The sequence below is a fragment of the Ctenopharyngodon idella genome, chromosome 18 (genome assembly GCF_019924925.1).
Source record: "Ctenopharyngodon idella isolate HZGC_01 chromosome 18, HZGC01, whole genome shotgun sequence".
In the NCBI taxonomy this organism is placed as follows: Eukaryota; Metazoa; Chordata; class Actinopteri; order Cypriniformes; family Xenocyprididae; genus Ctenopharyngodon; species Ctenopharyngodon idella.
In genome coordinates, this window is record NC_067237.1 from 34695445 (window position 1) to 34821765 (window position 126321).

At 39.4% G+C, this 126321-nt stretch overlaps 4 protein-coding genes and 3 long non-coding RNA genes across 7 annotated transcripts; 1 reads left to right on the top strand and 6 right to left on the bottom strand.

Moving 5' to 3' along the window:
- Positions 1-27150: 27150 nt before the first annotated feature.
- LOC127500361 (uncharacterized) lies at positions 27151-30590 on the bottom strand. The gene is made up of 4 exons (XR_007926320.1): positions 30444-30590; positions 28369-29505; positions 27760-27826; positions 27151-27215 (listed from the first exon to the last, which is right to left on the bottom strand). It is a non-coding gene; the product is annotated as an uncharacterized LOC127500361 (long non-coding RNA).
- An 18503-nt stretch (positions 30591-49093) lies between these two features.
- On the bottom strand, positions 49094-50113 carry LOC127500337 (vomeronasal type-2 receptor 26-like). Its single transcript, XM_051871443.1, has one exon. It carries the CDS (start codon positions 50008-50010, stop codon positions 49129-49131), a length of 882 nt encoding a protein of 293 aa, XP_051727403.1. The 5' UTR covers positions 50011-50113; the 3' UTR covers positions 49094-49128.
- Positions 50114-50123: 10 nt separating this feature from the next.
- LOC127500346 (extracellular calcium-sensing receptor-like) lies at positions 50124-53052 on the bottom strand (the record flags this gene model as incomplete). Its single annotated transcript, XM_051871455.1, has 1 exon — positions 50124-53052. A coding segment is annotated over one exon (921 nt), but the record flags the coding sequence as incomplete, so codon positions are not given.
- Positions 53053-70191: 17139 nt separating this feature from the next.
- On the bottom strand, positions 70192-74050 carry LOC127500355 (uncharacterized). The gene is made up of 4 exons (XR_007926314.1): positions 73269-74050; positions 72221-72336; positions 71705-71834; positions 70192-70606 (listed from the first exon to the last, which is right to left on the bottom strand). It is a non-coding gene; the product is annotated as an uncharacterized LOC127500355 (long non-coding RNA).
- A 1269-nt stretch (positions 74051-75319) lies between these two features.
- LOC127500350 (uncharacterized) lies at positions 75320-80164 on the top strand. Its single transcript, XR_007926304.1, has 8 exons — positions 75320-75527; positions 76303-76612; positions 76723-76808; positions 76896-76951; positions 77037-77264; positions 77378-77464; positions 77581-77747; positions 79619-80164. It is a non-coding gene; the product is annotated as an uncharacterized LOC127500350 (long non-coding RNA).
- Positions 80165-98289: 18125 nt separating this feature from the next.
- Positions 98290-99098, bottom strand: LOC127499617 (vomeronasal type-2 receptor 26-like). Its single transcript, XM_051870012.1, has one exon. The coding sequence runs from the start codon at positions 99082-99084 to the stop codon at positions 98290-98292; it is 795 nt and encodes a 264-aa protein (XP_051725972.1). The 5' UTR covers positions 99085-99098.
- Positions 99099-100449: 1351 nt separating this feature from the next.
- LOC127499618 (extracellular calcium-sensing receptor-like) lies at positions 100450-121165 on the bottom strand. Its single transcript, XM_051870013.1, has 3 exons — positions 120965-121165; positions 100821-101636; positions 100450-100696 (listed from the first exon to the last, which is right to left on the bottom strand). The coding sequence occupies exons 1-3, from the start codon at positions 121163-121165 to the stop codon at positions 100451-100453; spliced, it is 1263 nt and encodes a 420-aa protein (XP_051725973.1). The 3' UTR covers position 100450.
- Positions 121166-126321: the final 5156 nt, after the last annotated feature.

Below are 126321 nucleotides of genomic sequence, written 5' to 3' on the forward strand. Positions count from 1 at the left end.
AAAGTGGACTTTTTTAGGAAACAGTCCATCTCCAGCATCTATAGCCTCAAACGAACAGCTGATCAAGGACAGAAAGAGTATAGAGAAGATGCAAAACAGTTTGTAATGAGAAACTTCTACGTGGACGACGGACTCACGTCAGTGTCTTCTGAAGCAGTCAGTCTCTTGCAGCGAACTGGAGAAATGCTATTAGAATCAAACCTAAGACTGCATAAACTGGCACCAAACAAGTTTAGTTATGGAAGCATTTCCTGCAAACAACAGAGCTAACGACCTAAAGGATCTAGTACTAGGCATTGACCCTTTACCTCTTCAACGCAGTCTAGGAATAAGCTAAGCTAAGAATCTATAGTCTACAGTCCTACAGTTTCACATTTCAAGTGTCAAATGAAGTGAAGCCATTCACGCGAAGAGAAATCTTAGCTACTGTGAACAGCCTGTATGATCCGCTAGGATTTGCAGCCCCCATAACCATACAAGGAAAGGCATTAGTGTGAGAATTTTCTGTAGATCAATGTGATTGGGACATCTCACTCTCAGCAAACAGAGAAAGTCAGTGGAGAGTATGGACTTATGATTTACTTTATCTTGAAATCAATCTACTTAGTGTTCCCAGACCTTACGTGCCAGTGTCACTGACTTCTACTGATCAGAAAGAGGTATGTGTGTTTTCTGATGCTTCTATTATGGCAATAGCTGCTGTAGCATACCTCAAGACTGTAGATGATAATGGCCAGGGTCATGTAAGCTTTATTATGGGCAAATCCAAGCTGGCTCCAAAACCAGCCCATACAGTGCCACGTTTGGAGTTATGTGCAGCCGTTTTAACAGTTGAGCTTGCAGAATTGATAGCCAGTGAAATGGACATTGATCTAAATTTAGTGAAATACTACAATAATAGCAAAATTGTACTGGGATACATTAACAATGCCTCTCGAAGATTCTATGTTTATGTATCTAACAGAGTTTGGATGGATTCGAAAATCAACTAACCCAGAGCAGTGGCATTACATTGCTACCAGTCAGAATCCAGGGGACAATGCTACAAGAACAGTTTCAGCTGCTGAACTACAGAACACAAACTGGTTCTTAGGTCAAGCATTTCTGCATCAAGCCCATGTAAGTGAACAAGCTGAACATGTTTTCAATCTAATCGATCCAGACTCTGACAGTGAAATCAGGCCTGAGATAACAGCCTTGGCAACAAAGGTCAATAAATGTCAGCTGGGATCCCACAAATTCAGTAGATTTTCTAGTTGGAAATCTCCTGTGAGTGGGGTGGCTACTCTTACTCACATTGCTAAAACGAATTCCAGTAACACACAAAAAGATTCATGTGCAGGCTGGCATTGCTGCAAAATGTGTCGTACAGTGAATTTTGCACAAGCAGAAACAACCATAATCAAATGTGTCCAACAAGAGATCTTCCAGGAAGAGTTAAGGTCATTGTACAATGGTGAAAAAATCTCTTATGTCCGAAGGAGATGCAAAGACGTTTGTGAAGAAGAAGAGTGAGAGGCATTACGAGCAGACAAGCCATGATCGCTGTGTGAGAAGTCGATATTTTTCCGCCTCAGATTTAATGGAAGACAGTGGTGCATGGTCAGTTTAAGTTTAGTGAGTTTATTGCACAAGGACATTATCGTGTGAAACTGGAGACGTAGTTAAAGCAGAAGTTGGGTTGAGTGTGTCCTCAGACGGTGAATGGTGTTGGAGACTGGCTGAGAGCACGAGAGAGAGTTGCTGGAGCAGCGAGTTTCATTCAGCACACTGTTGTTGTTGTTGTTTTTTTTGTTGTTGTTGTTTTTTTTTCATCATTCTGACTGTAAGCTTTTTGAGAGTTCTGCTGTTTTTACAAGTCATCCATATAGAGATGACTTATAGAGTGAGAGACATTGATTTCTTCCTGCGAGTCACTTAAGTGCACTTGTTAGTGTGTGAGGATGCGTTTTTGAACTGAACAATAGTTTTTTTTTTTTTTTTTCTTGGGCTGCCAACTAAGAGTGTCAGTTTGAACTGTGACTGGGAGAACTGAGTCAAAAAGAAACTGAATCATTAATTGATTCATAAGAATCGTTTGAGCAAAGTCACGAAGGTTATTTGAAATGAGTTATTTGAAAAGAGTTATTTGAAATGAGTTATTGGGAGTGAGTCATTCAAAGTGAGCCATTCAAATTGAACCATAAGAGTTTATGTGATCCATCCAGTGCTGTTTGTAAATCAGTTTGTCCTGATATTGAAAATAATTTTGTGAAACTTATAATTGAGGTGTTATACAGAAGTGTTTGAAATTGTTAACCTTTTGAAGGTTTACCAAGGTTGAAAGGAAATTCCAGAGAACTTGTTTTATTTATTTATTTATTTATTCATTCATTTTATTTCATTCTATTGAAACAAAACTTTAAGACAAAAATCCAATTTCCTAAGGAAAGGAAAAATAAATTAGTAATTGTTAAAAGTAATACATTTGGCAGTTATTTTTGGAACTTACCTTGGGGTAGGGGCGTCTCACTTACACTATTAGGTTTAGGGCGGTGGGAATGTGAAATTGAGTCACCACTTTACATCACATGTATACTTCAGGAAGCCACTGTATTGACACCTACTCACCTGAAGCCTGCTCTCCCTATTCCTGTAGTATACAATACAATAGTGTACGCTAAAACATATACACACACAGTGCATATTGAGATTAAAAGCACCGGAGTGAGGACCAAGATCCTTTCACTTTTAAGTCTTCCAAGGTCACATAGTAATTTTCCTCTATGAGGCAGGACTCACAGTTTTGTTACATTTGAAAGCGATCTTTAAGAGTGTTATGTGGTAAAAATATTACTTCTTCAAAGTAAAGTGTGTAATTGATATAATATGATAATGTAAAAAAGTTTTCTATCACATGTATACGCTCGTGCAGATGGCAGCGCACACGTTCATGTATCAAATGAATTAATGTACAATTTGTAATTTCATTTCTTGTTTATTGTATTTTAGTTTTACAAAATAAGGATCACAGAAGTAAACATTCTAGAAAGGATAAACTGCTTTGTGTGTGTTTGTTAGCTAACTGTCTATTTTCTTCAGAGTGACGCAGTTACGAGGACAGCATAAATGATGTATTCTTTTCATACTTGGTTACTAATAATTTTTAATAGTGTTTGATAATAATTGTTTTCAATTATTACATTTATTGCATTTACCAGACATTTTATCATTTTATCACATTTTTATTAAAGGTGACATACATTTTTTATCAGTTCTTCAATTACTTGGAACTTGGGAATTTATATGTATATTATTATTATTATTATTATTGGGTTGCGATTATCTAGTCTCTATAATCACAGAGATTTTTATTAAAATGTCTTGTCTCTCTCTTATAGATACCAGTGTCTGTGTGCTCTGATAATTGTCCACAGGGATACAGAAAGGTTACACGAGAGGGTCAGCCTGTATGCTGCTATGACTGTGTGCTTTGTGCAGAGGGCAGCATCAGCAGTACAACTGGTATTATCAGACTGACACACACATACAGTACATACAATGACTGTTATTAGTGTCAGTTTGCATCAGTTAACCTTTTTTAAACAATTTATTACAAATCACTATTAAAACGTCTTTCAGTTGAACGAATTCTAGGTTAATGCCCTTTTCTGTGTGTTTATGCGCCCATTTTTAGATCAACCTGAATGCATGCTTTGCCCTGAAGACTTCTGGTCCAATCAACGTTGCAACCTTTGTGTTCCCAAGCAGAATGAGTTCCTATCCTACCGGAGGCTTTGGCATGGCCCTGGCAGCTATAGCCATTCTGGGTGCTGTGGCTGCGATGACAGTTGCCGTAATCTTCTTTCGCCATTGTGACACACCCCTGGTTCAAGCCAATAATTCTGGGTCTTTTCAAATTCAAACCTTTCTGGGTCAGCCATCACGCTAGGTATGCCCTCTTAGACAGACTGCTTTTGGCTTGACCTTTGCCCTCTGCTTCTCCTGTCTCCCGAGTAAGACTCTAGTGGTGCTTATGGCCTTTGAAGCCACATGCCTGGTAACAACACTGCACGTTGGTTTTGCAGAGATCACCTTTATCCCAGCCTATGTCAGTTCCCCTGGGTAATTTACTGTAGCTGTGGAGATATTTGCCATTTTAGCTTCTAGTTATGGAGTACTTTTATGCATTTTTGCACCTAAATGTTACATCATTATTTTCATGCCTGAGAGGAATTGTAAAAAGTTTCTCTTATGTCCCAAAAATGATTTACCATGTCATGATGTACTCTAAACCCTCATACAAATATGTTGTTCTGCCACTAGAGAGCACTAATGTTACAGTAAATCTCTTCACTTAGACATCAAAATGACGTGACACTTGCACCAAACTCAACACCTTATAATACCTTTCATTAAGAAATTCTTAAACATTATATAATGCTTAACAGATCATTAAATCATATATGTTCACATAGCTGGAAATATGAGATAATGTGCATTTTAATATTTACTAATGAACTTATTAAACATTACGTATTGATTTATTAACAAATCATTATTTAATGTAAATTAAAATGCTTACAAATGTCAATAAACATTTTTAATTCATATGATCATGCACTTCTTGAAAATCTACAAATGTCATTCAATTTCAGTTCATATATTACCTAAATGCCCTTTTTTTTTTTTTTTTTTTTACATTTGTACATTTACAAATGTACAAATGCAAAAAGGCGTTTGGTAACTGAGTGATCTGGATGTTCAACAGAAAATTGAACAATATAAGAATGACTGGTTCCACTTTATATTAGGTGTCTTTAACTACTATGTACTTATATCAAAAAATAAAATAAAATACAATAAAATAAAATAAAATAAAGCAATAATTGTTAGGTACAATGTACTTACTGTGTATATGGGTAAGGTGGCAAGGGTAGGTTTAAGGCTTGGTTAAGGGGTCAACGGTGTACAGGGGTCAGTTTGATTACATTGTTTTGATAAATGAACAAATATTTTCTTGAAAAATTGATTTGCTTTCTGTTGATGTATGATTCAAGGAATATCCTGTTCAAGGATATAGTATACTAAGTGTTGAGGCAATAAAAACATGTTTTGCATCCAAATTACATTTACGTGGGGTTATGTCTTTAGCAAGCATTTAGCTAAACTTAACCCTTTACACAAACTTTGTTACAGTAACCAAGTCCAGTGCCCATAAAGGTATTAAATGATTAATAGTTAACATTTACAAATGATGACTAGTTTCAACTTTAGATTGGGTACTGCAAAAACATGAACAAATATTTGATAGATTTGTAAAGATGTGTAAATAGGGTAAATTCAGGTAATTTGGAGCACTTTTTGCCATTGAGACGACTGGGAAAAAGTGTCTTACTAGATACTAAATAATTAGTAAACATTTAGAAACATCTACAAATGAAAAGTTACAACTTCAGATTAGGTACTGCAAAAACAAACAAATAATGGTTGCACTTTATTTTACATTATTTTACATCTCATATTTCTTTTTTTTACATTACTTACAGTGTACTTACCTAAGAAAATACATAATATAAGGTAACTACATGGGTTCAGGTTAGGTGTAGGGGTAGGTTCAGGGTAAGTAACTAGTTATTAGCAAGTTATTGCTATACTATAATAAGTACATAGTGTCACAATCATCAGCTGGAGTGCCCATGAGTTCCTCCAGAGGGCACTCCTTCTGACTTTGTTGTTCTCCCAATATGAACTACATTCCCCACAATCCTGTGCCTGGACTAATTATGGTTTAATTTCTACCACCTGTTGATCATCTCGGTGGTCTCTATGCTTCAGAGTCCAATGGCCCTAGAGATCCCACTGCCAGCGGCTGTACATAATGACAGTCACCATTTTGGAGTTTGTTTTTAGAGCATCTGTAAGCTGCTCCTTTGAGGGGGGGTATGTCACGATCACCAGCTGGAGTGCCCATGAGTTCTTCCAGTGGGCACTCCTTCTGACTTTGTTGTTCTCCCATTATGAACTACATTCCCCACAGTCCTGTGCCTGGACTCATTATGGTTTAATTTCTCCCACCTGCTGATCATTTATTGATTTCAGTTTGCCTATTTAAAGGTGCGTTCACACCATATCGTAATTAACTACGAGATTCTGGCTCGTAAAAAGCGTTCATGTCCTCGTAGAGCTCGTAATTACAATTTGTAAGCTTGGAGTTTTCTAAAAAGCTCCAACGTGGCCGCTGTAGATTCATTTAGGTGTTGATAGTGGTGCCATAGAAACACATAATTCCCAGTCTGAGAACGTGAACAGCTCAGAATTTAACGTCACGTATTGTCATCTCAGGATTACGGTAATTACACGGTGGAGTGAATGCAGAGTAAGCTCTTGTGTTTTAGTCATGGGTCATGAGTCGTTTGTATTTATGTCTCCATCGGGGTACCTGAATGTCTCGTCCCTTCCTTCATGATCTTTGGATTATGTTCCTGTTTCTTTGTGTGGACTATTTGCCAGTTTCCAGGTTTGGAGTGTTTGTATTTTTGCCTTTTGTTATTAAAACTGTGTGTGCATTTGGATTCTCTCTCTGCCTCGTCCCTTTCAAATATGTAACACATAGTATGTACATGGCGAACAGGACTGTAAAATAAAGTGCTACCCAAATAATTAATAAATGATTTGTAAAAAAAATAGACACCGCATCAAATGAAGACCAAATGTATGACCTTTAAAGTCTGTGGTTATGCTTTAATAAATAATATGTTAACATGTGAAGTGCCTAAAATCACTAATTAAATTATTTTTTTCACAACATTTGTAAATGTAAAAAAGTTAATTAGTTAATACATTAATTGAAGTTTAATGCAATTCATTAGCATTTTGTTTGCATTAAATAATGATCTGTTAATCATTATGTAATATTTAATAAGTTTATTTAAACATTAACAAGCATGTTGTCATATAGCTATTTGAATACATATTAACTAACGATCCATTAAAGGGAACATCGGATGCAAAATTCACTTATACATGGTGTTTAAACTTAAATGTGTCTTGGCAGTGTGTCTAAACAACCACCCTATAATGATAAAAATCCACCCAGTGCTTTTTTTTTAATCCCCACAAATCATAAGCACTTTGTCAGATCAAGCCGTTCACAGATTCTTGGCAAAGTGAAATCTTTTTGCACAGGCCCCTCCCACGACTGTCAACGGACACAGAGCCGTTAAATATGTTTTTCAACAGCTCTGTACGGACACTGCTGTTTTAGCATAGACCCACCCTGAGTGAGCTGTGAACAGTCCGCCATTATTTCGACACCAGAGCAGCTGTAGACAAGAATGTCTCCTAAGCGACTGAGGTATTTTGTTGTTAGATGTAAGAATGAACATAGCAGTCATCATTTACTCCCAATATCTGAGCCGCTGAAGACGCAGCCGCTGTTTTGGAATGCGCACCACGATCTACCTAAATGCGTTTATGTCTGCGAGAATCACTTTACACCAGACTGCTTTCTGAATGAGGGACATTACAAAGCAGGTTTTGCTAAAAAAGTTGTTCCTGAAGGATCCAGCTTCACCTCCAGCAGAAGTGAGTAGAATTTTTATTATTATTATTATTATTTATTAATCTTTGCAAATCGCCTTTCCTAATAATGTGCTAGTTAGAAAGTTCCACGATGAATGTGGCTAAAGTTAACATTATGTCGTCATTTCTATTTAGAACCTTCTCATTGTAAATCATAACTGCATGTTTATAATGAACAATGCATTAAGGTGATCATCTTATTACAAACTGTACATTTTGTGTAAAGATAACATGGTAACACTACATTAAGGTTACCTTTGTAGAGGGTTTATAAAGGTGTTGGTTAATGACTAATAAGTAATTTACAACTGTATTTTATTATTTTATTGTTTTTAACCAGTTACCTGCCAAATAGTTTTTACAGCCACAACTACATGTGATACTTGTGTTGACACAGCCCATGGAAGATAGGGGTGGGGTGAACAGTAGCTCATTATCATTTAAAGGGACATGCACTGAAATAGGTCGCTGTGAACAGAGCTGTTTTTGACAAGGTAAAAAGGGTGTTGTTTTACACAACCATAGAGAAATTTTAATTTATAGACTTTTCATGAAGACCCTAAAGATTCATACTAACTTGTGGAAAATGGGCATCCAATGTCCCCTTTAAGAGTTATATAATGTTTGTTATTAAAGATTTATTAATGAAGCTTTTAATCATTGTAAACCATCTGTCAAAATTATTTGTAGATTTTTAAAAAGTGCATGATCATATGAATTGAAAGTTTAATGGCATTGTAAGCATTTCAGTTAACATTAAATAATGATGTGTTAATCATTATGTAATGTTTAATAAGTTCATTAGTACTAAGTACTTGGCTAAACATTAACAAGCACATTATCTCATATTTCTATCTATGTGAACCTGTATTGACTAATGATCTGTTAAGCATTGTATAATGTTTGTTAATGATTGATTAATGAAAGTTCATATAAAGTGTTACCAAAAAGGGGGAAGAAAAAAAAAAAAACTAAACAAAATTTTACTCATGCATAATGTTATATTTGGCCTTTGGGTGATTAATTGAAATTTATCCGTAAGGCAGAAGTTTGAAAGGTTTTTAATGATATGTTTTACAATTGCATGCGTTCCTGCTCTCTGTGTAATAATGAAATCTCAGTTATGTTGCCAGACCTCATATGATAACACTGAAGTAGTAGACCTATGCTGTACAGCATACTTTGTATAATAAAATTCCAGTAAATTTGCTCTTTTCATGTACAGACAAAATGTCAGATTAAACATAACTTCAGTCTTTAAATCCATTATTATCCATTACATACAATGAGATAAAACAAAACAAAAAAATGATGACCTCAAATTGAGAGATTATAATGTGTTTGCCTTGGTGTTGATTTTCTGTGAGCTATGGAACCTGTACATTCATAATTCTGTCTTTATTGTCCCTTGCGCTGATCAATACAACATCACAGAGATGTCCTCTATTATCCCATCCCTGGCATGTTCAAGCATGAACAGGAGGCAGAGAACAGCATCCATTTCCACACATCACTAATGTGCTGGAAAATTACTGTAAATAGCCTGAGGGCTCTTAAGCTCAGTCCTGTGCCACTAATGGCTGGTAATAACTCACTTCTACTTCAGTCACACTGATCCTTGCATCTTTGCATCATTTTACACAAATTTATTGCTCTTGCTTTTTTTTTTTTCTTTTTTAAATTACTAATGCGCAAATCATTACTCTACTGGATTGTTAATATATCGTTTACAAATTTGCGATTTGCAAAGAATATGAAGTTTTCCTCAGTCTTCAGTCTTAAAGCCAGAACACACACACACACACACAAAAACTTTATTTATTTTTATGCCATTTCTACAAATGATGTCCCAAAAGTTTTTTTTTTTTTTTTTTTTTTTTGTCGGGTTTTACTCACATCTGGGAACAAATTTGTCCTCAAAATCAGTTATAAAGGTACCCACACATACACACACAATATAGTGTATGTATTGACCATTTCAAAGGATATTCGTTGGTTTAAAGAAGTGACGTCTTTGTTCCTTGGATGTTTCCAGTTATTTGTCAAGTGAAAAAAAAAAAAAAACATTGGTGGGAGGCGGTTGATGCACAGTCGGATTGCAACAATTTATTTAATCCTGCTTAAAAATATAAAAATTAATAAAAATATAGCTGCAAGCAACGATGCCGGGCCCAAGCCCTGGGGCCACTGTCACCCCGGTGGCTTTAGGGCAACTATGCATGATGGGCAATATGCATTTAAACTGGGTGAATGTAAAAGGAATATGTCAAAGTCGTTTGAATACGCCACATTTACTGCAGTCGGCTGGTACCCCTATGACTGTGAACCACAACAGCCACTTCCTTGAGATCATTTAAATTTAGATGAATATCATGTCATTGGATGACATAGGTTTTGTATTTCCAGTATTTATCTGAAGGTCTGTGATGGGTGTCTGAGGCTGGAATCGAACTCGGGTCTTCTTATTATATATATTATTTGGATGCTGTTCTCTGCCTCCTGTTCATGCTTGAACATGCCAGGGATGGGATAATAGAGGACATCTCTGTGATGTTGTATTGATCAGGTCTTTTTATATTTTTATTAACCTAATTATTAACCTACCCACTTAACCTATTTATAAAACTGTATAGTCAGTGCCCTACAAATGAACTGGTTCTATGCCTTTATTTTGTTAATCAAATGTGTATAGAGAAAGTCAAGGCCTAAGGGATTCCTTATCCTTTAATGCAGGCAAAAGCACACAGCAATGAAAGGGTTAAACTCTAACCATCAAGAGTAAAACTGACTCTCTCACACACACATACTGGGTTTTGTTTAATGGTACATGACCATACACAACACACAAACCTGACAATATGGTGTATTACTAAGACCTAGGTGATTAAAGTGCACCGGATCTTAAACACAATGCACAATAAATTATAATAACACAGACACTGAGTTTTCTTTTTTCTTTCTTCAGCTTTAACCATGTAATTCAAGTATGATTTTGAATATGTCATTAAATAGGCAGCATGGTGAACTCATTGAACAATCAATGAATGCTACAATGTACAATGAAACTTTATAAGGGAATGTTTACCCCCGAAAAATGACAATTCTGTCTTCATTTCTTCACCCTCATGTCATTTTAAACCTGTTTAACTTTCTATTTTCAGTGGAACACATGGAGATGTTTAACAATATTAGGCCAGCCTCAGCCTTGACACCACTGACATTCATTGCACCTTTTTTTCTGTACAGTGAATGTGAAGGGTGTCTGAGGCTGAGGCTGGCCTAACATTCTGCTAAACATCTCCATTTGTGTTCCACTGAGAATAGAAAGTCAAACAGGTTTAAAACAACATAAGGGCGAAGAAATGAAGACAGAATTGTCATTTTTTGACAAACTTTTAACAGATAAAGTTCTAGATTTCTATAGAGAAGTCTTAGTATGTACTGTTACCATACAACAAGATTTACACTACGGAATGAAAATAACAAAACCTACAAAACAAAGTAAAAATCTTAATAGTACGGTCTCAAATGAGATACATGATGCAACATCACTTATTTTTGGTCTTACTTTTCAAACTAATTCCTCGATTTCTTCTTTGAGAAATCACTGATGTTTTGTGCACTGCACCTTGCCAAAACAGGCTCCTCAGCGGTCTTACACTGCTGGCATTCAATCAGTGTGAACAGTTTTCCTTTGGTTATATGTGCCTTAAAATGTTTCATTACAGCTGTAACTTCAGCATTTGACAGCACACTTTTTGTCTTTCTGTGGGTTTTCAATTTCTCACTCTCAATCTCTGTACAGAAGAATACATAATTCAGTAAGCTCTAACTATAGGAGAGCTCATGTACTTACAATGATGGTCGTATTCTAATTTAAACCTCAGGTACCTTGAGAAACTTAAGTGTTTTTTTTCAATGGGCATCTTATGAACATCTGCAAGAAGTCAGTTTTATACTGATCAGGAAACTCAGATGTAACTCAAACCTTAATGGCATGAATCTAGAAATTAAAACTGGTTATACACCAGGGGCCGTATTCACAAAACTTTTTATCTTACCACTTAGTTCTCCTAAATGGCAGTGAAAGTTCTTAGTTAAGCGTTTTCTATTAAAACCTATTCACAAAGCTGCTGAGACAAACTTTTACTAAGGAATAGAGAGAAGTCTTAAGCTAGCGTTGCGAGCTGGCAGTGGAGACTGTGAGAGCGTGTAAGTGTTTTGCTTAATATCTGTTTCGGTTCAGTTGCTTAGTTTATTATTTGTTGCTAGTAAGGATTATTTTAGATTATGTGCTTTTTTCTATTTTCTACTTTCACTATAATTTGTATTTTAATTGTATACATTGCTATTAATAACAGCCGCATTTGCTGCGTTTGTTGGTGTTATTGCTCGTTTTTTGCACTTAAGTGCTGTGTTGTTTCCGCATTAGTTTCGATTTGAGCCACTCACAGGCTATAGGTGTTTCCTCTGCTAATTGTAAAGGTGGGCACAGCTGTTTTCACTCATGCATTGAAAAGCAGTATATTTATTTAGTGTGTGCGTGCTGCTGCAGAAGCATCAGCGGAAGCGTTCAGCCCTCGTGTTCAGCCTCCTCGTGTGAAGACCAACTCGGGTAAAGACCTGCGACTCTACCTGTGCGACTCCACCAAGCAAGGACACTGGTAAGGCACCTAAGTATCTTCCTTTCCCTTTCTTTCCCACTTCTTCTTTTTCTTCATACTCAACATTTGCTTTCAATATATATTCCTGTTGTCTCTCGCCCATGCTCCACTATCACACGTAGAAGGCAGCGCAATACTGCTAATCTGCGTCCTATCTACTCCTCTTCTCTCTCTGTTTCTGTGGGTCTATGGAATTTTCAGTCAGCAGTTAACAAAGCTGACTTCATTCCAGCCTTTGCTACTAAATCTACTCTCAATATCTTGGGCTTGAGTGAGACCTGGATTCGTCCAGAGGACTCAGCAACCCCCGCTGCTCTCTCTAACAACTTCTCTTTCTCTCATACTCCTTGCCAGTCTGGCACTGATCTTCTCATTTCTAACAATTGGAAATACTGCACTCACTCTTCTCTATGCAATAACAATTCGTTTGAGTTTCATGCTATTACAATCACAACTCCTGTCATAATTCATAGAGTAGTAATTTATCGCCCCCCCGACCAACTGGATACCTTTGTAGAGGAACTGGACATGCTGCTGTCCTCATTCCCAGAGGATGGGAGTCCACTTGTACTCTTTGGCGATTTCAACATTCATCTAGAGAAGCCTTATGCTTCAGACTTCCTCTCTTTTCTAGCCTCATTTGATCTCAAATGGCTCATCACCACAAGTACCCACAAATCTGGCAACCAACTTGACCTAAAACCTCTTTTGGTAAAACCTCTGCACATTTCCGATCATTTCTTCATTACTTTTAATCTACAACTCACTACTTGCACACCACTAATCCCTTCTCTAGACAGTATCTGTCCTCTCTCATCCAGGCGAGCACGTGCTACTCCCTCTAACCCCTGGTTATCTGATGTTCTTTGTGAACACCAGACCGAACTGAGGGCTGCAGAGAGAAAATGGCGCAAATAAAAAAAGACCTTTCTGTCCTAGGTAAGTATCAGTCTCTGCTCTCATACTTTTCTGATGATGTTCCTGCTGCTAAATCTTCATATTTCCACAACAAGATCAACAGCGCTTCAAACACATGCACACTTTTCAAAACATTCAACTCTCTCCTCTGTCCACCACCACCCACCGCCTCTTTAACTGGTGATGATTTTGCTTATTTCTTCACTGACAAAACAACAACCATCAGCAGCCAGTTCTCAGCTCCACACACACAGGAACTCGGATTATCCACATCCACACCCACAAATATTCTCTCTTCCTTCTCTCCCCTCACTGAGGCAGAAATATCCAAACTTCTCCTCTCCAGTCATCCTACTACCTGCCCTCTAGATCCCATCCCCTCACACCTTCTACAAGTCATCTCTCCTACACTTTTACCAGCACTCACACATTATCAACACATCTCTCCATGCTGGCATTTTTCCCTACTGCATTCAAGCAGGCTCGGTTAACCCCACTGCTTAAAAAAAACACATTAACCCTCTGGGGTCTGAGGCTGATTTGGGGTCCTAAAGTAGTTTTGACATGCCCTGACATTTGTGTTTTTTTCAGTTGCTTATAAACATATTAATGACAAAATTCTCATTACACTGTATTCATCACAAACTAGACTACAATAATATGTGAGCAACAAGTATGTACATGTTTGTATTTTTGAGAGAATTACATATATATGCGTGGTTTTTGAAAAAGAAAAAAAAAATAAGTCACTGAAATAAGGCCTCAAAACACATACTAAATATTTTTTCACAAGACTTTTGGGAACTGTATATTTTAGTCTAGAGTTTTTGCTTCAAATTGATGTTAAAATCATCCTGCCTACTCAGACACATAAAACAATGTATTTATTTTAAATTCCTAAGACACTTTTTGATTAGAAAGGCCGTATTCAAGGAGGTGTGAATCTTCATGAATAATGCTGTGATTCACACCTGAGGAGATTAAGACCCTACCCCTAATGAGCCACATAATGAGCCATTCAGTCAGGACTGTGACTGAGTGAACTGAGAAAGAATGCAATGACAAAAAATATATATATATATATTTGTTTGTAGTTTATTTAAAATATAGTTATAAATGAGAGTCAAAGACACATTTTGAGTACACAGTTATACCTGGAAATCCAGGTCAAAAAAAATAAATAAAAAAAAGTCAGTGATCTCATCATATGCATGCAGTCCAATGTGGGCCAATACCTGGTCACCATGATTATCAAATCTGTGAGATAAAAGAAAAAAAAAACAACCTCTGTGAGCACGCTGAAAGTAGGATCATATCAGCTATTGTATTAACGTTAATATAATGTCCACTCTTAACAGAAAACATGATTTTTGTGATCTATTATATGTTAAATTACAGCACCGGTCAAAAGATTGGACACATATTACTATTTTTATTGTTTTTGAAAGAAGTCTCATGCTCGTAAAGCCTACGCTTAAAAAACAAAACAAAAAAAAAAACAGCAATAATGTGGAATGTTATTACAATTTAAAATAATGGTTTTCTATTTTAATATATTTTAAAATATAATGTATTTCTGTGATGCAAATCTGAATTTTCATTATTCATTGTGAACAAAAGCTTCATATGGCACTAGACTATTTCACAGTAAACACTTCCTAATCTGTTCAAAACAGGCCAAAGAAATCGTGTAAACATTCATATTACCTCTATGACATTTTATGTATTATGTTTGTTATATTATAGAGCCTAAATGTCTGTATTACATTATTCACAGACACTATATTGCGATTAGAATAAAGAATTTAAGAATAAAAAAAAACTTGCCATTCACAATCATCGGCTTGATCAAGTTGATCCTCGATCGAAATGAAATTGAAAGTGATTTTTCTCTGAGGTAAATTCTTCCAGAATTATTCCTCACCGCATCTTAAAATGATGTACATGAATCTGACTAAGCTTGATGCGTAATTCCGAGCTGATGCGAGCGTCTGAATAGCGCACGCACTCCGTGGGCGTGGCCGCAATAGTGGAAAATGAGATGAATCGCAAATGACTGACATCTCTCTATTTTCAAACAGATTACATAAACAGAGAATATTTGTTTTTGATTTGACTTACATGATTTAAAACAGGCTCATGGTTTATCATACCATTGCTATGCTGATGACACACAGCTCTTCCTTTCATTTCATCCAGATGATCCCACAGTAGCTGCACAAATCTCAAGCTGTCTGGCGGACATCTCGGCATGGGTCTTCCCTGCCAATCCGACTCTACAGCACGATTCCACCAATACCAGTCATGCTGATCACGTTCTTTATTCCATTCTGTTCATGTTATTATGAAAATATTTGTGCATTCAAGTGCTCAGGTAAGATGACGTAAAATTAGAACAACCTTCTGTCTGTGCAGTCATGACTTATTTGCTTGCTTTCATAACTTTTGCTTATATTCCTGTGAACTGACTCGTTTGCTATACTGAACAGCCAATCAGAGTTCTCTCTCCGACGGCCTGGCGCCGATTCAACAAGCAGACAAGGACCAACTTCAGCCGATGGTGCGGAACAAACTGAGAAAACTTAGTCGGCCGACACACAAAAACTGCCCGACGGCCGACCGCCAGCTTGGTGTGTTCCGGGCTATAGACCACATTGCAAAGACAGCTTGGTCATGCAGATTTGTACTACACAACATCAGGAAGATCAGGCCTTTTCTAATGGAGCATGCGACACAACTTCTCGTCCAGGCCCTGGTCATTTCTAGGCTTGATTACTGCAATGCTCTTCTGGTTGGATTGCCATCATGTGCAATCAAACCTCTACAAATGATTCAGAGCGCTGCAGCATGTCTTGTCTTTAATGAGCCCTAAAGTGCCCATGTCACACCTCTCTTCATCTTTCTGCACTGACTACCACTTGCTACTCGCATCAAGTTCAAGGCATTGACGCTTGCTTACAGATCTACCACAGGCTGAGCACCCTCCTACTTCCACTCAGTCTTACGAGTCTACATCCCTACCAGAAGCCTGCAATCTCTAAATGAGCGAAGGCTCGTGGTACCATCACAGAGAGGCACAAAATCGCACTTCAGAACATTTTCGTTCACTGTTCCTTGCTGGTGGAATGATCTCCCCGCCTTTATCCGGAATGCAGAATCCCTGGCAATATTCAAAAGACAGCTGAAAAATCATCTCTTTCAAAAGAGCTTAATTTCATCATCATCATAAAAAACTAGGCTTTCACTTCCATTAATCCCTTATGCTACTCAAAGCAATGTCTGAAACTTGTATTGTGAGCACTTTTTGTGTCCATTTGCCTCTTCATGATGACTCGCTTGTTGTATTCCTCACTTGTAAGTCACTTTGGATAAAAGCGTCTGCAAAATGAATAAATTTAAATGTAAAATGTTAAGCTAAGAGTAAGGGCAGGGTTGACCTTGTTACTATGGATGATGTCAACACGCTTACTAACTATCCCACAGTGATTGGCTGATGGGGGAGGAGTCTCTGTCAGTGATTTAATCATAGAAAAATTGTAGAATGAGGTATCATGTTGCCATATTCAAATAAAGATTTTAAAATAAAAATGTTGCCATATTCAAATAAAGGTTTTAAAATGTAGGCTAAGTGTCACTAATAAAACTAGTATGTTCAGATAATTGTCAGCCTCTTACATGTCCGCTTCTCGAGAGAATGCAGAATTCAAGCGACAAATTATGTTTTATAAATGAAGTTTGGGAGGAGCACATTCAAGCGGTCTATGTAATCAGCTCGAGAGGAGGTGTATATATACACAGACGAGAGCCGACTCACCTATAGTTACTGTAGTAATTTGGAAATGTGATATTCCAAAGGAATTATTATTTTTGGTTTTGATTTAAGAGTAAAGCAACGAAATGTTTATTTAGTAGTTAATGTTCCTATGCATATGGGTGAATTAAAAGAAGAAAAAAAGAAGTCCTGCGTGACTTGCGTAAATATACCCATATACACTACAGTGATGTGAAGAGAATAAAATCCTGCTGCGTTGTTTGAAATCAGCTCTAAAGTCTCCAGTCTATTCGTTGTTCAAGGGACAAGTTATCACATAATGGCGACGAGGATTAAAGTTTTGGAGTTACTTCGCAGAGTTTTTGAGGAAACTGGATTGTTTTCGTTGTTTGTTCACACGAAGTAATCGTCGTCCAGGCTTTAACAGAAATGGCACTCGCGGTTGGAACACTCACTCCTTTCGACAGTAAGCTGCAGTCATGGGAGGAATATTGCGAGGTACTGTCTCATTTTTTTGATGCAAATGAGATTGAAGATGCTGCAAAGAAACGGGCTATTCTACTTAGTTCGGTTGGGAGTCAGACATATAGTCTTATGAGAAACTTGCTGAGCCCCGACAAACCAGGGGATAAAAGTTTCAGTGAGTTAGTGGAATTGTTGAAAAACCACTATAATCCCAAACCGAGTGAGATTGTGCAATGATTTAAATTTAATTCTCGGAACAGACAACCTAATGAGACTGTGGCCGATTATGTCGCGGTGCTTCGTGAACTCGCTCAACATTGCAATTACGGAGACAAGTTGAAAGAAATGCTCCGTGACAGACTTGTGTGTGGAATTGAGGCCGATGGAATACAGCGTCGGTTATTGGCAGAACCTGAGCTGACTTTTGAAAAAGCGCTGAAGATGGTGCAAGCCATAGAGACTGCAAATAAAGACGCGCTGGATTTACAATATCAAAACAAGGCATCCGCGGACGTGCACGCTAAACAGTCAATGCAGACTGTGCTCAAGTTTGAAACAAGGAGCAAATGGACGCATAAAGAGCCACTCCCAAACTGCTACAGATGCGGTGGTGATCACAAACAGCATGAGTGTCGTTTTCTGCAAGAGCAGTTGCCACAAGTGTAGTAAGAAAAGGCATATTAGGAAAATGTGTAGAGTTGGTTTGCCCTCCACCAAGTTTAAGCCAAAGGGGGGAGGAGGGAAATACAAGCAACGGCAGTCCAGCACAGAGAAACATGGATCAGCTCATCACATCAGTGACACACCGGAAACCACTGCCAGTGACAGACAAGAAGTCTTCACTATGTACAGTGTGGTAGAAACTAAAATTCCAAGAGTTTCTCCGATCACCTTGCTTTTAAAAGTGAATGACACTGAGGTCAATTTTGAAGTGGACACGGGCTGCAGTGTCACTATTATGTCAAACGCAGAATATGCTAAGTTATGGAATGTGGGCCAAGTCCCGGATTTGAAAGATTGTTCTCTTAACCTGAAAACTTATACTGGTGAGTCAGTAAAGATACTGGGGGCTACAGATGTGATCGTTCAACATGGAAATCAGGTGAAAGAGCTTCCTGTGGTGGTGGTGTCCTCCAAAGGATCAAATCTTCTGGGACGCGGATGGATTAAAGAGTTAGACATATGCTGGAGTGCAGTGAATCAAGTGAATGCAGAAACTATGACACTTTAGGAGGTGTTGACCAGACATGAAACAGTGTTTAAAGAGGGCTTAGGGACATGGACAGGGCCCCCAGCGAAAATTCATGTTGACAAGGATGCGGTGCCAAGGTACTATAAGCCCAGGCCGGTACCTTATGCATTGAAAAAAAAAAGTGGAAGTGGAGTTAGAGTGGTTACTCAATTACAAAATTTTGAAACCTGTCAAATTTTCAGAGTGGGCGGCACCAATCGTACCTGTCCTTAAACCAGATAATTCAGTGAGGATTTGTGGAGATTACAAGCTTACCGTTAATCAGGCATCCAAACTGGAACAGTACCCAATTCCCAAACTGGAGGACCTGTTGGAAAAGTTAGCAGGAGGTGAAAAGTACAGTAAGCTGGATCTCAGTCATGCTTATCAGCAAGTGATCTTGGATGAGGACTCTAAGAGATATGTAACACTGAACACTCACAAGGGATTATTCACAGTAAATAGACTGCCTTTTGGTGTGGCTTCCAGTCCTGCCATTTTTCAACGAATCATGGAGGGGTTACTACAGGGAATCCCTTGGGTAGCGATATACCTAGATGACATTCTCATAACAGGCAGAAATGATCAGGAACATCTGCACATGCTGAGTGAGGTTCTGAAGCGGCTTAAGGATGGTGGAATGAGGCTAAAAAGAGAAAAGTGTGCATTCATGCAGCGAGAGGCAGAGTTTTTGGGCCATAAAGTGGACTCTACAGGTCTTCGTCCACTTTCGAACAAGGTGGAAGCTCTTCAAAAAGCACCTGCTCCCCGAAATGTCACTGAATTGAAGGCATATCTGGGGTTGCTCAATTACTACCACAGGTTCCTGCCAAATTTGTCAACCTTGCTGGCCCCCTTACATAACCTCTTGAGAAAAAGTGTGAAATGGCATTGGAGTAGTGAACAACGCGAGGCGTTTGAGAAATCCAAACAACTCATTCAGTCTTCTGAGGTGCTTGTTCATTATGATACTCAAAGAGACCTCATCTTGGCCTGTGATGCGTCTCCTTATGGGGTGGGGGCCGTTTTGTCACATCGAATGGAGGATGGCAAAGAGAGACCTATCAGTTTCATGTCCAGAACTCTCACTCCATCAGAACGCAATTATTCACAGCTCAACAAAGAGGGGCTCGCTGTTATTTTTGGAATTCAGCGTTTCCACAAATATCTGTTTGGCAGAAAGTTCACAATTTGCACAGATCACAAACCGCTGTTATCCCTCTTGGGTGAAATGAAAGCTGTTCCACATTTTGTGTCACCGTGAATTCAGAGGTGGGCAGTTATGATGCAGGCTTATGAATATACTATTGTTTATAAGCCTGGAAAGGAGCACTCCAACGCTGACGCCTTGAGTAGGTGTCCTGTTCCCGACATGTCTCCAGAAACCTGTTCAGAGGATCGAATATTAATGATGGAAGACATTCCCTTGGTATCAGCCAAGAATGTTTGCACCTGGACTGGTAAGGATCCCATTCTGGCTCGTGTACGATAGGTGGCGCTGACGGGGGGGGGGCTTATCAAATGGACAGCCCTGAATTCAAACCCTATGCGGCCAGACAAACAGAACTGAGTGTACAGGATGGCTGCATCTTGTGGGGTGCCCGAGTCATCATACCTCCACAGGGTCGCAAAGATGTCTTACAGCAATTACATCAATGTCATTCTGGCATTTCTCGCATGAAACCGCTGGCGAGGAGTTATTTCTGGTGGCTGAAGCTAGATGACGACATTGAGGCTTTGGCAAAAAGTTGTTCAACATGTCAGGAACACAGAAAAGCTCCCGCCACTGCACCACTTCATCCATGGGAGTGGCCAGAGAAACCATGGGAAAGGATACACATAGATTATGCAGGTCCATTCCTTGGGCACATGTTTTTGATTCTCATTGATGCTCACTCGAAGTGGATGGATGTGTATCCTGTTTCCACTGCTTCATCCGGAACTACTATTGATTGCCTAAGAAAGAGTTTCAGCAATCATGGACTGCCAGAAATGTTAGCTTCTGACAATGCTGCCTACTTTGTGAGTACAGAGTTCAAGGACTTCATGAACAAAAATGGCATAAAACATGTCACTTCTGCTCTGTTTCATGCCTCATCCAACGGCTTGGCTGAACGAGCCGTTCAGACATTCAAAACTATGATGAAAAAGGCAGGAGAGGGAAGTGTGGCAACCAAAGTGGCACGTGTACAGTTCAGCTACAGGATCACCCCACAGTCCACTACTGGGTTGAGTCCTGCAGAAATGCTGTTGGGACGTAAACTCTTGATCTATTAGATCCAGACTTGCAACAGAAGGTACGAGAAAAACAAATCAAACAAAAGCAGTATCATGACAACAAATGGCAAGGAAGGAGTTTTCAAGTTGGTGATACAGTTTTGACACGGAACTTTAGTTATGGTCCCAAGTGGATTCCTGGGTTCATTACCAAAGTGTCGGGCCCTCTCTCGTACCAGGTCATGCTCAGAGATGGCAAAACAGTGCGTAGACATGTGGATCAAATTCTCTCTCAGGATGTGGAAAGTTCAGAGTCAAAAGAGAATGTGTGTGGGGATGTTTCCTTGGACACATCAGTGTGTAGTGGGACTGACACTGTTTGTGGAGACATTGTGACAGAGCCAGTGGTTTTGGGCTCTCAGAACCAACCAGAAACTGTTGAAAAGAAAAGTTCAGTCCCAGAGGTCCGTAGGTCCCAAAGGACTGTTAAAAGGCCCAAACACTTGGAAGACTTTGTGTTGTAAAAAAAAAAAAAAAAAAAGAAAGTTGTAACGGGAAAAGGTAAAAAAAAAAAAAGAAAAAAGTATTATGGATGATGTTGTTATCTTTAAAAGGGGGGGAAGAATGTAGTAATTTGGAAATGTGATATTCCAAAGGAATTATTATTTTTGGTTTTGATTTAAGAGTAAAGTAACGAAATGTTTATTTAGTAGTTAATGTTCCTATGCATATGGGTGAATTAAAAGAAAAAAAAAGAAGTCCTGCATGACTTGCGTAAATATATCCATATACACTACAGTGATGTAAAGAGAATAAAATCCTGCTGCGTTGTTTGAAATCAGCTCTAACATCTCCAGTCTATTCGTTGTTCAAGGAACAAGTTATCACAGTTACCTCAACAATTTTCTGCATCCCTCTGCCACCCCGTTCCTCACTCTCGACTGGAGATACGGAGAGAACTCTGGGTTTGGGCTAAATTCCAAACTCGGAGCCCTCGATCCCCTTGGACAGCATGCCAAATACGCTTATTATATTTTTTTTTTCACTCTGTTCGATGATTTGTAAGTGTGAACTCATGAAAACTGCCACAGGTAATTGGACATTATTTATTTATTTATTTATTAAAGATTTATTTTTGGTGTTTAATCATAGATTCAAATCTATAAATCAAAATATTTATTGCATTTATGAAGAAAAGGTTCAGCACCCAAGGCTCTATTGCTATTGCCTCAATAGTGTGCAATGTCTTTAGCTGTGTCCCAATTCAGGGGCTACGCACTTTTAAGTGCATGAAAGGGATGGGCCTTTGGAGTCGAGGAAGGTCTAACTGAAGTGCAGGGTTGCCAGGTCTGCGCAACAAAACCATCCCAAAGGTAGCCTAATCACGGCATAAGTGTAAAAAAGTAGCCCAATTTCAGACTTGGCAACAATGAGCCGAGCGTCGTTACATGGCTAGCGGCTGTGTGACAGATGGCTGACAGTTGACGTTTGTGAGTGGAAATGGATGCAGAAAAGTTTTGTGACTTTCTATTGGGTTTTGACATGCTTCAATGTCAGCGACGATGGGACACCGGACCATATAAACAGGTAAAATATGTATGGTTAAACTGTATCACTTTTATATTGTTAACAACTATTAGTTAACCTTGTTTATTTCTTATGTTAAATGTAACGTTAACTGTGAACATATATTTTCACTTTTACTCTGCATTTAAGTCTAAATTTAAAGTACAGTACTTTAGGATTTTATTCAACTCCACTCCATCTCAGAGACAATATTGTATTTATGAAAAACTGACGTTTTGGACATCATGGATATTACAGTTTAATTTAGATATTACATATTGGTGAAACCGGGGGATTGCTTACATTTATGTGAATTCACACAGAACTCCTGTCGTCACCGGCGCACAATGAATTACGGGATAGGGTAGACCGCGAAGTGTCTTGAGATGGACGCTTCATTCCACGGGGAAACAGAGAGGGTGCATTTGAAGATGCTTTCGAATTACATCAGCCCTCCTCGCGTTGCGATGACGCAATCGCACTTCAAAGGCGCTGGCACTGAAGCATGTCAAAACCCAATAGAAAGTCCCAAAACTTTTCTGCATCCATTTCCACTCACAAACGTCAACTGTCAGCTGTCTGTCACACAACCGCTAGCCATGTAACGACGCTCGGCTCATTGTTGCCAAGTCTGAAATTGGGCTACTTTTACACTTGTGCCGTGATTACACTACTTTTGGGATGGTTTTGTTGCGCAGACCTGGCAACCCTGCACCTCAGTTAGACCTTCCTCCACTCCAAAGGCCCACCCCTTTCATGCACTTCAAAGTGCGTAGCCCCTGAATTGGGACACAGCTTTTGGGTGGATTGCTGAGGCGGATTGGCAGTACCGGCCATTAGGATTGTTTGTGATTTGGTCTTAGTGACTTAGGAGCATTTCACAGATGTAGGAGCTTGTCTTAGTGCTAAAATGCTTTGTGAAATACTCTTAGAGCAAAAATTTAGGAGTCCTAAAATTAGGACTGATACACCCATTATTTTTAAGAGTTTCTCCTAAATTGGCAAGTTAGGAGCTACTTTTTGCCTTAAGATGTTTTGTAAATATAGCCCCTGATATCAAAAAAATAACATTTCAAACAGCATATTATTCTAGAGATGAAATATTATCAGCCCGTTAAATATCTCCTTTTTAAACTTATGTTCATCTGTCATTTATCAGTTTTTGGCAAACGTGAAAATGATCAACATATTGGTATCAGCCAGAAATTGACGCATCCCTAATGGACCTTTTCCACATTTCCAGGGTTCTCAGAAACAGAAGTCATCATAGTTGAGTAAAGTTTTATAGTAATAAATGGGAGGCAACAGCCAATATACTAAGAGCAAAAGAAAAAAAACTTTCCACAACTTTCCAAGTAGGGATAACGGCAGGCTGGAGCAATGGGCGTGGCGAAAGGTTTAGGCATGCCGAAAGGTAGGGGCATGGAGAAAGGTCTTTATGATTGGTCAACAAAGCTATCTGTCAAGGTGTGGGGGTAGGCTTAGGAGTAGTTTCTGTTGTAACGATTCACCTTTCGGCACACCCATTGCTCCAGGCTGCAGCTACAGTGTAATCCATAAATGACCCAGGCTGCAGCTGCAGGGTAATTCATAAATCATAATCCATATAGCAAGCAGTGGTCAAATACAAGTGGGCAGTCCAAACAATAACAGAGTCCAGAGAGAAATCCAGGAAACCAGGCTAAGGGAAGGAAGAGGGAAAAAAAAAGAAAACACAAGACACGAGACACGAGGGAACTAGACTACAGAGGCAAAGATGCAGTGTGACATTAACAAGATCTAGCAAAGAGTGACTGAGTTAACCTGGCTTTTTTAGGCAGAACTAATGAGGGTAATGTCACAAATGAACAACAGCTGAAAACAATAATGGCAGATGTGTCCGGGCAAAGGACGATGGGAAATGAAGTCTGTTGAAATGGTGAAAGTCCTTGGTGGAGTGCCCCCTAGTGGCTTTCATGGGCACTCCAGCTGGTGATCATGATAATACCACTGTCTCCGACTTCAGAAAAGAGGGGAAAAAATAGAGAGAGACTGGCTGCTTCCGAAACCGCCTACTCATTGAGTAGGTACTTAATTTCAATGAGTACGTACTTAACGAGCTCTAAAAGAGTAGGTACTTAACAGCCAAATCTCGTTGAGTATGAATGCAATCCGGACATAATCCGCCATGTTGACGTTATCATGTGACCTACGACGTTATCACAAGCGCAACAACTTAAAAGATATGAGTGACGGGTTTAATTCATCTATCTGTAAATATCTTGATATTGATTAAACTTGCTTATTTTGTGGTCTTGTTGAAGAAACAGCTGCCCAGTAATTTTGTAATTGTAGTACAACTAATATATTTTGGGTTAATTTAAATTTCTTATATTTTTAACTACTAATGTGAGTTTATTTTTTTGTTACGAAAACCCATATTTGCGTGAATATGTTGTTAATGTCTTAATTTTATATGTAAAAATGTTTATCCACAAGCAAAAGTGGCATACATCTCCTTTGTTTTCCTCTTTTTCTTGTTGAATTAGCTCTAGTTTCATCCCTCAGGCTTATAAATAATAAACAAATAAATAAATAAAATAAATACTTTTATGCATTATGATGTATTCAAAATATTTAACCTTATCATCATGCTTTATGTCTGTGTATATAATCTCAAACTATGATGTATACAAACTCATATTTATGTTTTTTTTTTTTTTTGGTCATTGTTATTGTTCATTGTTAGATACAACCATGGTATTTTCCCTGATCTTGTATGTAATTATAGGTCCTGCAATAAAAATAAAGATATGAGCAACAGATGCACTAACACCTCACAGCACCAGTAACTCCACAACCCTACCTAGTGCAGTTTTCCTCAGCGTTAGCAATGTCTGCACAAAGAAGACGTCAGACAGCTGCTCGAAGATCTCACCTTTGGAGAAGACTGATTTTATACTCAAAAAATGTACGTTTAAACTACTTAAAAATTAAGATTACTCAATGCAATTATTAATTGCATTGAGCCCACCCCAACAATTACGCACAATAATAATGATAAATGCTGACCAATACTTAATTATATTACTTTTCATTTTACTTCTTTAGTAAAACAAGCAAAATGTAAAGTTTTGTCATATGACAGCTATGCATGAACACACACTAGACAAATATGAATACATCTCTATTTCCAGTCAAGCAATGAATGCATGAAGTAATAAAATATATACATTTACTGATAATAGCATAATTAACAAAAAAAGTAAAAGTATTAATAAAAGTAACAATGACAATAAATAAATGCATATACAAGTAAATAACACACAAAACAAATCTTTATTCAAATTTATTGATCTAACAATCACGTATTTACAGTCCTACTGCCATCTCAACACAGCTGTGCCCATTCTGTGGCTGACCACCGTGAACACCTTCGCCTGCCTTTGCCATCCATCATGTCCCTCACTGCTGCTCTTCTCAATGGGGACTCTCCATGAGCATGACTGCCCGTAAAACATTTAAACTGATTAAAACGTTTTACAATTCATTCATGTCAGCATTCAGTTTCTTATATATATATATATTTTATTTCATATTTTTACAATTACATGCTAATTTCTGTTGTAGCTTCATTACTTTTGTGGTGTAGTGGGCTAAACCACTGAGCTGGTAAGCAGAAGGTTGCTGGTTCTATCTCTGCAGCCATCTCCACCAGTGTGTCTTTGATCAAGACACTACTCCAGGTTGCTCCAGCGGGATCATCCCTGTAATAAGAGCACTGCAAGTCTCTTTGGATAAAAGCATCTGCCAAATATACAAATGTAAATTTGATTTTTGTAAATCCATTTTTGTTAGTGTCTGGGGCACAAACGCTAATTAAAGCTGCTTATTTCTTAAAGTTTACTTTTTCAAGGAACTACTATAATATAAATGCATACATACATTTCATACAGTTTCTATTTGGGGGCATAAAGGGTTAGTTCACCCAAACATATAAATTCAGTCATTATTTACTCGCCTTCATGCTGTTCAATCCCTGTGTATTTTTTCTCTTCTGAACACAAAAGGTGATTTTGGTCAAGTTTGTCCTGCTGGTTTCTGTTCATACAGTATCAGTCAATGGAGCCTGAATTCCAGAAGCTTCATGACATTATTTGATGATGTTTTTGAAGCTTATAAAAAAAAAAAGTCAGGCTCCATTGTATGAACAGAAACCAGCAGAACAAACTTGACCAAAATCACATCCTCAATGTCCTTTGGTCTTTGTCTAGATGCTCTCGCTGGCTCTGGGCTCACTGAGGATGAAGAGATCACAGCAACATCTAGGCCAGATGAGGCAGTAAGGGCAGGAGGAGTGATGGAGGGTCTCATCCATGGCTCTACACCATTTCCAGGATCTGCTGTGTCTCTAGATCCTCAGTGCTCAGACCAGTCTGAGGACATTTCATATCCTACAAAAATGCACAAACATAATACAAAAGCAATCATCTTAACAGCACAATGTCATTTGATTTCTGTATTAGAAGTAACAAAATGATCTTACTTTATATTTTTGTTTCGGGTTTTCCCTTTTTATTTTTTTTTCGTTCACAAATGCCGCCGTCACCTTTCCTTGCAGGTCCTCCTGCTCCACCACAAAAGCTCTGCAGCAAACACCGAGAATCAGAAAAGTGCTGTAATAACTCTGTGTAAATTACAATAATTAAAATAAACTACAACTTAAGATTTAAATAGATGTTTTATTCATTTCTGTAGTATACTCACTCAAAGCCTTTGATGGTATCATTTCTTCATCAGTCTCTCTCCACAGAATAAACACACGTCGGATCATCTGTCCCTGTAACATCCAGACAAGATTCAAGTTTCCTCTGAGATTTATGCGCTCAATACTACATTTACATGTTGACGTAGTTGATGATGTGTTAACTCACTTTTTATCCAACACAAATGTTCCTTATTTTATCAACAGTCCTAATGGACTAATACAATAGATAACATATGTCTAGTTAAGGGTACATTTGTTTATTTACATTACTTTCATTCATGTAATGTAAGCAGTGTTGACAACAGTGAATTCTACATAATAGCACACACACATCACTCATAGAACATAATCCATCACTCATAAGTCATAATACTTAAAGAAGATGTTCCTGTCAGATGTTAAATAAACATTTAGTAAGCATCTTTATGATATATATGGTTTAGAATATGTAAATCCACTTTGGAGAATTAAGTTATGTGTGTTTACTAAAGCTCCCCTGTTATCTATACATAATAAATCACAACTATACTGTCTAGCATCTTTACATATTCAGCAGTTTATGCTACAGTAGCTCAACAAATGTGAAATTTTAACACAAGGAACCGTGTTTACTCACATTTGAAAGCATCCGCGCCGCTTTTCTCCTCCGTGTTCGATTATGACGTATCCTCTCCCGTGGCCTCCTGGGACAGAAAAGTATCTATCGAGGAACACTTCAGAATCTGGGCGGAAGCAGTAGGCCATCCGGGAACTTCTCGACTACTCATTTATAATTACTGAGGTTTCTGACATACTTGTTCGCTCGCCTACTGCTTTTCCCCTACTAAATTATGGAGAAGTAGGCGGTTTCGGACGCAGCCAGCGATTATGCTGGTTAGAAGACAGAAAGACCTCAAATTTGACATCACTCCCTCAGCTGTTGTATTGGAAACACCCTTGCAGCAGCATTAATTCATTTTTGTCATTTAATGCCAAAGTAGTATAGCATTATAAATGCGTTTTAAATTTTTAAACATGAACAAATGTAAAATTTTACTAAATTTGCAATTTTGATAACTGGAAACGCATCATCACAGTCCGTGAAAAGGGTCCATTAAAAAAGCTGAACTAATATGTATGCACAACATAAAATGTTATCAATGCATTTTATTCATGGCAACAATCTCATATAATTATATAGATTAAAATACTAATAAACATGTTCATAAAGATAAACTTGACATACCAGCATTACTGGAGACTCCTGCAGCTCCAGCAGGAGCATCATCCTCCGATTCACTTTCATCAGGATCACTGGCATCAGAATCCGTCATATCATCCATCTCATCTTAATGTAAAAGAGAAATTTAGAACACAAGAACATCTTACTTCTGTTTAACCCATATTCAAAAGTCATTTATGAAACATGCCAAATTAGACTACATTCTACAGTGTACTCAATGGATGCATGGCACATCAAATAATTTCACATAACTCTTTATGATCACAGTTTCCTTAAATCTCCCCATGAGTGTAAAAGATCCACTGTACTACCTACACTAAGATGAACATACCTTCGATCTCAATGTCATCAAGCGATTTGCCTTGAAGATTAGGAAGACATCCCTTTTCCATGGTTAAGAGTAATTTTGAAATTTTAGCCAGCTGAGTAGTAGCTTCTGGCAGCCTGTAATAGTTGTGATGGAGGTGGATATCATGTCCTAAGAAATCAGTGACCTGGTCTAATTCATTGTTTTTCAGGTTTAGGATTTGGGAGAGAGTAGCCACGTGTTTATGCATGTTTACTTTGAGTGGCATTTTTGAGACCTCTCCTTGCGTGTCTACAATTGACAAAAATTATTTTGGTGAGCATCGCTTTGGCTAGTTCTGCATAGCTTTGAGGTGATGCAGTCTCTTTTAATTTCTGAAATGCAGCATGTGCAGTCTTTTCAAGGAATTGATGTAGGCACTGTATCTTGAATAAAAGGCAGCGTCAAAGGCTTGTTGAATTTCGCCTCATTCAGTGTGCGGGATCACCTCAGACCACTTTGAGGAGTAGAGCTTTTTAAAGGTCTCTGTTGACGTGATCAGTTCCTTGTCCTCAGACATCAGTGCTCAGCAGTGAATGATTTCACAGATCTTATTCATTGAACGCCCCGGTTTTAGCGCAAGGCTTGGGCATTGGTAGTAGTGACTCTCGTCATCATAGCCAGACAGCCTCTGGATCGCTCCAATGAGTCTATGAAAATTGGCAGGTTTCACAGCTTCTTCAAAACTGTATATAGAAAATTCTCTATGCAATGTCAATAACAATCTTCCAATTTCATGCTGTACTGTCCTCCAATTGGTGTTCTTAACCAAAATTAGACAGCCAGCCAAACTCCTGTCATGAAGAACATGAGAGTCAGGATATAGCTTCTTAGCTCCGTTTAATAGAGACTCTTGCTTAGCATGTAGACATGAACAAGAAGGAGTGAAACTGAAAATAAGCACAAAAAATACACTAAAGCCCTGGATACACTGCAGGATTTTAGAAATCCTATAAGATCATTACAAATCACACTGTGCGACATGGATCCATTGAACTTGGGCATGACATGCATGTAAATTGTACGATGATGGCACCTATTGATGACACCTCGTAGGCTACGATGCAAGTTTCTATAGAAGAATAAAACGTCATCAGCATGCGCTACTGGTTAACAAAACACCATGTTGAATCACATTTTGACAGTTGTAGTTTTTATGTGTGCTGAAAATAAAAATGAAGTGGCAAAAGAAGAAGGGAAAAGAGCTTGAGGTAAGCAGTTTTAAGTTTTAGCACCATGTCGCTTTGATTTCATGTCGCATTTTTTTTGGCTGGTCAGTAGACGTAGGTCATAGCAGCAAATACACTGTAATGATCATGCTGAAATGTCACTGTCAGAAAATGATCGTAGGCTATCTTTGGTCGCAAGAGCGGGAAGAGCTTTGAACCTCTCTCACTGTACAACATAGGACCACCGATTAAGAGCCACGATCACAGAAATCGCCACGATTGTTTTACGATGGCAATCTTTCGTCTGGGACAGCCAAAAATCGTGCAGTGTATCCCGGGCTTAAGGTGAAATTGTTTCTTGTACAAACACAAACAAAGCTTAAATACAATGAAACATATCATCTCAGTAAACAACCAGTTTACGAATTGATATCAAAGATTTATACTCATATATATTGTTTTAAACAATATTATATTGTTTTCATTTATATTCTTTCAAAATGAATCCGGCACAACTCGGTTGTTAGAAATACTGTAACACATAGAAAATATAAACCACTTACAGGCAGTTCTTGCTAAGGAGAAATCGAAACATAACAGGATTATTGCAGATGGAACGATCTTCACCATGTGCTTTGACTCTCCCTGCTGAAAAAAACAGCATATGCTGGTTAAGGTATGGACCAGCATGGACCAGCATAGGACCAGCATAAACCAGCTCAAACCAGCATACCAGCTCCAAAACCTACCTTAACCAGCATATGCTGGTTGCAATACCATACTTGCTAAAGGTCCTATTACTCTAACAAAGACAATACCCAAAGGGCAGAACACACGCAGTTTTGTGAATGTCCGTTTGAACATCCCTTTGCAGTACACGTCTTTTTGGTGCCCGTTTTTTTTTTAAGAGCCCCCTCTCCACACTGTAAAACATCTGTGTTATGCTGATAGTTGCCCTTGTTCCTGAGTTTTTGCAGCATTGCTTTACGTTCTTTCGAGTGCACAGGGAGTGACAAAGCCCATCCAACTTCAACTTCATCCATGTGAGTTTTCAAATGGTGCGCTAACTTAGACTGAGGTTTCCTGCAGATGTAACAATTGTTCTTACTATTTAAAGAACAAGAAATTTTTGCTGATTGCACACACTGATCTGCTTCAGCCATGCTGCTTTCCCTCCCTTCCTCTCTCAACGCTGCTGCCCTATTTGCATTCAAAATCTTCTCACTAATGTACTCTCCATTGTGTGATCGGGGTGACTGCATAACTACATCTCTTGACCTGCGTACCTCTGAGTCTTGCTTTTTGGGAAGATAGCATTCACCAGAACTGCCTGATTCACTGTCTATCTCAACTTAAGTCAACTGCTTCTCATGACAAAGCAAGTCAGACTCTTCATACACACAAGCTGCTTCCATGGCTTTTAAGGTTTGTCTTCCTTTGCCCTCAGACAAATTCAGGGGGGTTACGTCTGATCTCAGAGGTTCACTAAACTTAAAGGATGCAGCTCCTTGTATATCTGAGAGGTGTTTAGACCATATCTTGCTGGTCTTGTTGTCAGTTCATCTGAACTGTCTTGACTGATTGTCTGACTCAGACTGTGGTATGTATTGCTCATCTGACAGTGAATCTTACTTACTTACTTACTATCTATTGTCAAGATGTTTACGATTAATTTAATTTAAAAAAAAAAGTATGGTAATTCATAAAACTAAGGAAAAAACATATAGAATCAAACACTCTCTTGATATAGACTACAGACAATATTAGATATATGGTGATGTAATGAGTTGAAATTGAAAATGTATTTCTTCTTTATAATCGATCATTTAATAAGTTATATTGTAATAATTTATTGTTTTATGTTTTATTTTATTAAGAGGAACTAGACTTTTAATTTTCCATCACATGATGTCTAGCACAATATTTAAACTGTACTTTGTACCTTCAAGATGCTGAGACGCCTACAATTTGATATCTAAGTTTTGCCTTAAAGGGATAGTTCACCCAAAAATTTAAATTTGATGTTTATCTGCTTACCCCCAGGGCATCCAATATGCAGGTGACTTTGTTTCTTCAGTAGCATAAAAATGATGATTTTTTAACTCCAACCTTGCAGTCTGTCAGTCGTATAATGCATGTCAATGGTAACACAATCTATGAGAGTAAAAAAACATGCACAGACAAATCCAAATTAAACCCTTCGGCTCATGACAACACATTGATGTCCTAAGACACGAAACGATCGGTTTGTGCAAGAAACCGAACAGTATTTATATCATTTTTTACCTCTAATACACCACTATGTCCAACTGCCTTGCGCACAGCATCCGGTGCATGAGGTGTGTACGCACTCTGGAGTAGTTTAAAGGATTAGTCCACTTTTAAATAAAATTTTCCTGATAATTTACTCACCCCCATGTCATCCAAGATGTTCACATCTTTTTTTCTTCGGTCGAAAAGAAATTAAGGTTTTTGATGAAAACATTCCAGGATTATTCTCCTTATAGTGGACTTCAAAGGTCTCTCCAAACAGTTAAAGGTCAAAATTACAGTTTCAGTGCAGCTTCAAAGGGCTTTAAACGATACCAGACGAGGAATAAGGGTCTTATCTAGCAAAACGATCTGTCATTTTCTAAAAAAAATACAAATGTATATGCTTTATAAACACAAATGATTGCCTTGCACATCCTTCTGCTTTCCGTATTCTTCAAAAAGCTTACGCTGTATGTCCTACCCTTCCCTATTCTACTTACGGAAAAAAACGGAACTGGCGCCGCGTTCATTCTGTAAGTTGAATAGGGAAGGCTTAGGACATACAGCGTAAGCTTTTTGAAGAATACACAACTTGAGGGTGAGTGAATGATGACAGAATTTTCATTTTGGGTGAACTATCCCTTTAATTTTTTTTTCGACCGAAGAAAGAAAGACTTAAACATCTTGGATGACATGGGGGGTGAGTAAATTATCAGGAAAATGTTATTTAAAAGTGGACTAATCCTTTAAACTACGCCAGAGCGTGTACACACCTCACGCACCGGATGCCGTGCGCAAGGCAGTTGGACATAGTGGTGTATTAGAGGTAAAAAATGATATAAATACTGTTCGGTTTCTCACACAAACTGATCGTTTCGTGTCTTAGGACATCAATGTGTCGTCACGAGCCACAGGGTTTAATTTGAATTTGTCTGTGCATGTTTTTTTTTTTACTCTTACAGATTGTGTTACCATTGACATGCATTATACGACTGACAGACTGCAACGGTTGGAGTTAAAAATCATCATTTGTGTTCTACTGAAGAAATAAAGTCACCTACATCTTGGATGCCCTGGGGGTAAGCAGATAAACATCAAATTTTCATTTTTGGGTGAACTATCCCTTTAATGACTTTTTGTGGTTAACTGGTCTTGGATGCATGCATAAGAGGAACTTGCTTATGTGTCCAGTTTTCATAGTATATAAGAAGGTTAATCTTCCTGTATGTTCAGTCTCGATCTGATCCTTTCAGCCATGGCTCAATTTTGCTCTCTTTGCTCTCTTTTTTGCTCTCTCTTTTTTCTAAACAAATTGTTCAGAAGTTTTTGCCTGTATGGTGATTAGCTACTTTGTGCGCATGTTCTGGTAAGAAACCAGCTTCGGAAAGGAACCCCACCCCCACTGCCTTGCCATAACTATCTAACTTACCACAGATATAAAATGTTTTATTCATTTATTTATTTATTCATTTACCCAAACACTGGGATGATGCTGTTGAGTCATTTTTGGGTTATTTTTTCAGTGTTGGGTAGTTTTCGTGTTATTATTGACTAATATATGTATTTGAGTCAGATTTATGTGGTAATTATTTATTAATTACTAGTTGGTTTCTTAAATCTTCACTTTAGAATACTGTTCTAAGTTCTAAGTCTACTAAGTTCTAAGTAATTACTGCAGACTTATCTAATAATTTTTTATGAATTACTAATGGGTTCCCATATATTTTCACTTTGGAATGCTATTTTAGGTTCTAAGTAGGCTAATTCCTGCAGAATTATCTAATAATTCTCTATTAATTACTAATGGGTTCCCTGTATTTTCACTTTCCCTCAGTCATTGCCTTACATACTGGAATTTACTCAATGGTAATGTGATATGCTGAGGAAAACAGACACACTTACAGTACTGTATATGAAATATAAAAACTGATTTGAGGTAAGTTGGCTATGGCAAGGCATTCAGAGTGGGGGTTGGGTTCCTTTCCGAAGTTGATTTCTTACAGAACACGCTCACAAAACAATTATTTACCACACAGGCAAAAACCTCTATAAAATGTATTGTATTTATTAACATTGCATTTTCATAATACTACTACTGTTAACATTAGTAAATAAGAAAGGGCCACAACTCAATGTAATTGTGTTTGACTGTTCATTAGTAGTTACTTTATAGTTATTTTTCTTGAACCTTAATTAGTAGATAATTAATAGTAGTTCTTCAGGAGGTATGACAGAATTCATTAGTTATTGATTAGATAACTGTTACTTGACAAAATCAGAAAATTCTATTACATACTGATTAGTTAACACATCTTCCTTAGTAGTTAACAGTAGTGACTTAAGTGTTAATGAAGAATTACCTATTAGTTCTTCAGTAATTCCTTATTAGTTATGCAGTAAGTAAGAAACAGTATTCTAAAGTGTTACCAGAACTACTAAGAACTACTATGTACAGGCTCATAATTAACATGAATAATGCATAATGTATAATTAATTCTAAAGTAAAGGTCATGGTAACCCACTAGTAATGACTGAAGTATTACCAAATCCTTCAGAAGGAATTTCTAATTATTTGGATCAGTATTCTAAAGTGAAAAACATGATAACGTTCTGATTCCTTCTGATGTATTTGGTAACACTTAAGTAATTACTAGTGGGTTACTATGATCTTCATTTTAGAATACTGATCCAAATAAGAAGTAGTTCCTTTAGAATTATGTAGTAACTCTTATTACTATACAATACTTTACAAAAACCTCAAAAGTTTAAAATGACTTCAGAAGTTACTAGAGAGTTATTATGTTTCTCACTTTAGAATACTGATCCAAATAATTAGTAATTCCTTCTGAAGGATTGGTAATACTTCAGTCATTACTAGTGGGTTACCATGACCCTCACTTTAGAATTAATTATACATTATGCATTATTCATGTTAATTATGAGCCTGTACATAGTAGTTCTTAGTAGTTCTGGTAACACTTTAGAAGTCACACGAGTCAGAATTCGGCTCAAAATCGGATGGAAATCGCACAGTGTATGCCCGCCTTAAGACCGCTGTTTGTTAAAGATTTTATGAATATTATGAATTATGAATATTGAAACTTAGTGTCTGATTACTCTTTTGGACGTTTGGGTGAACCAATTTGTGTGATTAGTTGGACTTGAGTCTTAAGCACCACGTTTATATTTCATTGAGTGATATTTGAGACATTTTTGCATTTTTTGTCCAACTTCATTCATTATATTGAAGAACTACAAAATGTTGTACCTGTAATTTGTTGATTTTGAGTTGAAAAGAGGATAGACCCTCTTATTGTGCATCTGTAAAGGGGAAAACTTTATATTTTATTTTCTGTTATATTTATTATTTATTCTATTTACCTTAAGTAAACTAATCAAAGTTCTATTTCATTTAATGGACTGTGTGGTTATTTTAGTCAGATAAGAAGCATACCAAAAGCAGAGAAAAGGTTTACTGAAACAAAGCTAATAATATTCAGAGTACATTTAGAGAGATCTAACCGCAAATGAATCCAGGGCCCCTTCCGCATAAGTTTAAGGGAGTGGGGCGCTACAGATGCCATGACTCACCGTGTTTGTTTACTGATTCTGACTTACCACAATTATTTGATGGACTCGTAAAAAGAGAGAAAAAAAGGCGGTAAGCACTGATGAAAAGTCAACAGGCTAGCGAAATACTAATGTGCTGTGCTAGCAATAGCAATTTAAATTAAAAGCTAGTGATGCCAGATTAATGTGATAGGCAATATTAGATTATATCAGATATATGGTAGTAGTGATATGATGGTGCTAGTGTCAAAATGATTGATGATGACCTCTGACCTCTTTGACCCCTTGACCTCTATGGGGCCACCCAAGACATTTCCCTACCCCATGGGCCACCCACGAAGTTTTCCCATCCCCCCATGGTTGACCGTTGTATCACCCCAATGACCTTTGACATTTTTGGTGATCCTCTGGGTACCGATATGACTTTTGACAACATATTTTGAATACCTATGTTACGCTGTGAACCTCTGGATATCTTCTGGGTGATCAAATTGCAGACGGATGATTTTAAAGGGTTGAGGGTCACATGTGTGACGGCATTCGCATTTCGGCTGACTCATGGTCATTTTATGGATGCTCTCATCTCTCTGTATAAGTGAGAAGCAACAAGAGTCTAGAAACAGTCAGATCAAAATAACAGAAGAATAAACATGATATATTTTATGAAATAGATTACACACATGCACACGCACGCACACACAGATGTATACATTTCAATCATTCTGTTCTTTTAAGGAAGATGGTGATAAAATTATAATGTACTGAATAATGACAAACTGTTGCTAAATTTACTGAGATCATTTAATTATAGTTTTAGCTAAATAAAAATATAAAAACCAACAAAGCCAGGAAAAAGATGTCCGAATGAAATTGGTTTACAAATGCTTTTAGTTTATGCTGAAATATAAAACTTTCATCATTCAGCAATACTTAAGATTAATTCAGCTCGAATTAAACAACTTGTCTATTGTTAAAAAGACGGTATGTAATGCAGGTACATCACTCCACTCAAAATATAGACTCTTTGTAGACCTACAGCATTCAAAGGGGTCGTCCTCTGGAATTGGCCAGTCGCGGTCCCACTCATCATCAGACAAAAAGTCCATTTCGGATTCCTCACAGGGTTTTATCAACTTAATGAGGTTTTGGTTATGAAGTGACATGTTCCAACAGGTTGAAATGGTTATGTTATCACCGGGCTTTATCACCTTGTACCGCACGTTTGGGGTCACTCCATCCCACTGGTTCATGTAAAAGCTTTTACCAGTGATCCCATTCAGATCTCTCCAGATACAATTATAGAAAAATGACCAGTCCTTGGCGGGCAAAAGCACGCAAGGTGTCTGTGATGTAAATTCTTCTTCAAAAAATTCCATAGCGTAGAGTTTAACCGTGCATGATGTTTTGTTAAAAACAAAGCCGCCCACATAAACATCAGCCATCAGAAATTCCTGTTTCACAAAATTTTCATCTTCATTCAACTTGGTCAAACGGATCCTGTGTTTTTTTTGTGTGTAAGGAAGATTTTCTTCCGTTTTAATATAACTTTCAACAGAAGTTTCAGGAACTTGTGGAGTAGCATTGTAGCTTTGCAGACTGTTTCCTAAAGCTTATTCAGTAGGTAGGGCCTGTAGGTTTTAACTAGGGAGAATGTGATGCCTTCAATAGTCGTAAAACATCCGCTGTGTAACCTCTAACCCCTGAGGGTAAAACGTATATATAGTGTTTGAAGTCATTTAAATGTTTTACAAGAAAAAATGTTTCAAAGATCTTTGCTCTGCATTCTATACCCTAAACTATAATATAGTATGTAAAATGACTCAAGAGGATGGTTAAACCGTCATTTTTATTAAATCAACCAAATGCTGCGAACAAAGAGATGCCGAGAATACCTAAAGTTCACTAACAAGATGGAACAGACGAAAAAAGAATGGTAAGACTGTGGTAAAACACTGTGTTTCAGAAAAATGCAAACAAAATGTATGCACGCACGTGGACATGAAAGGTAGTGCCCCTAAACTTGGGGATAAAGTCAAGATATCTAAGGTATTTGAATTATACTTACCCGGGGTCAGTCTGGTTTGTGAAAGAGAATCATTTATGTTGTTAGGCTTTGTTTTAGTTATTCATAGCCAATATTTGTGTGGTTACATTTCAACGTATTTACGAATACAGTTACGGAGTTTGTCTTATTGACGCTGAAATGTTTTATTAAAGACAACACAGAGGACATCTTGAGTAACAACCTAATCATCTCTTACAGGCAACCGACTACCTAGGACCTGTAACACTATCATAATTATTTATATATATATCATGTCTGACTCCTTTGTAAATGAAAACAAGTAATATTTAAGCAGGAGCAAATATTAAAAATTAAGAGATGTTAAACAATTTTGATCGGATGCTGATTAGGGGTAAAAACCACTTAACATGTTTCCCGGATCAAACCTAAATGCTGACACCTGAAAGACATTTGTACATTAGTATTGGAGCGGCGTGAATCAAGTTTACTCAAAATGACTTTTTATTGAAGTCCTGTTTAGAGTACAAAGAAAATATGTTACCATGACTGTAACATGCTATAACTAAGTGCAATAGATAGACTTGTTTTAAGCGCAATAGTAAATGTAACAAAAACAGCAAGACTCACTTTTCATGTTGATGCATTATGTGTCATGTGACCACTTCATAGACAGACCAGAAAGATGACCTAAAAGAACATTACACGTTTAGTTTAAACACTCTCATGTAGTAGGAGTATCATTTGTTCATTAATTCCTGTGAGTAGCTGCATGTTTGACCTCACTCAGAGAGCAGTCTTTATCTAAAACAAAATAACAAAAATTGTGAACAGTGTCATCTGCTAGTGGAAAAATGGCATTTACAAACTTTCGCTATAGATCAGAAGAGAGGATTTCTGTATTATGTTTCTTATATGTCGTACACACATAGTAAGTTGTGTACATATAATACCTGTATAAAGATTGTTTGATATAAAGATTATGAAAATGTCTTCTTTACACCGGCATGCAGCGTTATAGTTCTTAAACGCGTTTGCATTACAACAGCATGGCATAGACTCTAATAAAACTGTATGCTATAATATACACATAATCTTTAACGTCAAGCAGTGTTGTTGAAAGAAACGAATTGTTAAGGGTGAAAATGCCTTTCGCAATAGTTCAAGAGTGGATTTCTGTATGCAATATGACACTTTACTTACATGATGTCACTGCTTTCTTAGTTACTAGGTCTCTTGAATTTAGATTCAAGAGAATTTATTGTTAGATTGAGAATTTATTGTGCTCACATAATTCCTACAAAAGGTCATATTTGAGCTGTATCTACAGCTTTACTAGAGTGTGTAACTTTGTTTACCATCCTCAAACTTTAATGTATGTGTTGCTTTCAGTGCAATGGTTAGATATGTTTCAGTTGAAATCGCTTCAAGTGCAAACAGACAGACTTACTTTTCGTTTTGACGCTTCATGCAATCCCACATTGAAGAGATGGTTAATTGTATTACAAGAACTATCAATTTACTTTCTTAGTAGCTAGGTCCTTGAATTTGCATGTGAGTTTTGTGCTCACATAATTCCTACAAAGAACATGTTTGGCTTTTATCTGTAGGGAAAAAAAGCAATGTCAGCAAGCTATATTCATCATCTATTTATTTGAGTAAAAAAAAAAAAAAAAAAAATCTAAGAAAAATTTTATAAACAGTTGAGACACACTTAGCTGGTACAACTATTTAATGTCATGTTGGATTCTGATCTAAAGCTTTACTGAAACCTTTCAAAATGATGTGAACGCTTGATACTAACGTACACATATCTTATAATACATATTGAAAGTGTGTATAATACATGTTCACAAGTGAAAATGACATATTCTTTGTTTAATATGAAGCTTCATCCGGATTCTTGTATCGCATGATTGTGACATGTCTGAAACTTTAAAAATAAGACCTATTCCAACACCACTGTGTGAAATAATTTTTGCCTAAAAGTTTGTCAAAAGAAAAAACAATCTGGTTTAGTCATATTTTAAAATCACCCCTTTTTCTTAAAAACATTGTGTCAAACGTATTTGGTAGTGTGATTCTCTTGTTTCATCATGTATTAACTTCATATTTATCAGGCTAATAAAAGTAACATAAACCAAGAAATAATAAAAGCCATTCATTGTTTTTATAAAACAATTAACAATCGTTTGTTTTTTAACTTTTTATTCATACTTCAATGCAAGATTATCTTAAAAAAAATTAAAAAAAAAAAAATGTAAAACAGTATTTGATTTTTGGTAAAACTATCTTACATATCTTACATAGTAATGTGTTTTCACCCATTGTCTTTGCCTTTGCCATTGACTTTGGCTATCCTTAATGGTTTCATTGTGTGAGGAACTGTTTTGGAGCAAGGTAATATCTAATTGTTAAAAACATTGCAGCAAACAAATTTGTCGACATTGTTCTTTTGTTTTATATTTACTAGGAATTGAAACTTTAGAGAAATAAGAAAAGTAAAATCATATAGATCTATGAGACATGCGTCAACTAAAAAAAAAAATGCAAGTTTAAATGTATGGTTTTTAAAACACAAAGAAACATATTTAACAGATATACTAGGTTTTAACAACAAGGACATTTTCTACCGCAGAGTCTGATGTGAACATGCCTGGTAGGGATTTGGCCTAATCTTTGGTTTTTAAGGGGAATTAAACAATTTCAGGAGACCGACTGACCCTGTGGAGTCGCATCTTCTGAAAGACCCTGGCATGTTTGGATTCACTCAGTTGAAAAATGTTGTTTGTAGGGTCACTTTTAAATTGTTGGGGGTCAAAGGGCATTCTTCCTGTTAGAGTCATCAGTGTGACACACAGACATTTTTAAAATTGTACATATATTTTTGAGTAGATAACCGATGTTATATGTTTTTTGTATATTTTCAGTGAAGGGTATGTTTCCACAGTGACAAATGTCAACTTATAGGTAAAATTCTAGATCATAGATAGTACAGAATGTCAGATGCTGAGTTCAGGCACAGCATAATAGTATGACAACATATAACCACTTTTTTATTTGAAGTTATATCATACTTTGAAATAAGATGAGTAAAATTAAATATTTACTCAAGATACATTTTTTCATGGGAGCAACGAAGAGGAACATCTGATCTCTCTCTCTCTGAAAATGTGTGATTTCTTAAAAATACGACAAACTAAACAAGAGCAATGTTGAGCCCTCATTCTGAGTTACGTGCGAGTTGTGAGGCTTCAAACACACAGACACCTTCACTTTTGGATTTTTTTTAAATCAAATTAAATATTTGCAGTTTATTTTAAAAACATACCAATTTCTTAAAACATTGTGTGTCACATAGGCAAAAATGTTACTTGAGCCTTTTTTGTATTATTGAGATCTAAGATGACTAAGTACAAGTTTTTGCTTTAAACTTTGAAACATGGAATACTCATAGATATACATATAAATAATACTTTAGGTTAAATTCAGGCAAAATAATTTCCATCGTCGGGCATCAGATGTTATCCCGATACAATGGACTTCTAGGAAGAATGTTTGAATTTAATTAAAACTTTAAAGAATGGATTCAAACAACCTTTTAATTTAAAAAAAAAAAAAAACATATTTAAGATTGTGCTTTGAAATAAATTTAAAACAAAACATTCACTCTGGTAAGGAGTTAGCGGTCTTGACATATGCTGTGACAGAGGCTCAACTGTCTGACTCCACCCTCCCATCTCTCATTCACACTAGAGTCTACTCCTAGGATCTGGGAGTGTTTTGTTTATAATACAACTTAAACTATTCACTTTTTATTTTTTATCATAGCATCAAGAACTACTTCTTCAGCTCTCTGAAAATGTAAGGTGTTTTCATATTTATAATAATTCTTTTAGTATCATGTTTGATGTTACATATTTAGAATCATTTCATTTAAAATAGAGATAAGTTCCTTTTACAGAACCAGCCTGAGACGTCACAGGTTCTCTTTCTGAAAATGCGTGGTGATTTTTCTTAAGGAATTATTGAAAATGTTACAAAATGTGTGAGACCCCAACATTTTTACACATACACTGATAAATAAAAAATTATACTTTAGGTTTTAAGTCAGATAATCAGTCTTCTAGGAAGATTTGACTTAAGACTTTTTAAAAGATGTAATATAAACTTTTAAATTTATGCTTTGAAATAAAAGTTAGCATGGACAAAACAATGTCTGAAAACAAAGTTTCATCCATCCCCTCTGTCTCAGTTTCACAGCACGGTTGCATGAAGTTACTTGGAGAGAGATTTTTAGACTTCATCTTTATTGCATTCTGCTATTCATGTTAAGGACATCAAAAAAGTAAGGAGTGCTTTCCCAGCTCTCTAAAAAATATGTGTTGTCTTAAAAAATAAAATGTTTAATACTGTTTTAGAAGCACACTTAATTTTATGCAACACGTCATATAATTATACATTTCATTTATAAACTTTTAAAAAGAAGTGAATGTTTTTTCAATGAACTTTTTGGATGAACAAATCTATCCCATGAGCAAAACAACTTTTTTTAAAATGATACTAATCAACTGTTTGAATTACTGTGATGTGGGAGTTTATGGGTAAAGGATAGAAAATCGTCATATCTAAGGAAGGCCTACACAGAAAACATGTCCACAAAAACCTTATGCCTTGACAATGTTAAAATGAATATTCAACTACTTGATGAACCTCATTTTGTGTGTTTTATATTTCAGCATAAGCTAAAAGCATTTGTAAACCAATTTTATTCGGACATCATTGCACGAGGAAATCTTTTTCCTGGCTTTATTGGTTTTTAATTTTTATTTAGCTAAAGCTATAATAAATGATCTCAGTAAATTTAGCAACAGTTTGTCATTATTCAGTACATTATAATTTTATCACCATCTTCCTTAAAAGAATTATTGAAATGTATACATCTGTGTGTGCGTGTGTGTAATCTATTTCATAAAATATACCATGTTTATTCTTTTGTTATTTTGATCCGACTGTTAATAGACTCTTGTTGCTTCTCACTTGTACAGAGAGATGAGAGCGTCATAAAATGACCATGAGTCAGCCGGAATGCAGATGCCGTCACACATGTGATCCGCACATGTGACCCTCAACCCTTTAAAATCATCCGTCTTCAATTTGATCACCCAGAAGACATCCAGAGGTTCACAGGGTAACATAGGTATTCAAAATATGCTGTCAAAGGTCATATAGGTCCCCGGAGGATCACCAACAATGTCAAAGGTCATTGGGGTGATACAACGGTCAACCATGGGGGGATGGGAGAATTTTGTGGGTGGCCCGTGGGGGAGGGGAACGTCTTGGGTGGTCCCATAGAGGTCAAGGGGTCAAAGAGGTCAGAGGTCATCATCAAGCATTTTGACACTAGCACAATCATATCACTACTTATGGTGATGATTAATTATACTGTATTTAGCAATATAAACAACAAGGAATGATAGTAATAGAGATTCAAAACAAAGCTATACGGAGCTACAAATGCAAATCACTCAGCAGCAACCCACTCAGCAGTGACTGTGGACCTAATGGGTGGAGCTTTACCTAATTATTTAGGGTCAGGGTGTGGCTGGACGTTTAAGCTTCACCCATTACATTCGGAGAGGGGAAGCGTCTAGCTCCACCCATTGTCTCTACAATGAGCAGCCTCTCCATATGCAAGCTGCACGTACAGAGTATGCACGGTTATAAGAATCGGGCTGCACGTGTATGGGGTTAGATTCCCGCCAATAGTATTGTGGTCACGGATCAAAAAATAATAAGCGTGAATCAAAAATTTTAAAACATATGTAAAAATATATAACACAAACTTAAAAAAAATAATTATCAAAATGGCAAAGAACGTGGTCACGGATCGAAATATAATAAGCGTGAATCTAAAAATTAAAAGCGCATTTTAAAAAATAACAAGCATGAATCAAAACTTTAAACAAATTAAAAATGATATTGCACAAATCTTAAACTTGTGTTTATGTGTTCTTAAAAGTTGTTTTCCTTACTTTATTACTTTGTGCTCTTTTACATTTTCTGCTCATATTTTACTCTTTTGTATGCTTGTGCTGTTTTTCTCTTTTGGTCTTCCATGTGCATGTCATTGACAAGGGTGTTAGTTTATGAATTTTATCACATTTTAGCACCGAGATTATAAAATTATAAAGTTAAGCAATATCCTATCATACCAGCAAGAGTGTTTTCCCCAATAGTAGAGCGATTGCAAATGTTTATTGAGCTGTAGCATAAATCAATATAGCAATAAGTTAATTTTGAGTGTGTTTTTGCACTATTTTGATGAAAGGAGTATCAAACAAAGCCACAGCAGAACAGCGTCGTTCGTCTCTGAACAACACAGCAGTGTTTTGTTAATGAATTCCCAATTTGAAGGAGACGCTTAAATGAAAGACTCACTCATAAAGACAGTAACTTGCCGCTACCTACTGGCCATTTAAATTCATATTTCTATAACATGGATGGGCAAGTGCAGAGTTTAGCTTCAACCCTAATCAAACACACCTTAACTAGCTAATCAGTGTCTTCAGTGGCCTGTTGCATGAAGCTAGTTGAACAAACTCTGAGTTTCAGAGTAGGTTTGCAGTTGACAAATCCAGATAAATCCAACCTGGTTTAGATCAGGTTCAACTGTTGCACAACGCTCGGTATAAACTTTCTCTGTCAACCCAGGTTTAATCCAGAGTTTGCAAAGCCTGTGTACCTGAAAGTCTGACACGTGCAGCAAACAGCCAATCACACGGAACAAGGCTCTCTTCTCGCGAGAGAGCCGCGCAATTCATGTCGCTTCCGAAGATTAAGAGATCGTTATGAAAAATATGAAATAAAACGCATTTACAAAGCAGGAATAAACACTGCTGCTGCAGTGAAAGTTTGGGAAGGCAGCTGAAAGAAAATATCTGACTATATCAATGCATGTGAATCAAACAAATAGACAAAATAATTAATATAGTTTCACAAAGAGCTCAAAAGAATATATGTAAGCTTAATCTGTTTAAAAGCTTTATATATTATGCATGTATTACATTTATTTTAATTTAAAAGCAAAGTTTAATATTGTCAATATAATCAGCCTCATTATATGAATATGTCATGAATTATTCATAATTTTAATTTATTTAATATAAATATAATGAATAATTAACAGCAAATGTTGAGAAATTTTGTCTCTAAAATGTTTTCACTATAAACTGATTTAATTTGGAGCGAGATATACAGGAGGAGTGGTTTTATTGCATCAGATACATGTCACTTTACTCACAGCTGATTGGTCGAGTTTGGGTTTGCGATCTCTAACCCAGAATAAAACCTGCTCCGGAGCAGGTTAGCAGTGTAACGTCAGTTACCATAGCAACAAACCCCGCTAAAAACCAATCCACCTTCATAAACCCAAAAAACCAGAGTTTGCTCAAACTAATCTTGAACTTACCTGGGTAGAAACTGAAACCGGCTTTGTGCAACAGGCCACAGGATTAGTAATACTGTAGACGGGTGAGTTTTTTTTTTGTTTGTTTTTTTTATCGGGGTTGGAGCTAAACTCTGCAGGACAGTGGCACTCCAAATCTAAAGTTGCCTATCCTTGATCTATAATTTTGTTTTTAAAGCTATATTTAAAACATTAATCTTATAGTATTGTGCAATTATGTAGTTATGTAAATAAACACAACAAGTGTGTGAATAAATCAATGCATATCAAATCCACCTGGTTTCTATATCTCCTCTGTAACACTATCGTAGTCAATGCAGAAATGATACATTCAGTAACACTATCGTAGTCAATGCAGAAATGATACATTCAGTCTTAGAATTAATTTACCAGGTTACCTATGATCTTTTACAACAACAATTAAGAGTATATCAGCTACAGTAGCCTTAGCATATTAGCATCATGAGTAATGTTTTAACACCAAATACCATATATTATGAACATAAAGATTAACAACCATAACAAGAGTGCACATTAAAAAGAGTATCTCAAAAAAAGCAATTATTTGTCCATACTCCAGATAACTTTACAGCTTCAAAATCCTTGTAAAGTTTCAAATTAAACTGTTATCTTCCCCTGCATGAGTGTGAGCATCATGATTCACATTGAAGTGATGTCATCTCCCTCTCTTTGATTGATTGGCTAGAGGAGGAGCTGTCAATCTAGAACTAGTGGACCAATGGTGACGCTTAAGCCCTGCCTAATTTACATGAAACTTGAACTGCAACATTTGGAAACGCAAGAGCAGAATATGGAAAGAAGAGCAAAGAGAAAAACAGCACAAGCGTACAAAAGAGTAAAATATGAGCAGAAAATGTAAGAGAGCACAAAGTACAGAGTAATAAAAGCAAGGAAAACAACTTTTAAGAACACACAAACACAAGTTTAAGATTTGTGCAATATCATTTTTTTAATGTGTTTAAAGTTTTGATTCATGCTTGTTATTTTTTAAAATGCACTTTTAATTTTTCGATTCACGCTTATTATATTTCGATCCGTGACCACATTCTTTGCCATTCTGATAATTTTGCTTTTTTTTTTTTTTTTAAAGTTTGTGTTATATATTTTTACATGTTTTCCGTGACCGCAATACTATTGGCGGGAATCTAGCCCCATACACGTGTACTGTGCTGAAGAAAATCATGTCACATACACTGTATGCATAAACTTTCTATGTTTTCTGTGATTAATTCAAAATTATTCCCTTTGCTTTTTGTAGATGTGCTATGGGCAAAGTTGTATTATTGTAAATATTCATACACTGTTGCATCCATTCGTGGGAAATGTATGCATGTATATTTGATATCCATTTTGCAATCTCACTCTCATGATTTGAGAATACAAAACCATTGTGTCGGCATGGTTCATACCTGCTGATCTCCTAATAACTACATATTTATATATTTCCTTCCCTTCTTTTATCACCTCAACCTTTTTCAGGTTCAGTGAAGATGTGGTAAATGTGTCTCTCTCCCACTGTTTACTATCAGAGGTATGGAATCCAGGCCACAATGAGACAATACAGGGTTTATAGCAGGGGTCGGCAATTAAGTTTGGCATTGGGCCAAAAAAAAATTTCGCCGCTAGATGGCGGGCCAGAACATAGTCAAAGGATAATTTAAAGGAATAGTTCACTTTCAAATAAAAATTTCCTGATAATTTACTCACCCCCATGTCATCCAAGATGTCCATGTCCTTCTTTCTTCAGTCGAAAAGAAATTATGGTTTTTAATGAAAACATTCCAGGATTATTCTCTTTATAGTGGACTTCAATGGTCTCCAAAAGGTTGAAGGTCAAATTTACAGTTTAAAGGGCTTTAAACGATACCAGACGAGGAATAAGAGTCTTATCTAGCGAAACGATCGGTCATTTTCCAAAAAAAAAATCAAACTGTATATGCTTTATAGGCACAAATGATCGCACCACAAGTGCTTCCACCAGAACGCGATTCCGTATTCTTCAAAAAGCTTACGCTAAATGTCCCACGCCTTCCCTAATCAACTTATGGAAAAAAACAGAACTGGCGCCGCGTTCGTTCCGTAAGTTGAATAAGGAAGGCATAGGACATTCAGCGTAAGCTTTTTGAAGAATACAATCATTTTACACTGGATAAACTAATGTAACCTGACCAGTATCTTCATTCACCAACTTGCAACACAGACCGCCTTGCTAAAACACACATATTTGGGAGATGCGGAATGGATAAAAATAACTTGAATTGGTTCTATTCCTGATTGAATGCCATTAATGGCATGTTTGAGTCATGCTCTTAACGAACTATGTTTTATTTCCTCTTTCCATATTGTGAATAATAGGTGTAATTTGCTATTCAACTTATGGAAAAAAATGGAACTGGCGCTCGTTCGTTCCGTAAGTTGAATAAGGAAGGCATAGGACATTCAGCGTAAGCTTTTTGAAGAATACGGAATTGCGTTCTGGTGGAAGCACTTGTAATGCGATCATTTGTGCCTATAAAGCATATACATTTTGATTTTTTTTTTTAGAAAATGACCGATCGTTTCGCTAGATAAGACCCTTATTCCTCGTCTGGTTTCATTTAAAGCCCTTTGAAGCTGCACTGAAACTGTAATTTTGACCTTCAACCGTTTGGAGACCACTGAAGTCCACTATAAGGAGAATAATCCTGGAATGTTTTCATCAAAAACCTTAATTTATTTTCGAATGAAGAAGGAAGGACATGGACATCTTGGATGACATGGGGGTGAGTAAATTATCAGGAAATTTTTTATTTGAAAGTGGACTAATCCTTTAAGAAATTAATTGAAAAATGCAACTAGAATTGCATGTGAAAGTTACAGTGTCTTTTGTAACTGGTAAGCTGTTACTCTGTGTTAAATCCTGTAGTAGGACAGTCATTTTACACTGGATAAACTAATGTAACCTGGCAAGTATCTTCATTCACCAACTTGCAACACAGACCGCCTTGCTAAAACACACATATTTGGGAGATGCGGAATGGATAAAAATAACTTGAATAAGCCCATTAATGGCATATTTGAGTCATGCTCTTAACGAACTATGTTTTATTTCCTCTTTCCATATTGTGAATAATAGGTGTAATTTGCTTGTTACACAATGGATCCTAACTTATTGTAATTATTTGACGTATAGCCTACTTTTACACTCAGAATTATTCCTTAGCATCCTCACGCACTAAAGTGCATTTTTGCATGCTGGAGGTACGCTATTACGTCGTGTGCAGAGTGATGTTAACATTTAAGATAGCTGGTGAGAGAAAATGGTACTATCAAACAATCTAAAAGAGGAAAGTTGTCAGTGAAAACAGGGCATACAAAGAAGAATGGAAAGACAACTATGCGTTCATCCTAGTCCTACCTAGTTTTGTGAATGCAAAGCCAGTGTGTCTTATCTGCAACAAAGCTGTCGCTGTTTTCAAAGAATATAACACCGACACCAGATATTATTTCTGGCGGGACAGTTTTGGCCCGCGGGCCGCCTATTGCCTACCACTGGTTTAAGATGCTTTGTTCAGGTTGACATGGTGGTTAATAACTGTCTCAGCACACACTGTGAAAGTTAAGCAGAATCAGTGATATAACAGAAAATCATGATTTTAGAAAGTAAAATGTATTTTTTAAAACTTTTGTATGTCATGCTGGTTACTGAGACACAGTACATGAATAAACATCATACAAACAGACAAACAAAAAAAATTGAGAACACATTTAGAGGGAACCTAACAGTTTATGTTATCCCCTCTGCTTTTATTTTAGTCAGTTTTATTTATCACAGACTGATTAATACAGCAGTACTAAGAGTGTTTCTACATATCTATACATATTGCCCTTATGAAAATTAAGTCTTGCCACATAAGTCTTTCATTTGTTCATCTTATCTGGACATCATGTTCTTTTTTGTATTTTTCTCAGGTTTAAGCAGAATGATGTAACATTTTGGGGTGAATATACACAGCAACAGGCCGTAACTGGAAGCCAAAATGGCGAAAATCTCCACAGCCACTGTGTACTTCCCCGGTGAGCTGACGTACGCCGGCACAAATGCAATCCACACAGCACAGAAGATCAGCATGCTGAAAGTAATGAATTTAGCCTCATTGAAATTGTCTGGGAGCTTTCGAGCAAAGAAGGCCAGCAGGAAGCAGACCACTGCTAACAGACCGATGTACCCCAGCACCAGTACAAACCCCACTACAGATCCCACTGTGCACTGCAGGATCACTCGAGCGCCAAGCTCACCTGCACTCTCTGTAGGCAGAGGGGGAGCCATCAGCAGCCACAGCAAACATATGACAATCTGAACCATCGTGCAAAGGAAGATGCCTGCCCTCTGCTGGATGGGCCCAAAGTACTGCATCAGGTTAGATCCAGGTAGAGTGGCTCGAAAAGCCACGAGCACAACCACAGTCTTACTAAGGACGCAGGCGATGCAGATCACAAAGCTCACTCCAAACAGGGTGTGACGTAGCATGCAGTTCCATGGTGCAGGGCGGCCAATGAAAACCAGGGCGCATAGAAAGCAGAGGGTAAGCGACACCAGTAGCAAGAAGCTCAGCTCTGAGTTGTTAGCCCGCACAAGTGGTGTGTCACGATGATGGAAAAAAGCAGCCAGAACAGTTGTTGTCAGTGTTGCCCCAGTGACAGATAAGACTGTCAAGACAATTCCCATGGTATCTTGCAAGGACAGAAACTCTACAACCTTTGGGATGCACCTTGTTCTTTCAGTGTTTGACCAGAACCGCTCTGGGCATCTCATACACTCTGTAGAGTCTAATTGCACATATTTTTTAAAGTTACCTACACAGCTTTTGCAATATCTAGCACAATGTTCAAGGTTAAAATGTTATTTCCATTCAATGAAAATTATCATTTAATAATGTTATTAATTACTAAATATATGTATATGTAATACCTGTCAAGTTACTGACTTCTCCTGCTGCACAGGAAAGACAGTCGAAACAGCAAACAGGTTTTCCTTTTTGTACAGACTTTCTAGTGCCTGGAAGACAACTCGCACTGCACACGGATACAGGAACCTTAATGATACAGGAAGAAACTCAATTAGATTCACATCATCCTTCTAACAACACAATATCTGTCAGTACAAGCGCATAAAGAAGAGCAGAAAGAAAGAAAAAATTCCTCATACAAATGCATTCCTCTTTTTCTTTAAAAGACAAGTACACTTGTCACACACACAAACATATAATCATTCCCAAGACATGTCTTTCCCCGCTCAGCAGCAATACTGAGAGGTTTGATAATGGACGCGTTCACCTGCACACTTCTCGTACCATTTTTACAGAAAGCACTTGAAAAACATTACCACACAAACTCATGCATTTACATTTTCATGTTCAGTACAGAATACAAGAGTAAACCTAAAGCAAGTAACATCATGCTAGACTGTTTTCATTAGTGAAAGATATTGTGTTTTGCCAGTTGATTTGTTTCTCCCTCTTTTTCTACATGCCAAAGAAGAGCCCTACTGACCCCACAGAGAAAATAAGAGAATATAAGCAGAGTAAGTATATATAGCAGACATCAGTGAAAGCACAGAATGCCACTTCCATGTTTTTTTTTTTTTTCCTCCAGGTTGTAAACCCAGGAACTCTCACATCAAAAGCAATAATTATACCACTTGATCGTTGATTGACACATACAGTACTTTGTATATTTATCCATATATATACAGTATGCATTTCATTTCTGTTCTTACAAATGTATGTAGGGTTAGAAATTAGTTTCAACATAGGATGAAATAAATGTGTCTTGTGGGAGCATGTCATGTCATATCTTGCTAGTCCATGTCCCTGGGAGGGGACATGTTCAGTTCACTTAGTTTTGTCATGGCCACAACATATTAACTTGTGGGAACGTGATAATAAGTCGTGGCCACAAGATCATTTTGTCGAGGTAACAACATCCTTGTATGATCTATATCGTGGCCACGTGAAGTAAAGTCATCGCCTTGAGATCATATGTTGAGGGAACAACAATTTTCTCAGGGCCACGACTTCATGTTGCAGGAACGACATCTATTTCTTATGGCGACAAGTTAAATGTGTAAACAACCTGCACGACCATAGCAACCTGGAATTATTAGAAATGTATAGGCCTATAATAATATTTATTTTTAATTAAGAATGACAAACTAAGGGCGGAATTAAGAAACGATTATATTTATATATTATAGCCTATTGTGTGCGATGTTGCCTATAAAGCACTAAATAATAAAATTATCAATAAACCTAAATAAAATGAAATATATATATATATATATATGGTCATGGTCATGACTTATCACATTCCAACAAGTGAATATGACGTTCCTACGAGTTAGTATGTTGTGGCCTCGACAAAGCTAAGTGAACTGAACATGTCCCCTCCCGGTCACCGTTATTATAACCCCTGATTGTGACAAATCAGACTGAGTCCCTTAATGTTTGTTTGTATATGCATCTCTAAAGTCAAATATTTAAACCAAAAATATTTGAAATTATATAATAAAGGAAAGTCACTGGACTCTTACTTTGTCAGCCCAGCCCCCACCCCAAACCACTTTCTCAAGGTTTATGTTCAGCTCCTGGCCTGGTCCTTTGGCTGCATCAAACTGTCCAACCTGGATAAAATGTACTGCTCCGCTTTCATCTACATGCCAGTTCATAATGTCATATGAGGCAGATGGCTCTCCGTTATCTTCAAAATAAACCAGCTCACCTACTGGTGTTGTGAAGTTTACTGCATGTAAGTAGTACAGAAGCTGTAAAAGTAAAAGGAGCACAGATGATCATATGCAGTAAATAATTTAAAAAGTGTCACATCAAAAAAAAAAAAAAAAAAAAAATGTGAGGGAAAAGAATTTAAAATGACTTTTTTAGACTCCTGTCTCTACCTCTCTGGGCTTTATTTGAGTCACATCAGGACATTCTCCATCTTCAAACGGCCCTCTACCAGGCTGACAGGCCATCATGTTGTGAATAGCATTGGCAATAGCATACACAGCCTTATACACATTGTAAGTGACTCTCAACTGTGAAACATCTATGTAGATGTGGCCATGTTTCTCTACATTCTCTGAGCCTGTGCACTTTGGCCTTTTAAATGAAGGCTGCCAGTCCTGTGCCAGTGAGCAACCAAATATTTCTTCCCATACATCTTTTACGAACGGTTCATTTGGCTGCTTCACAGGGCTCAGCTGGGCAAGATAAGCACCAAGACCCTGAATATCAGCTCGGCGCAGGGCAAAGCCGAGAGTACCAGCTAGAAAAGGAATGCTTGCTTGGTCGAAGAACTGAATGGAGGTGCTCCAGGCCTCTGTGGCTATCCACTGCCTGTTGGTCACATTCTGCACCACCACTTCCTTGAACAGGATTTCTATGTCGGGGGCAATGGCAAATGTCACCACCACACGAGCTGTGGAACCCTGGATCCTCTCCACAGTTTGCTTGATCCTGCTTTGTGAGTGTGATTTAGGAATTAATTCCAAGTAGTCTATGCAGATCCCTGTATGTTCCAATTCTTTCAAGAGCAGCTGCACGCCACTTTTACCATATTCATCATCCCCTGCGACCACCCCCACCCAGGTCCAGTCCAGCAGGCGCAGCAGACGGGCTATGGCCTTGGCCTGGAAGGCATCACTGGGAACAGTACGCAGGAAAGAGTGAAATCTGTCACTGTCACTCAGACAAGCACAGGATGCAAAATAACTCACCTGGACAGACAAAAAACAGAGACAAGATCTGAAGAAAAACTGTGTAAAAAAGAAAGCAAATTGTATGCTTAGAGACACTGTAACTAAATTGCCACACAATTATTTAAAATATTTAAATAATTCATACTGTTTTCAATAAACCTGTGTTAAAACTACAAATAACAGTTGCTTTCACTCTAAAATGTTCTATAGCAACAAGAAGTTTAGCATGTCAAAGTCACACTATGTTTTCATTGCCTATTGCCACCATTACTGGCTGATTTGAAACCAATTTAGCAAATTTATCAAAAGGCTTCTATGTTTGTTTGTTTATTATTATTATTATTATTATTATCATCACAATTTTTAGTGACAGAAAATGGAAACATTCCAAAAATTATATATAAACCAGTTAAAAATTGAGATCGTTTCTCTTAAATGTTCCAACAATGGTATTATGTTTACTGTTATGCACAGAATAATATACTTTTCACGTTTTTCAGTGTAGCCAATTGAGACTTGAGTGTACAAGGAGTGCTTTGATTTCAACATATTTTTAAACTTTCTAGCTTACTGGATTTTTTTTTTTTTTTAACTCAAGACCCCACTGTTCAAAATGCATTTTAAGTTAAATATGAAGTAAAAATTCCAGTTCATTAAATTTTAGAAAATGTACAGTGGGAAAGCCTTTATGAAGGTCAGTATAACTTGAACTTATAATCTTTGCAACACACTTTTTCTAAAATTCACCCCAAATAAAAAATGCATAAACATAATTTTCCAAAAAAATAATCAATGATTGGGTCTCTTAATTCATAATACCATGGGTATATCAAAAACTCCCAGTGTGTCAGCCACCACTACTGAGGCAGAGGAACGAGCGTCACCAACAATGACAGGCACCATTGGAGCCCCGTTGCACTCTGAGCCCAACACTGTCTCCTCCTGCCCTGTTACCAGAGCTAAAGCAGCCCTCAGTGTTGTGCCCTCAGCTAAGCAGGTATCTGCTACCAGGTACCCCAAAGTAATGTTTGGTAGCAGAACAGGGTCCCGATTAATCTCCTCCACTGTGAAGATCATAGCTTTGAGCCAGCGATATGAACGAAGGTCAACACTGAAAGAGAATGTAAAATGTAAAGTTTTGTAATTTGAGGAATAACTGAATTGGGTCAGTTCATTAATAATCTATATGGAGGGAAAATAAACATCATCCTGATGTGATTTTCTTAGTATGCTGGAATATACCCAATAAAAAATATTGTTTCAGGCAACCTAAATGAGTTTACTAAATTAAAAATCAAATAAAGGTATTACAGGTTAGGTAATTATAGTTAACAAAACGTTAATCCTCCATGAGAAACCATTTTGAATGTATAAACAGTTACTCTACAAATTGCCTATAGTTCATTTTAAATGCTCTCATTATCCTCACCCCTGGCAGTGAGCACCTTGCTGTATTTCAGTAAAAGCATGATCAGGTGCTGGTGCTTCATTATGAACTGGAAACAGACCACCAATAATCACATCTCCCTCTTTATACAGGCTCTCTGAAAAATATCTGCCCTGCAGAACACAGGACAGGCCTGCACCACAAACCCTGGCCATCTCAACAATAAATCCCACCAGCCACAACCACATAATCAATCCCATCACTTTACACATGCACAGAAAAAGAGAGAGAAAGAGATAGGGGGAGGGAGAGAGAGACTGAGTGGAGAAGTGCAGGCTCACGCTTTTCCAAGCAAAGAAAAAAGGGTTAGATGATAACTCCTCTTTTGTAGACTTTAATTTGCCTAGGGCAAAAGAACATGCAGCAGGAAAACAAGTGAGTGGGGGATAATTGTAGAAAGACCTTGTGGAGAGCACAAAAACAAAAAAGTAGCCTACTTTGAGAATTAAAATGACTTTGTCAAATTGTGCAGCTGCAGGCACAGAGCAAAAAAAAACAAAACAAAACAAAACAAAAAAAAACCCTACCAAAAATCAAAACTAGAAAAATGTTGAAAGATTACTTGAGAATTTACACAAAGTGAAGTGATCCTAGTCACTTAGCATACAATGTACAATCAACTGCCCTCTTCTGGCATATAAAAATTCCAATTCGCATTCCCATTTATCTCAATAGCAGTTGCAAAGCAGGTACACTCAAAAGCACGACTATAGACCCTGGGTATTGGAATGCTTTTTTTAATATCTCCTTATTTTCTGCTGTTTACGATTATCTGGATATATCTGTTTCATTCTGATTATATGAAGCAATTTGCTTGAATAAAATGAAATAAAATTAAAGTAATAAAACTGGATGAAAAAAACTTTTATCACACATAAGACTGGACTAGAAACCGCAGCTTATACAGTCTTTGTTTGATGTTCATTCATTAAATTTATAAGATGCTTTTTATAAAATAAGTATGTCAGCTGTGCCCTCTGCTGGACTTATCCATTCACCAATCACACAGGATGTGGCATCGAGAGAGGATATTAGCCGGACTCCCAGAGAGCATATGCACTGATCACGCAAATGGACAGTCAATCAAAACACAGCATTAGTCTGGTGACAGTAGTTGTGTTCGACTTCAACAGCAGGTGTGTGGCACAGCGTGATGCTGCGCAGACCAATCAGTGAAAGTTGCCGCTTGCAGTCGGGGGTGGAATTGAAAAAGGAGCCATCAGGTTGGACACTTTCTGCTTACCATAGTGACGCTTGCACAGTGTTTGCATACTTTATCACAGACAAAGTGGATTAGATGCAATATTTGTCAAATACACAGACGTTTCAAAAATTTTCATGAAGCAACGGAAACACTTTTCATGTACTGTTTAAAGCAGTGGTTCCCAAACCTGTCCTAGAGGACCCCCAGCCCTGCATATTCTCCCTCATCTATCACACCTGATTCAACTCATGAGCTCATTAGTATAGACTGCAAGACCTGAAATGGGTGTGTCAGAAATAGGGAGACATACAAAATGTGCAGGGCTGGGGGTCCTCCAGGACAGGTTTGGGAACCACTGGTTTAAAGGATTAGTTCACTTTCAAATGAAAATTACCCCAAGCTTTACTCATCCTCAAGCCATCCTAGGTGTATATGACTTTCTTCTTTCTGATGAACACAATCGAGGATATATTAATAAATATGCTGATGCATCTGAGCTTTATAACGGCAGTGTACAAGACCAACAAGTATGAGCTGAAGAAACATCCATACATCCACATCCATCAATCATAAACGTACTTCACACGGCTTTGGTTAATAAAGGCCTTCTGAAGCGAAGCGTTTGTGTAAAAAATATATCCATATTTAACAAGTTATGAGGTAAAATATCTAGCTTCCGTCAGACCGCCTTCCATATTCAAATTACGAGTAAAAAAAAAAAAAAAGATATGGCACTAATAATATGTGCCATATTATTATATATGTGCCAACAAGTGTTGAATATTATAGATCATTTAAATATTACCAAGGAACCTGCCTTCATTGTATCTCTCAATGCCGAAAAGGCATTTGATAGGGTGGAATGGCCCTTTCTTTTTGCGGTATTAGAGAAAATAGAACTAGGATCTAATTTTATCGGTTTAGTTAAGCTTTTATATTCTAATCCTATGGCTCAAGTTAACACTAACAGAGTGTTGACAGATTTTCAATAAGCAGAGGCTGTCGTTAAGGCTGCCCACTCTCACCATTGTTATTCTCTCTGGTTATTGAACCACTGAACCATGAACCACTATCGAATAACCCGCTCTGCATCCTCCGTCCTCTGTAACAGCTGTCGCCCTTCCAGCACCCAAGCCGATGTAGACTGACTCCAACGATCTCACTCTTGCGGAGCGTCAGCGAAGAATTACCAACCATCTTTGTTTATTAGGGGTGCAAAGGTTCAGATTACTCACGGTTTGGTTTGTATCACGGTTTTAGGCTCACGGTTTCGGGTACGGTTCGGTATGTGCTATGTTCAGGTAAAAAATTACTGCTGTCAAATAAAAAATAAATAAATAAATAAATAAGAACAAATAATCAAACAGCACAAATAAATACAGTAAAGCAAAGATACAAATAAATAAAGCTTTTCAGGTTTTTCATGTATCCAGTTTTCAGATACAGAAATTGAATAAAGTAGCTAATAAAATGTAAAACAACATTGCATGTAATCTTCACTGTATAAATTAAATAAAGATCAATCCTTATTAATTATTAAGTTATTATTCAGTCATGAGCAATGAGTGATTTCCTTGTCTTTTGTTGTTTGATTAACATTAAAAACGCATTCAGACAGAATGCAAGAGCTGCTGTCTCTTTAAGGCATAATACATGGATCAGTACACTGATACTGAACAAATGCGTTCTTTCTCGAGTGTATAAGTTCACCTCAATATTTGCGTGCTGTACACGAGCTTTCACATGCGTGCTTCGGATGAATGCACAAATCTTCTCACAGCACGCGCGTAAGTTCTCTTTTGTGCCTTGCACTCAAATGTTTAAATTGGCAAGGCTTAAATGAGTTTAGTTTAAACACAGATAGCAACATGTGCTGTTCATGTCTCACCTGCACTCACACGCTATCAACACCCGGGTGATGACGGCGTAAATGACTGGTCATTTATGCTCTATGCATGCGGCATTCGCACTGAACAAAGTTTAGGGTAAGCCAGAATGTGTATCCATCGACAGAAACATACATTAGCCTAACTCTGTCTGTCTGTTTTATTTATTTTCTACAAACCATATTATAGATGCGTATGCGTCGTCAGATATGAGATGAACTGCAGTGCAAGTGCATGCCGAACCGTGTGTGGAGTGAGTACTATCCACTTTCCTCCACAAATTGCTCCGTTAACAAGAACTACAGTATATATCTTAACTCGTCATACTTCTGTTTCAGCACAAGCCCTCATCGACTCCGGCTCAGCGGGGAACTTCATCTCCCACAACCTCCTTCAAAGGCTCAATATTAAGAGGAAATGCTGCCCCCAGGCCCTAAAGATAGATTCCATCCTGGGAAAACCACTGGGTCGTGGTGGCATATGTCACTTCTCCCCAACCCTGATGCTCCGCATAGGCAGTCTGCACAAGGAAAAGATCTCCTTCATGGTGCTGGAAGGTTCAACCACTGACATCCTCCTGGGGTGCCCGTTGCTGCAACATCATGATCCTCGGATCAACTGGAACTCTGGTGATATCCTTCAATGGGGAGAGTCCTGTTTCCAAACCTGCTAATCGTCTGTCATCAAGGCTCTTCAACAGAAGTTCATTACGTCCATCAACGTCCCCTGCCACTTCAAGCTTTTTCTTCTTGAGCAAGAAGGATGGAGGCTTGCGGCCATGTGTAAAATGCGAGTTCCACACACCCTTCGTCCAGTTCCTAAGATACATTATTGACCAACATGGCATACAAATGGACTAGAGGACAGTGGAAACCATCCAGAACTAGCCACAACCCACCAGCATAAAAGAATTACAAAGGTTCCTGGGTTTTGCGGATTTCTATCGCCGCTTTATCAAGAACTACAGTTTCCTCAGTTCTCCTCTCACATCCCTCCTGAAAAACCGGCCCAAGTCTCTGTCCTGGACATCATCTGCCATCAGCTCCTTTGAAAGCTTGAAAGCAGCATTTGTCTCTGCTCCAGTCCTCCATCATCCCAATCCAGAATTGCCGTTTGTCGTCGAGGTAGATGCACCCACCAGTCGGAGCAGTGCTGTCACAGTGGCAGGGTGACCCTCCGTGTCTCCATCCATGCGCCTTCTACTCTAAAAAGCTGCCCCCGGTGGAGCAAAACTACAATACCGGTAATCGTGAACTCTTAGCCATCAAGCTTACCATGGAAGAGTGGAGACATTGGCTGGAGTGAGCTAATCACCAGTTTGAAGTCATCACCGACCACAGAAACCTAAAATACCTGCGTGAAGCCCAGTGGGCGTTATTCTTCCCCAGATTTGACTTTTTAGTCACTTACTGACCTGGAAGCAAGAACTGCAAAGCCAATGCTCTTTCTCATCTTCACCATCCTGATCCCGAAACTTCTACACCAGAATCCATCCTCCCTCCAGCCATAATAGTAATCCCCATTCAATGGGTCATCGACGACCAAATCTGTCAAGCCACTCTCACCGAACCTGATCCGCTGGGAGGTCCTGAGGTGCGCCTATACGTACCATCAACCAGACTCAGCTCAAATCTCTCCGTGCTCTGGACACCCAGGTAGTCAGCGAACCCTCTCGCTCCTTAACCATTGCTACTGGTGGCCTTCAATGACCCAGGATATCTCCCGGTATGTCAAGGGTTGTTCAGTCAGTCTGTGCCATCACCAATACTGCCTGTCGACTACCCGAAGGCAGACTGGCTCCTCTGCCCATTCCTCAACGTCCCTGGTCACATTTGGGTATTGATTTCATGGCGGATCTTTCACCCTCCAATTCCAACACCTGCCTCTTTATCATCTACGACCAAAACTCTTTTTGCCAGTCTACCACCAGGCTTACTCCATTCCAGTCCATGCTAGGATACCAACCACCATTGTTTCCATGGTTCGGCGAGCCATCAGAGGTTCCAGCTGTCAACCACTAATTCCAGCAGAGCAAGAGGATGTGGGGCTCGGCTCAAGCGAACCTCCAACAGGCAGTGTGAAAATACAAGGACCAAGCAGATGTTCGACGGCTAGCAACTCCTCAGTGCCAACCTGGACAGAAAGTATGGTTGTCTATCCAGGACATCCGTCTTCGAGTCCCTTCTATATAGGTCCCTTCACAGTGCAGAGGCAGCTCAACGACATCACTTACCGTCTGGACCTTCAACCACAGTACCATATTTCACCATCCTTTCATGTTTCTTTATTAAAACTTTACACTGACCCTCTGTCTCCCTCCACAGGATCTGGTGATGGCGTACCTCCTCCTCCTGAAGCTGCAGACGAAAACATCATCTACCGGGTCCAATCCATCCTTGACTCGTGATGGGGCAACTGTCTAGAGTACCTGATTGACTGGGAGGGGTTCGGCCCAGAGGAACACTCCTGGGTCGCAAGAGACGACATCCTCGACCCCACTCTACTCACCCAGTTCCACCATGAACACCCAATTCGACCTGCTCCCAGAGGTAGAAGTCCTCCCCGCCAGGAGCCGCCCGTGGAGGAGGGGGTACGTCACAGAGTCAGCGACACCATCGACCCAGCCATCAGCACCAGATCTGCCCACTCGCTCACAATCCCCAGAATACTAATCACCTGCACCTGTTCACCATCATCAACTCACCCTTTACAAACCACCACTCCCTTCACTTCCGTGTCTGGTCTCGTCACTCAACATACAGTCTCACCTATACTCATCTGAGTGCTTACCTGACAATCCTGATCCATGACTTTCATCTCGTCTTGTTCGTCATCCTGGTCCCCGTCCATCTGTCTGCTTCACCACTTCACCTGCACCAGAAAGACTGTATTACCATTCAGCTAAGTTCAAGTCAAACATTCCACCATACAAGATTCTCACCTGTTGTTTTCCTGCTCTGCTCGTTAACTGCAGTAAAGAACTTTTTTATGTTACTCACCTCGTCTGTCCTCTTCTGTTTGTGACACCTTCATTATGTATATTTAGATTATGTTGTGTTGTAAATAAAATACAAAAATCAAAAAGCCTTTCTTTTAATGTCCTCACATTCTTTCTTCTAGTCCTGTTCATCTGATAGGGACATTAGGGGAGGTCTCTTTGCCTTCCCAGGTGTGAAACACATCAATATTTATGATTCACACCTACCCGCATAAGCCTTCCTGACACAAAACCTGTCTTACACATTTTAAATCAATATATTGTTTTATGTGAATGAGTGGGCAGGATGGTTTTCACATCATTTCTAGGCTACAAGATACTATCAGGAAAACACAGACTCAGCGGAAATGGTAAGTGACTCAATGGAAGGCAGTTTATTAAAAACAGATGCAGTGAGATGGATATGCAAATAGACCCGGAGGATAACGGAGTCAGGAGATGGAGATCGCAGGAGTGAAAGATAACAGGTAGACACAGAGGTAAGTATCAATGGATAAGTAGCACATAGGTGTTGGGGTAGTCCTAGTCGTAGACCAGACAATGGAGGTGTGTGTGGTGCAGGCTTTCATGTAGCATGGTGAATGAGATGCTTGATTACAGACTAGGTGTATGGTGTACATTTTAGGACATCCTCAGACCTCAGGCCTCAGACAAAAAGGCATCAGACTAAAAGGCATTGGATGAAACAGACTCAAGTCCCGATATATTCACTGCGAAGCTCTTTTTTTTTTCTTTGTTTAGGGTAAAGCAAAGTTGAAAATACTTTTTAGAGCAATATACAAAATCTTAATGCCACCCATGCTCTATAAATATGTGCACACAACAAAAATGACAGCAGTTCGATAAGTATCTGTTCATAGCGATGTGGATATGTTTGACCAGCTCTTTATTTTATTTTTATTTATTTTTTTATTAAACCAAATAAATCCATTAACATGGTTTAAACATAAACATAAGACATATCCACAAAGTAACAGCCATAAACATTCAGATAAAAAAAAAAAAAAAATGGAGACCTGAAATAAAAAAAAATAGAGCTCTGGAGAGGGTGTCTACTATGATCAGATTTTTTCTATCAATGTGCATGATTGTGTAGGAGAACAGTAGAAGTCGTAGACGAAATCCAGCGGTCTCGAGCCTAGTAGACGGACTAGTGGCCTGTGATCAGTCCTGACCACAAAATCTAGTCCAAGAAGATAGGTTTGTAATCTTTCATAGGCCCAAGTGGAAGTGTTCTTGGTGTTTACATATGAAGTGTTTCTCAAACGCTTCTTTAACTTTGTCATATTTCTTCCTGTCTTCTTCAGACAGAGCCAGCATGCACATGATATCATCAGCTTTATCTCCCATTGTGTACATAAGTGAACTGACTTGATATTCTTGGCTTCTTTCACTAATCCCAGCAGCTATGCGGAATCTCTCGTATTGTCTAATCCAATTTGGCCAGCTGCCAAAATAATTGAAGTCGAAATGTTCCTGAACTGTTCCTGGCTTATTGAGAACAAAGTATCCATCTTAAATGTTTACCTTGGTGCCTTTCTGTTGGACTTTCTTATTTTTTGTCTCTTTTCAGTTGTTTTGATCGTCCCGGAGCTCACTTACACTCTCTGTCTGTCTTGTAGCTGCAGGTGCTGTCGCATGATCTGGAATGTTTTTTTGAAACTTTGCTTACAAACTTTTATTCTTGCCGAGCTGATGTGGATGACTGTCGTCTCTTGGAAAGTGAGGTAAGTCCACTTCTGACACCATGTTATTTCATTAGTAAGAAACGGACAGGAGACGGCATGCACAAAACATGGAAGCTTTACTAAATGTTTTCATTTCCTGCACGCGCCGTGCATGCGCACATTACACATCCAAAACATCCTGCCAGTACAAGGGGAGTCAGTGACCAGGGACGAAGCAGGAACCAACATAAAACACACATACAAAAAGACTCAAGACAAGACAATGATGTTTTCAACTGTGATGTTTTTGGGTTAATTCAACCTCACCTGTTGGAGGGCTCTCCAGGCTGCATGTTGTTTGGGCGGAGACAGACATAATAAACGAAGAACATGCTGTTTTCCCCATTCTCATGGTGTTGTGTCTTTTCCTGAAATGAAAACAGATATAATCAGTACTAGCATATTGATGCAGACATAACATAAATTGGCGACGAGCACAAAGTTCCCACTGCCATTATCAAGCTGGCGATCAAGTGTACACAATGGCCGCGATCATTGGACATATCGAAACATTCGACGAAGCGAGGAAACAATGGTCCACGTATGTAGAATGATTTGAGATTTTTGTTGAGGTGAATGGCATCAGTGATGAGAAAAGAGTATCAGTGTTTCTCAGTGTCATGGGTGTATCAGCATACAAACTCTTACGTAGTCTCTTACGTAGCTGGACAGGAGAGTGGAGATTGACAGAAAAGCATTGGGTGGAGAGAGGGGAACAGGAACAGCAAAGGACGTCGAGTCGGGATTTGAACACAGGTCGGCAGGATACACATGTCTGTTCGCTAACCACTAGATCACCACAGCCAAGATCTCGCGGTCATACACCGATCGGTCTGTGCAGTGCACTTCAAATTAAACAAGCCGTCTTCCACGTTCTGACGTCATCTCAGTGTATACGCTCCATGCAGCGCCGTTTTCAAACCAATGGTATCCAAATTCTGCAGCTCACCTTTATATATGTCAACTTCTGAGGCCAGATCGCAGACATTCTAACAGATGAGTCGATTAGACGTTAGGGTTTTTTTTGATGTTGTTGTTTTGTTATATATGCAGTTTGTATGACAGGGTAGTAAATAATTTAGAAGTCTGCAGTCATTTCTGCGGGAGACAATTATAGGCTACTTGCTGTGATGTTGGATTTATTTTTAAATGGTTGGCCTATGTTAAACTGAACTCCTATTTGAGTGCAGACGGGCTTTGCCGCTTTATATTTTATGAATTAGTGACTCTTACATGCTTCATAACGTTAATTTTTAACGTAAAATACTTATTAATTAACATTAGCTGTGTTTCCACTGTCGGGCCAAAAGCAAGTGTACCAGGGCGTGCCAGAGCCTGTCACGTTTCCACTGCCACTTGCGGGGCTTCATCGGGCCTTGGTCCAAAGTAAGCCTGGTTTTGAGGAGTGGTTATGAGCAAAGTTCGAGTCAGGAGAGGCTCAACACCGCTGCTCACTTTCCACATCATCAGGCTAACAAAAAATATTTTAAAAATAAAAATATTTAAGACATTTAAAACAATTTCCAGTTGAAAACTCACTTTCAGGCACCAGCGAGTGTTTGAAATAGTTACTTCCGATGGGGATTCTGATCACCACACAAGCCAGAAGTATATTAATTTGCAATGCTAAAGGCTACTTACTTGCTACCCATTGTCATTATAACTAATGTTTTCTGTTTGTGAGCTCTCTCTGTTGCTCTGGCAACATTACTATTAACATTATTACCATTAGAACCATCATTTTTACCATCATTTTAAAGTTCCATTCTGTTTTTAAAAAATTGTCAACAATATTTTTTCTTGTTTGTTCTTTTGAAATATAAAGGCCATTAATGTCTTACAAACATTTATTTGACTGTAAATTTCATCACTCATTTAAAAAAAAAAAAATCTGGTTATTTTAATTGCTATACATTTCTGTGAATGTTAGTTGCAATTTTAATTAGAAAATGAATCAGCTATATGCCGGTACTTGCGTTCTCTCTCTCTCTCTCTCTCTCTCTCTCTCTTTCTCTCTCTCTCACAGTGATTTTTCAACAGTTTCTCAAACAGATCCAAACGGAGTCTGACATGAACAGGGTATGATGTATGATGTTTTTTTTTTGGCCTTATAGCTTATATTTTTTGACCCCAGTTTCTTTTTTAATAAAGCAACTCAAATATGTGTACAAATACAATTATGCAAAGAAAAAAAAAACAGGCCTATAACAAATGCTGGAAAATTAAGTGATTCTGATGACATATCTGAGACCAGCAGTGATGAAAACGAGCCTTCTACCTCTCACAGTCCTTGTCTTAGTGACAGTCTTTCTCAGTGGACCAGTGAATTCCAAATCAAGCATAATGCAGTTGATTCACTGTTAAAGATTCTGAGTAAAAATGGGCATCGAGAGCTTCCCAAAATAGCAAGAACTTTGCTTGAGACTTGTGACAGTGTAAATTTGCAGGTCAAATCTGGCATGCAATACATCTACCTTGATTGCAAAGAACAACTCTTGAAGCACTTGAAAATCTATCCCCATTGTGTTTTAAGTAAGCTTAGGAAATTAGACATTTCTTTGAACGTTGATGGTTTGCCTCTCTTTAAAAGTAGCAGTTTGTCACTTTGGCCTGTTCTGTGTAAAATTAATTTGTTTTCCCATTTGCTTTGTGCTGCGGGACCTCAAACCCTAGTAATCTTGAATTTCTGGACAAAGTTGTCAGGGATCTCTGTAATTTGATGGCAAATGGTTTAGAATTTGGAAATGAAAAAATCAAAGTGACTCTACACTGTGTGACCTGTGACGCTCCCGCCAAGGCTTTGGTGAAAAGTATCAAACAGTATTCAGGGTATTATGGCTGTGATAAGTGTACACAAAAAGGTTTATAGGATGGCCATCGTGTAATCTATCCTGATGTCAGTAACCTAAATCTCAGAACAGACAGGTCATTCAGAGAGAAGACGCATCCATCCCTACTGTGTTTGCCGGGAAGCCACGTTGCCTAGAGGTAATTTTTCTTAGTTTTACATTCCCTGTAAAACTGACATTTAACATGTTTGCCTGTCTACAAATTTTGTAAATATGTTTGTGCATATTACTATTATATCTGTGAAGGAAAGCCTTCAGTGAAAATGTATTTTAGGTATAAGTTTTTAATTTCATTTGACATCAGTTCTTTACTAGCTTTTGGACTGAATTAAGAAAAAAAAGCTTTTCCCTATACATTGGTTGTACAATGTGACATGCTTATCCCGTCTTATTTTTTGTTTTGCATTTTTATACTTTCACAAGTCTATGGGGCAGTATGGGGGTTATTTTATTTTATTATTATTGGTCTGTATCCTCTTTATAATCTGAACTCAAGTCAGTTATCCAAAGTATGGTAAGTGTTCACTTGTCAGCTGATTTTAATGTTATTTATTTTTAAGTTATTATTTTTTTTACGTGTGTGCCTTTTAGGTCACAGAGGACTGCTTTTCTGTTATAAAAAATTTTAACAAGACAACACTGTGGAAACAGTGCCTTCAATATGGCTGGAAAAAACAGAAGAGGTAGTGACTTTTGATAATGTCTTATGCTAGAGTTCTCAAAGTTTGTGTTCAAAGTATGATAGGAATGATGTCTCCAAATCAGTACAAAGGCAGAAGTCTAAAAAGTGGGGCATCATGCAATCTATAGGAAGATTCCTCTCTGCATAAAACATAGACTTGGCATCACCAAAAAAAGTTAAAGGATTACTGTTTAAAATTGTCTTGTACACAAATCTACACTTAATTTTTTACTCTGCAAGTTGTAATTTTTTTCTTCATACTTGGCAGCTCATGTGTAACAATGAGATTTGTACAATAATTTTATTTTTTAAGCACACCTTTTGTAGTATTTTTGATGTATTTTGCATTTGGAGTCTTTAATGTTAAAGGCATCTGTTTCTTTTGTGGCAGGCTGTTCCCTTTCGAAAGGGAACTCTACACTGCGTTGAAACATATATGGGGAACGGTTCTCAGCTGAAGCTTGTTGAAGAGTTGAAGGGGTGAAATTCCCTGCGACCTTCGACGGCTGACGGGAGAGAGCTGTGTGATTTTGATGATGTGTTGATTCAGCAGCAGTTGCTCTTCTTGTTCTAAGCCAAACAAGAGAGCAGGAGATGGCTGATGAAGATGAAGATGGTGAGCCTCCTGAATCCTCAAAGCCACCCTGCCCCTGCGTATGTACAGCTATGTGAGATTATGGAACACGCCTCTGGCAGACTGCGGCTGCCACTGGAGCAGGTTAAGAAAGAAACCGCTCGTGAATTGTTCGTCGAACAGTTCCTTTTTTGCCATAATCCTCCAGCCACCGTAAGCTTTCCATTCCTTCTTGATCTTCATACTGAGATCGAGAAGGCATGGAAGGACCTGTATTCAGCTCGCATTCATCAACATCAGCAGGTTAATTTGCTGGTGTTGGTGGAGTGAGTATGAGTATGCATCGATGCCACCATTCATATGTATTCAGATGTCGGCTTTAACTAAGCCGCACTGTTAGCCACCTTTTGGTTAATTAGCTTTTTCCTCTGGTAAATGCAAGAGATTTGAGATTAGCTTTCACTAACTTACAGGCCGCCTGACATTGTGTGCTTGGGTTGAATTTTGCTCCCCTGAACCCCTTGAACTATGTTCAAGCTTGAGTGATATGGTTGTAGCTTTTTATGAAAGCTCCTGTTCCCTAGGGTTCAGTACAGATTGTATCTGTTTTTGGTGGGAATTTCTGATGTGAAGTACCCACCCACCCTGTATTTTTCAGGGTTGGATTAATAGTACTCCCTTGTTGTTCAAGGTTATTGTACTTTAATATGTTAGTTCTGGTTCCTGCCCTACACTTTGTGAGCTCAGTAACTCTAATACTGCCACAGTCTAGCACCCGCGTGTTCTGGAGTAGTAGGCCTGACTTTGGCCTCCTTTAGAGTATGGTGACGTAGTTTGTACTCCCCTTGCTGTAAGGGTAAAAAGTGTTTTTACTGAGTATATTGCCTGTTGGAATGTATAAGCTCAGGTTGAGTTTAATATAGCTAACCTCACTACATAGTTTGGTTTTCATATATGGCTCTCTTAGAGCTTGAACACTGCCACAAGCTGACACTCGTGTTGTGTGAAGTAGAAGGCTCCGTTTGGGCCTCCTTCAGAGCACAATAGCTTGTTGTATTACAAGGCATGTTGGTAGATGTTTCAGTTAGAGTTTGCTCACTTGGAAACTAGCACCGCCACAGGTTGATGCCCGTGTCATTCTGAAGTCGCAGGTCCTGTTTGGACCTCCCTCAGAGCATGATGGCGTAAGTTTGTACTCCTCTTGCTTAAAGAGTAAAAAGTGTTTGTACTGAGTACTTTGCCTGGTGGAATGTGTGGATAAAATTAAGCTCAGGTTGAGCTAAACTAGTCAACCTCACTGGAGAGTTTGGTCCTCAGATTTGGCTCCCTTAGAGCATAGACACTGCCACTAGCTGACGCCCGTGTCATTCTGAAGTCGCAGGTCCTATGTGGACCTCCTCTAGAGCACGATGGTGTAAGCTGTACTCCTCTTGCTTAAAGAGTAAAAAGTGTTTTTTATTGAGTACACTGCTTGTTGGAATGTGTTGAGATAGACTGTAATATGTGGGCACTCTACAGTCTTATCTGCTAGTTAAACTCGGTTCATTCTGAGCGAGTTCCATGTTTGTGGGATCTTGCTTATCAGCAAGCAAGCTTTCTAGGTGTGTGGCCTTCACAGGCCGCCCTTTAAGCTTTTCCCCCCACATCTAGGTGTTCTTTAAGCAGATTGAGCATGTAGTTTCACATGTTGGCCTTTCGCAAGGCTGCTGTGAGGTATTTCTACACAATGTAGAATTTGCGTCATGTTGCAGGCCCCTCCGGGGCCTCCATGATTCTGTGCCTACAGTACGGTTTATCTGTTAGGTTGAGCTCTGTACTCCCCTCGTTTGAGGGTTGTCCTGCATAGTACTTAGCTCCCTAAGCTGGTTAGTGGTTGAAGGCCTCTCTGAGGCCTCCCTATTGAGGATCAGCCCCCAGGCTAGTAAATGTACTCCCCTTGTTGGGTTCCTTTAGAGTGCACAGCCTCCTCAGTGCAAATAATCATGTGCTGAGTAGATCCTAGGATTGAGCAGAGTGTTACTCCCCTCATTGGTAAGGGTAAAAAGCGCTAAGCTGAGTCCTGCTCTCCAGGATGCCCGTCTCTACGCTCTGGTCTGAGTTGGTTACTGCCTCTTTGCAGTCACTCTTACTGGTTATCTTCTCTGAAGAATGTGATTTGAGACAGACAGGTTGTTGGCCAAGACTAGGTGCTCGACCCTGGTGGCAATCAGGGTCGAGTACATTCCCCTGACAAGTGACTGGCTAGGGTTCCCTCGGGCCCCCTGGCCACATTCCCTTAAAGGTACCCTCTTTTCTTCGGAAAGAAGTTTGGTTCCAGAAGCCTTTGAGCGGCCTTCTGCGGAAGGCCTCTTTGAGGCTTATAGCTTGGGCTGTTGGCCATAGGGAATGCTGTCACTGACAGCCTATGTATGACCCGTAGAGGGAGTGGTTCTGGCATTTCAGTTGAAGCTGCTAGTTCTGACGTTTGTCTAGCCATTTTTGGCATGCACTCCTCTCAAGCATGGCGGCGTGGGTATATCGTTCTCTAATGTGTTTCCGAACGCAGTGTAGAGTTCCCTTTTGAAAGAAAACGTCTCAGGTTACGCATGAACAGAGAACAAGACGCTGTGTTTCCTAGCCATGCATCAGGGCTGCCTGCTGAACAGTCCCTTCAGACGATAAGGTACTGACTGGTACTCTAGGCACTCCTAATATACTTCTGGGTCATGCTATGACGACGTCATAGGCTTTTGCCGGCCAATAGGACTGTCGTGAGTTGATATTGTTTTCAGACACCGGTTCACGCGGAGGCGTTCCCTATATGCGTTTCAACGCAGTGTCTCGTTCCCTGTTCTTAGGAAACCGTGGTTACATACAGATGGTACTCAACCAGAATGCCTATTACCGCCGCGGCAAAAATAAACCAGTCGCATTTCAAAGTCATTTGCGAAATGACTGCCAGGAGGCGCAAAGGGACATTTTGCAAAACAGCTGCAATTGTTGCATTTTGAAATGTAAGTAACGTTAGTGCTGTAGTCATAAATCAACAATAATAAAAACACAACAGTTATGTTATATAAGGTCACTGTTATATATAGTCAAACCGAGGAGGCACGTACCCTCTCAGATTTATGAGACAAATTAAATTTAAATGCACTGCAGCTTAAAAAAGACAAACATTAATATATACGTATTAATATACAAATTTCAACAGCTGCTAAGTTCGTTTGCTGTATGGCTTGCGCTGATCCAAAGACTGCCATGCGCTCATTTATCATTTAACTGTTCAGTGTTTACAGTCATATAAGGTTTATTCATGTTTCTGATATTAAAATACCTACTAGCAAATAAATAAACTTGTTTGCACAATTCCACCGTTATGGGCGTGACATTTGAAATCTGAACTTGAAATATTAATTCTCATATCCCATGTGAAAAAAAACCTGTATGTTTCATATACAGCAACCATATATCTTCCTTACTCAAATCAGCCAGAATTACCTTATGTGTTTCATATAACTTCAATACATGTCATATACAAAATCAGACCGATTATGGTCACTTTCATACTAAAAATCACACATACAACTTATATGGGATTTTAGGTCATATATGAATACTGTAGTCTTATATGAATTTAACATGACAACAGTATGCAATAGTATATGATTTTAGTAGAAAATGTGTATGAGTATCAGTTATTTCCTATACAAATCATTTGAAATTCTTGATTGAATCATATACGAGTCATATAGGATTTAGTTAAATTTTGCATCATTTGTTCATATGAATTTTATAAAGATTTTATATGTTTTTAATAGGGAAATTGTGTGCCTGTTCTTCAAGCTTTATGTTTCCATCTAATTCCTAAAATTACAACAATATTATTATTATATCTCTACATATAATTATCTTATATGATTTTAGTCAATATTACAATATCTCTGCATATACAAATCATTTATGATTTCAGTCAATTACTTGCACAAATTTGCATCAGAAATACTTTTATTTCAACGATCAAAGAGACACAATCAAATTATACTCCACAAGAGTAATTTAGAATTACAACTTGTTATCAAACTGAACTTTGCGAAGGCAAAACACACACACACACACACACACACACACACCAACAACAACAACAACAAAACACCTCAAACACACTGTCACAGCTAACAATTATCAAAGACCATTAAGGTTTTCGGATGTTTTTGTGTTTTCTTCCCTCTAATTTCAGTAAGTTTGGCATTGATGGTTGCACCAGTGCTGGCAGGCACCACATGAGGACACTTAATGCAACGTTGCTCCTGTGAGACAAACAAATAAAAAGGCAAAACATTGCTGTTGTTAGGAAGCAAAGTGGCCCACAGTCCATGACTACATATCAAGTTAGACAAATCAACAGCAGCATGGGGTGGTCTAGTGTTTGGGGATCTGGACTTCCAAATGGAACCAGAAAGTTGTGAGTTTGACAGGAATTGCCACTATTGTGGCACTGAGCAAGAAACTTAAAGGATCAGTTCACTTTGAAATGAAAATTAGCCCAAGCTTTACTCACCCTCAAGCCATCCTAGGTGTATATGACTTTCTTCTTTCTGATGAACACAGTCTGAGAAATAGAAATAAATACTCTGATGCATCCAAGCTTTAAAATGGCAGTGAACAGGATCAATGAGTATGAGCTGAAGAAAGTGTCTCCATCCACATCCATCCATCATAAAAGTGCTCCACACGGCTCTGGGGGCTTAATAAAGGCCTTCTGAAGTGAAGCGATGCATTTGTGTAAAAAAAATATCCATATTTAAACAAGAAGTAAAATATCTAGCTTCCGCCTTCTGTATTCAATGTACGAAGAAAGTGTAAAACTCTTGCAGTTCAAAAAGCTTATGTTACATCCTACACCTTCCCTATTTAACTTATGGAAAAAGTGTAACTGACGTGACGCCAGTTTCAAGTTACGAAGAAAATGTAATATAGAAGGCGGTATGGCGGAAGCTAGATATTTGACTTCATAACTTGTTAAATATGGATATATTTTTTTACACAAACGCATCGCTTCACTTCAGAAGGCCTTTATTAACCCTCCTGGAGCCGTGTGGTGTATGTTTATGATGGATGGAGGCACTTTCTTCAGCCTTATACTCGTTGTTCCCGTTCACTGCCATTATAAAGCTTGGATGCATCAGAATAATTTATTATTTCTTAGATTGTGTTCATCAGAAAGAAAGAAAGTCATATACAACTAGGATGGCTTGAGGGTGAGTAAAGCTTGTGCTAATTTTCATTTCAAACTGAACTAATCCTTTAACCTAAACTTACTCCCACTGGATCACTTTGAATATAATAGTAATAACAACAACAACAGGGTTTCAGCACCTCATTGACTAGATAAACTAGTACACTACCTGTTCTGTTGGAAGGACTCTAATTACTCTGTGGCAAACCCTGTCCCATCTTCCAAGTAAGAGCTGACTGATGCTGATGAACACTGAGACTTCAGGGCCATATTCACTTCATTTATCAGATTTGGTAGCTCTAGAAACAAAATTATAACAAAATAAAATATGATAAAGCAATCTCTTATCTCTTATCTTAATCTCTTACCTATTTACCAACTCGACTACCTCCTATGTGTACATATGGTCATCTAAGCTAATGTTAATGATGCGTTTTACAAAGCCATCATGCCAGATGTTAGAGGTTGGATAACTTTCAGGTTTCTTGTCATATACTTGATAATAATGCAATTAATTACCAATAATTATTAAATTCTTTGTCTCAACTTTACATAGCAAGTTGAATAATAATATTGAAACAATAGCAGTTCTACAATAATTTTGAAGTAAACCACCAAACAGTTTGATAGCTGATTCACCACAACAGTAAAATAACTAATACGCGCCTCGGAGCATTATTCTTACTTTTTTGTTGTCATTTCTCAATTTTTTGTTTTCCTCCATTTTTTCAGCCTCTTCTGAGTCTCTGTCAAGGTTGTGCTTGATACTCATCACTGTCCTTTTCCTTTGGGCAGCAGGGTCTGTCAAGGAACAAGAAACAAGAGATGGAAAGATACACATTCATCTTCTTAGACAGATATGTATCTTTTTACCTTTATAAATGTAAACAGTTTAACATTAAATGACTGTACCTGAAGGGGAGGGAGGCAGATCTCAAAGGAGATCTGTTAATACTTTATTTTAAGGGTCCACAATTATGCATGTGTTAATCACAAACACACTAGTAATTAATGATCAACTTAACATATAGGCTAGTAAGGGCATATTAGCCATTATTTAAAATGTATTAAACATTTGAAGGATCCACATTCATGCAATAAATAAACAAAAATAAGCTAGTAATTGATGATTAACTTAATGTACAGTAAACGCCTTTTAGCAAACCATATATTATTTTTGTGCAGTAACATACTTCAATTAAATAAACTGAACAATAAGAAGCTAGCAACTATGTTTAATTAGTGCAGGTTTTATTTATAAATTGCTAAGTGTGTAACAAAATTTGACCCCCTATTGTAAAGTTAAAGTTATATTTAGGTTTATTGACCAGAATAAACAATAATTATCACGTTCACACACATAGAAAGACAGACAGGCCTTGCAAAACACAATTAACTTTTAATTTAGACATTTCCAGAAATCATATGAATATCTCAAATTGACAATCAAATTAAACATTAATAGGCAGTTATTAAACACACTGACACTCATATATCACTCTTTGTCTCATTTCATGACACAATTATCATGTTTACACGCGGTAGCTTTAGCCCATGTGCTAATCAGTTCAGCTCGCGCTGTATATGCACGCGGCCTACTCAAAACGGCTCAGAATTAATCATTTTAGAAACTTCGACATGTCATTTACATTATATTCGGATTAATACCTGGAATTTCACTCACTAAAGCAAAATAAAATCATATCTTTATTCACACAAGGAAGATTACTCACAGTGTTTCAACACTCTGGGATCCGCTCCGTCTCACTCTTCTCTGTCTCCGACCACAACACTTCAGGCTGACGCATCGACTTCAAAAGTTCCACTTTCAGTGACTCAATCACATTTCCAGTTAGATCAATGGATTTTCAGGAGAAACGGTCTGTGCTGATCTGCTCTGACTCTCTCTCATGTGCTTACGCTGAAAGCAGCGCCGGCGCGACCAGTGGGCGGGACTTATGAATGCGCCGCTACTATTAGCTCTTAGGGGTGTCTCTCACTGCAGCACGATCAGTGATTGGATGAATCTCTTTTTCTTCTAGATTTTTTTTTTTTTTTTTTTTTTTTTTTTTCTTAACTTTTTTTTCTTTACTGGGCTGGTTTACCCGGGTTACATCAATCAATCTGGGTCAGAATCAGATCTGATTTCAACCTCTTATTGGAGTCTTTTGGCTCAGTGTTACCATAATTGTTACAGCCACACCAGTTCATTTGTGTGTGTGTGTGTGTAAACTTCTTACTTGCTGTTTTTTCCTGCATAGTGGCTGAATTCTTGATTATTTCACATTTGCAAAAACTTTTTCCTGCACAGTGGTTGATTTGTAGTTTGTACCACCAAAGGATTCTCAGAGTTTTTGTATGTTTTCTTAATTCCCATTAATTTCCTATAGCGGCCATTTTTAACAGCGAAGGAGCTCACCCTTTATCCTGACCCTTTAACATATCTGAATCATGTCCATGATTTTTGTGTTCACATAGCTAATGCGACTAAAGTCACCAAGTGTCATCCCACATTAACACGTTAATCTAATTAATTTGTTTTGAAATTAAAATGTTAATTTTGTAATGAAAATTTGTGCTTGTGTGTGTAGTTTATGATTATACATTATATGACTGTGATTGACAGGCGTAGGGCTCCACTTAGGACAAGATAAGAGTGAGGGCATGCGTGAAGTACAGCCTTAAACTGATGTTTTATACACATCATAAGAGATACGGTGGACATTCATATGCCTATTAAATTTGCATTATTTTCCTATGTTTTTACATCATGAAAATCTATAAGACTTTAGTTATATGTGGGACATATAGGATTGAAAATACATAAATATTATGCAATTTGTGTTTTTTTTTTTTTTTTTTTTTTTTTGCAGCATATATGTCCCTTATAATATTCTATTGGAACATATAAGAATCAGAGATGTTTTTAACAAAACTTTTCCATGTGGGTAGAAAAGGAGTATCTATATCCCTATGAGAGGTAAATCATAAAATGTGAAAATTGGATACAGGTTTATACATTATACATTATTATACACATCAAGTGGTTATACATATAGAATATATGGGATTAAAGTGGTTTATTTGTCCTCTTCAATGAGAATTAAGTGAAAGTCATAGCTCTCTGCAAATTCCTTTGAGTCATAAACCTTACCAGTCCTCATGTGTCCTGTAACCAGATACCTGGTGTTAGCTGCATTTGGGAGTTACTTCTTTGATTTGTTTTAACTTTTCCTGAAAAACTGTTTTCGAAATTGTTTACCAATTTTTAAAATCAATATTTTGTATTGCTGTGTGATTGTAAGGTGTGTGTGTGTGTGTGTGTGTGTGTGTGTGTGTGTGTGCATGTGTGTGTGTGCATGTGTGTGTGTGTGTGTGTGTGTGTGCATGTGCGTGTGCGTATCTGCTTTCCTTACACTTTGCAAAACAACTTTGAAAAACAAACTGTCTCCTAGAATCTGCTGTAATGTTAGTGAACTCTAGGTGTTCTTGGATTGTTTGTCTGTATACATTCCCATGAATTTGCTTGATTTAATAAAATGGTGGTTTAAATCATCGTCTTCACTTGAGACCTTTACATTATTTTATAACACTATCCTAGTTTTTAAATTGCGCTGAAATAGATTTTGGGGCGGTATGTTACGGTGGCCCAGTAGTGCAGCAGAGCGAAATTAAGCCACAACACAACGGAAACAAGCCACAACACAACGAAATTGCCACAACACAATGAAAACACCACAACACAACGAAATCAAGCCACAACACAACGGAAATGCTCCCGACCACTAGGGGGCAGTTGGTTTGCGGAAACGGGCAATTGCTCGCATGCGTTTTCATGGATCTGGATGCTTTTTACGTGGATACAAAGAGACTGTGAATATGTAAAAAAATATATATCAAATTGTATGTTTAATCTTAGCGCTGTTAATCACTTTAACACAACTATATTTGTCCTGTGCATTGCCATAGAAGTACTGTCTACATGCCAAGTAGTAAGTCACTGCAATTTTGTGTTGTTAAATTTTATTTCAGAAGAATATTGTTAGTCTGAATGCAGTTGCTGCTTCTTCCCAGAAGTTATTGATTTTTTACAGATCCCAATGTATTGTCCATTTTGTGGCGCTACACTGGAAAGCTGTCCTGCTTTTTGCAGTGCATGTGGTAAAAATGTAAAATTTCTAAAAGATAAAGTTCCTGATGGAAATGAGCAAGCACAAGTGCAGGTACATAGCGAGGCTGTTGCTATATTGTTTTGGAACAAAATATCTGCTTGGTGAACGAGTATAATGTTAAAGATTTCTATATGTCACTGTGTTTAAAGCAGGAAAATCAGAAAGAAATACACTGGATTCCTTCATGAAGTTTAGGGCTGTGAAGGAGAAAGAGAGTAAAACCTTCTTTACTAAGAAATGTCAGGAATCTAAGAAGGATAAAAAAAAAATGGTGAAGGTATCTTTATACGCCACAATAGGGATGACTATTGCAACTTACATTTCATAATTACTTTAAGTTAAAGGACAGTTAGCAACATTAGTACCTTTCATATGTTTCCTATGTAATTCAGTGCAGTTGCGGAATTAAGAAAGTAAAGGTATCAACTAGTTTCAAAACATGATGATTCATTTCATCTTTCAGTTTTATTTTCATAAAATAATAAAAGTTTTTTTAATAAATGTTTGTAAAATAGCCACATGCCCCATGTTAAAGCCTATCTTAATTTTCAGTTTGTGACACTTAACATTTTTTATTTATTCTTTTCATGTCTAGATTTATGTTGGAGTTATGTGGAGACATAATGGTGTTCTAAAGCCTATGAGAGGGAAGACCCTGCCTCTTGAAGTTCAACCTAATTGGTCATCTGAGCAACTGTTAACAGCTGCTGAAAAGAAAGTAAAAGATTTTAATCAGGACATGGAAGAAGGTCCCTATGTTTTGCTGTACCCAGACGGTTCAGAGGTGAAAAACATTCCAGGAACAAACACCCCATTCAAACTACAGCTGTACAAAGAGGCACTTGGGAAGGCTTATCAAAGAATAACACTTTTCATCTGCAAAGGTCAAGATTTTTCAGCCATTGGTAAGCATATATATTTTAAAGTAAATCTTACAAAGACATATGTATAAAATACTATTTACATGAATGGGTTTAAATCAAAGTGAATTTCTTACGTTCATTGTGGTTTGAAGACTGTAGAGGAGATTCTTCTAGCGAAGACAGTGAAGTGCAAGTAAAATCTACCTCTCACAGTCCACATTATGAGAGTGACACTTTGGTGGGTGCATTAATTGCATGTCTCCTAACATAAATATAACATTTAATTGTAACTCATTTTAACATGTGGCTTGTGTTTTTTATACAGATGTGGGATGATCCAGATGAAGCAAGCACACCAAAGGCAAGAAGCACATCAGACAGGTATTATTTTAGCATAGTTAACAGGGCATTCTTTGGAGGTTAGGAGTAGAGTTGTTTAAATTAATTTATAGTTGTTGTTTTTCAGACCGCCTAATCTCTCTCGTCCTTTTTTGGACAAAGTAAGTTTATAATTTATGTTCATACCATGCAGTTACTTTGTTAGAACAAATGAAAAATGTATTCTGTCTTATGGGTTTTGTTTAAGGTCAGTTATAGTGTTTGTTTTTTTTTTTTTTTTAATTTCTGACAAACTAGGCAGCAGGGGGAAAAAAAATGTCCAAGAACACACACATGACCAACAAAAGTGCTACACGTAAGCTTATTGTTTTATCTCAAAGAGTTTAAAAAAATAAAATAAAAGCAGCCTAACAATTACTTTTGTATGTCAATGGATGTAAATTCCTGATACTCTTTTTCTTTTTACAGCAATTACACACATCTGTATGCACCAATAGTTATTGAAAGTGACTCAGAAGAGTCAGATGAGAGCAGACAATATGTTCAAGATTAAAGGTTCTAGTTTATTAATTACTCTCAATATCATGTTCCTAAATTTATTCACTCTAGTTTTTTTAATTTCATAATTATTATTTTGCTTAACTCAATAAAAACCTCTTTATGTTTTACAGCACAGATGTATTATCTGCTGCAGACGTGTCAGAAACGGATGATTGCCGTTTCTATAGTTCACGGTGGTCCAGGTCCTCGCTTCCTCTCAGATATACTGTACGATCACCTCACTGGGAGGACTGACATTAATGGAACAGTTGAAGATATAACAGATGAGACCATGAAGGTAGCTTTACTTGAGGTGCATTCACCAGTATCGAGTTCTCTGTCACGCTTGAACAAACAATAACACACAATAATGTCAAAAATGTCCGTTTTGTTGAATATCACCATTGGAGCAGCCTTGAATGAGTTAAAGTCCCTGTGAACTGGAAGTTGCAAACGACTTTTCTCCAGTGTTGTGACGTATTTCCAAGGGAAACGGAATATTGAATAGAGGGCACGGTTTTACTTTAGTGCTCCTCCTCTCCATCTCTCGCTCATAGCAGACTAATGGTTGGAGGGGAGTGGTTTAAGCGTTTTCAGTCCAAGCCGTCAAACTGACGTCATCTGGAAAGGAACGCCATTCCAGACCGGAAGTAACTTTTCAGATTTTGATTAAAGATTACCACGACAAACACATTTTTTTCTGAGTATTACCTTGCACGGATTAATTGTTCACCACAAGACTAGTAAAATTCACTAACAAAGTAAATAGGGTCAATTTTGATTTCATGATAACTTTAAAGTCTTAAATGAAAAGTAAAGAGTTGTGAGAAAGTGAGACACATGTGAGATCTACGCCATGTGCAACAGCGGCAGCTCTTAAAGCTACAGCAACCAATGTCAATGAAAATAATAAAGCTTTAATTAAAGCTGAATGAAGCTTTAATAATGATTCATTTTTAGGCTATAAAGTATGCAGTGCAGACTGTTTGGTAACTTTATTCAATTTCTGTATTTGTCCTATCTGTGAGACAGGTAGGAAGGGCACAGGTAAATATGACATTTATTATGGGTTTATGTGAGGATTGTTCTAAGTTCACTTAAATTAAAAGTTGTTATATTTTTGGAGACTAATAAATGTAAAAAAAAAAAAAAAAAAAAAAAAAAAAATAGCTTTCAGTTACACTAAAATGTTGAATGACTATAATTCATGTTTAAAATTGTGGAAAAAAATCAATTTCATCGAGACATCAGTAGCTGTATTTAGGCCCGGGTATACTTCACTTTCTGCAGCCAGACACGTCTCGCGCGCAGTCGTGTCCGTGCATCTTTCAAAGTATACTCAACTACGGATGTGCGCGGATGACCGAGTTTGACACGTGCAGTACAATTTAATTCACGAGTCGTGCTATCAACGGGACTTCACTGAGCAGGATCAGAGAAAAAAAATAGTGCATCCACCTTTGCAACATAGTTCTGAAGATACACCAAGAGAACAAGAATCAAAATCGATGGAGATGGATAAGCTTCTAAGTTTACTCTTGTTTTTGAATTGCTCTTTCCACACACTTCTTCGACGACTGCACACTGTGCTCAGTACAGTGCATATTGCCACCTAGTGGAACCTTCTGTACAGCTTGCGCATGCGCTGTTGCACACGCACCGTCCGCACAGTCTCGAAATTTGGCCTGCACATGGACGGAGTATGCAGATGTCCGTGAGCTCTCCGGATGACGAACATTACGTCATGCAGACGGTGCACGAACGCGGCTTTAGTTTCAGTGATACTGTCCTTAATTCATAAAAACATACCATTAAAAAAGTATTTAAAATATACTGTCTTTGTTGTTTCTTTATGTTGTTTTTAATTTAGAGATTAACTGTAAAATTATTACATAATAATATATATTATTATAAACGTGATTATAACATTACATTTAGATCTATTGCATTGTATTTAGATAGTAGCATGAAAGGTTGCAACATTGAATGAGCATTGTGTGTAAGCAGCGATCTCATCATTGAAACTCAAATTCTGCTTACTAACAAATGCGTTCATCATAACTAACAGTGCAAACACAATGTAAATAAGAGGTTTGTTGATTATAATATGAGTTTTATTGTGAGTTCAGAACTCAGTCAACATTTTGTCTGTTTTTTCCTTATCCCGAGGTTACCTTAGTCAGCTGGATCCCTTCCAAATCCAGATCAGATGGTGGACCTGCATCTTGGCATGACCACAACACAAGCCTAAATGTCAGCGAAGACCATGTCAACTAGACAAGCCCTAGACACAGATCCCCTGTGAGGACTTCGTTGACAGCCATCAGCACAGATCCTCAGCAAAGACCACAAGAACCAGACAAGTCCTCTGCAGGGACCCCTACGGCCAGCTTCAACTCTATGCCGGCGTGTTCTATCTTGATCTTCAAACTGATGGAACCAGATGAAATATTCTAAATTATACCAATCCACAATCTGACTTGTGATGCAGCCTGAATCATATCACACCATGTTTGTTTATTGGCCAGAGGAGAATTGGTCCCTGACTGAGCCTGGTTTCTCCCAAGGGGTTTTTTCTTCTCCATTTCTGTAACCTGATGGATTTTGGGTTCCTTACCACTGTTGCCTTTGGCTTGCTAAGTTTGGGACACTTATGGCACTTAGGCGGTCCGCTCCTGTTTTCCAGATTTGGGCCACAAGCAAGCCACAGTAATGCCGCATGTCAGCCATGAACAAAACAAATGAAGCAGAACTGGCCCACATCTGGGCAACAGTTCATTTTAATTCTGGCCCAGATCCAACACCTTGCTCTGGCCCACATACCGCATGGAATGATGGCACTTGGGCGGTCCACTCCTGTTTGCCAGATTTGGGTCACAAGCAATCCATACCAATGCCGCATGTCAGCCATAAACAAAACGAATAAAGCAGAACTGGCCCACATCTGGGCAACAGCAAGGTGTTGGATCTGGGCCAGAATTAAAATGAACTGTTGCCCAGATGTGGGCCAGTTCTGCTTCATTTGTTTTGTTCATGTCTGACATGCGGCATTACTGTGGCTTGCTTGTGGCCCAAATCTGGAAAACAGGAGTGGACCGCCCAAGTGCCATCATTCCTGCCAAATGTGGGCCAAAGGAAAGTGTCAAGTTTGGGTGCACAGGTGCATCTCAATAAATTAGAATATCATGAAAAAGTTTTTTTTTTTTTTTTCTGTAATTTAATTCAAAAAGTAAAACTTAAATATATTTTAGATTTATTAGACATAAAGCAAAATATTTTCAGACTTTTGTGTTTTCATTTTGATGATCACAGCTTGCTGCTCATCAAAATCAAAAAATCAGTATCTCAAATTATTAGAATATTTATATAGTTCTATTAAATTACCATTCTCAGGGTATAAATACTGGGTTTAGGTCAGTAATCCCAACAGCAGTCAAGGGGAAGTCTGCTGAATTGACAGTTGTCCAGAAGACGATCATCAAGACCCTCTACAATGAGGGTGAGCCACAGAGGGTCACTGCTGAAAGAGCTGGCTGTTCGCAGAGTGCTGTGCCAAAGCATATTCATGGAAAGTTGACTGGAAGGAAAAAGTGTGGTAGGAAAATGTGTACAAGTGAAAGGAATGACCGCAGGCTTGAGAAGATTGTCAGGCGAAGCCGATTTAAGAACTTAGGAGAGCTTCAAAAGGAGTGGACTGAAGCTGGAGTCAGTGCTTCAAGAGCCACCACACACAGACGTCTTCAGGAAATGGGCTACAATTGTCACATTCCACGTACCAAGCCACTTCTGAACCAAAGATAACGTCAGAAGCGTCTTACCTGGGCTAAGGAGAAAAAGAACTGGACTGTTGCTCAGTGGTCCAAAGTCCTCTTTTCATTTGGAAATCAAGGTCCCAGAGTCTGGAGGAAGAGTGGAGAGGCACAGAAACCATGTTGCTTGAAGTCCAGTGTGAAGTTTTCACAGTCAGTGATGATTTGGGCTGCCATGTCATCTACTGGTGTTGGTCCACTGTGTTTTCTGAAGTCCACAGTCAACGCAGCCATCTACCAGGAAATTTTAGAGCACTTCATGCTTCCTTCCGCTGACAAGCTTTATGGAGATGCTGATTTCATTTTCCAGCAGGATTTGGCACCTGCCCACACTGCCAAAGGTACCAAAAGCTGGTTCAATGACTATGGTGTTACTGTGCTTGATTGGCCAGCAAACTCGCCTGACCTGAACCCCATAGAGAATCTATGGGGTATTGTCAAGAGGAAGATGAGAGACACCAGACCCAACAATGCAGATGACCTGAAGACCGCTATCAAAGCAACCTGGGCATTTTGACAACTATGTGTGCATTTGACCATGCACAGGAGAACTTATCTGAGAGAACTGGGACCGCGTGCAAGACGAGAGAGAGAGTTTCTGGTGTGTGTCATTCAGTGCAATTCCGCCTATTCCGCCTTCACTAATGGCAAGTTCATCGATAACGAATTGAGATTGGATGGTTATGTGATTGGATGGTAATTCTACGATGAATTGATTGGGCTGTTCTCACTTGACAGACACTAGTACTACTCGTTCTATGATCACCCAATCGTAAAGAAATTTTAGGAAACATGAAATACGGGACAAAACATGACTTTTTTTTAATAAGTTGGGACACTAAAAATAGAGCTGAAATACGGGACTGTCCCAGGAAAAACGGAACGTCTGGTCACCCTACTTAAGCTTACTATCACGGCTAGGGTTTATGGCAGGCCTGATGAGGGCGCTGTCGAGTTATAACACCTAGGGAGATGGTATGGCTTAAGAGAGGAGGGATGGGCCAAACACCTAAATGACCAAAGAATATCTAGCCATAGAGTAGTGAACTGACTGTATGCAATTTAAATATGCCTGGGGTGAACTGAGGTTGCTCAGGTGAAAATCAGTGGCAAGGCCAACCCCCCTGATGGTGCCAAACACTCGACTGTGGTGTCCCCGGGCCCTCGTCCCCCTTGTACGACGGTGCCACCACTCAAACAGCTATGACTATTAGCACATTTAGGCTGCACTCAGGTGAGGTATGTCAATGGCCAGACTGCAGAGCTTGTTTGCATCTTGAGTTAAAACCTCTTTTACGAGGGGCACATCATTAGGGTCTGTATGATGATGACAAGATTCATAATGGCAGGTTATTGGCCTTGATCTTACAATCAGTGTCGATTAGAAGTTACATAAAGCTTTAAAGAACTAGACTTCTGGCATACCAGAAAACACTTCCTGCATTGGCCTGGAATCGGACCCGGGTCTGGGAGCCGAAAATAGTTGAGCTTAACTTCCCTTAACTTTTCTCATTCATTCTCTATTGTAGTGCTTAACACTATGGATGCAATATATTTTTGACCACAGGTAGATTTCATGGCGCTGTTTCGCCTTTTCTGTGGCAGGACATTTAAATAGCGAGGTGTCATCTGTCAGTCATTCGCTGCAGCGGAAGAGAGGAGACATATTAATTACAAAAAGGTTCATATTGTGTTATTCTGTATAACATGTACTTACAGAAAAATTATGCGACTTTATTTAACTAAATCACTACGTAACTGGCCTATTGTTTTTCTCAAGAAGTCTTCACATTTTACCTCAGGTTTTACGCTGTCACATCTGTTTTACCTTAGAGATCAGTGCAATAGACAAACCAAGAAGGTAAGATGAATTATTTACTATTTTTGGGAAATAATTTGTTGTTTGTTATTGTTTAGGTATAACTAAAAGCTTGTTCATTGAACTTTTATAAAATGTTGTGTGTGTGCGTGAGTGTGTGTATATACAGGTGCTGGTCATATAATTAGAATATCGTGAAAAAGTTCATTTTTTTATTGTAAATTATTTAAAAAAATGAAACTTTCATATATTCTAGATTCCCTACATGTAAAGTAAAACATTTCAAAAGTTTTTTTTTTGTAAATTTGTTGATTAGAGCGTACAGCTAATGAAAGTCCAAAATCCAGTATCTCAAAATATTAGAATATTTACATTTGAGTTTCATTAAATGACCATCCCTACAGTATAAAATCCGGGTATCTTTTGTTTTTTGAAACCACACTAATGGGGAAGACTGCTGACTTGGCAATGGTCCAGGAGACAATCATTGACACCCTCCACAAAGAGAGTAAGTCACAGAAGGTCATTACTGAATGGGGTGGCTGTTTACAGAGTGATGTATCAAAGCATATTAAATGCAAAGTTGACTGGAAGGAAGAAATTGGGTAGGCAAAGGTGCACAAGCAACAGGGATGACCGCAAGCTTGAGAATACTGTCAAGTAAAGCTGATTCAAACACTTGGGAGAGCTTCACAATGAGTAGAATGAAGCCGGAGTCAGCGCATCAAGAGTCACCACACTCAGACATCTTCAGGAAAAGGACTACCAAGCCACTTCTGAACCAGAGACAACGTCAGAAGCATCTTACCTGGGCTAAGGAGAAAAAGAACTGGACAGTGAACAGTGGTCGAAAGTCCTCTTTTCAGATAAAAGTAAATTTTGCATTTCATGTTGAAATCATAGTCCCAGAGTCTGAAGGAAGACTGGAGAGGCACAGAATCCAAGCTGCTTGAAGTCTAGTGTGAAGTTTCTGAAGTCAATAATGATTTGGGGGGGGCGTGACGTCTGCTGGTGTTGGTCCATTGTGTTTTATCAAGTGCAAAGTCAATGCAGCCATCTTCCAGGAGATTTTGAAGCACTTTATGCTTCCATCTGCTGACAAGCTTTATGGAGATGCTGATTTCCTTTTCCAGCAGAACTTTAGCACCTGCCCACAGTGCAAAAACCACTTCCAAGTGGTTTGCTGACCATGATATTACTGTGCTTTATTGGCCAGCCAATATGCCTGACCTGAATCTATGGGATATTTTCAAGAGAAAGATGAGAAACAGTCGATCCAACAATATACAGATGATCTGAAGGCTCAATAGTGCCTCAGCAGTGCCACAGGCTGATCACTTCCATGCCACACTTCACTGATGCAGTAATTTGGGCTAGGAGCAAGTCATTTGCTGTAATATGTCCTGCCGATCAAGTATTGAGTGCACAAAAGAACATACTTTAAAGAACTTTAACTTTTCTGTTTTGCAAATCCATTTTTTGATTGATTTTAGGAAATATTCTAATATTTTGAAATACTGGATTTTGGACTTTCATGAGCTGTACGCTCTAATCATCAAAATTTAAAAAAAAAAACTTTTGAAATGTTTTACTTTACATGTAGGGAATCTAGAATATATGAAAGTTTCATTTTTAAAAATAATTTATAATAAAAAAATGAACTTTTTGATGATATTCTAATTATATGACCAGCACCTGTATATATAGACACACTCACATACACATTTATATTTAGCACACTTATTCATATATATTTAAATTTAGCACACTTATTCATATATATTTATATTAGCGCTTATTTATACACAAACATTTCTTTTCATTTGTAATAATATTTCACAATATTACTGTTTCTACTGTATTTTTGGTGAAATAAATGCAGCCTTGGTGAGCATAAGAGACTTCTTTCAAAAACATTTAAAAAATTATAATGTTTCCAAACTTTTGACAGGTTCTGTAAAGTTTATAACACCATAAATATCTTATGAATCTCTTATGTTTGTTACTTTTGATCAATTTCATGTATCCCTGCTGAATAGATGTATTATTTATTTTTAAAAATGTAAAAATAAAAAACAATCTTACTAATGTTTTAATTGTAATATACTATATGCTAATTGTGTTATTTCATTAAATATTTTAATGTGGTCGTGATTTCAGGTCATCAGCATGAAGAAGACTGTCTTTTTTCTCGGGAGAGTCAACGTGTCCTTCAGGAAAGGCCCTTCAGGCCATTTACGACAGGACCCATCTGAAGAGGCAAAAAGAATTAAAGACAACCCTTCTTTGCAGGACAAGTCAGCACCTCAAAGAGAAGATCTGGTCAAGACCAATGCCCGTTCTGTTGTGTTACACAGAGGAGGGGATGTCTCTGACAAGCAAGAGGTGTTAGGAGAATATGTTCTTCAGTTTGGCAAGTACAAGGGCAAGTCCTTCAGGTGGTTATTGGAGAATGATGTTGGCTATGCTTTGTACCTGTCCAGTAAGGTTGAGGAGGAAGAACAGGCTGGGCAGTTCAACCCAGAGGGTCCTTGCAAGGATAGCCTTAATTCCTTTCTTGAATACTCAAGAAGCTTCAAGGAAATTGAGGATTTTAAACAGTATCTGTCTCAAAGTCCAGATCCAGTGCCTGCCTTGTCAGAGCATGACAATATTGTTGGATTTGGAACAAGAGCATAAGATACTTGGAGAAAAATTTGGAATACCAGGGCTGATGAAAAAGCTTCCTTTATAATGAGGCAGAAATGTGTTCCAGTAAGTAAAATGTATGTGTTGCAGCAGTATCTTTTAAAGCAGCAGCAAAACCAACTGCCCGAAAACCCTCATCCGTTGCCCTCGCCATCATCTTCCACTGCAAGGCCTCTGGTTCCTTCAAGTACTGCCTTTGATCATCTAAGTGAGTTAATAAAATTCATGCATATTTGATTAAAAGCCTCCTGATGGATTAAAGCCTTCTGGTGCATTTGTTTAATTTCATAGTAATGGAGGAGGATGAGTAACTGGAGAAGATGATGTTGAGTCTTTCTCCAACAAAATATCTCACACAGCCGAGTAACTGAACCAACAATCATTTTCAGTGTCATGTTTGTTATATGTAGCCATGTCTTGTTCTTTATGACATTAAGTTGCACATACTTCAGTGAAACTATTCAAATTTTAATGCTTATTTTTTTAGGATCGTCTGCAGCCCCTGGATCCACAGTCTTATCTAAAAGAGGTTATTTTCCACATCAGTTTTGGGGGATTATTCTGTTATAGACAGATTTATCCTCCATTTCTGATTTTAAATTATTTTGTTTGTTGTTTTGGCAGTGTTCTTGCCTGTTCTAAAACACATTCTTTTGTTCCACTAACTACTTTTAAGGGATATACATACGAGTGACGAGGGTGAGTGCACTTCATGAATTGTATGCATGCATGCTATTTAATTGAATTTGTTGTCTTTAAGTAAAAATTCTACTTACATTATAACAATTAAATCAGAACATGGGCTGAATGCGTGCATTGCAAGAATTTCTCTATGAAGAAACTCCACTCTCATTTGTCCCTTTTCTCAAGGGAATTGAGACAATCATCTATGCTCCGCGGATCAGGGTCTGCTGCAGATGAAGCAAGGAGGAGGCTGAGATTATGGGGCTCACAGATCGAGCTAGCAAAGGAATTTGAGAAAGGTATGGATCTTTCTCATTCTTCGGTAGATGACGAGGAGGAGCTACTGGATGAGGATGTGTTATCTTTCACATCCTCTGATCTGGCTGTGAGCGCTCTGGGTCTCTCCTGGCTAGACCACAGCAAGGACAAAAAAAGGCCCCAAGAGAAAGACAATCTCTATACACACATTGGCTTAAAACCACAAAATGGATAGGAATAAACGTACTGCAATGAACATGTCCTATACATTTCCTTTTTCATCCAGGGAACTGTGCACACAGTGGAAACTGCACCTGGAATAATAGCCAATGTAATCTCTTCCACTGACACAGAAATGGACATCTGGCTGATACCTCAACCAATTCACACCAAGTTTGGACTCTACAAGTTCAGAACACTGCCTAAAGGACTTTGAGAAAGGTTTGGAAAATAAAGCATTTACAAGGTTGTATTTCTTGGCGTTCATCTGAATAACCATATGTCCATGGAAGATGTCCGATAAGCGGTTGCCAACCTTACTCTGATGTTTCACCTCAGCTGCGGCACAGAGGAGTGAACCCTAATGTAACGACTGAGATAAATCAGACACAAATATTTGTTAGATTTAACAAATATTCTCAAAACTCCTCACCGAATGCAAACCGTGGTGTCTGCCCAACCCCCCAAGGTAATAAAACTATTTGCCATGGTTTTACGATCTGAAACTATGCAGGCCTCTGGTTAGTTCAGGATACAAAGACAAGACATAAAGCCTGTAAAAACAGACTTTCCTGCATTAATTTATAGATGAACTGTTCTATAAGTGAACATGCAACCAGGACATTGTGTATTATTATAACTGTCTTGTAAAATGTCGCTTGTATGGTATTTTATGCATATTTTATGATAAGAACTACTAGTTCATGTAACCTCACTTATATATGGTGTCTCCTATCAAATTAATGCTCATTTCACGACTGACATTTTTATGTATGTGACTTTCTCATCAGATGCAGTGTGTGTTTGTTGCATTAATGGGAGTATAAATGGACACAAATCCACACGGCCCAGTTTAATCATGCTCGGTCGTAAAAGCCCCCACAGGAGGAATGTTGTCGCTTGGAAATTCAACCTTCTCATTGGTCAGGTCAACCCTAAGAGGTGTGGCTTCGACCAGAAGTTAAAAGCCAGCGCACAATGCTCCTCCCTCTCTCTCTTGCTGATCTGACCTAAACTCCATCAGTGGGGGGTTCTGCCTAGGCCTACTATATACATAATGTTTCCTATTGCCTTGGGCTATACGCCCATTTTATTTATAGGCAGAAAAAAAAAAAAAAAAAAGAATTCATAGATTGCTGATATACAGGTGCTGGTCATATAATTAGAATATCATCAAAAAGTTGATTTATTTCACTAATTCCATTCAAAAAGTGAAACTTGTATATTATATTCAATAATTACACACAGATCGATATATTTCATATGTTTATTTCTTTTCATTTTGATGATTATAACTGACAACTAAGGAAAATCCCAAATTCAGTATCTCAGAAAATTAGAATATTACTTAAGACCAATACAAAGAAAGGATTTTTAGAAATCTTGGCCAACTGAAAAGTATGAACATGAAAAGTATGAGCATGTACAGCACTCAATACTTAGTTGGGGCTCCTTTTGCCTGAATTACTGCAGCAATGCGGCGTGGCATGGAGTCGATCAGTCTGTGGCACTGCTCAGGTGTTATAAGAGCCCAGGTTGCTCTGATAGTGGCCTTCAGCTCTTATGTAGGTCTGGCATATCGCATCTTCCTCTTCACAATACCCCATAGATTTTCTATGGGGTTAAGGTCAGGTGAGTTTGCTGGCCAATTAAGAATAGGGATACCATGGTCCTTAAACCAGGTACCGGTAGCTTTGGCACTCTGTGCAGGTGCCAAGTCCTGTTGGAAAATGAAATCTGCATCTCCATAAAGTTGGTCAGCAGCAGGAAGCATAAAGTGCTCTAAAACTTCCTGGTATACGGCTCCGTTGACCTTGGACCTCAGAAAACACAGTGGACCAACACCAGCAGATGACATGGCACCCCAAACCATCACTGACTGTGGAAACTTTACACTGGACCTCAAGCAACGTGGATTGTGTGCCTCTCTGATCTTCCTCCAGACTCTGAGACCCTGATTTCCAAAGGAAATGCAAAATTTACTTTCATCAGAGAACATAACTTTGGACCACTCAGCAGCAGTCCAGTCCTTTTTGTCTTTAGCCCAGGCGAGACGCTTCTGACGCTGTCTGTTGTTCAAGAGTGGCTTGACACAAGGAATGCGACAGCTGAAACCCATGTCTTGCATACATCTGTGCGTAGTGGTTCTTGAAGCACTGACTCCAGCTGCAGTCCACTCTTTGTGAATCTCCCCCACATTTTTGAATGGGTTTTGTTTCACAATCCTCTCCAGGGTGCGGTTATCCCTATTGCTTGTACACTTTTTTCTACCACATCTTTTCCTTCCCTTCGCCTCTCTATTAATGTGCTTGGACACAGAGCTCTGTGAACAGCCAGCCTCTTTTGCAATGACCTTTTGTGTCTTGCCCTCCTTGTGCAAGGTGTCAATGGTCGTCTTTTGGACAACTGTCAAGTCAGCAGTCTTCCCCATGATTGTGTAGCCTACAGAACTAGACTGAGAGACCATTTAAAGGCCTTTGCAGGTGTTTTGAGTTAATTAGCTGATTAGAGTGTGGCACCAGGTGTCTTCAATATTGAACCTTTTCACAATATTCTAATTTTCTGAGATACTGAATTTAAAGATTTCTGAGTTTAAAGGCTCCCATTGAGGGACCATAGGTGCAGAGCCCAGAGTTCTGGCTTGGCTCCTCCAGAGTGGGGCCACCAGGAGGACTCTGTGCTTGTCTTCCCTGACTCGTCTGATGACCTGGGGAATCAGAGCGATCGGGGGAAAAGTGTAAAGGAGGAGGCTGGGCCAGTTGTGGGCCAGCGCATCTGCATCCTTTGAAAAATAGGTTGGGCAATGAAAGTTGTCTTCTGAGGTGAAGAGGTCGACCTCTGCCTTCCCGAAGATCTCCCAGATTCTGAGAACCGTCTGGGGGTGGAGCATCCACTCGTCCGAGGGGACATTGCTCCGAGATAGCATATCTGCTCCCAGATTCGTTCTGCCTGGTATGTGCGTCACTTTGAGCGACCGCAGCCTGGGTAATGCCCATTCCAAGAGGCGCCTTGCCAGTGCGCAGAGGCGGCTGGATGAAAGGCCGCCTTGGTGATTTATGTAGGACACCACAGTCATGCTGTCCGATTGGACTAAGACATGGCGCCCCTTCAGGATCGCCTGGAAGGAGTGAAGGGCTCGATCCGCTGCCAGCATCTCGAGGCAGTTGATGTGGAGATGGCTCTCCTCGTGTGACCACGAGCCGAAGGCTGGTCTGCCCTTGCACAGAGCGCCCCAACCCGAGTTGGACACATCTGTCGAGAGCACCGTCCTTCTGGAGACCGCCTCCAGGGGTACTCCACGACTGAACCAAACAGGGTTCGTCCAAGGTTTCAGGGCTGCCAAACAGGCCTGATTGACCCTGACACGAAAGCGGCCATGCTCCGGGTTGAGATTCGCCAGGTGAATCTCAACCCGGAGATTCAGCCAGTATTGCAGAGGCCGCATCCGCAGAAGGCCGAGCTGCAAAACCGGGGAGGCAGAAGCCATCAGCCCTAGCATCCTCTTTAAAAACTTCAGAGGGAAACAGGCTTTGTTCCTGACGGAAGCCGCGAGCTGCTGAATTGCCAGGGCACGCTCTGCCGAGACTACAGCCCTCATTTGAACTGAGTCGAAAACTGCACCCAGGAACGTAATACGTTGGCTGGGGAGCAGCGAGCTCTTGGCAAAGTTGACCCTGAGTCCTAGGCACTCCAAGTGGCTGAGGAGCACGGATCTGTGATGGTCTAGCTCGGTTCGCGACTGGGCCAGAATGAGCCAGTCGTCGAGGTAATTCAGAACCCGGATTCCCATCTGTCTCAGAGGGGAAAGTGCCACGTTCATGCACTTCGTGAAAGTGCGAGGAGCTAGGGACAGCCCGAAGGGAAGGACTGTATATTGGTAAGCCACGCCCTCAAATGCGAATCTCAAGAATCGTCTGTGATGGGGGGCTACTGGATGTGAAAGGAAGCGTCTTTCAGATCCAGCTAGAAGAACCAGTCTTCGAGGCAAATCTGCGTGAGGATCTGCTTCAATATTAACATCTTGAACTTCCGTCTCATGAGGGAGAGTTTCAGGAGTCTGAGATCTAAGATGGGTCTGAGACCACCATCTTTCTTGGGGACAAGGAAATAACGGCTGTAGAACCCCGATTCGCTCTCTGAGGAGGGAACTATTTCTATGGCTCGCTTCCCTAGCAGAGTCATCACCTTGTCGTGGAGGACATGAGCGTCGTCCGGTTCTACCAAAGTGGGAATCACCACGCGGAAACGCGGGGGTCTTCAGGCGAACTGCAGAGAGTAGCCGTGATTTATTATCCCCAATACCCACTTTGACACCCCGGGGATGGCCTGTCAGGCCTCGGCCCTCGTGACAAGGGGTTGAATAACGTTGGATGACAGACTGCTGTTCAGGGTCCTGAACGCTGACGAGTGTGGAAGAGGAAAATCGCTCTCTTTTTGACAATGTAAAATATTTATTGTGTTCACCATAACAACTGCGTTTTGCATGGGCACAACAGCAGTGGGCCCAGGGTGCAGAACAAACTTGGTCCACGGCACCCGGAACTGAACGGGGTGGTGGGGGAACTAGGCGAGAGAGCTTTTGGGGTGGTCCAGCCACGGATCAGGAAGACTTTGGAGGCGTCGGGTGAGCTCACCCAAATCCGGGCACTGAACCCCTCTACCCCGCTGTCTCTTCCAGCACTTCCTTGGCCAGGGGCCCTGGCGTCTCAGTGCAAGCTCGCTGGCGCTGCTCCTTAGGGGGGCGCTGCCTGAGAGGTAGAAGGGGCAGGCTTGCTCTGATGCTGAGTCGGTGCAGTCCTGGGGCGACTCGAGGCAGAGGCTGAGCTGGAGCGTTTGGGCAGGAAGTGTCGCATGGCCTGGGACGACGTCTGTGCTGCAGTGAAACGCTCGGTGAACCCTTCTACGGCTGGCCCGAAGAGACCGGCTGGAGAGACTGGGGCACCGAGAAAGGCCACTTTGTCGACCTCCTTGATCTCCGTCAAGTTGAGCCAGAGGTGGCGCTCTAGCACAACCAGGTTGGCCATGGATCGTCCAATGGCCTGGGCCGTAGCTTTCGTGGCGCGCAGGGCCAAATCCGTGGCGCTGCGGAGGTCGTGAAAGGCAAGTGCATCAATACCAGACTTGTCCAGGGAGCGGAGGAGCTTAGCTTGGAACACCTGGAGAATGGCCATGGTGTGTAGCGCCGAGGCAGCTTGGCCCGCTGATGAATAAGGCTCTGCCAGCCATGGTGGAGGTCGTCCTGTAGGGCTTGGAAGGAAGGGCTCTCTTGTTCTTCCACCCCACCGCCACGGGTGGGCAGAGGTGAGCGGCTATGGCCTCGTCCAGGGGCGGCAAATGCTCATAGCCCTTCTCCTGAGAGCCATCAACTGAAGTGAGAGCTGTGGAAGAGGCAGTGCGTAAGCGGGCCGAGTAGGGGGCGCGCCACGACTTGGTCAGCTCGTCGTGAATTTCAGGGAAGAACGGTGCAGAGTGCTGGCGAGGGGCCTGGCGACGTCCTGGCAGGAACCACTCGTCCAGTCTGCTGCGCGTTGGCTCTTCAGGTGGAGCCCACTCGAGATCGAGTTCCTCGACAGCTTTAGAGAGGACGCAGAATAGCTCGGCGTCCATCCCAGCTCTGGCGTCGATGGGCTCAAGTGACGGCAGGTGGGCGAGGTCTTCAGAATCACCGGCCCACTCCTCCGTTTCAGAAGCCGCCAGTAACATGGAGTCATAAAGCGGCTCGTCCTCTGAACCGCCAAAAGAGAACAGGACGGGGGACGGCTCTCTCATGGGAGAAGGTGAGGCACGTGGGTGCTGAGCCAGCGTGAGCTCACCCAAATCCGGGCACTGAACCCCTCTACCTCGCTGTCTCTTCCTAGCCGGCTCGCAGGAGGAAGAAGACGGGAGGGCGCGAGGGGCAGGACCGCTTTCATTGAAGAAAGTGATCTGCGAGCGCAGAGAGGCGAGACTCATGCTCTCGCAGTGAGAGCATAAAGTCCCGGTGAGCGCTGCCTCAGCGTGGGACTTGCCCAGGCAAAAGACGCACTCACCGTGCCCGTCATTCATCATGCAGAGGGGCTCTGCATGTGCCACAGCTGTGGTGCGGCATTTGCAACAACGCCGCCGCCGTGAAAACTGCGTTTGTGGGGCTCTTTTAGAGTGGCGAGAACCACTGGAAAAACTCTTTTAGCAAGCGATCGTAAAACCGCTGAAATATGCTATTTTAGAATCGCCGGATGGCGGCAGGATTTGCATGTGAGATACCATGAAAATGAATATTAGTTCAAGAACTTACCGTTCTGCCAGTTTTCACCTTTGATATTATAACAGTGATAAGAATTAAACTTGCATTGACTCAGAAGTATGCGGACGTCATTTTGTCACATACTGTTGCCATGGTGAATCATAATATCGGAGCTCCATTGATAATGGCTTTTCATAATCTTTTTTTTTCTTTTTTTTTCAAAGAACAATAACATACAGTATGTCAAGAAACAATATCAAAAAGGAAAAGAAAAAAGATAGAAAAGAAAAAAAGAACAAATTACAACAAATAAAGCAGAATGCCAGGGGGAAGTAAATATAAAAGTTCAAAGCAAAGATAGAAAATATACATATATACTACATTAAAGAGTCTCTGATACTGTCAATATATATAGATATTTTTGTCAACAAAATCTATAAATCAATAAAATTTGGTTTCTTACTGGAAATTTGCACTTATGAATGTAAAATTTTGTTAACAATATAAGTAAATTAATTAAGTAAAAACACTGTTCTTCTTGATCAGAATAGTCAGTAAAGCCAAAGAGTACGTTTTCCCACAAGAGTGGAAGAGGTTTTGAACATTGAATGTTTTCGTTGATAAATTTTTGAACCTTACACCATGGTGTAACCGAGTATGTACAGTGCCAAAATAAGTGCAAGGCAGTTTCTTCATGTTTGTTACAAAAAATACAATTCACATTTATTCCTTTTTTAAATTTTTGTAAATAATGATTTGCTGGATAAAATCTGTGAATAAGCTTATAAGAAACTTCTTTAATCTTATTTCTAAGATGACATTTCTGCGGTAATAACCACACTTTCCTCCAGAAAATCCTTTTTTTTCCCATTTAGTTCCATTTAGATTTAGAGATCCAATGAGACAAAACATAGGTACAGTAACAATTTCTCTTTGGAAAAGAGTACGAATAGCTCTATTATTATTCTTGGGGTTTAACGAAAAACAAATTTTACCAACATAAGATTTTGTAACATCAAAAGACACTAATTCAGGGGAATGGTTTTTATCAATACCTCTAAAAAGCATGAGAGTACCTGAGGGGATTGAACCAAAAACAATTGAAAACTCTCTTGAAGTAATTGGTATATTATAATAAGAAAGGAATTCATCATAAGAAAAGAGCATTCCTTCTTTGTTGTATAACTGACTAACCAATTTGATATTATTGTCAAACCAATTCTTTAAAAAAAAAGAGAGATTTGTGTTTGTATAGAAAGTTTCTGTTATTCCAAATGAAATAATGATGAGGAGAAAAATTATGCTTATATATTAATGACCAAGATAGGAGCACTTGTTTGTGAAAGGCAGCTAACTTTGCTGGGATTTTATCTACATTATAATCGCACATCAAAACAAAATTGAGACCACCAAAATTTGAAAAAACATAAGGAATAAAATTCCAGATAGAAGAGGGATTTTTTAGGTGATGCTTAATCCAATTAATCTTGAAGGTGTGGTTGATAGTGGTGAAATCTAAGAAATTAAGGCCACCATTCTCATATGTATTCATAATGACAGTTTTTTTTAATATAGTGTGTTTGATTTTTCCAAAGGAAATCGAAGAGCATTTTATCTATATTCTTATTAGTGTGTTTATCAAGATACAGAGATAGAGAGGCATATGTGAGTCAGGCTATACCTTCAGCCTTTGTAAGAAAAAATTCTTAACAACATTAATTGCAGTTGGAATTTGGTCACTATTTTTCAAAAAAAGGGTTGTATCATCAGCTAACTGACTTATAATAATTTCTCTGTTCACAATTGAGATACCCTTAAGACTACTTTTTTTAACATACACAGATAATAATTGGGTTACAAGCAGGAATAGATAAGGAGATATGGGACAACCCTGTCTAATACCTCTTTTTAGTTCAAATCTAGAAGTAGTTCCATGTTTAAGTTTGATTGGGCAATTTGCATTATTATACAGGGTTTCAACTGCTGCACAAAAAAATTCACCAAACCAAAAAGCCTTTAAAGAAGAAAATAAAAAAACTATGTTCCACAGTATCAAAAGCTTTACGAAAATCTAAGAAAAAAATAAAACTATTTTCATTAACTAAATATGAATAATCTAATATATCTAATACTAACCTAATGTTATTTGAGATATGTCTATTTTTCATAAAGCTGGATTGAGTTTCATCTATAATAGAGTCTAGGACATTTTTAATTCTTTTAGCAAATATAGAAGCAATTAGTTTTGTAGATCTGCCATATTTATTTGATCTATATCTGAGAAATATTAGATCCTTTGTTTAAAAGTGAGGTAATTTCAGTTATAATTCTATCTTCCTGTTCTTTATGAATTTTAGCAAGGTGGCTACCGACATGTCTTAAATATTTAGAAGCCTCAAATTTAAAAAGTTCCCAATTAATGCAATATTTTTTTTTCTGTATTAGCCTTTTTTTTTTTAAAAAAACTTTAATGAGGTGAGTAATTTCTAATTTTCTCTATTTTCAACAAAGAATTATTAAGTTTCCAATAAGATGATTTTGCCGGAGTGTAATAAGAGGATATCTGCATATTGAGAAAAATGGTTTTGTGGTCAGTAAGAGGAGTTGGAATTATGTCAACAGAAATATTGTGTAAATCAACATTTCTAGATATAAGCCAGAAATCTATTCTTGATTGTCTGGAAAAATTAGCATTACACCAAGTATAAGTTTTTTTTTATCTGGATATTTTTGCCTCCAGATGTCTATTAGGTCATATTTTTTTAGGTCATAAGTTTTTAACAGCAAGTTACATGGGGCATTTTTTGGTGGCATACGATCTAACATATTATCTGGAGCAAATCTCCGCCCAAACAAAGTATACTAGATGGATATTTGTTTATCCAAGAAACCATTTTGTTTTCAGTTGTCTCAAACAAAGCCTTATTTTCATTTAAAGAATTGCAACCATAAATGTAAACCAAAATAATGAAAATATTACTAAAGCAAAGAACCAAAAAGATAAAGTGCCCGCAGGGGTCACAATAGTAATGTAAAACATCACCAGAAAACTTATTCTTTAGTGTTAAAATACCTGCGGAGCGTTCAGATCCATGAGAAAACCATGCATCACCAGCCCACTGTGATTTCCAAAAGTTACAGTCATTTATAGTTGAGTGTGACTCTTGAAAGAAACAGAAATCTGTATTGTATTTCTTCCCAAAAAGAAAAAGAGCTTTACGTTTCACAGAATCTCTCAAACCCCTGGCATTTAGAGAGAACAGAGATAGAAATAATGAACAAGTTAGTAAACAAAAATGTTACAGTAAGTGCAAAAAGAGCACAACAAGTAGTGAGTATAAACCTGAGAACCGTAGCTCAGCTGAACATACTAAAAGAAAATACTACCGTCAAGGTATGACAACTGGTTGCCAAAGGGAAATACACTTAACAAAGACACGAGCCGTAACGATACAGAGGCATCATCCGTAGATGTGAACGTAATTGGTAATTGAAAACTTAGTTCGTTGAGTTTGAAACGTTCATCAGCGATAACCTGGATGGGAAAGGGAATTGTTCGTAAAAGAAAATCTGATTCGTATTTTTTATTTTTATTTTCACTTTTCAGCAGATGCAGGCAGACGGATTTCAATACCATCAATGTAGGTGCGTGCGCCCACATAGTAAGCAGCCTTTCCAGCTGCGTGTGCTTCTTCCACGATAGGCCACAATTTCTTACGTCTTTCTCTGTCCAGCGGAGTAAGGTCTTCCATAAACCGCATCCCATTGTCCTCTAAGAAAGCAGAAGATTTCGCTGCCTTCCATACCGCATCCCTGATAACGCGCGAGATAAACTGTACTATGACAGCATGAGGGGCAGACTTACTGCCAATTTGATTCTGCTTTTTCCCCAATCTGTGAACCGAGTCTATGGCAAAAGGGCATTTGCCCTTCACTTCAGGATATGTTTGCTCACATATGTGAATGACTTCATCCCTGATGTTCTCCTTCTCTTTTTCTGGAAGCCCCCGCAGCTGAAGGTTCCAGTGCTTTGAGTATCTCTCCAGGTCAGCTAGCCGAGTTTCACACGTCTCAATTCATTGCTCCCTGAGTTGTAACCGAGAAGCTAAGTGATCAACTTTTACTTTCACATCTTTAACTTCAGCCGAGACAAATTCCACAGTTTTTTCAGCCCCTCAATTTTCATAGCGTTAGCACTCACCAACTTCTCAAGAGAATCAGAGCGCTCGTTGATCAGTGATGAAATTGATGATAACTTCGCGATCACATCTTCCAAAGTTTCTGTTTTCCCTTTCTTAAAAGCAGGTTTAATTAGAGTGTCGGGAAGGTGAGTTGAGCAAAGATCTACGATATTTCCAATACCGGGATCAGAAAGTGCGTATTCATTCATATCTACAGACACATCCATCAGATTTTTTGCCTGTTCTTTGCATTTTTCAGCACTTTTTGGCATGTTTAAGCTACAATTACATCCTTAATATAAACACACAAGGATTACGTAAAGTAACCAGTTGAAAGCAGACAGTTTACATGAATTATAATATTTCTTGTCAGCAGAGCTACTAAAAGTTAACTTAACACGCCGCCATCTTGGAGCTCCCCTCATGTCTTTTCATAGCCGTGGTGCACGTGCTTAACTCAGAGTCAACCTATTCAGAGTTGATTGAACTAACTCAATTCAGCTGTTCTGAAACCGAAAACTCAGAGTTTCCCATTTCAGGGTAAGTCAACTCAGAGTTCAAGTTTTAACTCAGAGTTGGTTGAACCTCCTTATTGAAACGGGCCCCTGGTAAATGTCTCTCTGTCCCATGATGGCTAATAACTGTGGACAAAGTGACTACTGATAACCCCACTATCTCTTGTGGACTCTCTTGTGTCACTGCACAGTGGAAGTGGTTATTTGTGGAAGTTGTCATCCAAGGACAAATGAACAGGAGGATTTTTCTGTTTATTCGAATCATTGTTTACTGAGACAATACATTGAAATACACAAATACAAATATAAAAACAAAACACCTATAACATATAGAGTAAAATGTTTAATTGGACTAAATACATATTTATTTATTTATGTGATAATAATAAACATTGCAGTCAGTAAAAATGTTGCCCTCTCACAAAAGTCTTGCATTTGTAAAGCTTATCTGGTCATCATGTTCTTTTTTGTATTTTTCTCAGGTTTAAGCAGAATGATGTAACATTTTGGGGTGAATATACACAGCAACAGGCCGTAACTGGAAGCCAAAATGGCGAAAATCTCCACAGCCACTGTGTACTTCCCCGGTGAGCTGACGTACGCCGGCACAAATGCAATCCACACAGCACAGAAGATCAGCATGCTGAAAGTAATGAATTTAGCCTCATTGAAATTGTCTGGGAGCTTTCGAGCAAAGAAGGCCAGCAGGAAGCAGACCACTGCTAACAGGCCGATGTACCCCAGCACCAGTACAAACCCCACTACAGATCCCACTGTGCACTGCAGGATCACTCGAGCACCAAGCTCACCTGCACTCTCTGTGGGCAGAGGGGGAGCCATCAGCAGCCACAGCAAACATATGACAATCTGAACCATCGTGCAAAGGAAAATGCCTGTCCTCTGCTGGATGGGCCCAAAGTACTGCATCAGGTTAGATCCAGGTAGAGTGGCCCGAAAAGCCACCAGCACTACCACAGTCTTACTAAGGACGCAGGCGATGCAGATCACAAAGCTCACTCCAAACAGGGTGTGACGTAGCATGCAGTTCCATGGTGCAGGGCGGCCAATGAAAACTAGTGCGCACAGGAAGCAGAGGGTGAGCGACACCAATAGCAGGAAGCTCAGCTCTGAGTTGTTAGCCCGCACGATGGGTGTGTCACGATGATGGAAAAAAGCAGCCAGAACAGTTGTTGTCAGTGTTGCCCCAGTGACAGATAAAACTGTCAGGACAATTCCCATGGTATCTTGCAAGGACAGAAACTCTACAACTTTTGGGATGCACCTTGTTCTTTCAGTATTTGACCAGAACCGCTCAGGGCATCTTGTACACTCTGTAGAGTCTATGGAACATTATAATACAGATGATGACATGGCACATAAGTTTGGCCTTACATGTAATAGACCACCATTTCTCAAATGTTGAATCATGACCCTAAATAGCAATCTTGCCATTATTTACAAACTGAATGTTTTTACATATGTTAATAATACCTGTAACATTGCTGATTTCTCCTGCCGCACAAGGGAGGCAGTCAAAACAGCAGATGGGTTTTCCTTTTTGTATGGCCTTTCTAGTGCCCGGAGGACAACTCACACTGCACACAGATACAGGAACCTGAATGATAGAAGAAGAAACTCCATCAGACTCACAGCAGCCCTCTAACAATACTGTATCTGTCACATCGGCACGACAAGCACATAAAGAACAGCAGAAAGTTTTTTTTCCTTACACATATGCAAGACAGATATAATGAAAATGTATAGACTCATTCTCATGACATATCTCTCCTTTCACACCAGAGGTCTGTCCATTAAAGGATTTTATCTACTATGTCCCTTATTTAAACTGTTAGTGTTCCACTGTACCAAAACCATGCATGTATTCCAAATGGTTCAAGAACAGCATGCAATTTAATTTGGGTATGCCTTTTTAGCCATTTTAGTAAAATTCTAAATGAATGCTAAGGGGTTAAAGGATAATGGGCACATACACAAAAACTAACACCTTCATGAAATTACAGATTACAACAGTTAAGGTCAATGCACACTATAATAAGCATATACACGACACAAAACACCAACACAGAAGTAACACTACACACAGACTGTTTTCATTTGGGAGGAGATTCCTGCCATTGCAATTCTGTTCTTTTGTTTATTGACTGCTAATATATATATATATATATATATATATATATTTTTTTTTTTCTTCCCTTCTTTCTCAACATTGCAAAAGCGTTATGCTGACTCTTCATAGAAAAAAATACAATAATAACTAAGCATCTCCTAAGCCACAAACTTTCTTTGCATAGATAACAGAATATCAAATCTAAATGCTAAACCTATTCTCAAATAAATAAATAAATAAACAAATAAACAATTACTTTTTAAGTACTTTTTTCTTAATTTTGAATAGTGTGTCTATTGTTTCGTATTTCACAACAAATGTCTTTTTTTGCTTGACAATCTGCGTGTGTTACAAAAAATAAATGTCACCTGACTTTTTTGTTATTTAATATATTATTTATACAGTATGGCGTAAGTGTCCAAATACTTTTTGGGGCCGGTCTATTTAAGGGAAAAAAAAAAAAAAAATGAACCAAAGTCACAGGACTTTTACCTGCTCAGCCCAGCCCCCACCCCAAACCACTTTCTCAAGGTTTATGTTCAGCTCCTGGCCTGGTCCTTTGGCTGCATCAAACTGTCCAACCTGGACGAAATGCACTTCTCCGCTTTCATCTACATGCCAGTTCATAATGTCATAAGAGGCAGATGGCTCACCGTTATCTTCAAAATAAACCAGCTCACCCACTGGTGTTGTGAAGTTTACTGCATTTAAGTAGTGCAGAAGCTGTAAAAGGAAAATGTGCAATAATATATATATATATATATATATATATATATATATATATATATATATAAATAATTTAAAATTATTTAATGATTATTTCAATTTTAAGTCCTTTTTTCTATACCTGTCTGGGCTTTATTCTGGTCACATCAGAGCATTCTCCATCCTTAAAAGGCCCTGTACCAGGCTGACAGGCCATCATGTTGTGAATAGCATTGGCAATAGCATACACAGCCTTATACACGTTGTAAGTGACTCTCAGTTGTGAAACATCTGTGTAGATGCGTCCATGTTTCTCCACATTCTCTGAGCCTGTGCACTTTGGTCTGTTAGAAGGCTGCCAGTCCTGTGCCAGTGAGCAACCAAATATTTCTTCCCATACATCTTTTACGAACGGTTCATTTGGCTGCTTCACAGGGCTCAGCTGGGCAAGATAAGCACCAAGACCCTGAATATCAGCTCGGCGCAGGGCAAAGCCGATGGTACCGGCAAGAAAAGGAATGGTTGCTGGGTCGGAGTACTGAGTGGAGGTGCTCCAGGCCTCTGTGGCTATCCACTGCCTGTTGGTCACATTCTGCACCACCACTTCTTTGAACAAAACTTCAAGGTCTGGGCCGATGGCAAAGGTCACCACCACACGAGCTGTGGAACTCTGGATCCTCTCTATAATCCGCCTGATCCTGCTCTGGGAATGGGATTTGGGAATGACTTCTACATAGTCCACACACACCCCTGTACCTTCGAGCTCTTTCAAGAGCAGCTGCGAGCCACTTTTACCATATTCATCATCCCCTGCGATCACCCCCACCCAGGTCCAGTCCAGCAGGTGCAGCAGACGGGCCATGGCCTTGGCCTGGAAGGCATCACTGGGAACAGTGCGCAGGAAAGAATGAAATCTGCGACTGTCACTGAGACAAGCGCAGGATGCAAAATAACTCACCTGGACAGACAAAACACAAGACAATAGTTGGGAGGAAAGGGAAGCATTTCACTGAAATGTATGAAATTCTGATTACTGAATTTTTACCGTTTACTGTTTCTCAGAAATAATATAATAAATAAGCACAAAATTCTGCAAAATACAGAACATTTTGTTATACCATTGGGATAGCAAACGCTCCCAGTGTGTCAGCCACCACTATCGAGGCAGAGGAACGAGCGTCACCAACAATGACAGGCACCATTGGAGACCCGTTGCACTCTGCACCTGACACTCTCTCTTCCTGCCCTGTTACCAGAGCTAAAGCAGCACTCAGCGTTGTGCCCTCAGCTAGGCAGGTATCGGCTACCAGATACCCCAAAGTAATGTTTGGTAGCAGAACAGGGTCCCGATTAATCTCCTCCACGGTAAAAATCATAGCTTTGAGCCAGCGGTATGAACGAAGGTCAACACTAAGGGAAAACAAAAAAAATAAAGTTTAATGAGATGTTTTATTCAAGGAGGAACTGGATAGATGACACAGTTCGGCAATATATTTTATGAAGGGAAGACTCAATGAAGGGAAGATTCTTAACATTATGTTAAAATATACACACTAAAAAATATTTTGCCAAGCAACCTAAATTTTGCATCTAAATGAAAAAAAAAAAATAAAAAAAAAATAAATATAATAATTGAATCAACTGTACCGCATTAGATAACACTTTACAATAAGGTTCATTAGTTAACATTAGTTAACTACATTAGTTAACATGAACTAATAATGAACTGCACTTATACAGCATTTATTAATCTTTGTAATTGTTAATTTCATCATTTACTAATACAGAATTAAAATCTTGTTAACATTAGTTAATGCACTGTGAACTAACATGAACAAATAATGAACAATTGTATTTTCATTAACTAACATTAACGAAGATTAGTAAATACAGTAACAAATTTCTTGCTCATGGTTAGTTCATTTTAGTTAATACATTAACTAATGTTTAACTAATGAACTTTATTGTAAAGTGTTACTGATTGCCCTAATAAATATACATGAATTCATAAAAATTGTTGTGTTGGAAATATTTTTCTTTCAACAATTAATTATAGGTGAATTATAGTTAGCAAAAAAAAAATACATTTAAATTGTTTAACAGTTGCTCTACAACCCTGACTTTTAGTTCATTTTAAACACTCACTTTTTATATACTCACCCATGGCAGCGAGCAGCATGCTGTTTTTCACTGAAAGCATGATCAGGCTCTGGTGATTCAACATGAACTGGAAACAGACCACCAATTATCACATCTCCCTCTTTATACAAGCTCTCTGAAACAAATCTGCCCTGCAGACCACAGGACAGGCCTCCACCACAAACCCTGACCATCTCAACAATAAAACCCACCAGCCACAACCACATAATCAATCCCATCACTTTACACAAGCACAGAGAGAGAGAGAGAGAGAGAGAGAGAGAGAGAGAGAGAGAGAGTGCAGGCTCATACTTTTCCTGCAAAGGAAGAAGGGTTGGATGATAACTCCCCTTTTGTAGACTTTAATTTGCCTAGGGCAAAAGAACATGCAACAGGAAAAACACTTGAGTGGGGGATAATTGCTTAAAACCCTTGCGGAGAGTGATTTTCCTGGAGGATGGGGGGAAAAAAGCAACTTTTAGAACTGATAATTTGAAGATGAGAGCAATAGAGCAAAGAAAGACTAACACATTAATAGTAAAAAAGACAACAACAAAACAAATGTTATGCTGATATAGAATAAAAAAATATTTTGTGTTGTCATCCTTCAGAATAATTTTTTGTGTGTATGTTCCTCTGAGAATGCTGTTCAGCCTACAGGAAAAATGGAGGTAATTATAGCATATTAAGCAATCACTATGACACCAGAGGTAATCATTCTGTTTTCTGGAGCTGTGTGAGAATGATCTGCACACAATTTTACTCAGACCGATTCACACAATCTTCACACATACATGCATAATTGATGTTTAGTAATAGATAAACATCAATCAGCACCAGCTTTTTAAAATAACTTTTAAACTTTTTTTTTTTTTTTTTTTAATTGCTTGAGTGAAAAAGAGGAAAGTAGAAGGAAAGAGAGGAACACAGTTGACTCCTTTTCTTACGCTCCTGATTAGTTCTAGGTAATTGTTGCCTCTTGGATCATTGAGTGTTTTTAGTATTATTTATATACTATTATATTATAGTATTTATTAATATTTTAAATTAGCTTTTATTTCTATATTTTAATTTTAGTTTAAATTTTAGTAATTTTGGTATGTGCTTTTGTCATTTTATTATTTTTTTATTTCTATTTTGCTTTCATTTATTTTTACTTAAGATTTAGCTTTATACTTTTACACAAATTCAAATAAATACTGTTTATTTGAACTTCCTATTCATCAAAGAATCCTCAAAAATACGTATCACGATTTACATAAAAATATTAAGCAGCAAAAACTGTTTGAAAATAATCTGAATATTTCAAAATAATAATGTTTTTACTGACATATTTGTATATATGTATTTGGAATAATATCTTAACGTTATGCAGCTATAAATTATTCAGAAAATAAAAGACATATACTGATTAATTATTTAAATGAATTTCAACATTTAGTATTTAGTTAATTTTCAACCCATTCTTACCAATGCTTCCACATTAGTCATTTAGGTAATATTAAACATGGTTACATATTTAAAACAGCATAATTAGCAACTAAAAGTTTGCAAGGTGTAAAAATACATGTACATGATCAACAAATGTAAGACATATTGTGACAATGCAGCATTGGGCAGATGGGGCAACCGAGACTTCCACCAACAGGCCTAAAACGTTTTCACACTGAATCTGTTTAGACATAAGGATTTTGTGCTAAATCCTTACATTTGAGATAACCTCAATCAATTTTACTGCAAAATATATATTGTGCTGTAACTGGATACACTTTCCCCAAGGGGCTATGTGAAGCCCAGCTGGAAGAACCTGTCCTAAGAGAGGAATATGGGCCTCTCATTGATTGGGTCTCCACTGGGAAATGCTTATGCAAATTCTCAAAAATATTAAAAGCAACACTTCCAAAAGGAAACACATTCACACAAAAGCACACCAATTTGTAGTCCTCTTTAATCTAGTATTTAACACAAACATTAGTTTTCATTAATTCATTAACATCAATTTATTAAAATCATTTGACTTTGTTTTTGGACTGGAATACTTTTTCCACATGTATTGTTTATGTACTATTGGTAAGTGTCAGATCTTTATCTTTGCATATATACATGTGATGTCAAGTCACCTTTATTTATATAGTGCTTTATACAGTACAGATTGTTTCAAAGCTGCTTTACAGTGATAAAAGGAAAATTATTCAATGATGCAAATAGTTCATTTCGGTTGTACAGCAGCTCTAAAAGAAAATAGTGTCATTGTTCAGCTGAATTGAAATCAATTATTAAATTACTTAATTTCATCTATGAAGCAGTTCTACAGTAAAGACTGTAGCAGTAGCTATGATTCCATCCAAAGTTGCAGATTTAACTGCAAATTTAAGTTGCAAATTTGTAATATCGCATAAAACAATTGCGAATAAAGCACTATTTCCAGTGAGTCGAAGAGAACAAAACCGTCACTTCCTGATTAATTGGTGCTAAGTATTACTAAGAACAATGGAAGTTGCTGCAGTAGAAGCCACTGTATATAATAATTTTTGTATATAATAAATCACTTGCGCCTTAGAGAATGACCAAAACAGCATTTCAGATGCTGTGCAACGAGATCAGTTTGTTGGTTGGTCCAAGTATGCCAGTTGTCCCATCACAAAGTCACTTTTTTTTTTTTTTTTTTTGATGCGCATCAAGGAATTTATTTGGTAAGAGTGTTTCCCTCTTAGTTTATGCACGTTTTCATATTGCATAAAAATTATCCAACTCAGTTGAGCACAAGTTTTTTATGCACATTTTTAGAATTTATGCACATCTTGGCGTTTCCATTCAGCATTTTTTTTAATATATATATATGATAGGCTGCATCCTATGAAGGCTACATATCTCGGCTGCCACGTCATCAAACGTCGCTGAAGGCCGTCTCAATCAGAAGGATCCTTGAAAGGCAGCCTCAAAAAGCTTGATCGGAGCTGGCAAGGCAAACAGCTTGGGTGGTTCAGGCAGGGCCAACCGCTTAGGCAGAGCCGGCAGGGTAAACAGCTTGGGCGGTGCAGGCAGGGCCAACAGCTTGGGCGGAGCTGGCTTGGGGACGGCCTCCATAACAACAGTGGGTTGCTCAGGGGCAAACTCCAAGTTGGCAGCGAGCTGCTCTGGGACGACCTCCGGATCGGCAGCGGGCTGCTCTGGAACAACCTCTAGAACAGCAGCGGACTGCTTTTGAACGCCCTCTGGATCAGCAGTGAACTAATTTGGAATGACCTCCAGAATGGCAGCAGACTGCTTTGGGACGATATCCAGGATGGCAGCTCAGGGATGACCTCTGGGTCTTGAGGGGTGGAGGAAGCCTTCTTTCTCCTCCTCCGTTTACGAAGGCAAGGCGGTGGCATGGATCTTACTGCTTCAGAAGGTGCTGCAGCGTCTTCAGCCGCCACTGGGTGTGCTGCAGCCTCTTCGGCCGCTTCTGGAGGTGTTGCCATATCCTTGGCATGGCGAACTAGGAGATCCACAAAAGCCCCAAAAGACAAGAGTTCCAACCCTCTCATTAGCCACCCGTCGAGGGGCTCATCAAGAGTATAGTTCAGTAGGTCCTTAAGAATTGCCTTGTTGAGCCCCAAACCCTCTGCAGTACCACTAAACTCTGTCACGAACTCCCTTAGGTCTGCCCCCTGCTGACGGAGAGAGCTCAAAGACTTGAAACAGAGCATTCGATCAAAGAGGGGGCAGTAGAGAGTGGAAGCTGGGGGGTGGCAAAAACCCTTTTTCCACTGAGTCCTCATCTTGGCTGGATCGTTCTGTCACTGGACGTAGTTGATGAAAACAGCGAGGACTCAATTGCAGGAAAAAATAAAAGTTTATTTAGAAATAAAAATAAAAAACATAACTCAACCTACTTAACACTTGAGACTTGACTTGGCATGAAGATAACATGAGGGAACATCAAACACACGACCGTAACACAGCAAGTATGACAACGATCCAGCACAGGACAGAAAACACAAGGAGAATAAATAGGGAACAAACTAGGCAGGTTAATGAGGGAAGACAGGTGAGGCCAATAAAACAATAATCAGGAAAAAAGATGGGCGGGGTCAGACAATCGACAGAAGAGCACACGACACAAAGAAACACATGACTAGCCATGTGCTCACACCAAACATAACAAACACAAGCATGACATGAAAGCACACGGCAGATGAAAACAAAACCGCATGCTACACAGAACACAACAAAACAAGAGCGCCTGGTCAAGGAAAACATTAACTAGACGCTCCAAACACATAAGACAAGAGCGCACGGCGAGTGAAAGAATTCACAACCCGAGCGCTCACAAATAAAACAGAAACAGGGAAAGCGATTGTCCGAACCCCGACACGAAACTGAAACGTTGTTTTTTCGTTGTTAACGTTGTTAACTTTTCAAAAATGAATATATAAGGTTGCCATTTAATGAACTGGAACAGATACCAGTTTTCTTCCCACTCATTCCCTTTGGCTGCTGTTTCTGCTCCTGTCATGTCCTAAAACAGTTACTAAATGTTTTGGAGTATTTTATGATTGTAAAAGACTGACTTGCCATTGAATAAAAATTGTATATGAACTGTCCCTGTCCTATATGTACAGAGAGATTTTTTTATTTTTTTTATTTAAAATTAAAAACCAATATCAAATTGACTGACCCACACTGATTAAAAAAACAACCCAGCAAATGAGTTCATGTATAAAACCCAGCAAGCTGGGTAAAAATAACCCAGCATGTGTTCTGTCCAATATTTATCCAGTGCTGGGTTGCTTAGGGCTGTCGATTTAACGTGTTAATTAGATAATTACAGAAAAAAATAACGTGTTAATTTTCTTATTTAAAGCACTTGCCCCACCCCCAGACCTACATGTCATCTGACATTTTCCATACAGATATTTTCCATGGTCATACTTACTTATTCATTTGCAACACTCCTTTTATTCTGCATTTCAGTCAAGTGTGAGTTCGCAATACTGTTTTCCCTTTGCGCTGCACTTTTCTGTGCGTTTCACTTCATGGCACTGTTTTGACGTAGGGTGGAGTCAAGAAACCGGTGCGTGTTCAGCGGGCCTGGTCACGCCTCCCTCCAAGTGACGTCATCTGCTCGAGACGCAGGTCAGCACAGATGAAAGCAACATCGCTGAGAGGCATGCGGGTGGATCATTTCCTTGTACTCACACTTTTACTAACATTAAAATGTTTATGGTTTCATTTTGTTAACTAAAAGTGTAATAAAATCATTTGCCTAAGTTAGAGATCATGTTAAAGTGGTGTTTATTATTAGCCATAGACTACTCACTAACGTGATCTGTCTGAAAATAGCCAGCACCTGCTGTTTATTTCTTTCAGTTTTCACACTTTTATAACATTAAAATGTTAATGGTTTTGTTCCCTTATCGAGTCGGTTTCTCAACATTATGTAAATGCTTCCTCAAAATGCTGAAGCCTGATTGAATCACTCTATTGCTTTGATGTCACCTGTTGGAGTTTGGGTTCCTTGCTGCTGTCGCCTTTGGCTTGCTTAGTTGGGGACACTTGACATTTGATATTGAACAGTGTTTTGATCTGCCTGCATTGACACCATTGTATGCGAACTGAACTGAGCTGGATGATGACATCACTGTTTACTCCACTGTTTACTGTGCTGATATAGATAAATTAACTAAATTAATAACTATTGATTCTTACAACAGAATGAACCAATACTGAATTTACTTAAGATGGACAATGACACCATTTTCTTTAAGAGCTGCTGTGCAGCCAAATTACATACCAGTTATCACTGTAAAGCTGCTTTGACACAATCTGCATTGTAAAAAGCGCTATATAAATAAAGGTGACTTGACTTGACTTGACTTTGCAATAGTCAATGGCGTCCGAGCATCTGCCTTGATTGGCTGGCTTAGCCACTATATAAGTGATGTCAGGTGCCAAAATACCTCAGAATCTTTCTCCTTCACCTGAAGCCTGATTTCGCCGTTGACCTGCACGGCTAGAGTTTTCTACATACCAAGATGTCTCTTTGCCGCATATATGGCGGGCCCATCGACTTTCCAGATGCACACGAGGATTGTGTGCTGTGTCTGGGCCGCACCCATGCTGAGGCGGCGCTGGAAGGATCGGATTGCCGAGCCTGCAAGGAATTGCCAATCAAGATCCTTCGTGCGAGGCTGGCAGTTGTTGGGAGCGGTGGCCCGCTGGCTCCTGCATCTCCTCTGCCCGCCGCCTTCGAGCCACGGGCCAGCAAACTGCAGATTATTCCTTCAGGAGGCTCTACTGAGGGGCTAACGTCGGCCCAACCCCCATGTCGCCCTTGAACACTGGAGCCCCCGCTCATCTATGTTAAAGAGAGTTCCCACCCTCCGCCAGAAGTGCGGGAAATGGTCTCGTTTGGCTATGAAGAGGACGACGTCATGTCTACAAGTGCCTCTGACCCAGGTGCCTGGTCGGAGATCCCTTCAGAGGCCAGCTGCACCCCGACTTCAATGGAAACGGAGATGATGAGCATCCTCACGGAGGCTGTGGCAGATTTGGAGTTGGATTGGGCCATAACAGCCCTCTAAATGTTGGATGGATGGGTCTTTCCTCGGCGCGAGCCACCAAACGGACGCACCACAGAGACCCGCCCCTTTCTTCCCTGAGCTCCATGAGGAGCTCACATTCGTTCATGGCACTCCCCTTAATCAGCCCGAGCCCATGCACAAGGAACTCAGCTTCTCACGACAGTGGAGGGGACGGAGAAAAGAAGGTACGTGGGACCGCCTCCCGTTGAGGACGCCGTCGTGGCACATCTATGTCCGTCCCGAGGTTGGAAGACCGCCACGTTGCCTTCTAAGCCATGTCGGGCCACAGCTCATATTGCCGAAAAGGCATATATTTCTGCAGGACATGCAGCATCTGCCCCCCACACGATGGGAGTCCTGCAAGTATTCCAGACACGATTGCTGAAATCCCTGGACGAAGAAGGCCCGGATCCAGAATCACTCCGCAAATTGCGGACAGCAGCTGATCTAGCCCTGGCCGCATCTAAAAAGATCGCCCAAGGAATCGGCCGTAATATGGGCAGCCTTGTAGTTTTGTATCGTCACCTGTGGCTGACGCTTACTGAGATGCGAGATGCAGAAAAGAGGCAGCTGCTCAACACCCCGGTGAGCCCGGACTGGCGCACAGCCCTCGCCGCAGAAAACACTACTGTCTCCACTATCGAGCCACCTGAGCGGGTGGCCAGCGCTCCCGTCTGCGTCAGATTGGGTGATAGCCCCTCATCACAGGCGCTTTCTGCAATTTGCATTCGAGGGTGTTGCATACCAATTCAAAGTGTTACCGTTCGGGCTTGCTTTGGCTCCCCGTACGTCCACGATGTGCATGAATGCAGCGCTCTCACCCCTGAGACTTAGTATAATGCACGTGCTAAACTATCTCGACGACTGGCTGATCATCGCTCAATCGAGGAGTGTGCTCGAGGAACACAAACACAGGCTCCTCGCCCATCTAGCGTGTCTAGGTTTGTCTGTGAACATGCAAAAGAGCACGCTTCAGCCCTGCCAGTCGATTACTTTTCTGGATATGGTTTTGGACTCGCGCATGATGATCGCGCGCTTATCAGAGCAGAGAATCCAATCCATTCACAATACATTAGCCTCGTTTGTGCAAGGCAAGACGGTTCCTCTGAAAACGTTTCAAAGACTGCTTGGTCTAATAGCAGCTGCAGCTTCCACCTGCCGGCTGGGCTTGCTGCATATGAGGCCATTGCAACTCTAGTTACAGGACCGAGTCCTGCCGCAGGCGTGGAGAGAGGGGACGAAGTGCCTTGTCATAACACGTTTATGTCTCGAGGCTCTGACACCTTGGTTTGGCACAGCTATGTACGAACTGGGTACTGCGATGGGCAGGGTGGTCAGACGGATAGTGGTGACCACGGAAACATCACTGTCAGGCTGGGGAGCCCTCTGCGACGGCAGACCAGCGTTCGGCGTGTGGACTACAGACCAGAAACGCTGGCATATAATTTGCTTAGAGATGGAAGCTGTTCATTTGGTGCTGCAGAGTTTTCTTCCGTTTGTGAAAGACCACCATGTTTCCCTGAAAGGGGACGCGCTGTCGAGCCGCTAGCCCACGGGTCGGAAATATGCATTTCCTCCTGTCAAATTAATGCCGCTAGTGCTGCAAAAGATCAGAGAGGAGGCCCAACCAGCCGTGGTTTCCAGAGTTGGAGAACTTGTCGTCGATCCCCCCATGGCGGATTCCACTGAGAAGGGATTTATTGTCCCAGGCGAGGGGCACCATATGGCACCCCAGGCCGGAGTTATGGGATCTGCATGTGTGGCAAGTCAGTATGGAGTGAACCAGTTAACTGTGTCACAGCATGTATTGCACACGATAAGAGAAGCTAGAGCACCTTCGACGAGGCGCCTGTATGGCTTAAAAAATGGAGAGTATTTGCTAACTGGTGCGCTAGAAGGCATGAAAACCCGATAAGCTGTGATATCCCCGCTATTTTGACCTTCCTGCAGGAACGTCTGGATGCTGGCAGTTCTCCCTCTACATTGAAAGTTTATGTGGCCGCTATCGCTGCCTCTCATAACATGCTGGAGGGCCGCTCAGTTGGTAAGCACCCCCTAATATCGTGTTTTCCTCGTGGGGTGAGGCAGCTGAATCCTTCCCGCCCTCGCCAAATGCCAGTATGGGACTTATCATTAGTGCTCAGAGCGCTGTCTGATCCACTGTTCGAACCAGCTGGCCAGGCATGTATCAGCTGGCCAGGCAGCTTTTAGGACATGTACTGTGCTGCTGGAGGAGGTGAGCCTTCCACTCCTGATGGATACGGGAGCAGCGGCATCGTTGCTTAATGCCAGTACTTATCACAAGCTTTTCTCACATCTGCCATTACAGCAGCCCTGCACCTCCCTCTGTGGTTACGACAACTCCAAGACTGTGATGCTCGGCGTTCTCCGGGTCTCAGTACATTACGGCTCTAAACATCTGCCATCATTTCCTTTCTACATTATTGAGCGGAGAGCCAACCTTCTGGGACTTGATCTATTTACAAGCTTGGGATTCACACTTCGAGATGAAAAGGGCTCTGATATCCACCATGTCACCTCCACCTGGCAACAGAGATCCAGCCATCACTGTTCGACAGACTGGGCTGCCTTAAAACATTCACCCATAGGCTTTTGGTTGACCCTAGTATGCCGCCGGTCATACAGCCCCTGCACAGAATTCCCCTAGCCCTCCAGGAGGAAGTTACTGCAGAGCTTCAAATGATACTGGACATGGGAGTTATTGAGCCAGTCAGTGCATCCCCCTATATTTCTAACCTGGTCATCGCCAAAAAAAAATCGTGAGGAATACGAGTCTGTGTTGACCTGCACTGTAAATAAGGCGGTTATCCCAGACAAGTACCCCTTACCCACAGCTGAGGAGCTGATCGCTTACTTCTATGGTTCGACGGTCTTCTCAAAACTGGACCTGCGCCAGGGTTATCTGCAGGTGACGCTTCACCCTTCTAGCAGAGACCTCACAGCATTCGTCGCACACGCTGGGGTATTTCGATATACTCGTATGCCGTTTGGCCTAAGCCTCGCCCCAGTTGCTTTCAAAAGGTAATGACCACCATTTTGGCTGGAATTCCCAGAGTTGCAGTATTCCTGGATGATATAGTAGTCCATGCGGCAGATGTCCGTCTCAGCAGGGTGGCCAGTGCTCTCATGGCACATAACCTTACGTTTAATGGAGAGAAATGCACTTTTGCAGCCTCAGCCATAGACTTGAACACTGAAGTCCCAGCTTACCACACCTCCTGTCCTAGCTCACTTTGATCCCGACAGTCAGCCTATTGTCACCTGCGATGCCTCCACACAGGCACTGGGAGCAGTGCTGTCGCAGATGCAGGACGGAGTGGAAAGACCTGTAGCATTTACCTCCAGAGCTTTGACCCCCACAGAACAGCGCTACTCTGTAGGTGAACGCATCAAAAATGTGAAGTTTTTATATTTATAACATATAATACAGGTAAGCAACATCACACGACTTCCTGAATACCAGCACGATTGAAAATGTGACACTGATTTTACAACAGTTTAATAAACAAGTAGTTAATATTAAGTCACTTACATTTTATACGCAATATTGACTGTATTGACTGTTTTGTTCAGCAGCGAAAAATAGTTTCAAACAAAGATCAGCAGAATCATAGCATATATCACTCACAGCAACGCTCAGCCGCGTTTTTGATTCATTGTTTTGAACGAATCAGCTGAGTCAGTGATTCAATGACCCATTCATAAACAACTGCCTCATTCTTGAATGAATCAGCCGTTTGAACGAATCATTTAAATGGGCGACTCAATAAATCACTCATTAAGACGGTCTCTTGCCGTCACCTAATGGCAATTTAGTTTCATGTTTCAAAGTATCATTTTTCCCTCAACATTTCTAATTTGTATTTTCAAAAAAATATTTTAAACAATCTCATAACTTTATTTAATGCAGTTTTTCAGTGTAAATGATTTAATTTGATTAGTAACAGCCCTATAGTGTATTATTCTAATTTAATTAATTGATCAAATTTAAGAATTTCAAATTAATCAAACATTTAATAAGATTAGGGGGGAAACATCCTTTAAGGTTTTAAAAAATGCGCTCGAGGTAAATATCACAAATAGGCGGATTTAAGTATATCAATATTGCTTCAGAATAAATTATATTTACACCACACACAAAAAAACCTATTTTATCCAGAAAAGCAACTTTTTTTTACTTGGACAAATTAATGAGCAATTTACTTGTCCGAAAGACAAGCACATGAGAAGTCTTAATGTAGAGCCCTGATATCATCAATATAAAAGTGTGCATGATGAGAGAAATAAACAGCAGATGCTGGCTATTTCAGGAGTATCCTCAAAAACTTAATATAAAATAAAATATATAAATATATAAAATTTAATGCTATGAAAGTGTAAAAAATAAAAGAGATATACAGCAGGTGTTGGCTATTTTCAGACAGTTCACGTTAGCAAGTAGTCTACGGCTAATAATAAACACCACTTTCACATGATCTATAACTTAAGCAAACGCTTATAATACACATTTAGTTAACAAAACAAAACCATAAACATAAAAGTGTGAGTACAAAGAAACGATCTGCCCGCATGCCTCTCAGTGATGTTCCTTTCATCTGTGCTGATCTGCGTCTCGAGCAGATGACGCCACTTGGAGGGAAGGCATGACCAGGCCCTCTGAACACAAGTACAGGTCTCTGCGGAACAAATAAGGGGCGTCTCCCAATTTTGGGGTGTTTGCTAACCGGGATAGGTGTTTTTAACAAAGCCACTGGAAGGCAAGCCTGGAACCTTTAGCCAAAAAAGCGTAACGACTAATGCTAATGCTCCGGCTCTGGCGGTACGCAGGGAAGGAGACCAGAGGCCATTACACGATAGGCTAAGAGGTGTTGCACGTGATCAAGATAGCCGTTATGCTTTCTCCAATGGTAAGAGATACAGCCCCTCTTATCTCCCTATAATATACAATCTCTGTTTCTCAATTCCAAGAACGCAGAGAACAGACTTGCCAGGCGACCTTGAAAGAATGAACTCAGAAGGACGCGAGGACACAGAAGCACTGACGGCAGAGTAATCTGGCAAAATTCCATCATCAATCAACTTTTCTCGCAAGTGATCTTTAATAACTTGTTAGGTAGCCTGCCTAGGAACCTCGATATTAAAGAAGTCTGCAATTACCAACAAATCTGCCTTCCTGCAGCGCTCAAAAACTATGGTAGGAGAAAGAGTAAACGAGATCAAATCAAATTCCATAATTCTCACTACCACAGGAGCTTCCTCCCTTACCAAAAAGAAAACAGCCACACAGAACAAAAGAGAAATGAGCAGATACTTACAATTACACCACAGTAAACTTTCACTTGAAAGGAGCCCCCACTTCTTACATGCCAGCCCTTTTTAGTCTAGGGGTAATGGCATGGCAGTAACAAATTTTGGAGAGAGAGAGCACAGGAACCTCTTGTCTCCCACCCCAGTAACACACATCCAGAACCAATGAGCTTTAGAAGGTATTTATTAAACCAAATATAAAAGATGAAAGGAAAAACATAAGCTTCAGGAGGGGGCAAAGACATAACAAACAAAAAGTTTCTAACTCAGTTTTAACCATAACTTACCTATACATAACCAAAAAGAAAATAAATAAATGAACTTGCCTATCTTCCTGACTACACATAACCAGGAGAAAAGCAATTTCAAACAAAAAAGGCACCCACCTCCCTACAGGTTTACTTGAAAGAAAATCTTAAGTTCTGAACAAAACAACATATAAGTCTTCAACGACATTCACAGCAGCACCAATGGGTAGCATTTGTCATTAACAGAAAACAGTAGAGTTATCTGGTGCAAGAGAAAAGAAGTCCATGTGGCAAACTACCGTCTCCAACCCTCTCCCTCTCAGCTTGCTGTGAGACAGTGCTGGCTTTATATGCTGGCTTTCTCCTGGCTGCAGCCAATCAGTAGATCTGAGGTGAATGGGCAGCAAATCAGCAACAGGTGAACCCAATTACCTCCTTGAGAATGGTAGCCGTAGACATGTAGAGAAAACAAAAAAAAAAAAAAGAAGAAGAAAACAAACACCACAAAAGCACACAAAACAAATGACAAATAAGATAAAATCTCAAGACGTAACAAATAAAATTAAGCAAAATAAACAGACACGTTTACTTTTACGAGCCGTCATGTATTTGCGAGCTTGTAGTGGGAATCTCATAAGTGAGAACGAGAACTTTAAAGCTTGCAGGCTTCCATATGTAGACCGCCCGCAGCATTTTCTGGGATTTTTAACGGTTCGATTCTCTCAACTGCTCAAGTCTGCATTCGATGCATCCTCGATATCAAGAACATATCAGGGTACTTTCATGCGTCCTCTGTTCTTGCGTTCTTGAGTACTGGAACTGAACTTCGACGGTTGATGATGATGTAGAGCAAGAACACAAGGACGCAAGATCCCTTAAGAACGCATATTAAGAAACAGCCGTTTTTAACGATCCAACCAAAAAAGCACGGAAAGCGAGATAATCGTTTTTTAAAAAGTACGGAAGCCTAAGAGGCCATTCGTTATTATTTTTTCTTTCTTTTTTTCTCATGATCACAACTACTTTTTTTAATGTTTAGAACATGATAAAACAACTTATGTCGAGATAATCAGAAATAAATAAATAAAAAAAATAATATAATGCTGCATGCTTGACTTCCATAACAGGAAACTGCGTTTTCCCCGAGTGCCTGCATAGACGTATGGAAACAGTTTACTAAAATATATTAACATATTTTGAGGAGAATCAATTATTATATAAGATTTGTAGCTATAGCTTGAGGCGGCGAAATATTTTTATATTAAAGATTACTCTTTTTTTTTTTGTTGTTTTTTGCATAGAGACGAATTAAAATGACATGGAATGTAAGTCTGTCACAATATAGCCACTGTAGTCTATATTTTACATAGGCTACACATTTTATTCGTAATTTGTCTGAACTATCCAACTGTAATCGCCGTCATTTGAGGTTGGACATGGGCTACAAGAATTATCATTAGTCAACGTTTCTTAAGGCTAGACATAAACCAACAGTTGATGTATTTTATTTAAATCTCTTGCATGCCAAATTTCATGTGCATAGTGTAAACCTTTGTCATAAAAGCTATTAAAGTGACATAACTGAACTAGTCAACAGACGAGCAGATAGCGCCGAATGCGTATGTAGGCTAGAAGCGATTTACATTTGATGATTTATAATTAACTTTAATTGTATGTGTATGTTTTTCAACCATACTATGGAGAAGCACATAGCTGCCTCAGCTTAACTGTATTTGTATAGTATGAGCTTTACATGTATTAACAGGCTTTACTGATCTTGTAGAAGCATTTAAATAAAGAAAATGTGTTAACCTGAAATGATGACTCTGAAGACTTTAAACATTATAATCATTTTATTGACCACAGACACTGTAGACAAAACCTGATGGCAAAACTAAAACAAATCAAGTGACCAACAGATTAATCAAATAGAATAGGCTAGCAAATGTTAGCTAATAATAGTTAATGGTAACGTTAGATTGCGAGTGGATTTAGATTGCTTGGAGCTGTTTACAATGGGCTAGCAAAGCATATTCACACAAATAAAACATTAAACAACTGCTAGTTTACAACAATACACTTACATTCATATACAGGAGATCTCTGTGTTTTTTCTGGGAATCTCCCAAGTCCCACTTGATTTGTGGGGATCAGGTAAAGAGGTTGAAAAACGCCCAGTTTGAAAACACCCCAAAATTGGGAAACACCCCTTTTTGTTCCGCAGAGACCTCATACTCGCTGAACACGCCCCAGTTTCTTGACTCCACCCCACGTCAAAACAGTGCCATGAAGTGAAACGCACAGAAAAGTGCAGCGCAAAGGAAAAACGGTATTGCGAGCTCACACTTGACTGAAACGCAGAATAAAAGGAGCGTTGCAAATGAAATAGTAGGTGTGACCATGGAAAATATCTGTTGCAGAGATAAAATAGGATCAAAGTTCATAAGCTTCTTTTATAGCTGTCATTGATTTTTGCAATTAATTATATCTTAATTTTTACAATTCTTTATTTTGTTTGCAAAACTTTTTTTCTCCCAATTTTTTTTTTCTTTTGCGATTCTATATTTTTATTTGCAAAACAATTTTTTTTTTTTTTTTTTGCTCAGTACTTTATTTTTCTTTTGCAAAACTTATATTCTTTTGCAAAACTATGGCGTGATTTTGACTCCATAGCTTTCACCCTTCGTCGGACTGCGTTGACGCAATCGGCTTCTTGGAAGGACCTGGCCTTAAAGGGTTAGTTCATGTGAGTACAGTGGTTCAATATTAATATTATAAAGCGACGAGAATATTTTTGGTGCGCCAAAAAAACCAAAATAACGACTTATTTAGTGATGGCTGATTTCAACACTGCTTCAGGAAGATTCGGAGCGTATTGAATCAGCGTGTCTAACCCTTTAATGCAGCCCCTGAATTGGGACACAGCTTACAGTAGCGGTCTCTCATTTCAAAGGCTGCGTCCTCCGGAGGTCGCATTTGTTGGCCGCATACATCATAAAGGATGTCTTATTTCAGAAAAGTAACCATTATAAAAGAGTTATTCCCAGTGAAGCATAAATGAAACATGCATCACTAGACAGATACTGTACATAATCTAGCTAACAATTATAATTAATTTACAGCTGAAATGTTGCAGGTATATATGACATTCAAAGTATTTATCATAATGTACTTTAAATAACGTATAAAAAATATGTCACAAAAATATCAGTTCTGCTGTTATTCATAAATACCAGTAGTGACTTCATAAAACGAAGACGTTTTCATGTCACCATCAGTGTCCCATTGTGTAGTGAGTCAGGTCTTTACTGTTCTTATACCCTTGCCGAATACACAATATACTGATTCACGACCTAGGGAGCTGATTGAGATGCACCAACAGACTGACCTGGTTGTGCCATGAAACATCATAAAAACAACAGTGTGTATCTAAACTACATCAGGCTTACAAAAACAAGTCAACAGCTCTTACAGACCTACAAGGCATAACATATTTCACGTCTGCCAACTGATCAAATGAATGTCAATCCGATCCTGCATTTTTATAGCTTATATGGTTTGACATGTACACATCTAGAAAACACAATGTGTTGACCATGAGGCATGAATTCCTCTCTCCTCACATTGCATATGTAGTACTCCTGGAAAGAAGCAAGAAAATTAAGAGAAGAACGCTGATGTGATGGCTTCTCGTCTCTGCATTTACTACGAATGAAATCAATGATAGCATATGCATATTACAGCCATTCAGCACATTACATGGTCAACACATGTATGAATTTTGCATAGTAATGACTGAATATAAACATTAACAACTTTAAACATTTTGCATATTCAGCATTTACAATTGCCAAAGTGACACTCTAATCGATAATTTCTATATATATAACATTTTCACTAGTATTTAACCTTTATCTAAATAATAACATGAAATTCATGATGTAAAAATACATTTAGAATACAATCCATATTCTCAATTGAGAACATACTGCTCAGTTCGTTGTCTGATGTATTACATTGAATGACGAGACATATGAAATTCACTCTTCAAATACATTCACTCAAATGTAACGCACAACACACAGTTAACAGACATCACAGCAGATTAAACGACCACATATGTAAATTGAAGATAATTCATAACGCTAAACAATATTTTGTCTTATAGATTCGAATAATATTTCTACTTTAACCATTCATTATATATGGTGGGCTTTCGCTAATTGCGGAGCACCTATGCTAATCATGTGCTCAACCACACTGAACTCATGACAAACTTTTACTGAAGTATAAAATAACAGCTTTAAACACATACAACTCATTCGTATTATATTAAACTGTGTTTATACTTAAACCAAAAGTGTGTTTAATGCATTATACTTTGCAGTTACCTGGAAAGAAGCAAGAAAATTAAGAGAAGAATGCTGATGTGATGGTCTCGCATTTACTACGAATGAAGCACATCACAGGCGCGCACCAAACTAGCGTGCAATGACGTCATGACGCAGGTATGCCAAATGAAAATAATTAATTCACTAAATGCACATACTCTTTTTTTCTCTCATAAACACAAATAAGAAATAAAATAATATTTTGCAGTATTAGAAAAATAACAATTTTAAACAATTTTATACTAATTTTGAGAATATCACACTCTCCCCCTCAAAATAAAGATGTCGTCCCGACATCAAATTGCTTAATTAGTCAGTCACAGCAATGCTCAATTTACAGTATTTAAACTCTTTTCACTTTACCCAGCAGTTATCTACAACATCAGATATTACAGCACTGTTATCAACATTTTCCTTGTACATTCTCCTTTTTTTTTTTTTTTTTCACAAGCATACATTCATAATTGTGCTATTGCTAATTTCACCTTACAAGAGTCCTTATTCGTCAATAGACAAGAGGCACTTGTTTGTAAATAGTCCCATGAGGTAGTTCTAAAAAAAAAAAAAAAAAAGAGTCATTTGCAAACCACCAACAAGTCTCTGTTAGGAAGGAAAAAAAGAGTCCTTCAAGGAAGGAAAAGATTCAAAGTGTCAAAGAAAGTCTCAAAGTGATTCAAAGTGTCCACAGTTTCAAAACCACACAACAGTCCATTATTTTTCAAGATCTGAAAATAGTCAATTGTTTTTGTTTTGCAATAGTTTCTCACTATGGGCAATAAACAGTCTCTGGGTAATGTTCTGTATAGTGACATTTCATGCCTTCAACACAGGCCATACAGTGACTAGTTATGGGGTAAAATTCATGTGGTAGTGCAATTCAAAGTTAATAGTATTCTGCACTAAATTTGCATAACAGTGTGCTTCCGTATGTTCACAGACTCCTTCCTGGTTCTTACTACATACTCGCTGAGGCCCTCTGCAGTCACCAAATTGATGAAGGTATGTACACTTTTCTTCTTTATGCTAGGGAAAGCACTTCTGACAGTTCTGTACAAACAAGCATTAGTCACACCAAGAGATCCACTTATTTCAATGCGTCTCAGTATTTGTTCTATCACGTTATACCCGATGATAGGTCTGGGCAATTCTTGGTCCTTCAAGCACAGGAATGTTTAACTCTTTCTCATTGGTTACAGGAGATGCCAGCTTGAAAGTCAACTCCACCCATCCTCTGTATGGCATGTTCGCTCCATTGGCCGCCACCAGGCGCAGGGTGTCACCTCAGGTGCATATCTGGCTTTCCACTCCTCATCTATAATGCATACTTGGGAGCCTGTGTCCCATAATGCTTCTGTCTTTTTTCCCTGTAGATAACAGGTAACAAGGCACTGTTTTCCCATTAAGGACGTGATGGCAGAATGCTGGTTAACTTGACAAGGGACAGTTAAAATACTATCAAGCGACTGGGACTCAAACTGTCTCTGATGGCCCATGCTACATTTCTCATGTTTTTGGGACTTCTCTGCCGCTTGGGTCACACCCTGTCCCTTGGGGGTAACCCACTCCTGTTTAACGGAGCTCCAAGCTGAGGTCTGACACCTTTACTCTTACAGCCAGCTGAGAAGTGCTCGCTGCTGCCACAGTGGTAACAATGGGTGCAAGGTTCTTCTGCTTTGCGGTGCTGGCAATGGAATCATTGTCTGGCTCGTGAGGGACGGGGCTGGCAGAACTGATGGGGGTGCTGTTGTGGTGGCACCATATACTGCTGGGGATAATACTGTGGTGCTGCAAAGCTTGACGGCTGAGTTGCATAATTGATGGACATGGGGTGCTGCTGAGGAGAAGGATACACATACGGCAGTCCATGGTGAGCTTCTAATATTGAATAATGCTGACGTGACGTGAGAGAATGTTCTGGTGGAACAGTGGACAACTGAACTGGGTTTGTAGGTAGAGGAGGTATTTTCTGTTCCCTCACCTGTTGTTGGCTTTGTGAGAACTGGTGTGGAGACATGTATGGACTTCTCTTCCGTTGGTATGTAGCTGTATCGGGTTTCCAGGTCTGATGCTTGGAACCATCTGATGTCTGTTGGGACACTGCTGCTGCTGGTTCTTTGTCATAAACTGCAAAACACTGCTGAGGGACAGATATGGGCTGTTGGACTGACTCTTAAATCTGTATGATATCACTCAGGCTTTTCAGTTGTGACAATAAATCAAACTTTGAAGTTTTTGTTCAGGGGCAGGCTCATTTAACTGTACAGCATGAACAGTACCATTTTTTCATGTTTTCGCTTATTTTTCGCAGATTCATTGGAACAAGCTACATTGAGTTTCTTCAGCAACACTTGAAGGTCACTTTGGATGTGGTCGTTTTGCAATCCAGTCAAGACGATGTGCAAGAACATATTCTGAACTAGGGCGGGATCATATTTCAACCCCGAGTCATCCTCCTGAGAAGCAAACAGAATTTTCTGTCTGAGATCAAGGGCTCGAATTAGGAAGCTTTGTGGCGTTTCTCTAGTGCGCTGAGCTTCTGTGGTGAGCTGCTTATATAATTCAGTCTCATTTTTCTCCTGATAATGAGAACGAAGTATCCGCCTTAGCATTGGGAGTGTCAGCCCGGCCTTCCCCTCAAGATAGCTCCGCAGCTGAAGCCCTGGTGTGATAGCCCTGATGACAGAATCTACTATTTCCTGTTCTGCATAGCCCTTTTTGAGTCTACCTTCTATCTGCCGTGCCAGACTGGAGAATGAGAGCCATTCCTTCTGCCCTAGATTTCCTATTAGACCAGAAATTTTAAAGTCTTTCTGCCATGTTGAGGTAACTTATCTCTGAAATGTGGGTGAAGAATAAACTGGGTTCTGGGCTGCATATGTCTGTCTGTTTGCTGCATTTTGTGATGCGGTGGGGCTAATGTGCATGGCAGAAAACAATTCAGCTGTACTCTCTCCACTTTCTTGTATTGTTCTCTGGGCTGTGTTAATGTGGCTCTCTGTATCTTTTTCAGGAGCATTAATTTTGATTCCCGTGAGCTGGCTCAGTTTATCATTAATTGTTAACAGTTCAGCCATACCGCCATCTTCTAACTCCTCTAGCTCAGCTCTCAGTAAATAGTTACTAAGAAGGCTCAACAGGAACAAACAAGTCACATTTGACTCATCCTCTTATGTTAAATGAACAAAGACACTGAGTTTCGTCAGCTTTTCATGTGATAGTGTGCATAATTTCTCACCAATTTCCTCTTGAAAGTGTTTAAGCTCATCCATTTTAGCTGCTATGTAGACAGGCCGTTGAGAGCGGTGTTTTACTTACTGACTTGACTTGGCCGCCACTGGTATCAAACTGAACTTCCAGTGCATGCACTGCTCAATCAGATCTTTTCCGCCACTCATCCTGACTGCCTCACCCTGTAGCTCATCTGGTTCGCTAATGCTTGATGGGCTCTGCCAGTCAGGGAGTCACTCCACCGAACATCGATCCCAGCGGTGCCTCCAAAATTGTAGTACTCCTGAAAAGAAGCAAGAAAATTAAGAGAAGAACGCTGATGTGATGGCTTCTCGTCTCTGCATTTACTACAAATGAAATCAATGAGAGCATATGCATATTATAACCATTCAGCACATTACATGGTCAACACAAGTATGACTTTTGCATAGTAATGACTGAATATAAACATTAACAACTTTAAACATTTTGCATATTCAGCATTTACAATTGCCAAAGTGACACTCTATTCGATAATTCTATATATGTAACATTTTCACTAGTAACCTTTATCTAAATAATAACATGAAATTGATTATGTAAAAATACATTCAGAATACAATCCATATTCTCAGTTGAGAACATACTGCTCAGTTCGTCTGATGTATTACATTGAATAACAGGACATATGAAATTCACTCTTCAAATACATTCACTCAAATGTAACGCACAACACACAGTTAACAGACATCACCACAAATTAAACGACCATGTATGTAAATTGAAGATAATTCATAACGCTAAACAATATTTTCTCTCATAGATTCGAATAATATTTCTACTTTAACCATTCATTATATATGGCGGGCTTTCGCGCTAATCATGTGCTCAACCGCACTGAACTGACAAACTTTTACTAAAGTATAAAATAGCAGCTTTAAACACATACAACTCGTTCGTATTATATTAAACAGTGTTTATACTTAAACCAAAAGTGTGTTTTGTGCATTATACTTTGCAGTTACCTGGAAAAAAGCAAGACAATTAAGAGAAGAATAATGTGATGGCTTCTCGTCTCTGCATTTACTACGAATGAAGCACATCACAGGCGCCCACCAAACTAGCGTGCAATGACGTCATGACGCAGGTCATGCACATAACACATAAGGTTTGCACATAACACACTTTTTATTTCTCATAAACACAAATAAGAAATTAAATAATATTTTGCAGTATTAGAGAAATAACATACAATTTTATACTAATTTCGAGAACTTATTCAATATATCACACATACATAAAAAAGTAAAGTCATAAAAAATGTCGAGGCTATTTAAATTGGAGAGCTGTTGTCTGTGTTCTGGTATACATATTTCTTTCTGAAATTTTAATATATCTTGTTGCTGACAAAATTACACATTTCTGCCCTACAAAGGCAAAGAGCATTAACTTCATTTTTGGTCAAAAATGAGTTATTAATATTTTTGGGACCTCCTTTATCGTGTGAATAAATAATTCAGTTATTCGCTGTAGCAGCAGCTGAATAAAATTGTCACGATCACTGTCTGTTCCTGTCAGTTCCTGGACTCCATTTCCCATAATCCTCCCTTCCAATCACATGCACACTCCACACCAATCACCAAGTGCCACACACACCTGCAGATCATTACCTGGACTATAAAGGACTTACACACACACCACCTCACCGCGAAGTCTTGATTTGCCCCGGTAATCACTTCTGAGCGTTTTCTTGTGGATTGTATTTCTGTTGCCATTGGACTGTTTATTGGACTGTGTTTGTTTGCCGCCTGCCCTGATCCTTGCCTGTTATTTGGACTGTGTTTGTTTGCCGCCTGCCCTGACCATTGCCTGTGACTTTACTCCGCTTGTCTGCCGCCTGCCTCGACCATTGCCTGTCCCTGTTTGTGTCTCTGCCTTTGCCCCTGTCTGCTTTGGTGTTTATCGTAATAAAGCTGCAAATGGATCCTCACGCATTCGACCCATCATTACAGAAGACTTCGCCAAAACAACGATCCAGCAGCTTTCCTGATGAACACTGGTCTGGTTGGAACTTTGCATTGTTGTTATTAGGGCTCAAGCAGGGCTCACGATCGCTGGAGGAATATGTTGTGGAATATCTGGACATTGCTTATCATTCAGACTTGCCGGACTGTGCGCTGATAGACTTTTTCTGTGAGGGCATTAATCAGCCACTCAAGTCACAACTCATTCGTGAGGGACCCCGTTCATCTCTAAGTCAGTTTCTGGATTATGCTTTATTGACTGTAGGCTCTCCGTTTACTGTGGGTGTCGTGGGGAAATACGACACCTCGCTGAATCATGTAATGGCCGCCGCGCCAGTTGACACTCACAAAATGGCGGCCACCATAATAACAACACCAAGTCAAGTCAGCACTGATTATCCTGAACCAAGTCAAGTCACCGTTGACCTCCGTGAGCCAAGTCACGTCTCCTCTGATCTTCCAGAAGTCACGTTCCGTCTCTGGATCTGTTCAAGAACGGAGGGGGTTGCGTTCCAGTGTGGCTGATCCACCGCTGACTTCAGTACGAGCGGCTGGCATTTCTAAGCCTCGGCCGGCCGCTTCGCACTCAAGCCCGCTGGCCGCTACGCCCTCAAGCTCGTCTGTTGCTACGCCCTCAAGCTCGTCTGTTGCTACGCCCTCAAGCTCGCCGGTTGCTACGCCCTCAAGCTCGCCGGTTGCTATGCCCTCAGGCTCGCCGGTTGCTACGCACTCAGGCTCGCCGGTTGCTACGCACTCAAGCTCGCCGGTTGCTACGCACTCAAGCTCGCCGGTTGCTACGCACTCAAACTCTCGGGATGCTATGGACAAGATGGCCGCTTTGCCAGTGCCCACGGGCAAGATGGCCGCCGTGCCAGTGTCTGGGAACATAGGGGTCATTCCAGCCAGTGAGTCCGCTCCACCCCGTGAGCCCGCTGCAGCGCCCACCGAGGAGGTAGGCACAGAGCCACCGCCTCAACTATGCAAACGGAGGAGGAGGAGGAAGAAGGCTTCCTCCAGCCCTCAAGGCCCGGAGGCCTTCCCAGAGCCCGCTGTAGGCCCGGAGGCCGTCCCAGAGCAGCCCGCTGCCGTCCCAGAGCAGCCCGCTGCCGTCCCAGAGCAGCCCGCTGCCGTCCCAGAGCAGCCCGCTGCCGTCCCAGAGCAATCCGCTCTTCCTGATACGGCCACGGAGGCCGGCGCCGAGCTCCTCGCCCTGCCGGCGCCACCCAAGCTCCTCGCCCTGCCGGCGCCACCCGAGCTCCTCGCCCTGCCGGCGCCACCCGAGCTCCTTACCCACGAAACCGCCACAGCCTCCGTTGAATTCCCCAAGAACTTTTTTGGGGGGGGCCATATACCTGAGGGTGGGGAGCTTGTGGGTGGGGACCCTGCACGGCCGCGATCATCAGCGGCCTCCGAACTGCTTGAGCTTGCGGGTGGGGACCTTACATGCCCACGGCCTTCAACCGCCTGTGAACTGCTGTGGCCGGCTACGGACCCTGACCTGCCGTGGTCGCCCAAGCCACCTGACCTGCCGTGGCCGCCCAAGCCACCTGACCTGCCGTGGTCGCCCAAGCCACCTGACCTGCCGTGGTCGCCCAAGCCACCTGACCTGCCGTGGTCGCCCAAGCCACCTGACCTGCCGTGGTCGCCCAAGCCACCTGACCTGCCGTGGCCGCCCAAGCCACCTGATCTGCCGTGGCCGCCCAAGCCACCTGACCTGCCGTGGCCGCCCAAGCCACC

Coding starts and splice junctions, on each gene's coding strand:
- LOC127500337 (XM_051871443.1), bottom strand. CDS start 50,010: ATGAGATGCCCAGAGCGGTTCTGGTCAAACACTGAAAGAACAAGGTGC.
- LOC127499618 (XM_051870013.1), bottom strand. CDS start 121,165: ATGCAACTCAGCCGTCAAGCTTTGCAGCACCACAGTATTATCCCCAGC. Junction 101,637..120,964: donor CGAGCACTTCTCAGCTGGCT/GTAAGAGTAAAG, acceptor TTGTCTGTCCAG/GTGAGTTATTTTGCATCCTG. Junction 100,697..100,820: donor CCAGAATAAAGCCCAGACAG/GTATAGAAAAAA, acceptor TTCCTTTTACAG/CTTCTGCACTACTTAAATGC.
- LOC127499617 (XM_051870012.1), bottom strand. CDS start 99,084: ATGGGAATTGTCCTGACAGTTTTATCTGTCACTGGGGCAACACTGACA.